Genomic DNA, 144,179 nt, shown 5'->3' with positions numbered 1-144,179 from the left:
ACACCAACACAGAATCTGTCAAATAAAGAGCTGAATCCACCCAGTTAATGTCTTTCTTTCTTTTTATTTTCTTTATTCTTTTCCCTTCTGTGTTTTTTTGCTCACTGTGGGCAAAGCCCAAAAAAAAGAATTGCAAAGGTTAAGAGTAGACATTGTCCCTGCATTCTAGACGTAACTCCTGGCTCAGGATCCCCTAAGCCTCTTGGCTCAAGCAATCTGGATCTGATCCTGAGGGCTGACTCAGAAAGGTCATTTTCTCTCTTCGGTTTATTATGCCCCCAACCTGCAGTTTATTCCAGTACAATTTCTAAATATAACTTCCTCACCCCTCAGACAAAACACAAACTCTTCAGTTCTGTGTTTCAAACTCTCCACAATTAGGCTCCCATGTGCCTTTTTGGTTTTAGTTCATATAACTTTCCTCCAGCTCTATCTTGTAGGAAAACCAGGTTACTAGATGTCCCCCAAACTCAGTGTTCTATCACTTGTCTCTGATCATTAGGCAGCTATGTGATGTAGTGCTGTGCTTAGTTAGAAAATCTTTGAGAAGTTTAAATCTGGCCTTAGATACTCACGAGATGTGTGATTCTAAGCAAGTCACTTAACTTCTGTCTGACTCCATTTCCTCTACTCTAAAATGGGAATAAAAACAGCACCTATCTCCCAGGGGTTGTTGTGAGGATCACATGAGATGTAACATAGACAACCATATCCTGAAGGCTGGGTAAATTAGTTTTCACCACTTCCTGTGGGTTCTTTGGTACCCTTAAAGGGATTTGGCAGGGGGTCCCACATTCTTCCATTGGATCTAGCCTCTGTTGATAATGTTTCTTCAATACTAAGGGGTTGTCCTATGTACCCCTGTTTTATTTAACCACTAATAGTCAAATAGCTTTTACAAAGCGATATCTACTTCAAAAGGTACAATCACAAATATCCCAGTACATGGGAGGCACAATCCTCCCTCTCCCTTCATATCACCTCAGTCTCTGGGGATGGGAAGGTGATTAGGTCCTTAACTTAGTTCAGTTCTTATAGAGCCCAGTCCCAATTCCAAGTTCAAAACTTGTCTCAGGTGTGAGTCCCAGTACTCAAGCTTTTCTAGGCTGTACCACCCCTCCTGTGATCCTGACTCTGAGGGTGTCATGGCCCTAGCTCCCTGGTTCCATGAGGATCACCTTAGGCACCTGAAACAGAGGAGTACAAATTACACAGATCAGAAACAAGTACCCCCTCCCAGGTCCATTTCTCAAAACTGTGGTAAAGGAGGGAGAGCAAGGGAAGGAAGCTCTCCTCCTCTCATCGGTTTAGTTCATTGTGTGTGTGTTGCAGGTACTGTGGGTGAATGCTCAGGAAGAAGGAGCACACAGGAAAGAATGGCTGACAAAAGAGGACTTGTTCCATCTCAATAGTTTTAAAGACACTGGCAGTCAATCAAAGGAGACTACCTCTGCCTATGTGGTGGGGGGGCAAAGAAGCTTCCATGTTAGGCAATCTCAACATGCTCCAAAAGCCCCTTAATAGTGCCTCCAACTTAGGGAGACTGGGTATGTCCACACAAGATAATGTTTGCAAAGTGCTTAGCACAGGGCCTGGCACATAATAAGTGCATAGTAAATGTGTATTTCCTTCTTTCCTCTGCCTGTCCTTATCCTCATGGGAAGATAATGGACTCTGTCCTCATCTCAGAGTTCTTTCAGAATGTTTAACTGTCTTCAAGGCTCAGCTCAAATGTTTTCTCTTCCATGAAGCCCTCCCTGACTTTCCTAACACTTAAAACTCTTTTTGTCTTCAATTTTTACTAGAGGGCTACAATCTTTCCCTTACCTTTTCATTCCCTGCTTTGTATTACATTTATTTGTATATAGATTGTATTCTAAACCCCAGTAAGTATATAAGCTTCTTGAGACAGGTTCATTTTTCTCTTTCTAACCCAGTACCAAACACATAGTATGTGTTTAATAAACATTATTTGAATTGATTGAATAAGGGAATCAGCAATATGGCATCCTGGGCAGAACTAGGAACACCCAAATAGCTGGGATGTTAAGCATTCTAGGCTCAACTTCTCAAGGACTTTAGTATCTGATCTCCATTTAGATGAGAGAAAAGAAAACTGTTTTGGGAATCAAGAGACCTACAATATAGTCTTGTCTGTACCAGAAACTAGCTGTGTGACTTTGGATAAGCCACTTCCTTTTTCTGAAAGGATGAAAATTTCATCAACTTCATTCCTTATCTAGAAAGTGAGTGGGTTGGAGTGGATGACCTCTATGGTCCTTCCAGCTCTAGACCTCTGTTCCCATAATTGTGATACAGGCAGCAAGGTGACACAGTGGGCCAAGAGTCAGGAAGACCAGAGTTCAGATCCAGCCTCAGTAACTTAACTAGCTTGACCAAGTTACTTAAACTGTCTTTGACTCAATCTCTTCCACTGCAGAGTTTTTGTGAAGATCAAATGAGATATTTGCAAAAAGTGCTTAGGACAGTACTTGGCACCTGTTAGGTGTTATATAAATGCTTACTCCTTTTCTTTCTCCATTGCTCTAAGGAACATATCTAAGATCCTTAACAAGATTAAAATTTTATGATTTAGTTTTTTGACACATAGGTCAGGTATTTTCCCTCCTTCTAGTAATAAATTTTACAGGGACCCTTTGCTCTCAGAAACTCCAGGCTATGACCACCACCTTTAAGTGAATTGCCCAATCCTTCTGGAGCACATTGCTGAACAGAATGACAAGTCCAAACTAGGGATAAAATTCTGTGGCTATAGGAGAACTCTAGGGCATCAGGAAACAAGTGTTGGAACAGCTCCCATTCCCGGCTTCTGCTGAGTGTTTGATCCTGCCTTCCTCCATTCCTGGCTTCTTGGGTTTCCATGGCCTGTCACAGAGGTGATGAATCATTTAGGAGATCCCCAGAATTTCTCAACATGTTTTTGTGACAGGATAGAGGAATTTGATATGTGGTCATCTTTAAGGTATCAGTTCAGTTTTTCATCTTCCTTTTCAACAGGGCAAGTTCAGAAATGTTTCTTTCACATCTAAATTGTGCTTTGTCTATTGTCTACTCTCAACCTCCACTAATCCTACTCTAATATCTCTGAGACATAAAGTCTGTCCTATAGTCAATATATGTATTGTTACCTCAAAAACTTGCATGGGAACTGGGGACCATTTTCTACAAATGGAGCAGGGATACAACACCTGCCCCCTTCCAGAAGTTTAAAATGTAGAAGTAAATCAATGAAACCCTAGGTTTTCTTCTGTCCTTGGGAAGACTTCCCAATCAAGCATTCAGAGAGAAAGGGAGTTGAAACTGAACATCTATTGCTGGCTGCAGTGAAGGTTCAGACATGATGTTCAGATTAGTTTTGAGTGTGGTCCACACCTCTATAATATGGGAGCAGCATTTCTGTGAAGAAAAGGAGTTTTGGAAGAAAACATTGTAATAGCGTGGTAATGGTAGTTTGAAAATCACTTCGGAAGAGATGAAGAATTACTTCTCACTTTCCCATGGTTTCTCTTCTGACAATGTCAGACTCTGATTTAGATCCCAGAATCAACAATCCCTAACCCCCACCCCCACCCCCAACCCATCCTTCCATGGTCTTCACATTCTGGGTGGATTTGGAGCTTCTCCCAGACTGTCAGGGAGCAATGGGGGTGGTCGGAAGGATTGGAGTCAATTGAACTGAATTCTCCATGTAGTAAGTCTTTTTTTTTTCTTTCCAAAATCAAAGTATTTGTTATGTATTCTTTTTTTTAAAAGTTTTATTGATGTCTTTTGTTTTTACATTTAACACATTTACAGGTTGCTCCTACTATGTAACAAAGTAAAACAATTATGTAAAACTAAAAACACAGTGACCTCTCTGAAAGTGCATGCAACATTTTACATTTGTAGCACGCGCGCACACACACCTATTAAGAAAAATTAAGGGCCAGCTAGGTGGTGCAGTGGGTAGAGCTCCAGCCTTGGAGTCAGGAGGACTTGAGTTCAAATGTGTCCTCAGACACATAATATTCACTAGCTGTGTGACCTTCTGCAATTCACTTAACCCCAATTTTGTCACCAAAAAACCCGCCAAAAACAAAAACAAAAAAATTAAAAAGAATCTATTTTATTTCCCCCTCAAGCCTGACCTCATTGAGAAAAAAAAGAAATGGAAAAACAAAATTTTTGTTATATCTATGCATAGTTAAGCGAAACAAATCCCTCAGTGGCTGTATACAATATATATGTCTCATTGTATACCCTAAATTCTTAACTGTCATGGATAGCACACTTCATCATCAGATTTCTGGAATCATGAATGGTCATTATATTGATCATAGCTTTCAGAGTTCAGGGTTGTTTTTTTTTTGGTTTTTGGTTTTCTTTTGTTGTTGTTGTTGTTTTGCTTTTTTGACTAGGTAACGGGGTTAAGTGACCTGCCCATGGTCACACAGCTAGTGAATATTAGTGTCTGAGGCCGGATTTGAGTTCAGGTCCTCCTGACTCCAGGGCCAGTGCTCTATCCACTGTGCCACCTAGCTGCCTCCAGGTTTTGTTTTTTTTTTTAAACAATATTGTTGTTGTATAAATTGTTCTCCTGGTCCTGCTCATTTCAATCTTCATTATTTTATAAAAGTCCTCAGAATTGTTCATTTTTATAACATTAGAGTATAAATCACTCTTCTGGTTCTGTTTACTACACTCTGCATCAGTTCATAGAAATTTTTCCACTTTTTTGGAATCATCTATTTCTTCATTTTTTACAGTGAAACAGTATTTCATCACATTCATATATCACAATTTATTCAGCCATTCTTCAGTTGTTGAACATGCCCTTATTTTTCAGTTTTTGCCAACACAAAAGAAGCTGCTATTAGTATTTTCATGTGCACAGGACTTTTTCCTCTTTTTTTCATTCTTTCAGGTATAGGACTAGTAGTGATCTAGTTGGGTCAAAATCACTCTTTATTAATTTTTTTGTGTATAACTACAAGTTGCTTAATTGTTTTCTTTTTTAATATTTTAATTTTTTCCAATTACATGTAAAAATTTAGCATTTTTTTAAAATGTTGAGTTCTCTCCCTCTCTTCCTTATTAAGAAGGCAAGCAATTTGAAATAGGTTATACATGTGCAGTCATGCAGAACATATTTCCATATTAGTCATCTTGTGAAAGAAAACAGACACCAAAAACCAAAACAAAACAAGAAAAATAAAGAAAGTCTAAAACAAAGTATGCTTCAGTTTGCATTCAGACTCCATTAGATCTTTCTCTGGAGGCAGATAGCATTTTTCATCATGAGTCCTTTGGAATTGTCTTAGATCACTGTTTTGCTGAGAATAAGTCATTTGCAGTTGATTGTCTACAATATTGCTGTTATTAAGTACGTGTTCTTCTGGTTCTGCTAGCTTCACTTTGTGTTAATCATGTAAGTCTTTCCAGGTTTTTCCTGAAATCATCCTGCTTATTGTTTCTTATAGCACAATAGTATTCTATTATAATCATATATCACAACTTGCTCAGCCATTCCCCAGCTGATGGGCATACCATCACAAAAAGAGTTTCTATAAATATTTTTGTACATATAGGTTCTTTTCCTTTTTTATCTCTTTGGGATACCAACCTAGTAGTGGTATTGCTGGATCAAAGGATATATACAGTCTTGTTGTGTAATGACTTACAATTGACTGATTTGAGTGAGGGAGAGCTGACACAGTTTTAGATCCCTTTGAGCATAGTTCCAAATTGTTCTCCAGAATGGTTGGATCAGTTCACAACTCCACCAACAGTGCATTAAAGCACTAGGTCTGCAAAACAGTGTCCCAATTTTCCCATATCCAATATTTGTCATTTTCCTCATCTCACAACCTGATAGTTGTGAGGTGGTACCTCAGAGCTCTTTTAATGTGCATTTCTCTAATCAATAGTGACTTAAAGCATTTTTTCATATGACTACAAATAGCTTTGATTTCTTCTGAAAAACTGCCCATTCATATCCTTGGACCACTGATCAGTTGGACTTGCATTCTTATAAATTTAACCCAGTTGTCTATATATTTGAGAAATGAGGCCTTTATCGGGAAAATTGCTGTAAAAATTTCCCCCCCAGCTTTCTGCTTACCTTCTAATCTTGGCTGCTTTGGTTTTGTTTGTGCAAAAATTTCTTAAATTTAATGTAATCAGAATCATCCATTTTATATCCTGTAATGCTCTCTATGTCTTGTTTGGTCATAAATTCTTCCCTTAACTGTGTATCTGACAGGTAAACTATACCATGCTCCCTCAATTTGTTTATGGTATCACCCTTTATGTCTAAATCATGTACCCATTTTGACCTTATCTTGGTATATGATGTAAGATGTTGGTCTATACCTAGTTTCTGGCATACTGCTTTCCCATATTCCTGGCAATTCTTCTCAAATAGTGGGTTCTTGTCCCCAGAGCTTGGATCTTTGAGTTTATCAAATGCTAAATTATTATGGTCATTTATTACTGTGTATTATGTACCTAATCTATTTCACTGATCTACCACTCTATTTTTCAGCCAGTACCAGATTTGTTTGAATAATTATTGCTTTGTAATACAGTTTGAAATCTGGTGTGGCTAGGCCACCTTCCTTCACATTTTTTCATTGATTCCCTTGATATTCTTGACTTTTTGTTCTTCTTGATGAATTTTGTTGTTATTGTTTCTAGCTCTATAAGATTTTTTTGGTAATTTGATTGGTTTTGGCATTGAGTAAGTCAATTAATTAATTTAGGTAGAATTGTCATTTTATCTTATTGGCTTGGCCTACCCATAAGCAATTAATATTTTTCAATTGTTCAGATATGACTTAATTTGTGTGAGAAGTGTTTTGTAATTGTGTTCATATAGTTCTTAGATTTATCTTGGTAGGTAGACAGTATTTTATTGTACTTATTGTCTACAGTTATTTTAAATGAAATTTCTCTTTCTATCTCTTGCCACTGGACTTTGTTGGTAATATATAGAAATGCTGATGATTTATGTGGGTTTATCTTATATCCTGTAACTAGTTATTTCCAATAGTTTTTCAGTTGATTCTCTAGGATTCCCTGATTATACCATCATATCATCTGCAAAGAATGCTATTTTTGTTTCTTCATTGCCTATACCAATTCCTTCACTTTTATTTTTTTTTCTTATTACTACAGCCAGCATTTCTAGTACAATATTGGATAATAGTGGTGATAATATGTATCTTTGCTTCACCTCTGATCTTATTGGGAAGGCTTCTAGCTTATTCCCATTACAGATAATACTTGCAGATAGTTTTAGAAAGATACTACTTATCATTTTAAGGAAAACTCCATTTATTCCTATGTTTTCTACTGTTTTTAAATAGGAATGAACGTTGCATTTTGTCAAAAGTTTTTACTGAATCTATTGAGATAATCATACAATTTCTGTTGCCTTTGTTATTAATATGTCAATTACGCTGATAGTTTTCCTAATATTGAACCAGCTGTGCATTCCTAGTATAAATCCCACCTGGTCATAGTACATAATCCTGGCAATATATTGTTGTAATCTCCTTGCTAGTGTTTTATTTAAAATTTTTGCATCAATATTAATTAGGGAAAGTGGTCTGTAGTTTTCTTTCTCTGCTTTTGCTCTTTCTGGTTTAGATATTAGAACCATACTGATGTCACAAAAGGAATTTGGCAGCACTCCTTCTTTGCCTGTTTTTCCAAATAGTTTATATAGTATTAGAATTAATTTTTCTTTAAATGTTTGGTATAATTCACTGGTGAATCCATCTGGTCCTGGGGATTTTTTCTTAGAAAGGTCATTGATGATTTGTTTAATTTCTTTTTCTAATATAGAGTTACTTAATTATTCCATTTTCTCTTTTGCTAATTTGGACAATTTATATTTTTGTAAATATTCATCCATTTCACTTAGATTGTTAGATAATTGGCATATAATGGGCAAAATATTCCCTAATAAGTGCTTTAATTTTCTCTTCATTGGTGTGAATTTACCCGTTCTTTGATACTAGTAATTTGGTTTTCTTTTTTCTTTTTCTAAATCAAATTAAGCAATGGTTCATCTATTTATTGGTTATTTCATAAAACCAGTTCCTGGTTTTATTTATTTGTTAAAGGGTTTTCTTACTTTCAATTTTATTAATCTTTCCTTTGATTTTCAGGATGTCCAGTTTGGTGTTTAATTGGGGATTTTTAATTTATTCTTTTTCTAGTTTGTTTTTTTAGTTGCATGCCCAATTCATTGATTTGTGCTTTATTTTGTTTATGTAAGCATTCAGAGATATAAATTTTCCCATAAATACTGCTTTGGCTGCAGCCCATAAAATTTGGTATGGTGTCTTATTATTTTTTATAGTCTTTAATGATATTGTTGATAGTTTCTATGATTTGTTCTTTGACCCACTCATTCTTTAGGATTACACTGTTTAGTTTCCAGTTAACTTTTAATCTATCTTTCTATAGTGCTTTAATAAATGTAATTTTATTGTATTTTGATCTGAAAAGGATATATTTAATATTTCTGGTTTTCTGCATTTGGTTGTGAGTTGAGTTTTTTTATGCCTTAATACATGGTCATTTTTTCTGTAAGTTACATGTACCACTGAGAAAAAAGATATATATCACTTTCGATTTCCATTCAATTTTCTCCAAAGGTTAATCATGTCTAACTTTTCTAAAATTCTATTCATCTCCTTAACTTCATTCTTTTTTTTTTGTTGTATTTATCTAGTTCTGAGAGCAGAAAGTTGAGCCCCACCCCACCTCTAGTATAGTTTTATTGTCTATTTTATCCTTTTAAGAATTTGGATGCTATACCACTTGGTGCATATATGTTTAGTATTGTCATTACTTCATTGTCTTATTAGAAAAAAAGCCTTGTAGTCTTATTAGAGATCTTTATCATTCTTGCTTAATCATTCTTCTAGTGGTCTGTTGTGCACAACACAGCTGGCCTAGCTAGGAGCTCTGACTACTGACTGCGAGTTCCTGGACCTTCTAAGAGACTCCATGCTACTATTTGGGTGGAGGACTGTATCCTCAATCATCTCTGGGCAATCCTGCACTGGAGTTCTGGGTACTGAATCTACACTGAGTTCATGTTCCTGGCCCAAAGCTGGGGCTGAGGCTGAGTCCAAGATCAGCTCTGGGACCTCCTTATGCTGCTGCCCTAGCTCAGAGCTCTGGGCAATAGGTGTGTGATCCCAACTATCCTCGTTATGTAGCTCCTGCCCTGGTCACTTGCCTATAGGGTGAATTTGTGATGTTGGGCTGGAAAGATGACACTTGCAGTTTCTTCTTCAATTTCCCATTCACTGCTCTATCATTATTTTCTTACATAATTATTGAAGTAGCCGTGGTACGGGAGATAGGGGAGGAGGGGAAGGGAGAGGACTGAGATGTACCTCTTCCTCTTGTTCTGCCATATTGGCTGACTTCCTCTGATTCTCATGTTCTGTTGTTCTACTTTTCTACTTTTTAACCAGCTCCAAATAGTTTTGATGATTATCATTTTACAATATAACTTGTGGTCTGGAAATCTATTACTGCCCCTCTATTCCTACTTTTTTTTCTTATTGCCTTAGAGATTCCAGACCTATTACTCCACCAAGTTAATTTAGTGATTATTTTGCTTAGTTCTATAAAAATAACCCTGTGTTAGTTTGATTTGTATGGCACTAAACCTGAAAATTAATTAAGATAGAGCTATGATTTTTGTTATATTAGCATGACACAAGCACGAGCAATTAACATCATTCTTAATTTCTTAACCTAGTGTTACATAATTATATTCATGTCTTGAGTGTGTCTTTGTTATTGACTCCCAAATATTTTATGAATTTTAAAAATATTTTGAATATTTCCTTTCATGTATTTTGTTAAGGTTATATAGAAATGCTGATAGTTTTTGTAGATTTATTTTGTATACTAGTACTTTATTGAGGTGATTGTCTCAATTAGTTTCCTTGCTGATTTTCTGGAGTGTCAAAGGAGCAGTCTTTGTATTATTTTTTGTATTTATTGGGGAAACTTTTGTATTTATCCACTTAAAATAAACTAATTTTGGCTTAAGGTATTTTTAATAATATGAAAAATGGCTTTTTCATGTCTTTGTTTTTCTGTTGTTTTGGCTTAAATGAACTTTGTGCTTTGTCAAACAAAGGCTTTATATATTTAGATTTAATTATGTGAATTGGGGCATTTGGCTTTGTTTTTAATGTGATTAATTATATAAACTCTTTTCCTATTATTTAACCAAATTTTTATCCCTGATATAAATCTAATTTAGCTGTAGTGAATGTTAATTATATTTTGTAGCAATATAATTATATAGTCTTTTTTGTTAGGATTTTATTAATAATTTTCTAATCAATTTCTAGTTCTCTTTCTTTGCTTTATTCTTATCTGATTTAAGTATGAGGACCATTTTTGTTTTATAATTTTGTTGGCATGTTTTCTTTCTCAACTTGAGAGTAGTTTGTTTAACACATCAAAGTATTTAAGTTCTAAAATACTATATCATAAGGTTTTTAACTTGTACTGTGAATCTGTCTTCTTATGTTGTAATTTCAGATTTACTCTATATCTGCTACAGAACAGATTTTTCTGAGCTTTTTGGTTTGCTGAGCTTTTCAAAAAATAACTACACCATCTTGCTGATCACATAATAGCCCTTGCAGGGCCATCTTCAGTCGTCCTGATCTATATCTGTTCACTGAACCCAGATGGCTCCAGAGGAGAAAGTGAGGCTGGTGATCTTGTACAGCCCTCCCTCACTCAAATCCAAATTCACTTACAAGTCATGGCATCATCTTCCTGGTGTCATGGGTCCTCTTTGAGAATGAAGGACAAACCACACACACACACACACAATAGCCCTTGCAGTTACAGCAGTTATTCAATGTTTATTGAGTGATGGCTGTATACATAACATTGCATAGCACTGTCCAAAAGATTAATAAAATGACTATCTCTTTAATTCTGTTTTTGCAAACTAAAGTTATAGATAAGACAGAATACCTCTATCTCTTTCTATATCTCTGTCTCTATGACTATATCTCCCTATACGTACATCTACATCTATATCTAACCATCTATATCTAACCTATCTATGTATCTATATCTCTCTGTTTATTTCTATGTTTATGCTTATATTTATATCTCTGACTACATCTGTATCATCTTACAACTATATCATCTATCTCATATGATGTAGAGGTAAGCCTATAACATAAGAGAATTCATGGGCAACATAGATAAATCTATATTTCTAAAACTATATCTATATTTATAACACTCTATGTCTGCATGTATAGATGTTTCTCTGTCTGAATGTTTGTATCTATAGCTATCTCTTTATCTGTTTCTATCTCTCTATCTCTGTTTCTATGTCTATATTATCTGTTTCTATTACTATCTCTGTCTCTAAATCCATGCCTGAGTCTATATCTCTTTGTGTCCATATCTACGTATCTATCTTTATCCTCCTATCACTATCTCTGTCTCTATCTATCTATCTATCTATCTATCTATCTATCTATCACATATAAACAAGACACAGGATCAGATCATAAGTTTAGAACTGGAGAAATTAGAGATGACACAGTGCAACCCCCTCATTTTACAAATGAAGAAACTGAGGTCCAGCAAAATGAAGTCATTTAGCTAAGGTCAAATGAGCTTTAAATAGAGGATGCACTTGAACCCAGGTCTTCTGACTCCAAATCCAGTTCTCCTTCCACTGTACCATGCCAAAAGGCTTGTATCAAAATTCTCCTCTAATGCCTTAGCCAGAGGAACATCTTAAAGGTGAAGTCAATGGAATTCTGGCAGCCTCCACCAAGATAAAAAGGCTTCAAGTATGAGCTCATGGATGGGACCTACTTGTGGTCTAAGGATACCTAGAACCTTTAAAGGGGTTCCTTTTCAGAAAGTTGGCCACCACATGACAATGTTCTGTTCAGCTATAGCAACTCATGAAGACTTTCTACTAAGTCATAGAGAGGTTTCCATCTGAGTCAGAGAGAGTACCGATACCATTGAAACTGCAGCTTTTTTGAAATATTTGTTGACAGTAGCATCACTAGCCAGGTCAGCATAAAACACAAATCATTTTTTTCCTTTGTTTTTCATTGTTCCATGGCATTAATGCCTATGAAGTACTCTTCTCTAAACAGGCACATTCCCTTTGTAAACATCATAAAAACTTATAACATTAGAGGGCTCATGGGCAATGTAGCCAGGTGATGAGAATGTTAAAACCACAGGCCAGAGCTCTAGGGATGGGTGGAGTGGAGCAGGATCAGGTTGCAGCAAATAGTTTGGTGGTAAGTGTTTTTGTACCAAATACAGTACTTTGTGCAAACTGTCTGGTTTCAGTTTTGTGACAAGGAACAGAAATGGTGCCAGCATAGTTTTAGCTAGATCTAAATTGTAAGCCTCAATTCTCAACCTTGCATACAGCACTGAAAATATGGACCTAAAATATGTGCTCTCTGATTTCTGGTCAGAAATGGGGGGGACTCTACACTCTAGAAAAAAGGGTAAGTGTTGTAGCCACAAGAAAGGCTAACCTGGCTGGTCATATCTGATGGAAAGTTTCCTCCAACTCATCATCAATGGTTCTTGGGTTCATGTTTCACTGTGGTGCCAGAGGTAGAGATTTCTCTCTCACAGAGAAATGAATCTGGTATGCAACTAAGATTTCCTACAGAGCCAAAGAATCAAACAATTTCAGGGTACAAAGTACCCATGCCCTGGATTGGGTGAACTCCCAGTGTGGAAACTCCTTCCACCAATGCAGATTAGGCCTTCTCTATGACTTGGTAGCTAAGTCCTAGGCACATAGAGGTTCGTAGGATCATAGATTTGGAGCAGGAAGGAACCTCAGAGGTCTTGTCTTGTCAAACCCTATCATTTTATAGATGAGGAAACTGAAGACCAAAGAACTTCAGTGACTTGCCCTAGGTTACACAGGCAGTGATGGCCAGCATCAGAAATTGAAACAAAGTCCTCTGACTCCAAATGCAGCAGAATTTCCATTCTACCACTAATGATATGGCTTATCAAAACTAGAATTGGATTGCAGGTCTTCATGACCCCAAGATGAGCCACTATGTTGGGCTCTCTGTATACAAATTCTATATAACAGTTTAGCCTATGATAACATTATTTGCAGTTCAGTTGTTCGGTTGTGTCTGATTCCTCATAATCCCATGGACCATATCATGCCAATATTATCCATGGGTTTTTTTGGCAAAGATACTGGAGTGGTTTGCCATTTCCTTCTCCAGCTCATTTTACAGAAGAGGAAACTGAGGCAATCGGGTTAAGTGACTTGCCTAGGGTCACATAGCTAGTAAGTATATGGGCCAGATTTGAACTCAGGTCTTCCTGATTCCCGGTCTAGCACTCTATCTATTGAGCCACCCAGCTGCCTCCTTGTCACAAGTATAGGCTCATACAACTATGTCACAATTATGTCAGCTTGGTTCAAGTTTAAAACAGAAAGCACCATTTCTCCCAAGTATTGCTCCTGGAGTCATTTCTCTCTTATTCCACAGGTCCTCTTTTTGACTCTGATCCTTGGATCTTTGGGACCCTTGGAATCTTCTAGATAATCACTTCTTAAACTGTGGATTGCAATCCCATACAGAGTCATGACCCACAGTCTAAGAAGTGCTGAAGGGGTCACGAGTGGAAAAAGTTTAAAAAGCCCCATTCTAGAGCCTAGTTCTACTTTCTAGTTGGTCCAGCACCCTTCCCTCCCTCTCCCCTTCTCTTCAATACTGTGCTTCCAGACCAAGGTTTAGCTATTTTCTTCTGCTCATCTTCCATCTCCTCAGTATGAAGCACTTTCTTGATTGGGACCCAGGTCTGTCCTTTCTGGTTTCTGGTTAAGCCTCCCACTGCTTCTTTTAGTGACTTATATCATCACTCTGGCTTCTGCTCTAGGAATCCTATTTTCTCTCTATTGTCAAAGGCCCAGCTCTTGATCCTCCATGTTGGATTGGCACATACTAGGTATGTACCATCAACAGCTCTATAGCTTTTTTTCAGGGAGTCCTTTCAGGGGTTTGATCCCTCCATCCTTGGATTTCTTTTTCTATCTTATTCAACTTAAATCGACAAACATTTATAAAATGCTCATTATGCTATGTGAAAAGCACTGTACTGAGTATTACAGATTCAAAAATGAAAAATAGCACAACCCATGCCCTCTCAAGGCTTACATTTTGTGAGGGGGTGGGAGGAATTGACACACCCAAACACAGTACAAAATAAAATGTGACAAGGGCAAAGTGAAGATCCAGACCAAATTCTCTAGGAAAATTTGGGTAAGAAGAGATTATTTTCATCTGGGATAATCATTCTTTGCTCCTCTTCCTCTCCTCCCACTTCTTCACCAACTCTCTTCCTCTCACCTTTTTCTTTTCAGTCAACTAACAAGCATTAATTAAGCACTTATATGTACCAACTACTATGCTAAGTGCTGGGGATAAAAAGAAAAGCAAAAATAGAGTCCCTGCCCTCAAGGAGCTCACATTCTAGTGGGGACACAACATGGGAAATATTTCAATTGGGAAGACAAGATGCAAAAAACTACATACGTGTAAAATGAATGCAGTATGGATGAAAAGTAATCTCAGAGGGAAGGCAACAAGTTGGGGAGAGGGAGAGAGGAAGAGAGACTAGGAAAAGTCTCCTGCATGTTTTAATAATTCTTAATTCTTCTCTGAGGATATTATCAGAACATTTGAGTTCCTTGGAAAATATCCTTTTTCAAGGACTCAGAATTCTCATTTGCATGCTAAGGATCCCTCATCTGGCTCTGGAGAATCCCAGTGACCTTCTAAAACAACTTTTACAATATTTAAGACTCCACATGGACATTTTAACAGATCTTTTGGCTTCCTATATTAGTTCCATAATCATTTTGTAGCTTATAATCTGTCACATTTCTCCCCTTAGCCACATTTCAGTTCAGAAGATGAGGTAGAGTAGTGTCCCAAATTGGCCCTGAAAAGTACTTCTGGTTATTCCCTTTCTCTAGGCACCCTCTCCTCTATTCTTCTTTTCCATTTCAGGAAACTATACGTACTCTGCAATGGTTAGACATATAACCATGCTTTGAATACCATGGCAAAAATCAATCAATCAACATATGGGTCATCAGAAAAAAAAAATCCACACTTTTCTTCAGGGCTTCTAATCTATAGCTCTACCCCTTCCTGATTTAGCTTGGACTGAGAGCATGATAGGACTCCAAGCAATGATTTTAGGGGAAAGGGGGATATAGCTAAGGTTAGGGACATATCCTCCATACTCATGTCCAGAAATACGCAGATTTTACTTCTCTTCTTTATCTCCTACCAGCAAGATGTATGTGATTATGTCTCTCTGTGTGTATGTAATAGAGATATAATTTCCAGAATGAGGAGATAATAATCTCTCTTTGCTTTGCCCTGGTCAGACCACATGTAGAGGACTGTATTTACTTTTGTATACAACATTTTGGGAATGACATTGACCCACTGGAGCAAGTCCAAAGGATGGCAACTAAAAGATGCGAAAAAACAAGAGACTATGCCATGTCAGTGGGGCATTCGGGTTAACAAGCATTCATTAAGTGCTTACTATATGCCAATCACTGTCTATATATTGGGCATCCAATGAAAGGCAAAAGCAATCTCTGTTCTCAAGGAACTCTAATAATTAAAGAACAAAAGAAACTGAGAAATTTAATCTAAAGAAGAGAAAACTTAAGGGTGACTTGATAGCTATCTTCAAATATTTGAAGATATGTTTCGTGGGAGAGAAATTAGGCTTCTTCTGCTTGGCTGTGGTTGGCAAAAGTAGGAATTATGGGTGAAATATGTGGAGAAGATTTTGAGTCAATGAAAAAAAAAACACCTGAATACTGAGGTCTGCCAATTAGAGCCACACACAAGTGGAATGTCCTCCTTGGGAAGTGATGAGTTTACAGAATCGTAGACTTAAAGCTGGGAAGGACATTAAAGATCAACAGATTCTAATACCTATTTTACAGATGAAATCTGGAGAGTTTAAGGGACTTGCCCAAGTCAAAAAGCCAGTAAGTAGCAGAGTCCTAATTTAGGCACCTGATTCCCAATCCTGTGCTCTTTTCATAACACTACACAGCAGATACCAGCAGAAGTAGTTTTCAAACAGTGCTGCCTGCACTGAAGCTTCCCCCACCCCCACCCCTCATTACCCTGCAGAAAAACTGAGCCTTAAGGTGTGGGCCAATGAAGACAAAAAAGATTTTACTCTTCCCTGTTCTTTATCTGTTCATTGGCACAATTATTGAAAAGTTTTTTGATAACAGTAGAGTTCTTCACAAGTTTTTGAGAGTGGCCATCAAATCCTATGTAGGTTCCCAAAGTGGGTGATGTTGCCCCCTGGGGGGTGTTGGAACAATCCAGGGGAGTGGTAGTAGCCTCGGGTGCAACTGAGGGGCATTGAATAAAAATAAGGGGGTGGTGGAAGCATAAGGAAAGAAGAGAAAAAAAATTTTGAAAAAGCATTCATACATGTTTCATCTGTTGTATAACAGAATTAAAGTCATAGTGATTACATTATTTTCCAAATAAACACACAAAATGCAAATTATAACCAACCAGTGCTCAAGTCTACTGACAGGTCTTAACAAGCAAGTGTTGGCAGGTGAGCGTGTTGTGTATTGTCAGAAAGTTGAGCATGCATCAACAGGAATATATGTGTGCAATGATTTGTTTACAATATGACACAATAATGCATCATCAAAATTTCAATGCAGGAAAAAACTCACAAATTTACAATAGATTATTAAATTTAAGATTCATCATTTAAAAATATATATATATATTTTGAAATGATGCAAATTTTTAAAAAATGTTAATTAAGAGGTTAAAGAAAGTCAATTTCCAAGGGGGTGCTGAGTAATTGAAAAGGGGGTGGTAGGCCAAATAAGTTTGGGAACCTCTTCCCTAGAAGAACTTTTACTTCTAGATAATTCTTTGGTTGTGGCCAGATGACAAACACTTCTACCTTCTCAGGGTTGGTACTTCATGCCAAGAGCATGGGCATGTGAAAGATGTACTTTGGAACTGGCACTTGTTGAGTGACAGCTTCAGATCAATGACGTCTAGCCAAATTAGTCAGTAGTTTTTCATCAAGCTCTTTCATTATCTTTCCAAATATGATGTGATCGTCTATTTACTCTAGCATTCCTGGGGCTGCAGAAATATTTGGGACATGTGCTCAAAATGAAAGAACTCTAGGGGCAGATGAAGGCTGTCTTTGTCTTATCATCTTCTGCCATGGGAATCTGTTAGTATGCATAGCTCCGGTGAAACCTGAGGACCACTGTAGACAGTGCAGGGATTCTAGAATTCACAGTGTGGTGTACACATCCTTCTTAGTTCTCTTATTCAAGAGCCAGATGCCCTCACACATCCTAATTTCCCCAGTCTTCTTCCAAACCACCTATAGATGAGGCATATTGACTGTGGGACTCTGATGACTCTTGTGTTTGTTTCCTTCAGCTGGTTCCTCAGATCCTCTCTCTCTCTCTCTCTCTCTCTCTCTCTCTCTCTCTCTCTCTCTCAGAGATTCATTTTCTTTGATGGCTCTCAAAAAAGATAGAGTCAAAAAGGCTGGGTTGGATTGTTTATGTTACTACATGGTGACACCCCAGTCATTCAATGAAAACACACTTATTCTCATGCCAAGTTCCTTGGGCACTAGAGAGCCTCCAAAGTCAAACTTCTCTGGATTCAACCCCAGAACCTCCTTGGGGTTCTCTGCTAGCCCTGTCTCTATATAGCTTTAGGATTTTCCATGGAAAAATATATTGTTGTGGGATTTAGGAACTCATCCTTTGAGTTCATTGCCTGCCCTACTCTGCCGATACTGTGAATAGAGTGGTGATGTCTCCAATGAATACTGAAATATCAAAGATGTTTGCCAGTTCTGAAAATATCAGGACCATAGTGTCTACCTACTTAGTAACACTCACAACTTCCTTAGGGAACATCAAAATCACTCTGATATAACCCAGAAATGGGCAGTCCTTCCCCAAAAGTCCACAGAAGCCTAAGCCAGTATTGCCTATAAAGGCATATGCTACAAATGCTCTTCATAAAATGACTTGATAATTATTTGAAGCTCGCTACCCAGCACAGCTGAAGGACTTGGTTGTCTACCCCATATAGGCACAAGGGATGTCATTTGTAGATCTAAGCAAGCCCTTTGTTCTACAAACTGATGTCATCTTAGAGGTTTGGGAAGGTGATGGCCACCAGAAGCCTACTGTATTTGCCAATAGATAAATGACTCACTGTCATCAAGAATCAGTGTCCTATTCACAAACTCTCAACTTTAAAAAGGGTTGCCACTGGAATGTACTGAGACTTTGCATTCCCTCAAAGTGTGGATGGACAAGAACCCATTGACATATCTGACAGGTGGTAAGATGGATGTCAAAATGCAGGGAGATGTAGAGGCACTGGCCAATTCAGCAATCATTAGCATCCAGGGGAGACAAGTGTGGATGCAGATGCTCTATTCCTTGGGCTTGGTGCCCATGGGGTTTCCAAATGCAATCTCCTCCTCATAGACAATTAGGCCACTAACAGAAGAAATGACAGATGAGAGTCTAAAACTTGAATTGGAGAATGTCCCACCAGTGAAAGTAAATGTAGAATTGAACCAGTCCCCCTCACCTTTATTGCCCATGGACAACTGGTGACAAGCACAACTATAGGATGAAAGTCTTTAAGAAGTGATACTAGCCAAGAAAAAGGCTTTTTCATTGACTCCTTCATTACTCACAAACTTTCACAGGTATGGAATAAAGCCGGTAATCTCTTTTTTTGGCGGCATCCTGTGCATGACCTCCAGAGGATACATGCTGCCTCTCTTAAGCCTTCTACTCACACGAAAGGATCTTCAGAATGTTCCACAGGGTCTACGGTAAACAATCTTAATATGTGACATTATGTATTATGTGCTTATATGAAACCTATATCTAATGTATGGGTGGTATATACTTTATATTTGTATAAGGTCTATTTATTTGGAACAATTTGACTCACTACACTCTATGAAAATTAACTGATTTTACATTGTGTGTACTTAGAGCTTATATGTGCATTAGTTATATAGCAGTGTGAAAGGGTTGAACTTTTTTCTAGCTGGGGAGATAATATACTTACCACTCATATCTTTAGAGCTGAAAAGGACCTTAGAAGCCATGTGTTCTGACCATCTCACATACACGTATACACACACACACACACACACACACACACACATACACACACACACACACACACATAGATAGATAGATAGACAGATAGATAGATAGATAGATAGATAGATAGATAGATAGATAGATAGATGAAGAACTAATTTGTCCAAGGACATATAGGTGGTCAGTAGCAGTCAGGATCCCAACTCAGATCCCCTGACTCCAAATCAACTGTGTTTTTTCTACTGTTACAATTCTTCTCCTTGGATTGTGGAGACAAGTTGTATGCAGCTCTTTCATCTCTCCCTTTATACCATGTAAGGAGAGAAATTTGCTGGGCATGGTGATGGGAGAGAGGTGGGAAGAGAAGTTTTCCCCTAACAATGAAGATGGCAGCTCTCATCCCTCCTATAAGTGAAACAACTGAGGAAAGAAATGGTTTCCTTCTTTCCTACTCTCCTTCTTTCCTCTCTTCCTTCTTTCCTTCTGTCCTTCCTTCTTTCCTTCCTCCCTTTTTCCTCCCTTCATTTTTTCCTTCCATTTTCCTTCCTTCTTCCCTTGTTTCCTTCCTCCCTTCCTTTCTTCCTTCCTCTCTCCCTTCCTTCCTTCTTCATTTCCTTCCTTTCTTTTTCCTGCCAAGAGGATGGAGAACTATTTTTTCTGCATTCCTGGCCATTCAAATTGAGGGACCAAGTGAGGAGCAGTATCAAAGATGAGGAGCCACAAGTAACCATCAGGAAATAGTGACTGAAGAGGTTTTCAAGCAAAGAACAAGGAGAAGGAGGCCTTCTGCACCAAAGTTTTCTTTGCCTCATTCAATCTATAGAGAAAGAGATGAGGAGCCCATGCTGTCCTTTATGGGAGCTGTGAGTTTTAAAGCATTCCTTTCCCAAGCTGTTTTGGGCAGAGGGTGGGAGGATGAGAAGGACGCTGCTCATTTAGAAAGATGATCTTACACAGGATGTCCCAAAAGTCTTAGTGTAGCTTTTTAATTGCTTAACAATGAATCAATACTTTTGGGACACTATTATTTCCATTATCTTACTATTTATTTCTGTCTTAAATAAATGTTTTACTGTTTCAATGCTGTTCCTTACTTGGGTCTGTTCACATGATGAGCTAGCCAGAATTAACTTCAGAAGTCTTTGGCTTTTGAACTGGGTAGGGGCTATGAACTAAGATAGGTAAATTACTATTAAAAGCCTCAACAATTTGAACCCATGATTGCAAGGGTACAGAAGCAATAGAGACCATGGGTTACATGTAGTTGACCTCTTTTAATAGCCCAGGAAACTGTAAGAGTTGATTTTCCTCTACAAATGCAGTGATAAATTGAACACCTGCCATACCAAAGGAACCCATCCTTCTAAACTTCCTATGAACAATATCTCTTCAATCCCTCAATCACCCAACCACAAATCAACTGGAGGAGAGAAACTTTGCCTCTATTAAATAATTAGGAGTCATACAAACAACTCCATCTAGCTATCGTAAAGACAACAGAAATAGTCCCACTGGGCTAGCTGGGGCTAATGGGAAAATGATGGGGGGCAGTCTGAGACGCACACATGCAAGTTATGCCTGAGACAAGAATGCCAAGTCAGCATCACTGACTCCCCCAAATATTTTCCGGGGGTGTGGGTGGGGACAGGAAATTTGAAAGGACAAAATTTACCAAAATCTTCCCACAGGATCAAACAAAACCGCAGTGGGCTCCCATTTACCGCCAGTCCTTATGCTCACACCCTTACATGTTTTACAGTTAGGCTGTGAAATCAATGAGTGAAAAGGAACTTCCTAGAAGCAAGAGTGAGCAAGGCTCACATTACCTTTCCTTCCTCCCCCTTCCCCTCCTTCCTCTCCTTCTCCTCCTCTCTCCATCCTCTTCCTCCCCTTTCCCCTTCCTCTCCTCCTCCTCCTCCTCTTCCTCCCCTCCTTTTCCTCCCCCCTTTCCTCTTCTTCTTCTCTCGTCCGTTCTGGCTCACCATGCCTCCCCTCCTCTGCCCCCATCAGGAAGGGAGCTGGGGGGAAGAAGGGAATATAGAAAAGATGGTGGAGGTCTAAGACTTGTAACCTTTCGTGTTATTTAACATTTTGGCTCCCCTCTACTGCCTAAGAGCCAGACAAAAGAGATAAATAAATGGGTAATGGGAATTCGAGGAGGACTGCTTCCAGGAGTCTACAGGCTGCTGCGCACCCCACCCCCATCTTTACTTGAATCCTCTAGCCAATAATTACAACCTGATCTCACCTCAGAGGACAAGGTCTTGGCTCTGAGACATAATTCTCCTGAACAACATTAAATCCAAACAAGAACAATTCAGTCCCTAGAGGATTATGTTCCACCTGCAAGAATGTGAAAGCACCAGAGTTTGCTAAGGCTGTCCAAAACCTTTAGGAAAGATTTCACAAGCAGTCATGTCTCACACCTTTGCTCATTCATGGATCACAGATTTAGAGTTGGAAGGGCCCTTAGAGGCCAGTCTAGACCCTTCCTTTTGCAGACAAGGAAAATGACAGCCAGCAAAGTGAAGACACTTGTTCAAGGACATACAGACAGTAAGGGGTAGAACCTGGATGGGAAATTAGATCTCTTGAATCTGAACCTAAGACTCTTTACAGTACAATGCCACCGGCTTGTTTGGTTCAGTTTTTAATGCCCTCACACCTCTGTGCTTTCTATCCAAAACCTACTTAATCTTGAGGGCCTAGTTCATATCTCATCTCTGCACCATGGGCCTTTCTTTACTCAGTCTATTCCTCCTTCTTAAAAATTGTTTATTTTTGCTTTTTGTGAGGCAATTGGAGTTAAGTGACTTGTCCAGGGTCACACAGCTAGTAAGTGTCAAGTGTCTGAGGTCGGATTTGAACTGAGGTCCTCCTGACTCCAAGGCCAGAGCTCTATCCACTGGACCACCTAGCTGCCCCCAGGCTATTCCTCTTGCTTGGAATGCACTCATTCCACTTCAGATACAGTTGCTGTGTGACCCCAACCAAGTCACTGAATTTCTCTGAGTCTCAGTTTCCTTCTCTGTAATAATAATAATAATAACAACAATAGGGATAATAATAGTAGTCTTCTCACAGGGTTATTGTAAGAATCAAATGGAATAGTGTAGGTAAACTCTAATGCTCTTATAAAAGTCAGCTGCTATAGTTGTGACTCTCCACCTTGCCAAACCCTCCTGGTCCTTGAAGGCCCATACCACATATGTGGTATATTTGAGGGATGGGACAGAGACCAGTGCAGACAAAGAGGAAGGTCTGTAGGCGTGACTAGTGGGGTGGTAAGGTAGGAAAGATAGCAAGGGACTGACTGTGCACAGCGCTGGAATCCAATTAACATTTGCTAAAATTTTGCAATGTTTCTTGCTTCCCTACCTTCATTCACATTTCGCCTTCACCCTGAATCTCTCCCTCCACATCTGTCTGCTCATCCTAACCCTGCTCCTGCTCATCCTTTATGGCCCAGCTTGAATCTGACTTCAGCCATAAGCTTTTGCCGGTAACTCCATCCTTCTTTCTCTCTGGCTTATGTCACTGAATGTCTGTACCACTTATTACTTTTTTCTAAATTAAAAAAAAAATCTTTTTTGTTAACTTAACAACCATCAACAAACACAAACATTTCACTATACAAAGAACAACATTTGGGGCAGCTAGGTGGTGTAGGGGATAGAGCACCAGACCTGGAGTCAGGAGGACCTGAGTTCAAATCTGGTCTCAGACACATAACACTCACTAGCTATGTGACTGGGCAAGTCACTTAACCCCAACTGCCTCACCAAAAAAAAAAAAAGTCTGCTCCATCATCTACCCAGCTTTAATCCCTACCTATCATGTAGTCTGGGCTTCTGACTGCACTCATCTCACTCACCTTTGTTTTAGACTTTTTTAAATTAAAATTTATTTTTAATTAATAAAATATATTTTCTTTTCTTCCCACTGTTCCCCTCCCATTGAAAATAAAAAAGCAAAATTCTTGTAATAAACATGCATAGTCAAAACAAATTCTATTAGTAATGTTCAAATACACATGCCTATGCAAATGTACATTGCATGCAAATGTATATATGCATACATATATGCATATACAAACACATGTGCATGCACGCATGCATGCATGCATGCATACATACATACATAACATATACATGGATAGAGAAAGAGATAGAGATATCATGCTGAACCCTAAGTCGGTAACCTTTCCTGCAGGAGGCAGATAGCATGCTTCATCACTGGTCTTCTGAAATGGTCATTGCACCTATCAGAGTTTTTAAGTTTTTCAAAGTTGTCTTCACAAAGTTGTTTTTGTATAAATTGTTCTCCTGGCTCTGCTCACTTCACTCTCCATTGGTTCATATACAATTTCCAAGGTTTCTCTGAAGTGTTCTATCCACTGTGCCACCTAGGTGCTTCTACGTTGTTGTTGTTCAGTCATTTTCAGTCATGTCCACCTCTTTATGACTCCATTTGGGATTTCGTTGGCAAAAATACTGAAGTAGTTTATCATTTCCTTCTCTAGCTCATTTTACAGATGAGAAAACAGGCAAACAGGATTCAACGACTTGCCCAGGGTCACACAGCTAGTAAGAGTCAGGCCAGATTTGAACTCATAAAGGGGAGTTTTCCTGAACTCAGGCTCTGCACTCTGTCTACTGAGTCACCTAGCTGATCTTGGACATGTACAAAAAGCACAGATACCCTTGGAGACCACCTGGAAGGTGACTATGAGCTGCTTGCAGTTTATCATACTTTTCACATTTCATAACTTACCAATATTTTGTGTTAGAACTATATTTTTCTTAATTACCTAAAATCTGAAAAACAACATTTTAATAGTGTTTGGAAGTCATCCACTCAGATGTTTATAATTAATTAGGCATTTTGTTAAAAAAAATTTACACTTTCCAAAATCACATGGAGTCTCCAAAAAATTTTTTTTAATTAAATATGGATCTGTTTTTTCTTCTATATCTTTTTTGATGAATCAGAGACTCCATGAGAGTGGCAGCCCCTCCCCATCATACAGATTGCCAGCTTCTCAATGTTTTCTCATTTGAGATAATTCTTTGCCCTTGTTTTTGCATAAATTCTCCATCCTTTCTGAAAAACCTTCCTCTGGTTCTTTTTAGATATTTCATGGGGATGAGAGTTGTATCATTTGAGTAGTTCACCTACTGGGCCCCACTCTCCCTCCATCACTGACCCATCTCTGTTTCTAGCCCTGGATTTCCTTGATAATTTCTCTTAAACAACTTCTAAGACATATGGTTGTTGGTAGTTCAGTAGAGCCAACTTGGGCCTGTTGCACAGTTTTCATTACCTTTTAAGTAACCTCAATTTTTATTCTTTTGAGACGGAGCCAACTCTACTCATATCTCTTTGGTACCCCCTACCACTGAGTCCCCCTCCCTCCCTCTGATTGGAAAGTGGGGAGAGCAAAGAGTGGAGAATTCCTCCTAGATCTTCCATTTAGGGACAGGGCCCAGGGTTCCATCTGACTGCAGGACTTCAACATGCCCCAGTGCCTGCCACCATCCCTCACCTTGAGCTTTTTTTTGGGTTGTCTTCCCTCATTAGATAGTGAGCTCCTTGAAGTAGCAGAGACTGTCTTTTAGCATAGTGCCTGGCACATAGTAGGTGCTTAAATTTTTATTGACTATTGCCACAACCGATCTCATTGTTCCATGATTCTTGGCATATGACAACCAGTCGACTATCGGTAGACTTGCTTTCAAACTGTAATATAATTAGCACAGGCAGTATTCCTGAATAAAAAATGTCAGTTTGGCTTTCAAAGTGGGGGATATATAAATTAATTATAATGAATAAATGAATGAATGAATGAATGAATGAATGAATAATTAACTTTTAATTTATTTAAATTAGTTTAATTAATGGATTAAATAAACTAAATATTAAATAAAACAATTATAGATAGCATATTTGGAAGAGAAGTTATGGCGAAAGCATTGACTCTAAAGGTCAAGGGTTTGGGTTCAGAATTTCTCTCATGCTGGCTACCTGTGTGACCATAGATAAGTCATGTACCTTCCCAGGCCTCTGCTTAGCTGTAAAATAAGGGGGCTGGACTCAGTGGGGCCTTTGAGTCCCTTCTGCTTCTAAATCTATGATCATATGTTCTCCAATAATATTGAACGAAACTTCGCATTAAAGGGATTATACAGTATAGTCATTTCTTCATGTTTTAACACATTCACAATGTGTTGTCCCATTTCCTCCTTTTAAGATTTTTATCTACTGGACTAGGGGAAATCAATTGATCAGGAGTGTCTTAACCAACTCTGAAATGAACACATGTATATTTCTGGTCATTTCATTTCTTTACCCAAAATCCTTCAATGCTTCCCTGTTGCATACTTAAGTTCAAATTCTCCTTCCTAGCATTCAAGGACTTTTTCCAATGTGGGACTATCTTGAATTTCCATATTATTCATTACTCATATTATTGCCTGCCAGGCACATAAACCAAATTGGACTTTTTTTGTCTTTTTCAACATACCCTGAAATTTCCTACCTCTGTGATTTTGTTTATAAAGATACCTGTACCCCCTCTTCATTTTGTCTGTTAAATTTCAACCTATCCTTTGGACCCCAGCTCAAATGCTTCCTCCAGGAAGTCTTCCCTGATCCCTGACAGTAGCACTTAATTTCTTCCTTGAACTTTACATAACATCTTATTTTGCTCCTCTCTAATAATAAAATTTATCATGGGTTACTCTGTATGGCAGCTGTCTGTGTGGGTCTAAACTTCCTACTAGATTGAAAGTTACACATGTTGTCCAATAACACAGATTTATGAACCTTAAAGTGACTTATAAATGTCAACTACTAATTTCTAGTAGGATGTGAACTCTTTTAATGTATGGACTAACCTGAGCAGACTTTCTTCTTCACTATTCCCTTCCCTCCTCACATCAACTGACTTTATCCCAGGTACAAGAATTTCTAGTAATAGCTCTTACATCTTACTTCTCTTACAGCTCTGCTCCAACTCTTTGGACAGTTACACCAGCAAATTTTCACCCTAGAGATGTCTCCAGGGTATATTCTAACCAGATCAGCAGCAATGGGATTTGGTAGCTCCCTGGGTGTTTGAGTAGCCCTTTTTTTTTTGGCAGTGGGGTTAAGTGACTTGCCCAGGGTCACACAGCTAGTAAGTATCAAGTGTCTGAGGCTGGATTTGAACTCAGGTCCTCCTGACTCAAGGACCAGTGTCCTATCCATTGCGCCACCTAGCTGCTCCTTGAGTAGCCTTTTAAGGACCACACTGCTCACCTCCTGGTGTGAGGAAGGGACTAGAAAAGGTGCCCTAAAAATTGTCTGCTTTATCCAAGTCTGGCCTGTTTACTAAGGCAGGCAGGAACCTACTCTGCAGTTGAAACACACACACACGCACACACACACACACACACACACACACACACACAAATGTACAAAAATTGTTGCAAAGTTGATTCCACTCACCAGTGGTACATGGAATGTGCACACACTTACAAATAACACAAAATCCAGTAGACCTGAAAGATGAACAGCTCTTATTTTGAGAGAACTCAGTAGGTATCATATACGAACAGTAGTCCTAAGCTAAACAAGGCTGGCAAATGAAGGCCAGCTTACTGAAGGCAGCACTGGATACAAATTTTTCTGGAGTGGCTGCAGTGAAGGGGAATGCCATAAGGCTAGTGTAGGTTTTGCAATCCAAACTAATCTAGTCAGCAAGCTTGTATGCCTACCAAAAGGAGCAAATGACAGGCTCATGCCAATGCGATTGCCACTTGCAGAAAAACATCACACTACCATCATCAGTTCATATGCTCCCACCACAAAGAACCCTGATGAAGTCAAAGGAAAAATGTATGAAGACCTGAAGACACTCATCATCAATGTGCCAAAGAAAACAAGCTTATAATTCTGGCTGACTTTAATGCCATAGTAGGCAAAGACTACCAGACATGGGAGGGAATACTTGGGAGGAATGGAGTTGGAAATAGCAATAGCAATGGTCACTTAGCTGAAGGCTTATGCATCTCATGACTTTCTCATCACCAACACTGTCTTCCATTTACCTAAATGCAATAAAACTTCATGGATGCACCCTCACAGCAAACGTTGGCATTTAATAGAATATGTCTTTGTAAGGAAAAGAGATGGATAAGATGTGAGAGTGATAAAGGTGATTTGTGTCACAGAGTGCTGGACCAACCATAGACGTATCCTCTCCAAGCTAAATATTCACATTCAACAAAAGCGATGGCCCCAAGGAAAGGTGACTACCAGAAGACTTAAGATGGACAGATTAGAGTGCTTCTCTGAGCAGGAACAGTTTGTTGCAAACTTGGAGGGAAAGCTGAACTAACACATGATTGGCAACAGTGGAGCAGAAAAGGAATGGGCAGCATTTGGAGATTTGGTGTACAGCACTGCATTTACTCATCTTGGCCAGAAAACTTGCAAACATCAAGATTGGCTTGATGAAAATGATGGGGAAATTCAGAAGCTGCTAAACAAAATAAGAACTCCACACAGGCTTTTCCAACAAAATAATCCATTTGTCTCTATGAAGGCAGCATTTAACTCCATCAAATGAACCTTAGAGAGATACAGGATTCTTGGCTCAGTAAGAAGGCATGATATGTATGATATTATGCTGATAGTAACAATCCAAAGCAGTTTTATGATGCCCTGAAGGCTATTCATGAGCCAAAGACCTATAGGTGTACCTCAATTACTCAATGCTAATGTAGCCACAATCATTGGTGATAAGGACCTGATCCTAGAGAGATGGGCTGAACACTTCCATAGTGTTTACAACAGACCAGCATCAATCAATGCTGAAGCCCATGATCATTTACTTCAGGCTGAAGTCAATCTCTCTCTAGTTGAATTTCCAACTGAAGAAGGGATTTTGAATGCCATTAAGCTTCTCTCATGTGGCAAAGCACTCGGTGCTGATTCTATTCCAGCTGAGATTTACAAGGCAGGAGGTCCACTGCTCCTACAAAAGCTGACTGAAATTTTCCAAGTTGCCATGTAGGCAAGAGGAGGCTATCTATAAATGTAAAGGAAATAGGTTGTCCTATGACAATTACAGGGGGCTCTCTCTCTTAGTATAGGCTGATCCTTCACCTGGAAGATGGTCATCTACCTGAGACCCACTGTGACTTCAGAAAGGGCCAAGAAACAGTTGATGTGGTGTTTGATGCCTAATCACTCCAGGGGAAATGTCAGGAGCAGAACAGAGGTCTATACACAACATTTGTTGATCTAATCAAAACCTTTGAAGTCAGTTGTGAGGGCTTGTGTAAAATTATATCAAAATTTTGGTTGTCCGGAGAAGTTCATTAATATTGTACTTCAATTTCATGATGGTGTGCTTTCCCAGCTTCTGGATAATGAATGATACTCTTGCACTTTCTCAGTCACCAATGGAGTGTGGCAGGGCTGTGTATTTGCTCCCATGCTTTTTAGTATTATGTTTTCAGCAGCTGTCAGAAGCCTTCAGTGAGTACAAGAAGGACATCAAGGTAAACTAACGCTCCAATGGTAAACTGCTTAACTTGAAAAGGCTATGATCCAAGACTAAAGAGGAGGGAGAGTTAGCACTTGATTTTTTTGTTTGTAGATGATTGTGCACTCAATGCAGTCTCTGAGGCTGAGATGCAACAGAATATGGATTGATTCTCTAGCACTTTTTTCTCTGCTAATTTTGGCCTGACAATACCAAGAAAACATAAGTATTCCATCACCCAGCACCACACCATCCAAATGTGGAACTATTGGTTACAGCAAATGTAGAAATTTTGAATGCTGTGAATAAGTTCACTTACCTTGGTGGAATACTTTCAGGGATGTACACATAGATAATGAGGTTGATACACACATTGCCATAGATAGCTCAGTGTTTTGGAGGCTCTGAATGAAAGTATGAGAGAGAAGAAGTATTACACTGACTACCAAACTGAAGGTCTACAGAGTTGTGTTAATCTCATTGTTGTATGCCTGTGACACTTGCACAGTCTATCAGTGCCATACCAGGAAACTGAATTGCTTCCATTTGAATTGTCTTAAGAATATTCTGAGGATCACCTGGCAAGATAAGGTACTAGACAATTGAGCTAAAATGTAGAGCATTCAAACTCTACTATAGAAAGTATAACTCCAATGGTCTGGCCACGTTGTTCAAATATCAAAAGTATGTTTGCCTAAAAGACAATGGAGTTATGGAGTTATCTTTTAAAAGTTTATGGAGAATCAAGTAAAAAACTACTTGAAATAATGAACAACTTTAGTAAAGTTGCAGGATATAAAATAAACCCACATAAATCATCAGCATTTCTATATATTACCAACAAAGCCCAACAGCAAGAGATAGAAAGAGAAATCCCATTTAAACTTACTGTAGACATTATAAAATATTTAGGAGTCTACCTTCTGAAACAAACCCAGGAACTATATGAACACAATTACAAAATACTTTTCACACAAAGTCAGATCTAAATAATTGGAAAAACATCAGTTGCTCATGGGTAGGCAGAGCTAATACAATAAAAATGACAATTCTACCTAGGCTAATTTACTTATTCAGTGCCATACCAATCAAACTACCAAAAAATTATTTTATGGAGTTAGAAAAAATAATAACAAGATTCATTTGGAAGAAAAAAGGTCCAGAATATCAAGGAACTAATGAAAGAAATGCAGGGGAAGGTGCCTAGCATTCCAGATCTTAAATTGTATTATAAAGCAAATCATCAAAACTACTTGGTACTGGCTAAGAAATAGAGTGATGAATCAGTGGATTGGGTTAAGTATGCAAGACACAGTAGTCAATGACTATAGTGATCTATCATTTGATAAACCCAAAGACCCCAGCTTCTGGGATAAGAATCCACTCTTTGACAAAAACTGCTGGAAAAAAGTATGGCAGAAACTATAGACCCAGATCTCACACCATATACCAAAATAAAGTCAAAATGGGTTCATGATTTAGATATAAAGGCTGATACTATAAGCAAACTAGGAGAACAAGGAATAGTTTACCTATCAGATTATGGAGAACAGAAGAATTCATGACCAAACAGGAGATAGAGAACATTACGAAAAGCAAAATGGATAATTTATTACATTAAATTGAAAAGTTTTTGCACAAAAAAGCCAATGCAACTAAGATTAGAAGGAAGGTAGAAAATTGGGAAAGAATTTTACAACCAGTGTCTCTGATAAGGCCTCATTTCTAAAATATATAGAGAATTAAGTCAAATTTATAAGAATACAAGCATTCCCAATTGATAAATGGTCAAAGGATATGAACAGATAGTTCTCAGATGAAGAAATTAAAGCATCTATAGTCATGAAAAAATGCTCTAAATCATATTTTAGAGAGAAATGCAAATCAAAACAACTCTGAGGTACCACATCACACCTATCAGATTGGCCAACATGACAAAACAGGAAAATGATAAATATTGGAGAAGATGTGGAAAAATTGGAACACTAATACATTGTTGGTGGAGTTGTGAAATGATCCAACCATTTTGGAGAACAATTTGGAACTATGCCCAAAGGGCTATAAAAATGTGCATACCCTTTGATCCAGCAATAGCACCTCTAGGGCTTTATCCCAGAGAGATCATGCAAATGGGAAAAGGACCCACATGTACAAAAATATTTATAGGAGCTCTTTTTGTGGTGGCAAAGAATTGCAAATTGAGAGGATGCCCATCAATTGGGGAATGGCTGAACAATTTGTGGTATACGAATGTAATGGAATACTATTGTGCTATAAGAAATGATGAACAGGCAGACTTCAGAAAAACTGGAAAGATTTGTATGGTCTCATGCTGAGCAAAGTGAACAGAACCAGGAGAATGTTGTACACAACAACAGCCACATTGTATGATGACTAATATTGATAAACTTAACCCTTCCCCAGCAATACAAGGATCTAAGACATCTCCAAAGGTCTCATAATGGAAAATGCTATCCACATCCAAAGAAAGAACTATGGGTTTTGAATGCAGATTGAAGCATACTATTTGCTATTTCTTTTCCTCTGTTGTGTTTTGTTTCCTCTTTCTGGTGGTTCCTCCTATTGTTTCTGATTCTTATTTACAACATGACTAATGTGAAAATATGTTTAATAGGAACGTATATGTATAGCCTATATCAGATTGTGTGCCATCTTGGAGAGGGAGGTGGGGAGGGAGGGAGAGAAAAATTTAAAACTAAAAAGCTTATGGAAGTGATTATAATAAATTAATAAAAAAAAGTTTACAGAGAACTCACCCAAGTCAGGTGCCCACACGGCAGTCAGAAGAAGCAATATAAGATATTCTCAAGGTCTCTCTGAAGAACTTTGGAATCAATTGTGAGCCATGGGAACCACTGGCACATGACCACCTAGCATGGCATGCCCATACCAAAGAAGGTGCTGTACTCTATGAGCAAAGAAGAATTGCAGTAGCTCAAAAGAAATGTGAGATGCACAAATTTGGAGACAACTCCATTAGAAATGGTCTATTTATGTCTGACCTGTGGTAGAGTCTTCCTGGCTCATGTTGATATGATCAGCCACAGTTGGACATGCTGTACCTTGATTCCAACAGAGTGATGTCATTTTGGTCCTCTTTGAGAATGAAGGACAAGAGCCAACCAATGAGATCTAAGTGATTCATGAAAGCTGATTGTTCAGTTTTCAATGTGAGCACCTACACCTCAAAAATCAGTCAATGCTATAAAGTAGGGCTTGATGTCTTCTTCAGTTGAATGTCTGTACTTAAGAAAGTGATGGAGAAAACTAAATAATGCAGATTAAACTACAGCTGTGTCACATGTTCACTTTTTCCTCCCTAGAGAGCCAATAGTTAAACATTTACCAGCACATAGCTGCCTCCACCCCTCCTCTGTTGGTGACTTCCTATCCAAGAGCACCATTCAGGCAGTACCCACACCTTCCATACTCATTCTTTCCAAGCTCATCTCCTGACTCTTCAGACTTTTCGACCTCATTCCTAAGTACCTAAGTACCCTTCCTCCTCTTTACCTCAACTTTCCAACTCCCTTTTGGATGTTGTCTTCTCTGGTTAAAAAGTAAGCTCCTGGAGGACAGGGACTATCTTTTTGCTTGTAGTTGCATCATATAGCAAATACTTAAGAAATGAATTTTCTCTCTCTGTCTGTCTTTATGTGTTTCTCTCTCTCTCTCTCTCTCTCTCTCTCTCTCTCTCTCTCTCTCTCTCTCTCTCTCTCTCTCTCTCCACCTTATGGTTTGCTTCATAGACTACATAGTAGAAAGGTAGCAAAAAGAAATATGTATGTGTTAGTTATATCCAGTATGTGATTTTCTTTTCTATTATAAGTATACATGTCTGATGTACCATTTCTTACTCTATAGCTTTTTAAAAATGCATGATCTATATGAATTCAAGAATGAAACCGTCTCTTCTGTCAAGAATGGATAGGTGCTAGAATTAAAAAAATGAAAGAAAAACTTTTCCTGATTGTCTTTCTTTTTAACCACACATAGTAAGACCTCCTTTTTCATTTTATGTGCCTAGTTAATCATGGGAACACTCCTAGAATGTAGTCACACATCTGTCACTTTTCCACTTATTTCTCAGAAGTGGAAATTGAAACCTGGAGGGGGTTAAGTGGTTTGCCCAGAGCCATTTGGAGAAAGGGCTCTCCATTAAAGGTAGGTCTCCCATCTCCCATCGATTCAGTTGTATTGTCTCTCTCTGCAAAGCTCCTTTTCCTGATACCAGTCAGTGAGAATTAGGATGCCTTTACATTGTTCCCTTCACCAGTATTGCTGTGAAATGACGTACTGGGCCGTCTCTGTCATGCTTCCATTTGCCGTAAATTTCCTTTAAAAAAAAAACACATAGCCACTTACAATCATGTTCGATGGCCCTTGCATTAAAAATGAGAAAAATATGGAAACATGCATTAAAATATTCTGAAATAAATGGCTTTTTTATTACATAAAAGCTCTCGTGTGTCTCAAAGGTACTGAGAATAGAATAATTTATGGTAAATGAGATTATTATTGCTGGGAAAAGGTCTATTTTAATGCCAGTTTTTCTCAGGGATAAACCAAACCCGAACAGTCTACTGGGGGTGTTCACAAATGTGGAAGACAAATCCTTAAAAGCTTTAAGGGGATGATAAGTGGGAGAGATGTGCTGAGGCAGCACTGCTGTGATGTACTGAAGAGGAAGGCATTCTGTTTATTCTTATCTCGGGAGGGTTAGCCATAGTGCCCAGAAAGACATTAAAATAATGACTTATCTGCAACCAAGATGAAGAAGCTCTGTGTTCTGAGGGGTTGAGTCTCAGAGCTGGGAACTCAGACTCCCTGCACTCAGCGTCCTGAGGCAGCTGCATCGGTCAGTGTCTAGTGTCAGAGTCACATCAGGCCAAACAGACATCGGTTTTTATCGTAGGGACAGAGTTCCCACCAAAATAAAAGGAGCTTCACTAGGAAGCAGGCTACAAAGTTGGAGTTCAGGGAAGACTCTTCACCCCCCTGGACCCCTCTGGCCTTTTTTCCTTTCTTCTTATACCTTATGCACCTCTACAAGCACTCAAAGCAGCTCTTGCTGATTCCTTACACACAACACTTCATTTCTCCTCCATCCTTACCTTTGTTCTTACTCATCATCCTCATGCCTGGAAGACTCTTTCCTCACCTATGCTTCTTAGAATCCTGGACTTCCTTTAAGGAAGGAAGAAAACAAACATTTATTAAAGTGCCTACTATGTGCCACATCTCAGTGGGTAGTGTTTTGTTGATTGTTGAGTCTTTAAAAAGTAACAGAGAAAATTTAATAATGTACAGTATTAATATTACATATTTGTGTATTGTTTTGTGGTTTTTAGACTTAGGAAAGTGATGGAGAAAATTTAATAATGTAGATTATTAACGCTATATGTTTATGTATTGTTTTGTGGTTTTTAGACTTAGGAAAGTGATGGAGAAAATTTAATAATGTAGATTATTAATGCTATATGTTTATGTATTGTTTCGTTCATTGTAGACTTAAAGTGATGGAGCAGTTAGGTGGTGCACTGGATAGAGTGTTGGGCCTGGAGTCAGGAAGACTTATCTTTCTGAGTTCAAATCTAGCCTCAGACACTTACTAGCTATGTGACCCTGGGCAAGTCACTTAACCCTATTTGCCTCAGTGCCTCAACTGTCCAATGAGCTGGAGAAGGAAATGGCAAACTACTTCAGTATCTTTGCCAAGAAAACCCCAAATGGGGTCATGAAGAGTCAGACACAACTGAAATGACTGAACAACAAAGCATATGCCAGGCACTGTGCCACATGCTTGACAAATATTATCTCATTTGACCCTCACAACACTGGGAAGTACGAGTTATTATTATTCCCATTTTTCAAAGCCAGAGGTTAAGGGACTTGCCCAAGGTCACACAACTAGTAAGCATCTGAGGTCACATTTGAACTCAGCTCAAATGCTACCTTCTTCAGGAGGCTTTTCCCATTCTCCTCTACTGCTTAGTGTCATCCTCTCAGAAATTACTTCCTAGCCATTCCAACTATCCAATGTTTAGCTTAATACCTGGCACATAGTAGGTGCTTAATAAATGTTTATTGACTGACTGTCTTGTCAGACTTCAAGGATAGATCAGGAAAAGGGGACAGCGGGTATGTCTGAGAATGGGCAAATGGAAGGGGCTAATTTAATGGTAGAAAAATTCTGTTAGTAAATTGTATTATGTAATGAAAATCATCTGTAAATGCAGCAAATAGTAGCCCATCTTCTCTGCCTGGAGGTTACATTAGCAGTATAATTTCAAGTCAAGTTAACTAAGGGCTACTAATGGTTCAGTGGATAGACTATGGGACTTGGAACTGGGAAGAGTCATCTTCATGAGTTCAAATCTGAACTTAGACACTTACTAACTGTGTGACCCTGGGCATCTTGTACAGTATATACATATTTAGGTACATGCTATCTCCCCCACTAGAATGTAAGCTCCTTGAGGGCAGGGACTGTCTTTCGCCTTTCTTTGTATCTCCAGTACTTATTACAGGAGCTGGCACAGAGTAAGCACTTAATACTTGTTGATTAAATTCTGTTATGTAATATGGTTGGGGAAGAAGGCATTTAGCACTTACATGTGCCATAGATGATCAATTTGCAAAGATCACAGCACAAGAAAATCCCCCTCACATTATTAATATTCTACTAAGCCTTATTTTATCTTTCTTGGATTACTCAGGAGGCATTTTACGCTCTTGCAGAGCCTCTGGGTCATCATTATGACCCTCAAGTATCACCGTGCTTCTTATATCTGTGTGAAAATACTCAGGCATGATGATTTCTGAGGAGGAGAATGCTGGAGAAATCAGCCACCCTAGCCATAGTGAATAGTCTTGAGAATAAGAATCTGCCTGCTAGCCCAGGACAGACAATAACAGGCAACATTTGGAGGATGTGTGGGTATGTGTGAGATACGCATGTCCACACAAGTTGCATAAATAAGTCTCCTGAAAACCTCTGGCACCAGCCCCGCCTCCTTTGCAGGGACACAGAATTGCCTCAACATTCTACTTCAGCAGTTAGGAGTTGTGTCTCTTGAAAATGAAAAAGCAGCGCTAACCCTGAATGCATATTAATGGTTCATGTTCTATAATAACCGTTCGCTTTACAGTTTATAAAACACCTCCCTCAGCACACTGCTGTGAGATAGATTGTACAAGTACGAAGATCATCATTTTACAGACGATGGTGGACCAGAGTGGTTAAATAACTTGCCTAAGGTCGCATGATCAAGAAACGGAGAAGCTGAGACTTCAGAGACAGCCGGGTGGTGCATTGGATAGAACACTGGACCTGGAGTCAGGAAGACCTGAGTTCAAATTTGATCTCAGACACTTAATATGTGAGCCTGGGCAAGGCATTTAACTATTCTGCCTCAGTTTCCTCATCTGTAGAATAAGGGAAAAATAGCATCTACCTCCCAGGGTTGGGGTAAGGATTAAACAAGATTAAAAAAGGGTTAAATAAAAGAGGATTAAATTTATTAAGTGTTCAGTACTGTGCCTCAAACATAGTAGGTGCCTAATATATTTTTAATTCCTTCCTGTTGTTGAGTCCTTTCAGTCTTGTCTGATTATCCGTGATCCCATTTGGGGTTTTCTTGGCAAAGATACCAGAGTGGCTTTCCGTTTCCTTCTGCAGATCATTTTACAGATGAGGAAATTGAAGCAAACAGGGTTAAGTGATTTACCTAGGGTCACATAGTTAGTAAGTGTCTAAGTTCAGATTTGAACTCACAAAGATGACTCTTCCCGGTTCCAGGTCCCATAGTCTATCTACTGCACTATTAGCTGCCCTTAGTTAACTTGACATGAAATTATACTGCTGATGTAACCTCCAGGCAGAGAAGATGGGCTACTATTTGCTGCATTTCTAGACAATTTTTATTATATAATACAATTCACTAACAAAATTTTTCTACCATTAAATTAGCCCTTTCCATTTTCCCAATATAAGACATACCCTCTGTCCCCTTTTCCTGATCTACCCTTGAAGTCTGAGCCTTAGTCAAGATGTCAGACAGTGGTAGGTCACTATCATTGCAAAGAAAAGCTGGTAAAGATGTTTTTCCATTAAAGAAAAAAAACATTGAGGGAAAGGGGAAACCAGGATTAATAAGCTGCAGTATTAACATTTTATCTATCACTTTCTTAAGTCTAAACAATTAGCAGAGTAACATCTTTTCTGGGCACCAGTATGTTCATGTATAAAAATGAGAATAATAATATTTATACTACCTACCTTACAAGGTTGTTGGAAAGAAAGTGCTTTGTAATCCTTAAAACGTTATGGAGGGGCAGGTAGGTGGTACAGTGGATAGAGAACCGGCCCTGGAGTCAGGAGGACCTGAGTTCAAATTCAGCCTCGGACACATAACACTTACTAGGTGTGTGACTCTAGGCAAGTCACTTAACCCCAATTGCCTTGCCAAACAAAACAAATCAAAACATTATGGAAATGTGTGTTTGTAGGATCTAGGACTAGAAGAAGCTTAAAAAACACCTAGTTCAAAAGAAACAAAGACCTGATGACCAGTACGGTATATACCAGAAAGAACAGAGTTTGAAGTCAAAAAAGTAGGGACAAAAAAGTTAATGGGGGGGGCAAAAAATTGGGCAAATATGTTAAATTTTCTGAGCCTCAGTTTTGTCATCTGTAAAATGAGGGCATTGAAACAGGTAACTTTAAAAAAATTAATTAATTTTTTTTGTTACACTTTAAGTTCTAAATTGTCCCCCTCCCTTTCTCTCTACTCCACCCCAGAGAAGGGCTGTATTAGGCATAGATATGTGTATATGTATATGTATGTGTATATATGTATGTAGATTGTGTATATATGTATGTATGTATCTGTAAAATCATACCATACATACTTCTAGTTATCAGTTCTCTCTCTGGAGGTGGATAGCATGTTCCTTCATAGGTCCTTTGTAGTTGATTTGAGTGGTTATAATACTCAGAATAACTTAGTTATTTACAGTTGTTCTTTGAACAATATTGCTATCACTATATGCATTGTTGTCTTGGTTCTGATCATTTCACTCTTCATTATTTCATGTAAGTCTTTCTAAAATCAATCTGCTCATCATTTCTTATAGCACAACTTTTTCAGCCATTCCCCAATTGATGGGCATCCCCACAATGTCCAGTTCTTTGCCACCACAAAGAGAGCTGTTATAAACATTTTAGAACATGTAGGTTCTTTTCCTTTTTCCCTAATTATCTTTGGAAACAGATCTAGTAGTGGTACTGCTGGGTCAAAGGGTATAGGCAGTTTTATGTCTTTGGGCATAATTCCTGATTGTTCTCCAGCTAGGTAACCTTTAAGGTTTCTTCCAGGTCTACATCCTATGGCTCACAGGGGTATGCTGAAACCAGCTCAAGATAGATTATAAGAACTAAGTGTTAAGTTTTCAGTGTGAGTGTTCACACCTCAGACATCACCAACTACAAATCAGGCCTTGATTTATTGTTTGGTTAATTGTTTAGACTTAAGAAAGTAATGGAGAAAATGTAATAATGTAGATTATTAACACTATATGTTTATGTGTTGTTTTGTTGATTATTTAGACTTAGGAAAGTGATGAGGTGGCAAGGTGGCTCAGTGGATAGATCGCTGGGCCTGGAGTCAGGAACACTCTTCTTACAGAGTTCAAATGTAGTATCAGACACTTACTAGTTGTATGACCCTAGGCAAGTCACTTAACCCTGTTTGCCTCAGTTTCCTCCTCTGTAAAATGAGCTGGAAAAGAAAGTGGCAAACTATTCCAGTATCTTTGCCAAGAAAACCCCAAATGGGGTCACAAAGAGTTAGACACAACTAAAAAATTACTGAATAGCAACAAGAAAGTAATGAAGAAACTTTAATAATGCAAATTATTAATATTATATGTTAATGTGCTGTTCTGTTGATTTTTAGACTTAAGAAAGCAATAGAGAAAATGTTAATGATGTAGATTATTATTGTTATTAAAAAAACAGCTATGTTTATGTGTCTTATCTTTACATTCAGAATAGGAGCCCTTCACAGGTAAGAAATTATGATTTTCACAAAACATGTACCCACATCAAGCTTACAAAAGGTTACAAAAGTTTGTAGACATTTCAGGTATAGTATATGTGTGTGTGCATATGTGTACATATATACACATAAACATATGTATACACATATGTATACGTATGTGTGCATGTGTGTATGCATATATACATACATGGTATAGTGAAGGAACCAGCACGGCAGGAGCCAGTGTACCTGTGGCCTACCTGCTACTGGACTAGCTGTGTGCACTTGGACAAATCAGTTTACCTTTCTAGGTTCTTCATAACCCCTTTTCATGTTTTTCTGGCAATGACACTGGAGTGGTTTGGCATTTCCTTCTCCAGCTCATTTTACAAATGAGAAAAAGGAAGCAAACAGGGTTAAGTGACTTGCCCAGGATCACACAGTTAGTAAGTGTCTGAGGCTACATTTGAACTCAGATGTCTTGACTCTGGCCTGGCTCTGCATCCACTGAGGCACCACCTAGCTGCCCCTGCAGTGGTACAATCCTATTATTTAAAAAAAAAAAAATCTCCCAAATCCCTGGTGGAAAACAAAGCTCTCATTTACACATTATTTGAATTTATTTGCATGGCACATTTTAGTTGGTTTAGCTTCCAGTTTGAGAAACAAACTGCAAGACTTCAATCCCCTTTAAGGGCCACAATATGTTTGATTCACAGGTTTTTCAACCAAGTAATCTGAGCATATATCAGGTTAAGAAAAACCTAAGAGTACAGCTGAACATTGAAGTTCAGCTTTGCCACCTGAATGGAAGAAGGTCCTCTAAGTCTTCAGTATTTATAGCATTTACCATGATAATCAAGGCTTCCCTTCCTCATTCCTGAGATTTTTGCTGGAAATTTACAGATGTTTCAAATGAATAATTATATTGATAGCCTTACTGATAATGTACCAAACCTATTTCTTATATTAGTTTTTATCTTTGTGGTATAAGAACTATGAAGCCTGACAAGACATGGTGTGTTAAAAGCATTTTTGCGGATTCCTAAATGAGGGAGCAGGATAGTATTGGCCAACTGGATTAGTTGGAGGCAAAAGATGAATGTCCACTCTTTTTTTTTTCACTGCTCCCATTTAGGTCATGTGATACTCAACATGGAAGAACATGAACCTCACGAAAATATCAAACTAATATTTTCATCTTCCTTTTTTTTTTTTGCACATCTGTCTGTAACACAATAAATACATATTTGTGGAATGCTAGCTGCTGGGAGAAGATTGGAAGGTGTTTAATATCCAGTCCCTGCACTCAAAGGGCTTACATTCTATTGGGGGAAAATACCTATACACAAATGAATAGGTACAGAGAAATTTCAAGGAAGGGCATTAGTAGTGGAAGAATGAGATTTGGTCTTAAGCAGAAAGTGGAACTGATGCGGTTTAGGGGTTCATGGGTTCTGGGACCCCAATATCCGGGTCCTGCCTGCAAGAATTCAACCCAAGCCTTCTTTCAGCCAAAGACAAAGGTTTATTAGAACATCTGTCATATTGGGCAGACTCTTAAGGAGTCTGAACATGAGTAAGGTATTGGCTTATTGGCTAGATTGTAAGAATCTAAGCAATGGCTAGATTTTATGAATCTGAGCAGTGGCTAGATTATAAAACCTCAGCTGTGGCTAGATTATAAGAATCTGAGTAGTGGCTAGACTGTAAGAATCTAAGCATCTTAATGGAGACAAGATGGACCTTATATACAGAAAGGTTGTAGGATAGATCTCGGAGTGGATCTGAATAGGAATGGCCAGTAGACTGGAGGACTCCTGGGACCTGGACAATGAGCCTAGCTAGGATTAAGTGTGGGAAATGGCCAAGGGCCATAGGGAGGGCTAGGCTAGATTAAGGGTAACAGAATTGGGAGATTGGGTTTAGCCACAATGAAAGGCCAGTTGATGGGATTATAGCCTGAGGCAAATGCCAGAGATTTGGCCATGTGGGAAAGTTCAGGGTTTTTCCTTTTTGGGGTCTAGATCCCATCCTCATCAGAACTTGAGCTAGGCTTTGAGGAAAGCCAGGGTATCCATGACACAAAAGTAGTAGTGCACTTCCAAGCATTTGGGAGACTGTGCAAAGGTGTAGAAATGGAAATACGGGGAATAGCAAATAATCACTTCTACTAGAACAAATAACATGTAATGTTCCATAAAGTTGTTTTTTCCTCAAAGCCCTTATGAGACAAGTAATGATTATTAATGTTTTTCTTCAGACAAGGAAACTGAGTTTCAGTGTGACAAAGTGACTTGCTAAAGGCAGGGCCATTACTGGGGAAGGGCAATCAAAACTTTGGCCTAGATGATGGGGTTGGGATCTGGGCCCCAGAAAGGAAAAACCCTGGACTTTCCCACATGGCCAAATCTCTGGAAGTCTCCTGAGGCTATAATCCCATCAACTGGCCTTTCATAGGCTACACCCAATCTCCCTTCCATTGTCTTACCTCCCTATGGCCCCTGGCCATTTTCCACCCTTAATCCTAACTAGGTTCCATTCTCACTTGGCCATGAGGTACAGGTCCTAGGAGTTCTGTTCACCCCAGCTTACTAGCCACTCCTAGGTCCCTCCCACAGTCTTTCTGTATATAAAGTCCCCCTTGTCTCCATTAAGATGCTTAGCTTCTTAAAATCTAGCCACTGCTGAGATTCTTATAATCTAGCCACTGCTTCCTCATATTCAGACTCCTTAAGAGTCTGCCCAATATGACAATGTTCTAATAAAACTTGTCTTTGGCTGAAAGAAGGCTTGGGTCGAATTCTTTTGGACAGGACCCACGTGTTGTGATATTGGGGTCCCAGCATCCCTGAACCCCTAAACCACATCATAGGGTGCTGATTTTAAAGGATGTGACCACACTTGTAGTCCTTCACCAGCATAGAAAAAGACAAAAGTTAGCACCAATTAGCAAGAAAAATTACTAAAATTAGAAACTTTTCAAACAGTGAGCTTTCTCCCACATTCTACCCTATTGCCCCCAGCTTCAGCAGCCTTGCCCCAGGATCCCAGAGAGTGATTTCTCTCTCTCTCTCTCTCTCTCTCTCTCTCTCTCTCTCTCTCTCTCTCTCTTTCACACACACACACACACACACACACACACACACACACACACACACACACCCCTATACACACTCATTCAACTGAGGGGAATGATTCATTCTGCCTGCTTGGATGCGTTTAGTGGTATTTTCCTGGGTGCAAAAAGTTTCTGTTTCAATTCCGGCCCACGGTCACACAGCTACTGAGTGGTGAAGCTGGAACTCAAACCCCAACTCAAACTCAAAATCTTCTGACTCCAAATCTGCTTCTCTTTTTTCTCCAGGAAACTTCCTTAAAAATTTACAAGGAACCCCAACTGTCTCTTGTTATTGTTATTGTCATTGTTCAGTTGTGTCTGACTATTCGTGATCCCATTTGGGGTTTTCTTGGCAAAGATATTGGAGTGGTTTGCCACTTACTTCTCCAGCTCATTTTATAGATGAGGAAACTGAGGCAAACAGGATTAAGTGAGTTGCCTAGGGATGCACAGCTAGTAAGTGTCTGAGACCAGATTTGAACTCAGGAAGATGAGTCTTCATGACTCTAGGCCTAGCATGCTATCCACTGCACCATCTAGATACCCCAATTGTCTCTTAAATCAATATAAAGTGTCTCATAATGGGCTCATAAGATTTTTCCCCGTTAGGTAGCTGTTTAGCAATGTTCCAGTGGCCTATATCAATGAGAAACTGAGTTTTGAGATAGGAGAGCTCACATAAATGGCACTTGTGATAGATTGTTCTATTTTAATGAAAAACAACATCCATGGAAAATTCTATCATTTTAATAGGGGAACAGTATGTTAAGAGCTTAAAGGCATTAGCAGCTCTCTGAGCTCCAAAACCACTTTCTCTCCCACCTGTTCAGTGGCTCCATTTCTGACCCTCCCAGTGCTCCAGGGCAGTACTTGTGTGGCCCTCTCTCTTTAAGTGGGGGCCCTCCCCTGGGAGAGATTCTGCCCCTTTCCACAGATGGGAATGCAGCAAGCACCCTGGCTGTGATTCAGTCAAACCATAGTCTCCAGATTGGAAAATAAAGGCAAACCAGAAAAACAATTTCTTCACATTCTTTTGTGTGTCTCTCTCCCTCCCCCTCACCTCCCTCCTGGGAGTCCCTTCTTCAGTGACCTCGGCAAAAACCTCAGATGCCCTGGAAAACATAACAATTTAGCCCATAATGAGAGTTTATGATTTAAAAAGAAAATTCCTGTGAGAGAATCATCACAATCCTCCCACACCTAAGACTAATGAACCCTTCCTCTAAAACAGAACAGTGTTTTCTATTTCAAATGAAAGAAATAACAAGAAAAAAGGGCTGCGAAATTGGGGTATAGCCCAACAAAGGAGAAAAATCCTACTTACTTTTCTGGCAACAAGCAGAGAGCTCTTTCAGTCACTTAACAGTAGTTTTATTTTGCTTTGTTTTGTTTCCCCTGAAAAACCTACATAGCAGAGTTAGGGGAAAAAATGAGAAGTTGTTTTCCTTTCTTTGGTTAACTTTTAAGAACACATACCTTCTTCCAAACTCTCCCCCCACCCCCCCAACCCCCGTGGCTTTGTAGTTTTGTTAAGGAAGACGCCTTTAAGTCACTGAGGAATTCCACTTTGGATATGTTCAATTCAGTAAGTGGTATGTGGTAGGTTTTGTTTTTTATTTTTTTTTTTAATTTTTTTTTCTTTTCAGAACCATAATTAGTGATTTTGCCTCCTGGAAGAGGAGTACAAGATATTCCCTCAACCCAACTCTAATTTACATTGGAAAAGTTGACAAAACAAGAAATAAAGACAAATTCAGTTGAGCAAGGGAGGGAATTTGTTACTTCAGTGGCTCAAGAATCAGTACATCTTGTTGCTTCCTATTTGAACTAGTTATTCTAAGTAAGTGCTAAGCTCAGTTGTTTCTAACAACCAAAAGATTGTTCAGTTTCTTCACCCTCTGAATTTTGGTGTTCAGAGGCAAAGTCCAAGTTGCTTTCCTAGTTATTTAGTTCCTATCATGGCCCCTGGGAAGATCTTTATTCCATTTGCAAGAACTGGAGGAAACAATGTGCATACTCACACACACACACTCACACACACACTCACACACACACACACACACACACACACACCCACCACACTTCAAAATATATAGAAAGTAATTTGGAGGGAAAGAACTAACAGCTGGGGGAATTAGGCAAGACATTGTGTAGGTGGTAGCAACTGAGCTCAATCTTGAAGAGAGGCAGGGATTCCAACAGATGGAGATCAGGAAAGAAAACATTCCAGGTAAAGCAAGGACACAGAAACAGGAGCTGGAATATCATGTACTGGGAGTGTCAGATTAGTGGCTAGAACAGAGAATGTGGGGATGGAGGAGGGGAGAGCTTTGGGATCATGCTGGAAAGGTAATTAGAAACCAGAAGGTGAAGGTTATTAAATGTCAGGCTGAAAATCTTCTATTTTATCCTAGAGATATTAGGGAGCCATTGAAGCTTCATGAGCAAAGAAAGAGACATGATCAGATCTGTGCATCAAGAATATCCATTTGGGGGCAGCTAGGTGGCGCAGTGGATAGAGCCCTGGCCCTGAAGTCAGGATGACCTGAGTTCAAATCTGCCCTCAGACCAAACACTTGACACTTACTAGCTATGTGACACTGGGCAAGTCACTTAACCCCAATTGCCTAAAAAAAATAAAAAGAATATCTGTTTTGTAGCTTTATGGAGAATAGCTTAGAGAGAGGGATCAGGAGGCTATAATCCAGGCAAGTGGTGATGAAGGCCTGAATTAGAGTAGTTTATGTGTGAGTGGAGAGAAGAGGGTGAGGGGCAGCTAGATGGCGCAGTGGGTAAAGCTCTGGCCTTGGAGTCAGGAGGACCTGAGTTCAAATCTGGCCTCAGACACTTGACACTTACTAGCTGTGTGACCCTGGGCAAGTCACTTAGCTCCAATTGCCTCACCAAAATAAAAACAAAAAAGAAAGGAGAAGGTGGATACAAGAATTTGTGACAAAAGGACCCTATGATCAGAGTTAGAGCTGGGAGGAATCTCAGTGATAGATCACCTAATAATTCTTGTCTGATACCCTCGTTCTACAAATGAGGAAACTGAAGTCCTAACTTTGATCTTGACTAAAGGTTAAATGAGTTGCTCCAGGTCACATAAGTAGTTAGTAACACAGCTGGGAACAAAATAAGTCTCCAAAGTTAGTGCCTGCACCATCCCCCTTCTCTTACTGTTGGCAAAAGCCGTTAGCACTTACCAACATATGTGAAAGTAAGTTTTTCTATGGGAGAATTATAATGATAGGTTCTGGGGAACCACTCCCTATGGAAAGAGGGCATCTGGGGGATGTGTCATCAAAGTAATGGATGGACAAAGCTGGTAACTGGAGTAAGGGAAGACTTAATCAGTCATTGGGCTTAGAATGTGTCAGTCTTCCCAGCCCTGCAAAGGAACCCCAGAAAGGAGAAGCCCAAGAGGAGCACAGGCTCCAAGGGATGATGGCATCTTCCACTGAGGGAGACTTGTCCATGGCTTCCAATGAAGGTAGGCCCATAGGCTAAACCTAGAACAGCAGGGGAGAGAGCTGAGCCTTAGCATGATGGTAAAACCCATGTTAGCAACCATGTTTCTATCGTGCTGATTTATATTTCTGTGATGATTTAAGGTTTATAAAGGCCTTTCTCACAACAGCCCAAAGAGGTTCGAAAAATTAGGAAAATAAGAGTGAACAACTTTCTAACTTCATAGAGGTAGCAAGACCCAGATCTAGAATCTGAATTCAGGTCTTCTGACTTTCTGCTGTGGTCCAGCCCTCTTTGTACTTTGCCACAAATAGTAATAGCTAACTTTATAGCGCTTTATAGATACTATTTCATTTGATCCCCACAACAACCCTGGGGAGTAGATGCTATTATTATTTCTATTTTACAGACGAGGCAGACAGAAGTTAAAGTGACTTGCCCAGGGTCACACAGCCAGTAATTATCTGAAGCAGGATTGGAACTCAGGTTTATCCTGACTTTAGGCCTGCACCACCTAGCTGTTATTGAAAATGAACCAGCAACTTCCTTCAGGTGTAGCTGTTTCCCACAAATGAAATGTAACTGGGAGAGGGGGAGGTGGAAGTGGGGGAGATTGGCCAAAAGGGAAACTCCTCTGGCTGCACCTAATTTATGCTCAGGTCTCCCTTCCCATGACTTGAAAACGTGAGGGGGCCAATGAGAGTCTGGGTTGTGAAATGAGTTGAACCGTGTGAATTCAAACCCTCTCTGTTTCCCTGGCCTCAGGATATTCTGCTGAGCCCTACTCTGTTCATCCTGATACTGTGCTAATTTTCTTCTATCTTCCCCTCTCTCTTGCCTTTTATTTCAGTAGTCTCTATCTCTACTTCCTGACTCCCAACTCTCCTTGACTAACCCTACCTCTCTTCACAGTGCAGAAACCTTCTGACTGTAGCCTTTTCTCAGTTCTGAGCCTGCCATACCCTTGTCCAGGCCTTCATCCCCTCATGCCTGGATTATTACAATAGCCTTTGAGTTCATCTTCTTGTCCCAAGTCTCTCTCCACTCTAGTCTGTCCTTTACTCAACTCTGTTCCTAAATTACGGATCTAAACATGTCATCTCCTTCTTCAATAAATAGTGACTCCCTAACACCTCCAAGATCAAATATAAAATCCTCTCTTTGGCCATCAAAACCCTTTATAACCTGGCTCTTTCCTATATTTCTAGTCTTCTTATATCTCTACCGCATAGATCCAGTGACACTGGTCTCTTTGCTGTTACTCACATACAATATTTCATCTCTAGACTCTGGACAGTTTTACTGTCTGTCCCCCATGCCTGGAATTCTCTCTCTCTTCATCTGTCTCCCGTCCTCCTTGGGTAAAATCCCACCTTCTACAAGAAACCTTTCCCCATCTCTCTCAATCCTTTTGCTTTCCCTACGTTGATTTCTCTCCAATTTATTCTTTACCTACCTGTCTGTCTATCTTACTTGTATATTGTTGTTTGCATGATATCTCCCCCATTAGACAGTGAGCTCCTGAAGAACAGGAACTATTTTTTACCTTTCTTAGTATCCTCAGCACCTAGCACATTATTTGGCACATAGTAGATGCTTAATAGTTGCTTGTTGACTGACTTTCCTGGTTCCCCGGTCCAGAAAGTCTCAAGTTGTGGCATGGAAGATACAATAGAAGTGGAATTGAGTCAGAGTTCAATTTGAAGACAAATGTGTTATGCTTACATACATTTTATATAAATAACTTTTAAAAATCATAGGTATCAAGGAAGAAAAAAATGAATGTAGTGAAGGTATTTCACCCTGAGGACTCATTTATTTTATTTTATTTATTTAGCCCCTACTGATGGGAAGATGATGTACCTTGTGGGATATAAAAGGACAAATAAGAAACAGTGTCTGACCTCAAAGCTCTAATTAGTCACAATAATACAATTGCACAAACAATTTAGATTATCAAATAAGCATGCTTGTCATAAGAAAGGTATGAAATATAAGGGGTGTTCTGCGGAGGAGGGAATCATGTTCTTGGTGGGGTTTGGGAAGAACATTGTGGTAAGCTTTATAAAGGAAGTTTGATTTGAGTTGGGTCTTTGAGGATAGATAAAATCTCAACAGGCAGAGTCAAGTCAACAAGAATTTATTAAGTATCTCCTGGGTTCCAGGCAATGTGCTTAACTCAGGGAATCCAAAGCAAAGCAAAAGATAGCCCCACCTATTAAGGAGCTCATATTTTTATGGGGAGGCAACATGTAAACAATTACATACAAGAAAGATACATATGGTGTAAAACGGAAATAATCAAATGAGTAAAGACATTAGCTTTAAGGGTAATTGAGCAGGGTTTCTTGTAGATGCAATATTTTAGCTGAAATCCAGGAAGCCAGGGAACACAGGAGGCAGAAATGAAAAGGGGGAACATTCCAGGCATGAGGGAGAGCCAGTGAAAATGCCCAGAGTCAGTAGACAAAGGGTCTTGTTTGAAGAACAGCAAGGAAGCCAGGTCACTGGAGGTGGAGGGTAGAGTAAGCCATAAGAAAACTAGGTAGGAGGAGGTCAAGATATGAAGGACTTTAAATGCCAAACAGGGGATTTTCTATTTATTCATGGGGGTAATAGAGAACAGATTGAAAAAGAATGAAGATGGAGTATACGTGACATGGTCAGATCTGCACTTTAGGAAGATCACTTTGACTTCTGAGTGGAGGATAAACTATAGTGGGGAGAGATTTGAGGCAAGAAGACCAATCATGAACTATTACAATAGTCCGGGTATAAGGTGATAAGGGCCTGAACCAGGTCATGACAGTGTAAGAGAAGAGAAGGGGACATGTATGAGATACTGTCTTTTACACATAAAGGTAAAGTCAGCAGGCTTGTCAAAAGATTGGATGGGGGGGTTGGGAAGGGGGTGACAGAGAGTTAGGAAGCAAGGATGACTGCTAGGTTGTGAGCCTTGGTGATTGGGAGGATGGTGGTGCTCTCAATAATAAGAAGAAAGTTGAGAAAAGGGGAGGGCTTGGAGGAAAAGATGAGTTCTGTTTTGGATAGCTATAAGACACCTGGTTTGAGATGTCCAATTGAAAATTAGAGATGCAAGTCTAGAGATTAAGAGACAAAGTTAGGATTGGAAAAATGGATCTAATAATGATTAGACAGAATCAAGTCAAGTCAACAAATATTTATTAACAGAACAGACTTGGAGGAATGGGGCCAAATAAAATGTAGGATTTCCAAAGGGCCAGAGCCATCAAGACCTCTAGGGAGCACCAGGAGGCAGCTGCAAGGTCAGTTACATAACAGAAGAGGGAAGGAATCTTTGGGACAAAATAAGGAAGTGCCTTCTTTAAGCAAAAGCCCCACACCCAGAGAGAGAAAGGACTAGAAAACAGGTTCTACTAGAGCCAGAGACCCCTAGCAGCATTGCCCACCCAAATTCACTCCAGATGGATTCTTGAAAGCCTAATCCAGAAACCAAGTTTAAGAGGAGCTGATTCCAGGATACAACATCTAAGAGAAGGTGTCAGGGGGAGCCTTTTCAAGTCCTGGCTTGGTTGAAACTTTCATTGAAGATCAGAGCTATAAATACCCTCAAGCTATCAGCCTATGTCTCTTCTCCTTTTTGAAGGCAAACTCCTAGGAAAAGTAATCCAAGTCTGATGCCACTTCTTCTTCTGCTCATTTCTCAGCCCCTTTCCCTTCATTTCTCTGAAGCTGCTTTCTCCAACTTTACCAAAAATCTCTTAATTGGCTAACCTGAATGCCTTTTCTTTCCAGTCTTCATTTTTATTCACCTCTCTGATGTGGCTGACCGATCCCCTTTTCTGGAACAGTCTCTTCTCTTTCAATATCTGCACTCTATCCTTGTTTTGCTCCTACCTATGCCAATCCTGGTTTTCAGGCTTCTTTGATGAGCCATCATTAATGTTCCTAACCAAGGCTTCCTGGGTTTCCTGGCACCTTTTTTTAGGTATTGTGTTCTGGAGTCCTCTCCTCTTAAACTTGAATGTGCTTCTAGGTTCTGTCCTGGGCCTTCTCTTCTCTCTACTCCCCTTCATTTGATGATCTCATCATCTCCCATCAAATCATGACTCTAATGATCATCCTCCATGCTGATGATTCCTAGCTCTATATGTTGAACTCTAACCTCTCTCCTAAGCTATGGTCCCAGTGATATGTCACACTTTTCCAACTGGATGTCCCATAGGCACCTCAAACTCTATCTCCCTGGGTCTCAGTTTTACCTATAAATTGAGAGAAGTAAAACTAGACAGATTCTAAAGTCCCTTCCAGCTCTCTGTGGTTCCACAGTTTACTTCTAAAATGATGTGGTCATTTTTATAATCTTACACTTTTCTTTGGGATTTTTAACTCCCCCCTTCAATTTACTTGTAGCTATTAGCAGCAAATACCCTTAGAAGACCTCAAAAAGGGTTATACACTTATTTTAGGGACTTTTAGAAGAACAGACTGGGGCAGAAGTTAGAAAACTCTTTCCTCCCACTGGAGGTCTAGGTAAGTGGGACTCAGGAAAAAAGAAGGATGATAGAAAGGTTCCCAAAGGGAGATGCTCTGCTGATAACTCGGGAGGGCCTTGCAGGTGGAAGGAAGTGGGATATGCAGAGCTGGCCAGGACTAAGAAGTATCTCTAGGGATTCACTACTGGAAAGACACCAGCCCAGCTGGAGGAAATACTGTAGGATAGACAGAGAATAGTTTGCTCACTTATTTTATTAGTTTGGCCAGACAATCAATGAGGCAGTCTAGTGGCTGGGTTCATTAGTGGATTTAGGGCCAGCCTGGAACTTGGGATGACCTCGGTTAGAGACCTACTTGTGAAAGCTACTAGCTGTATAACCCTGGGCAAGCCATTTAACTTCTGAATACTCTCTAGGGCAATATAAATTCCAAGTGAGCTACCTATATGCATTGGTGAAGGGTGTTTCCACATCAGGAGTTCCCATACTGACAACAATAATTAGCATTAGCATTTATAAAGCTATTTAAGGTTTGCAAAATACTTTAAACATTTTATCTCAATTCCACTTATATTGTGTCTTTCTTATATAATTCTCAGGAATTATCTTTATTTCAGAAATCTTTGAACATTTTTGACAACATATTTAAGTGGAAATATTGCCTCCTGAGTTTTAGAGTTAAGTGTAATAACAATAAAGCTAATAAAGTCTTCTTTGTCTAAAATCTCATTGCTTCATGTTTAAGACTGTTCTTTTATCCCCCTTCTTTTGTTGGATTATTTTCTTGTGAATCCCAGATTTCTTACTCTAGTACAACATTCTATTTCTTAAAGTTTTACACTAATCTAGCAGTAAGAGGACTGTCTTAAATTCTTAAATACCAAAAGAGGTCAAATACAAGCCAGTAGATGTGCATTCAAGTTGCATATGAGGCCTGGTGTTTGATCCTAGATGTCTATGTGTCAGGGTCAGAATGAAGATTCACAGAAAAAATATCAAACATCAGCCATGATATCTTTGGCTATCTTTGACTTCCAATACTTGACACTGTAAAGTATTCTAAGTACTTGACACTTGAGAAGAAGGAGAAAGTGATTGGCAGTGAGCTCTAACATAGCAAGAGACTGAATGAATAATATTTTTCAACCCTAACTTCAAATGCACTTATTATTCAAACCCAAGAATTTAATTCTAATGTGAAACATTTGCTGTGTTGATTTGGTCTGTTTGTGCCTCTGTATTTGGGAAACTTCAGATTTCCACCCTCACCACCGCCCCACTCAAGAACTGACGTGATTATCTCTGCACATCCTAATGGTACGAATAGAAACAAACTTTTATCTTAGCAATTAAGAATTTGCTATATATTCCAATTTTATTGGTAATGTTATTGCTAAGAACATGACTATTCATTTTGTATAATAATGTAATACCTATAGTCTTATAATAATTGAGACTATTTTTTTCATCTTATGCTTTTGAGCTAAATTCTAAGTTTTTGTTATTTGTCCAAAGCAAACTAAGTTCTGTGTAGTCCTCAAGGGGAAAAGCATTTTTAAAGGAACAATGGAATACATTAGAAAAGTTTCTTAAATAACAGTACCTTTCATTTTGAGATCATGCACAGAACTTTATTAATAACAAGTATGTTTATTTTAAAAATACATGAGTTTGAACATCAAAGGATGAAACACTGGCAAACTGAATTTTCTGCAATACCCCAAAGTGGATGGGTTCTAGGTCATATCATGAAAGAGCCTCATCTCCTCCAGTAACTTCATGTAGCAACTTTCATTTAACTGAATAAAGTGGGAAAACTACAGTCACCTCCAGGAAAGCACAGCTTTCACATTGGAGCAACCAGTCAATATGACCACAGAAACTGGAGGCAGCTGTGTGTTTTCTCTGCCCAAGCTGACCAGAATGGAGCAGGGTACACAGGAAATGTTGAAGCATGGGTTCAGAATGATTTGCCCAAATGTTGGCTAGCATTGTGGTACAAAGACCAAAGGACTTGGTATGCACTTGAGTTTTGGCCCCTTCAGATTTTGGTGGCCTCTTTTTCTGCTCTCTCATATGTTCACTACTGGATGTTGTCCTTGGAGCCATTCAGAAATAGATTTGAACATGCTTGATTGGATAATATAAAGGTCAATTGTCTTCCTGGGCATGTATCTGGGACATGACAGGCTACTTCCTATGAGCTGTAGAAGAGAGTAGGAACTACTACCAATTCCTACTGCATTACATATTATTCAATCTAGTTGAAGAAACTTAGCCTCACAGGTCTTTTTTTTTTTAATCACTTCTGCTGATTAAAGGTGAGGCTTCAGTTGAGAGACAGATTTGGGAAGCAAAGAGCTACTTAAGGAAAGGGTATCTGAGAACAAGATTTGGAATTGAGGACCATGGCTTAAAATGTATGTAAGGAGCTTATTAGGAGATCTGCTTTTCCATGATCCTATAAATCTTTGTAAGAGGAGAAATTGCCTATCTCAGAAAGGATTTGTATTCATGAAACATTCATAGATGTTCCAGAAGTGAGGATTTTTTTCTTTCCTTTTTTTTAAAGAGCAACATTCTAATGATAATGACATTTATAAAACTTATACTTGCTTTATAAATAAACAACAACAATAAATAACAACCCCCTAATGATAATGACATTTCTAAAACTTATATTTTAAATAACAATCTTCTAATGATATTTATAAAACTTCTATTTGGCTACATCTCTTACTAAAAATGTTATTCTAGTTGATCTTTAAGGAAATTGAGCAATGAACTACATGAATTACCATCCCACAAAATATTCCCCAAAATATATTTTTATTTTCCTTCCAATAACCTGAATAGACATGGAGATAGGTAGATAGATAGATAGATAGATAGGTAGATAGATAGATAGATAGATAGATAGATAGATAGAGAGAGAGAGAGAGAGAGAGAGAGAGAGAGAGAGAGATAGATGGATAGATAGATGGATGATGGATGGATGGATGGATGGATGGATGGATGACAGAGAAGAGGCAGTGTGACAGAGGGTCTAGAGCTGGGCCTGAAATCAAGAAAACCCGAGTTCAGGTTCCGCTTTGGGTACACAAGATGGTGGAGTAAAAAGGTAGTTGCTCTCACCCTCCCCTATCAATCTCTGAAAACCCAGAAAATATCACCCCAGAAAAAAAACCCTGAAACAGCTGAACTAGAAGAGAGATGGGGAACAGCAGTGCAGCAGCCCAGCAAACAGGTCTCCCACTGCCTCAGCAAAAATAAGGGAAGCAGCACTACAAAGGGCCCCAGGCAGATAAGCACCCTGCAGCATTCATCTGAAAGGAGCTGAAGAAAGCAACCTAGAGTCTTCCTAAAGTCCCAGCCTTGCTGATTCCAACCCAACAACAGGTAAGCTGTCAGAACCCTACAGCCTCCAACTGTCAACCAGGAGGAGATCCTGAAGCCCAGGAGGTAGAGCAAGTAAACACCAACACCTGGACCTCTGAGTGCCTCAGTGAGGGCAGAGGAACCAGTGGAAATGAGCTCAGAAAACCACCAGGTGCTTTGGCACTATGCCTCAAAGGAATCTTCCAGTGCATTAGCAGAAACAAGGGAGACAGCATTGTAAGGGGCCCCAGGCAGATAAACACACTGCAGCATCCTGTAAAAGGAGCTGAAGAAAGCTAAAGGAAAGGAAAAGCAGGCAACCTAGAATTGCCTGAAAGTTCCAGCCTTGCTGATTCCAGCCCAACACGAGGTAAGCTGCCAGAACCCTACAGCCTCCAATTGCCAACATAAGAGGCCCCAGCACACAAAGCCAGTGACCAAGACCTAGGCTCCTAACACAAGAAGCTTGGGTCAGTGCCCTCTGTTCCCCAGCAGGAGAGCTCAATCTCTTTAAAGGCCAGGGAATAAAGAAACCATGAGTAAAAAGAAACGTACCATAGATTCATATTATGAGAAGAGTGAAGATCAAGACAGAAATTCTGAAGAGGACAACATTGTCAACAAACCCACATCTGCAACATCAAAAGGGAATATGAACTGGTCTGAAGCCCAAAAAGCCTTCTTAGAAGAGCTCAAGAAGGATTTTAAAAGTCTAATGAGAGAGGTAGAAGAGTCCTTAAAAAATACAATTGGCCAATTGGAAAAAAAGTACACTGAAGAAAAAAGTCCCTTAAAAATACAATTGGCCAATTGAGAAGGAAGTAAAAAACTAACAGAAGAAAACAATCTGTTAAAACTAGAATTGGACAAATGGAAACTAATGACTCTATGAGAGAGCAAGAATCAGTCAAACAGAAACAAAAAAATGAAAAAATAGATGAAAACATAAAATATCTCATCGGTGAAACAACCAACCTGGAAAATTGATCCAGGAGAGACAATTTAAAATTATTGGACTACCTGAAAATCATGATGAAAAAAAGAGCCTGGACAGTATCTTTCAGGAAATCATAAAGGAAAACTGCCCTGAAGTCCTAGAACCAGAAGGTCAAATAACCATAGAAAAATATGCTACTTACTACCTGAAAGAGATCCCAAATTGACAATGCCAAGAAATATAATAGCAAAATTCCAAAATTACCAGATGAAAGAGAAGGTGCTGCAAGCAGCCAGAAAGAAACAATTTAAATATCATGGAACCACAGTCAGGATTACACAGGACCTTGCAGCTTCTACATTAAAAGACCACAGGGTGTAGAACATGATATTCTGTAATGCAAAGGAGCTTGGATTGCAGCCAAAGATCAACTACCCTGAAAAAATGAGCATGATTTTTCAAGGCAGGAAATGGATATTCAACTAAATAGGGGACTTCCAAACCTTCCTGATAAAAAGACCAGAGCTCAACAAAAAATTTGATCTTCAAGTACAAGATTCAAGAAAGACATAAAAAGGTAAATGGGACAGAAAGATACAATATGTTGTTAATAAGGGTGGACTGTTTACATCCCTACAAGGGAAGATGATGCTTGCAACTCTTGAGAACTGTATTGTTATTATACCATGTCAAAGGAGTATACATAAAGGGGGTGGATATTAGTTGACTTTGATGTAATGATAAAAAAAAATCTAATCAAGTGGGTTAAATGGATCCAAGTAAGTGGATTAGTCTGATCTTAGAAAATGTACTGAGAAAGGAGGAGGCAGACAAGGGTAAATTACATTACAGGAAAAGACAGAAAATCCTATTACAGCAGAGGGAAAGAAGGGAGGGGGGTGAGCATTGTTTGAACCTTACTCTCATCAGATTTGGCTCAAGAAGGGACTAACATAATCAGGTATAGAAATCTAACTTGCACTATAGGCAGTAGGAGGGAAAAGGGGAAAGAAAAGGCAGGGGGACAGAAGGGAGGGAAGAAGCAGTAAGGGTAAAGGGGAAGAAAAGGGAAAGGGATAAGATTATCAGCATAATTGAGCATATGAACACCAAAACCACAGAAACCACATGATCATCTCAATAAATGCAGAAAAAGCTTTTGACAAAATACAACATCCATTCCTATTAAAAACACTAGGAAGCATAGGTATAAATGGAGTATCCTTAAAATAATAAATAGCATCTATCTAAAACCTTCAGAAAGCATTATATGTAATGGGGACAAGCTAGAAGCATTTCCAAGAAGATCGGGGGTAAAACAAAGATGTCCATTATCACCACTGTTATTCAATATTATACTGGAAACGTTAGCTTTAGCAATAAGAGAAGAAAAATAAATTGAAGGTATTAGAACAGGCAAAGAAGAAACAAAGCTATCACTCTTTGCAGATGATATGATGACATACTGAGAGCATCCTAGAGAATCAAGTAAAAAACTATTTGAAATAATAAACAACTTTAGTAAAGTTGCAGGATATAAAATAAACCCACATAAATCATCAGCATTTCTATATATTACCAACAAAGTCCAACAGCAAAGATAGGAAGAGAAATTCCATTTAAACTTAATGTAGACAATATAAAATATTTAAGCATCTACCTCCTGAAACAAACCCAGGAATTCTACAAACACAATTACAAAACACTTTTCACACAAATAAAATCAGATCTAAATAATTGGAAAAACATCAGTTGCTCATGGGTAGGCTGAGCTAATATAATAAAAATGACAATCCTACCTAATCTAATTTACTTATCCAGTACCATGCCAATCAAACTACCACAAAATGATCTTATAGAGTTAGAAAAAATAATAACAAGATTCATTTGGAAGAATAAAAGGTCCAGAATATCAAAGGAACTAATGAAAAGACATGTAGGGGAAGGTGGCCTAGCCATTCCAGATCTTAAATTGTATTATAAAGCAGCAATCATCAAAACTGCTTGGTACTGGCTAAGAAATAGAGTGGTGGATCAGTAGAATGGGTTAAATATGCAAGACACAGTAGTCAATGACTATAGTAATCTATTATTTGATAAATCCAAAGACCCCCAGTTTCTGGGATAAGAACCCACTCTGACAAAAACTGCTGGGAAAGCTGGAAAACGGTATGGCAGAAACTAGGCATAGACCCAAATCTCATACCATATACCAAAATAAAGTCAAAGTGGGTTCATGATTTAGATATAAAGGCTGATACTATAAGCAAACTAGGAGAACAAGTAATAGTTTACCTAATCAGATTTATGGAGAACAGAAGAATTCATGACCAAACAGCAGATAGAGAACATTATGAAAAGCAAAATGGACAACTTTAATTACATTAAATTCAAAATTTTTTGCACAAATAAAGCCAATGCAACCAAGATTAGAAGGAAAATAGAAAATTGGGGAAGAATTTTTACAACCAGTATCTCTGATAAGGGCCTCATTTCTAAAATCTAAGACATCTCCAGAGGCCTAGTGATGGAAAATGCTATCCACATCCAAAGAAAGAACTATGGAAGTTGAATTGCTATCTTTTTTTTTCTCTTCTGTTGAGTTTTGTTTCCTCTTTCTGATGGTTCCTCCTATTGGTTTTAATTTTTACTTACAACTTCACTAATGTGAAAATATGTTTAATAAGAATGTAAATGTATAGCCTATATCAGATTGTGTGCCATCTTGGGGAGGGTGGTGGGGAGGAAGAGGGAGAAAAATTTTAAACTCAAAAGCATATGGAAGTGATTGTTAATAAATCAAAATAAATTAATAAAATAAATTTTAAAAAAAGAAGACCCAAGTTCAAATCTGTCATCAGACAGAGAGGTAGTAAGACAAAGTAAGACAGATTAGGCAAAGGTAGTTAGTAACCAGTATGTATCAGAGACAGAACATGAAGACAGGTCTTCCTGGCTCCAAGGGCACTCTACCTGTTATGCCATAAATGTTAATAATGGCATTGACTTACAAACTCACTTAAATATTTGTGTTTACATTTAACCAAAGAAATCATGTTTGGTTTAACAAAAAGTTTGTGCTGATTTGTGGGATGTTGATTTGGACAGCTCTTTACATCTCAAATGAGTATACATATAAATTAATGAGAATTTCATGAATGCTACTGCCTAGGGCACCAGATATAGGGAATAGGGGAAGGGGACAAACATTTACAAAGCACCTAATAACCACTTCACAAATATTATCCATTTGATCCTCACATTATGCCCATTTTATACTTGGAGAACAATCCCCTAAGGTCAGTGGTTCTCCTGCCAAATGGATGGCCCTTTAAGATCTACCATTTATTTAAATTATCTTATTTTTATTGTTTCTCACATATGATACCCTTACTTAATAAGTGCCAACGATTATGTGTGGAACTTTGAATAAATAATTTTACATCTCTGAGCTTTGATTTTCTCACACACAAAAGGAAAGGTGGAAGTTTTCCAAAAGAATACTGGGGAATAGATGAAAGTGGGAAGTAAATGGCTGCTAGGACAAGGGCACCCCATGAGCCACATCTGTCAGCAGGTGTACTGTCCTTGCTCCTGCCATGCCAGATTGAAGACTGATGTATTTGAACTCTGGCAGCTCTGTGTAATCTTCACCCTTTTGTTGTCAGGAAGGTTCCAGCTGTGAGCTGCTGGAACGAGCCAAGGGTTTCCAAGACCAAAAAGGGGGAAGCTGGAGCCGAGACAAGAAGTGCTAAAAGAAGATAGATTTGATGTCCTCTGTGCCTGACTGCCTCTTTGAGGGGAAACCACAAAGCTTTCTAAAATGTCCTCCAGTTTTTCTGCCATCGCCCAATTCTGTATTTGTCTCCAGTCTGACTTTCCTAGTAGAGACATGCAAGGAAGTGGAAGGGAGGGGTGTGTTGTAAGGCAGTGATTTTCACTCTGGAAGTATTTTCCATAATGTTCTTCTGGTATTTACTTTGCACATGTTCTCAAAACTGAGAAGAGCAGAACCTGTTAGCCTTAGTGAAAAATAAGCCATCCTTGGTAAAATCCTGGAACGTATTATTAAGGGATGACCAGTGAACCACAAGAAAAAGTAAGCCAAGAACAGGGTGTGCCAGACTACCCATCTTCCTTTTTTCCTTCCTTCTTTTCTTTCTTTCCTCCTTTCTTTTCTTTTCTTTCTTTTATTCTTTCTTCCTTTTTTTTCTTCCTTTTTTTGCTTTCTTTCTTTTCCATTCCTTCTCCCTTCCCCTTTCTTCCCCTTTCTTCCTCTCTCTCTCTCTCTCTCTCTCTCTCTCTCTCTCTCTCTCTCTCTCTCTCTCCCTGACAGTGTTACTAGTGCAACAAGGCTCAATGAGCCTACAGAGGCTATCCCAAGGAGCATGCCCCCAAGGCATCCCTTTGAAACTTTCAGGGACTCAAAGGACAAGGTGACTCATTGCTTGGGCCTCTGGGGTTGTTGATCCTCCTGGCTGTTTTTATGGTGTCCTGGTGTTGAAAGGACTTTCCGGTACTTTAGAGTGATTGTGATAAACCCTGAGTGGTCCCTTGGGAGACCTTCCCACTCCTAGATGGAAGAAAAGAACCAGTATGCTACAGCTCATAAAAAAAAGAATCTTCCAGCTGGCAATCTCTTTGGCTTAGGCTTCCTGGATGAAAAGACAGGACTTCAGAAAGGTGTGGAGAAGGACCCAAAATAATGGTGGTTAAGTCATTGAACTCTACTAACACATCTGGTGTCCACCTGTCACTGAATCCTCTCACCTGTGGCTCCAAAAAGCTATAGTACCAGTAAAACTGTCTCGGCAGATGGATTAAAGCAAGTTGAGAGAAACTGAAAGGCCTCAGACCCATGGTGAGTTAGGGGATGTCTACTCGCCAAGCATGTGAAAACCTCCCCCCATGGAATGGGTGGATGAGAACAATTTGTCCCAAAGGCCATGAAGGCAGCTAAAGTAGGTGCTGTGGAGTGCATAGAGCTTGGTCAGATATTGAAGACACCAAGGTCATCCACTGCATCCTGGGCCATCACAAGTCATCTTGACTTTTGTCTTGCCACTGGACTTTGATGACTCTGAAAGAGGGAGTGAGGCTGATGACTTTGTACAACTCTATCTCACTTCATCCGATTAACTCACAAGTCAAAACGTCACCCTATGATGTCATCATCCTCTTCAGAAATGAAGGTCAAACAACAACAGCTAGGTTAAGCCTTTAACACTATAAATTGTAAAGAAGTTTCCAAAGTGCATTGGCAAAGGGAATTTCCTCATCTGAGAGTCCTCTAATTGACAGACTCACAGGTCCTGTTCCTGTCCCACGCACTATTGTTTGTTTATTTCTTTAAAAGCATGTAGTGGGAACAAGGAACCAGATCTTTTGATTCTAGCTCAATGTCTTTCTGCTATAATGCCCTGACTCTCTAAACCAGGGGTGGGGAGCCTGCAGCCTTGAGGCCACATGTGGCCTTCTAGCTCCTCGGGTGCAGCCTTTTGACTGAGTCCAGGTTTTACAAAACAAATCCTTTTATTAAAGGATTTGTTCTATGAAGTTTGGGTTCAGTCAAAGGACTTGAGGACGTAGAGGGTCCCATGTGGCCTCAAGGCTGCAGGTTCCCCACTCCTGCTCTAAACATTGCAATGAATACATTGGGGGCAGGGATCATGGCTGCTTAACTCACTGGCATGATGCTTTGGGTCACCAAATCTGATTTCTTTTTTTTAACTTCTATTGATATATTTTGCTTTTATAGCACATTTATTTCCAAATTTACCCCTCTCTCCTTCCCTACTCTTATAACAAAGATTAAAAAACAATAGAGCAGGTGAACAAAATCTATCAACACACCTGTGCTTTTTAAGGTTCCTAAACAGCACTGTTCCATAGTATAGCCAAGTAAACAGCACTGAACTTCTTGCCCTACTCTCTTGATTCCAGTATGGGCAGGGCCAACATCCACAAGAACACAGGCAGAGGAGTCCCATAACTGGGGAAGAAATTAGAAAACTAATTTCCCTCATTCTTTTTTTAAATAAAATTTTTATTGACATCTTTTGTTTTCACATCACCTACATTTCCCAATGTATCTCTTCCTCCTCTCCCTTCCAAAGAGTAGTCCCTTATAACAAAGAATCAGGAAGAGTAGAAAAACAGTTCATCAAAATTAGTCAACATCTAAAACTCTGACTTTATATATAGTATTTCATATGCAAAGTCTCCAGCTTCTTTGAAGAAATGGGCCCTTTCACCATACTTGACATATCACTTATGATCCCTGCCCCCCCCTTCATTGTTTCTTTTTATGTAACCGTTCAGGCCCAGAGTAACACAGCAGAGAAAACAGGAGGTATGATTAACGCATGGCTGCCATAATATATTATTATATTGTGTCGAGGATTTGCCTGTCATTATTTTGGCAATGACTGCTGCTCCTTTCTCTCATGAGTTATCCTGATGTCCTCAGTATTAATAATCCTGGCCTTGGACTATTGCTACCATCTTCTCCTGATACTCATCTAACCCTGGGATTTGGTTACTCTGTGAATTCTGGCTTGATTAGGATCTTGTTTACTGTCCTAGATTTTGAGTCCCAACGAGGGCTCTCTCCTTGGGGGACTATTGAACACCTCTAATCACAGAGAGGTATCATCCTCATACTCCTAATGGGATATGGATCTGAAAGTAGGATAAAAAAAATTTAGATCTCAAAAATGCAACAAGCAGGTCATCCACTAAAGATACTCATTTTACAGTTTAGGAAACCGAGGCTAAAGAAATTATGGAACTTCCCAAGATTACAAAAGTAAAAAATGGCAGACTCAAGATCTGAATGCAGGTTCTCTGCCTCCAAATCCAGCATTTTTTCCTCCTGTACCATGTGTTTCCCAGAAACAACAATTCCATTTTCTTTATCACTTTACAGTTTGCAAAGTGCTTTCCAGACCCTGTGAGATAAGTAGCAAATGTTATAATTATATCCATTTTACAGATGAGGAAACTGGAGACTCTAAGAGATTAGATGACTTTCTCAAGATTAATTGAATAATAGCCAAGCTATGATTTGAACTCTTATCTTCTGAATCTTAGGTCCAATGCATTTTTCTACTACACTTGTTTATCTCTCCCTAAATTAGACCTAATGCCCTTTGACGCAGCAATAGCACTTCTAGGGCTGTATCCCAAAGAGATCAAACAAATGGGAAAAGGACCCACACGTACAAAAACATTCATAGCAGCTCTTTCTGTGGTGGCAAAGAATTGGAGATTGAGAGGATGCCCATCAATTGGGGAATGGCTGAGCAAGTTGTGGTATATGAATGTAATGGAATACTATTGTGCTGTAAGAAATGATGAACAGGCTGACTTCAGAAGAACCTGGAAAGACTTGTATGGACTGATGCTGAGTGAAGTGAGCAGAACCAGGAGAACCTTGTACACAGTAACAGCCACGTTGTGTCATGACTGACTTTGATAGACTTAGCTCTTCTCAGCAATACAAGGATATAAGACATCTCCGAAGGCCTCATGATAGAAAATGCTATCCGTATCCAAAGAAAGAACTATGGAGTTTGAATGCAGATTGAAGCATACCATTTGCCATTTTTTTTCTTCTGTTGTGTGTTGTTTCCAATTTCTGGTGGTTCCTCCTATTGGTTCTAATTCTTACAACATCACTAATATGAAAATATGTTTAATAGGAATGTATACGTATAGCCTATATCAGCTTGCACGCTGTCTTGGGAAGGGAGGTAGGGAGGGAAGGAGAGAAAAATTTAAAACTCAAAAGGTTATGGAAGTGATTGTTGATAAATAAAAATAAATTAATTTAAAAAATTAGGCCTAATTGAAAGGCACCAGCCCTGCCCCCAGCTTGTGACAGCTTCAGTTTAGACTGTGACTCATGGTGTCACCATTAGCTATGTAAGCCTTTAAAGTGCCCCATTTCTCATCCATAATCCAGTGATGATGTAACTGGACTGTCCCATGGGACGGTACAAGGACTCATTTTTATCTACAAAGTGTTCAGAAAATTCATGCTTTCTTCTCATCTCTTAGAAGAGAGGTGACAGACTACAGATGTACATAATGAGATAGACATTTTCAAAGATGATTAGTGTGTCAATTTGTTTTCTTGATTATACTTTTCTGTTGCCAAGGAAAACTTTTAATAGGTATGTTCAGTTAGTAATAATAACAGCTAACATTTATATAGCTCTTACCATGTGTTTACACTATGCTAAGTGCTTTACAATTATCTCATTTGATCCTCACAACAACCCTGGGAGGTGGGTGCTATTATTATCCCCATTTTACAGATGAAGAAACTGAGGAAAACAGAGGTTAAGTGACTTGTTTAAGGTCACATGGCTCATAAGCAAGGTTGGATTTAAACTCAGGCCTTTCTCATACCAAACCCAGGGCTCTATCCACTGTACAACTTAATTAGGAGGTAGTGATACATGTGCAAGAAAAAAAAAAGGAAAGAAAAGAGCATCATTAAAACATTAAAAAATACACAGAAAAAAACTTAAAAGGGGGCACAAACTGTAATTTGTTGTTGTTGTTCAGTCATTTCAGTCACTTCTGACTCTTCAGGCCCCATTTTGGTTTTTCTTGGCAAAGATACTGTAGTGGTTTTCCATTTCCTTCTCTAGCTCATTTTACAGATGAGGAAACAGGCAATCAGGGTTAAGTGACTTACCCAGGGTCATACAGCTAGTAAGTGTCTGAGGCAGGATTTGAACTCATGAAGGTAAGTCTTCCTGATCCCAGATGTCCACTCTTTTAAAGACAAGCTTAAATTTAGCATACAATAAAAAAACAAGTTAAATAATACCAAAGTTCACACTTTCATATACAACTCCCTTTTTTTTGTTCTTTACATACTGGTACATGGATAGAGTGGTGGGTATAGAATCAAAAAAAACTCATCTTCATGAGCTCAAATCTAGCCTCAGACACTTACTAGCTGTGTGACCCTGGACAAGTCACTTAACCCTGTTTGCCTCAGTTCCTCATCAGTAAAATGAGCTGGAGAAGGAAATAGCAAACTGCTCCAGCATCTTTGCCAAGAAAACCCCAAATGGGATCACAAAGAGTCAGACACAAGCAAACAAAAACAAATGCTTAATTTTTTTTTTAGGAGGCAGCTACCTGACACAGTGGATAGAACACCAGGCCTGAAGTCAGGAAGACCTGGATTCAAATCAGACCTCAGACACTTACTAACTGTGTGACCTTGGGGAAGTCACTTAACTCTCCTTGCCTCAGTTTTCTTACCTATAAAAAGAGCTGGAGATCAAAATGGCAAACTTCTCTGGTATCTTTGCCAAGAAAATCCCAAATGGGGTCATGAAGAGTCAGGTACAATAGAAATGACTAAACAACAACACAAATACTGAAGTTTTCATGTTTGTTGATGATTATGATATTGATGAGAAAAAAATCAATGGCAAAGTGCTAAAGGTCAATACCAGCTATAATCATTACCGTAATCATACTGATTCATTCCATTTCTGGGCAACAAAATATTTTCAAATGCAGCTGTTCCCTGATCAGCACCTCTGACAAAAATAAAATACTCTTCTCAGCATATGAACTCACTGTCCCCATTAGAGAGATTAGCAAAGGGCTCATCTAGGAAGCTCCAGTGCCATGGAGATGTACTGCAAAACGAAGCAATGAATCCTTGGAGAACCTTCTGCTGATCTAACTTTAGTCTTCTACAGTTCTTGTCTCCCTAAAGACTCCGGGCTGCAAGGACTTAGGAGCCAAGGTGGTTTTGTTTGTTTGTTTCCATAGGAAGGACTGATTCTGTACATCTATGTGTTCTCAGGGCCTGTTTGGAATTTTAAAGTAATGGCATACTAGAATACTTGAAGAGCACCTCAGGGGGCAGCTAGGTGACATAATGGATAGAGCTCCGGCGTTGTAGTCAGGAGGACCTGAGTTCAAATCTGGCCTCACACTTGACACTTACTAGCTGTGTGACCTTGGACAAGTCACTTGATCTGGATTGCCTCACCAAAAACAAAAAGAAGAAGAAAAAGAAGAAGAGCACCTCAGGAAGTCAGCTTTTAAAAGAGTTGTGATGATATGTAACAGAAGTGCCAGGGAAATTCTTTGGAGCATGCATGGACATTCTCTAATTGGCTCTACTACTACAAGGTTTGAAGAAGGTTGTTTGATTGGCTCTATGGTCAGAACTGAGTGCCTTCAAAATTCACCAGCAAGATCGACTTTGGCCATTTCCCTCTTCAGCTAGTCTTCCTTGGTTTGACTTTTCCATTGATGGAGTCTAGTAAGAGGCAATGCTGTTAGGAGAGATGCCTTGAGCCTCCTCCTGCTTGAGGCTGGTGTTTGGTCTAATTATACAGCCTCACTCCTCTGCCTCTGAATTTATTCTTTTACTTTTCAGATGAAGGGGCTGAAGACTATGACCTTGTGGATTTAGAAAGGTCAAGAAAGAATTGCCAGATGTCCTGGTCCCAGGGTCTAGGTTTTGCCATCTCCTGAAGGGTGAAGAATGACCTTTGGGACTCACCCCAGTGGTAAATGAGATGAAAATTCATGCATCAGTTAGTTATGTCATAACTGGACACATATGAGTGGATGAGGACAATTTGTTCCAATGGCCATGAAGGCAGTTGAAGCAGGTGCTATGGAATGCTTAGAGCTTGGTCAGGCATCCAAGATGCCAAGGTCATCCACTGCATCCTGGGCCATTGCCAATTGTTCTGACTTTTGTCTTGCACAGGACATCAATGGCTCTAAAAAAAAGAGTAAGGCTGACTACCTCGCTTAAATGCAATTTGTATGGGAATCCAGACATCATCCTGTAATGTCATTGGTCCTTTTTGAAAACAAAAGACAAATAATATCAAGACATTTGGATGTGAACTTGGTGGAATCAATATTATATAGGAATTGAACTAAGTCTGAGCCCAATCTCTCCAGAGATTAAGGTGGGATAAGGAAAGAATGAGCTCTGAGTGGTTGGGAGAATTTTTTTTTTATTATTGCTATCATCAAATTAAATATCTCTTTGTGAAAGCTAATTGGTGTGAAGTTGTTAAATGGAATTATGATCTAATCATTGGTGACTAACAGTGGGGGAAACATAAACTCAAGCCTGACACCCTCAAAAGAGAAACCACCAAACCCCTCATGGTACCTGCTGTAAATCTATGGAGAAGATGTAGTGGTCTAGCTCTCAGATAGTGGGCCCAGAGTACAGTATACTTTATATGTTAGCTTGCAAGGAAGTGCCATCTGAAATGCTGTGATTTTTATCTCCACCCCATGCAACACTTTTACTTTCAACTCCATTCTTTAAGTTTTGTGATAATGTCTATGTTGTCTTTCATTTTCTGTCCAATAGCAGAGGGTCTGAATCTGGGCAGCTAGAATGAGCATATCCTTCCTATGTTAATTACAGAGTTGGGGAATTTTAACCTTGTGCATTGTTGTTCCAGATGGTTTGAAGGGTTCAGAAACTGCAGGATGGCCCAGGGTCAAGTTAAACAAATAAACAGCCACTACATTCTAATTAATAGCATCTTTGGCCTACATCAGTCTCACCATGTACCTGAATTTACAATCGTTCAATATACAGAAGCCTTAAATTATAAATGGGCTATATTCCAAAAGGTAATGTGTTGAGTTAATTGGTCTATGTCCATACCACCATAAATGCATCTGATCTTATCTAAGCTTGGAATCTATTGTTTAGCACCTGGAAAACATTTTCTCATAGAAACAATCTGGAAGATAATTAGAAATGATAGTTAGGTTCCGGGGCTAGGCCACATAATGGAGCCAAAACACTGGTCATTTACAATGAATAATATTAGCAACTATTATTGCAGATCAGTAACTAAAACAAAAACAATAATGTTGAATAAGAAAGAGGTTTTAAAAACTTTATCTGGGGTCTTGATTCATTTTTTAAAGAGAGATTTAATTAAAAATCAAGGAGAATTTAATGGAGATTTTGAAGGCTATTTTGAAGGTTTTCAAGCTGTAAAAGGCAATAGCATTGACTCTTTATTCTGGCTAATTTTACTTCAAAACATGTATGACTTTTCTTTTCTGATTCAAATGGATTATCCTAATGCTTATCCTGATCCTAATCAACCTAATTAGAGACATGTTTTTGGTTCACAAATACAGTGGAGAGTATTTCTTTGTTAACAAGGAAAAGATTCAAGGGAGTGGGAAAAGGGGAAGAATACTAAAATAAATAAATAAATATGTTTTTTTTTCCCTTCAGAGTGGAGAAATGAAGAAAGCAAATAAAAATTGTACTAACTGTAATTTGGCAAGAGTTGAAAAGGACAGAAGGGGTTAATAAGAATTTGTATTGGTGCAAAAAGAGGTGAAATTAGCTAATCTATTAGCAGTAAAAGAAAGAGAAGGACTCACAGAAGAGACAATGCAAAGCACCTCACCATCCTTGACTTCTTAAAACAGGTGGAGGATTATGGCTATGGAACACTGTATAGGTCAGACTTTTCTGATAAATTGCTTAGATTTGCTTAACTGTTTTTCCCTTTTTATTCTTCCATGTAATTGCTTCCTCTTAATTGCTCTCATGGGGAATAGAAGGGAGAGGGAAATGTAGGTATCATAAAAAGAAAAGATGTCATTAAAAACATTTTTAAAAAGAAAAAGAAGAGATATGTGACTTACTGGCTTCGGTTTCCTTACCTATAGAATCAAGGTGTTAGACCATGATCTCTAAGGTTCTTACAAGTTTTATATCCTCTGATGGGAGATATCTACCCCAAGCATGTGAAAACCTCCCCTGCCACAATGAGTAGAAGAGAACAATTTGTTCCAGTGACCATGAAGGCAGCTAAAGCATTGTGAAGTGCTTAGAGTTTGATCAAGCATCAAAGACACCAAGGTCATGCACTGCATCCTAGGGCCATTGCCAGTCATCTTGACTTTTATCTTGCCACTGGACTTCAATGACTCTGGAAGGGAGAGTGAGGCTGAAGACTTTGTACAACTCTGCTTCACTAAATCCAATGCACATTAAAGTCAAGACATCACTCTGTGATGCCATTGGTCCTTTTTGAAAATGAAGGACAAAACCCAACAATATCACTATGTGCTCCTGATAGGAAAGAAAGGAGATGGTAAAGAAAAGACATTGGATCAGACAGTTCCCTGCATCAGCCATCAGATGAGTGACACTATGTGTCTCCCCAATGCCTTGACATTTGAGAGGGGAGAGGTCAGGCATGTACAACCTTGTGGTGGGAGAGGAGAAGGAAAAGCAATGCTGCTCATTCAGCAAGTGCTCATAGAAGGGGATGCAACTCATTCAGTGTAAACCCTCCAGTCAGATAGTTGAATGATGGCATTTATTAGGGAGTTACTGCAGTACACTGGGTACTCTGGTGGGATACAAAACAATGAAAACATATCGTTACTTCCCTTAAGGATATTGCACTATAGTGGGGGAGGCAAGGTTCATGTGGGTTTAGCAACTGAAGGAGTATAGTTGAGAGAGCACAAAACTTATAATTGAAGATCTGGGTTCTTGCCCTACCTATGCCCTCTTACTGATTGTGCAGCCTTGGATAAGTTCAGGATGATTAGAATTCTCAGAAGCTCCTCCACTATCTCATATGCATTGCTGTTCAGTCATTTCAGTCATGTCCAACTCTTTGTGACCTCATTTGGGGTTTTCCTGGCAAAGACACTAGAATGGCTTGCCATCTCCTTCTCCAGCTTATTTCATAGTTGAGGAAACTGAGGCAAACAGGGTTAAGTGATTTTCCCAGGATCACACAGCAGTTAGTAAGTATCTGAGGTCAGATTTGAACTCATGAGGATGAGTCTTCCTGACTCCAGACCCAGCACTTTGTTCACTGTGCCATCTAGTTGCCCCTATGTCCTATGTAAGACAGGGCTAATAATAATTGTCTTACCCCCTTCAAAGCATTATTGTGAAAAGCAATGAGATGATGTATAAGAAAGCACTCTATGATTATCAAGCATGATACAAATGTAAGTTATTAAGAACATCATCATCACTATTGTTCATACCAATGACAATATGAGGTAAGATATGAGAAAGTGCTAAACTGTGCATTTCTAAATCATAGTGAAATTGAGAGTAGGGAAAGATCATTACAGATGAGGTTTAAGAAGGGGGGAATTTATGGAAGAGACTGAGAGATCCTCGTGTTTCAAGGGATCTCAAGAGATCATCTGGCCCAGCATTCCTCCTTTTGGACAGAAAAAGTAATAGAAAGTGGCTCTTGAGGAAGGTGTTAAAGGAATGATATGATTTGAATTGATGAAAAAGGGAGGGGAGAAGGCACTTCAAGTGGGAGGAAAGCATTAACAAAGGTGTGTGGAGATAGAATTGTTTATAGTCTTTTTGGACAATTGGAAGACTAGTCCAACTTTGAGCAGAGGTAGGGTTCACTGGGGAGTAGTAATCACTAAGTTTGAATAGGTTGGGGGGGGATTGAGAAAGTCTTAAATGCTGAGATGAAGAGTTTGATTTAATCCAATAAACAATTGTTATTGTCGTTCATCTTTCATTTTCATAGAGGACCAAGAAACAATAGAGAGATCTTATAAATACTTGTTTTTTTCTTTTTTTGAGGCAGTTGGGGTTAAGTGACTTGCCCAGGGTCACACAGCTAGTAAGAGTCAGAGGCTGGATTTGAATTCAGGTCCTCCTGACTCCAGGGCCAGTGCTCTCTATCCACTGTGCCACCTACCTGCCCCAAGATCTTAGAAATTCTTAAGGTTGAGTGACATGCTGATATTGGTGATTTAGGAAGATCATCTAGTAGTAGTAAAAGGATATATAAGAGAAAGGCAAAAGAAGGAACTAGTCAGGGAAGCTAACTGGGAAACTAGTAATTCAGGCATGAGAAGAGGTCTAGGACAAGGGTAGTAGCAGTAGGAAAGGGGAAGAAGAAACAGATCCAAAAGACATTATGAAGGAGAAAAATCAAAGGCTTTAGTAAGTGATTAGACAAGGAGAGAAAAAAAGTCGAAGATGATATCGAGTGTTGGTGATGGTGACATCATCAAAAACTACTGGAGAGGTTAGAAAAGCAAGCCAGTTTTAGCTTTTGTGTTTTAAGTGAAAATTGGATATTCAAGAAGAGATAAACTATGACTTGGGGGCCTTTTGTTCAACAAATCTCTCCCTCTTATCATTACCTCCCAGAATTCTATCTATCCCCTCTCTCAAGGCCTACAGAAGTGTATGAATTGCTTAGGACAAAGTGCTCAACATACAACAAACCTTACAACTTTTTCTGTCATCAAAAATATTAATGTGCAATGTCCTCCTTTGCAACAAACACTTGCTTTACAAGATTTAACAAAGAACTCACAAAATGTTGATCTGATTTTTCATCATCAAACCACATTCTTAATCACATTAGATATTAAGCATACCTTTGATACACAATCCATTTGTCCAAATAGAGCCTAGTTTACAGCTCAAAGGTTTTCAGTGAGATTTCATCCAAGAGAATTCTCAAAATGCATTTGTCACTGTAACTTAAAAAACATTTATTAACTTTTCATGACTTATAACATGAGACAAGGTTATGTTGCCATATTGCATTCCCATTTGCCAATGTCTGTAGTTCTAGAATGACTCTACCTGCTTCTCAGTACATCAATATATTTATCGGAGCCCATCATTCCCTCAAAGCTTTTAGGCCCACTGGAAAATCTTAAACATTTTTGCAGGTGGATGTTTTGCAGTCTGATGAAAATGGGCAAATCTTACAGTCTCACTTGAACTTCTGATGATGGTTTGGAAAATAGCTTTAAATGAAATATTGAGTTCTATCAGTAAAAAATTGCCTTTTCCAGTCTTTAGGACTCCACTATTTGTATGTCTTATGCACGACAAACTTTTTTTTCCCTTCATGACAACTGTTAGCAGCTATTTTTTTTCCTGTTCTCTTTATTCTTAGGAATCAACAATAACCCCACCCAGTATCTAGGTCCCTCTGAATGTCTTTGCTTGCTTTCTGAGAATTAGGCTATTTTACATCAACAAATCATTAGTTCTTATCAATGGTTTTTGTTTTTGTTTTTTTGCAACTCAGTAAGATTGTTGACCCTGTTTTATTGTGGTCCTAAATGATCTTTGAAATGCTTCATTTCCCCACAGCTGCTATAATATCTCTAATATTCATTGAAATATTCTCCTTAAGAGCTACTGTAACTTCTGCCCATTTCATTGGAGTGGAACCAATTTTTAGAAACAATAGAACTAAAACCATAACAATTAAACATGTGTATGGCACTAAATCCAACCCTCAAATGACAAAAATTATCTATGTAAGGGTGGGGAAAACAGATCAATCCAGTTTCATCTGGTAAATAAGATGTTCTGGGTCACTCTAGTGCAAATTCTTAACCTTTTTTTGTGACATGATTCTCTTTGGCAGTCTGAGGGAGCTTGTGAACCCCTTCTAAGAGCAATGCTTTTTAATGCATAAAACAAAATCATAGCACTACAAAGGAAACCAGTTATATTTTACAGTTATTAAATATTTTTAAAAGTTGAGACTCAAGATTAAGGATCTCTACCCTTGTGTCAGTAAAAGCACACACATATGACCATTGCTGTCACAAAACCACATCAAAACTATTGCTTGTCTCAAGTAATTTGCACACCTCTCTGTTGTTGTTCAGTTGTGTCCAACTTTTCATGACCCTGTTTGGGGTTTTCTTGGCAAAGATACTGGGCTGGTTTGCCATTGCCTTCTCCAGCTCATTTTACAGATGAGGAAACTGAGGCAAGCAGGGTTAAGTGACTTGCCCAGGGTCATACAGCTAGTAAGTGTCTAAGGCTACATTTGAACTCAGGAAGATGAGTCTTCCCAACTCCAGGCCTGACACTCTATCTGCTGCACCATCTAGCTGCCTACATACTTCCCTAGCTCATGTACAACTTCTTCATGAAGCCTTCCTTGACTACCCCAGCTGCAAATGACTTGTCCTTCTACACATTTCTCATAGTACACAGTATGAACCATCCTTTGTCCTTATCCCATTCTACCATGTGTCAAACTTATTTGTGTTCAGTCCTCCCCCATTAGATTATAAACTCCTTAGGGAAAAGAACTTACTTTTTAAAAATCTTTGTATCTTCAATATTTGAACACAGTGGAATGTGTGTATGTGTGTGCGTGTGTGTATGTGTACATACACATACAGGTGTGTGTTCACACATAGACACACAGAGCACTGAATGGAATTGAATTAGTTCTTATAGTCTAGTCCCTACCCCCTTTCCATGCCTCTCTATTGTCTACCACTAAGCATTAAATATACCAAATATTCAAATATTTATTAAATGAATCAATGAAGGACTTAAAGGCATTTTAGATGGGGAGTGAATTGTGACTGGAGATTGATGGAGCCCTTTCCCAAGGCCCCTGTCAAACAGTCACCCTGTGCCTTAATGCAGATGCTTTCACATCTATCACTGTATATCAATGTTTTAGGAGATCCAAAGTTTTGGGAAATCCCCACTCCCACCCCTCAGGACAGTTTGGAGACTGCTGTTTTTTTTTTTCTGAATAATGTCCCACGTGGTTTCTTGGTGGCCAGGAAGTGAGTGCCCATCACTCCCAGAGAATGAATCTATAACACTTGGAAAGGGTTGGCTCAATTAGTGGGATTTACACATCCACAGCTGTTGGCCTGCCTTGAATTTGGGGGAATGTTGCTGGGGATTAGTGAGGGATATATTGAGATCAACGTCCACTCTCTCATCTTGAGCAAGGTTCAGATTTAGCTGCCTTTCTTCCTTGTGTGAGAAAGCTTGGGCTAAGTTCTATGACACTGCTGGCTTGGTTTCCCATGAAGAGATAAAATGTTCTCTGGAATTTCCATTAACATTCAGGTTTTTTTTGCCCCCTTCCTCTGAACCTTCTCTCCCTCCCCCTCACCCCCCACCCCAGGCCACACACACATACATACACACACACACACACACACACACACACACACACACACACACACGCACATACTTCTTAGCCTGTTCTATGTGTTGCTGGGTAGGAGAACTTTTCCATAGAGAAGAACTCGAGGAAAGAAACTTGCATGGTGCCCAGCACAGTAAGAACAACAAACATTTGTTTGAGTGATTGTGGAGCAGAAATTAGCATATGAAGGTTTAGAGGTTGGCATGATTTAGAGCTGAGACAGACCTTAGAAAACATCTAGTCCAATTCTTTCATTTTGCAGCTGAGGAAACTGAGACTCAGGACACAAAAAGTGGCTCCTCACAGGGACCTTTCTATTGTGAGCGCGTCTGTAAGATAACAAGCTGATCTTACACAGCATTGCGCCATATACGCTCAGGGGCTTTCCAATAAGTATTGCTTGATGTGATACGATACACTGACACAAATAATAACTGGATTTGGACACCCAAATCTGAATGATGTTCCATTAATATCTTTTCTAACTGAACTGACATGCAAATGTAGCCTTTTAGCCCCATATACATCTAAACGATCCGTCTGATCTGACGGTTTCCAGTGGCACTGCATTGTAATCTCGACGATATCACCCCCTTTCACGTACACGCTCGCTACTGCAGTCAAACGACCCTAACAGCTGTTGCCCCACTCAGGACAACTCTCCCACCTCGGTGCCTCAGCACAGGTTCTCCCTCCTGTTCTGGGAATGCCCTCCCACTCACATCTGCCTCAGAGAATGGCTTACTTTAAAGCCCAGCTCAGGTGCTACTTCCTCAGTTGGATCTTTTCTCATTCTCTCCCTCTTTAAATTGCTTTGTATAGCCTCTGTGCTTATTTGCTTCTGCACAGGCTGAATCTCTCCGGTAGAATGTAAACTCTTTGAGGGCAGACACTTTTATCCTTCCTTGAGTTGATCTGAATTGAACAAATCTGATGGTACTAATCAGTATGAGTATTCCAAAAGAGAGGAACACTTGGAAACAGAAAATTAGAATATTTTGCCTCTAGGGAAGAGAAAGTGTATTTGAAAATTCCATTAAGAAACCGGGTGCCACCACCATCAGGCTGGTAGAAGGGGCTTTTTCTCTTCCTCCTGAGTTATGGTAGAGTTAGCAGTCTAAGGGATTCACAGCCAGCACGACCAGCTGCCCCAGTCTCCTTCCCTTTGGCAACAATCACCCTTGTTTCCCAGTCCCCCTGCTCCCTCCCCTTTCCATGCAAATACCACAGAGTCAATTGTCTATAGTCATTTTTCTTCTTTCCTCAACTCAGAACTTCCTCCAGCTCCACTTTGGATAAGATTTCAACCATCCCATTGGTTGAAGAGTGACATAGCCCTTTCCCTCATACATCAGCCACATGGAACCCATGCCAGGAGGATGGCAAGGGACAGAAGAGCAGAAAACTTTTCCACAGAGACACCAGCTGCTATGGCAACCCATCAGATTTTCCCTTCCCCAAACTGGGCCCAAACCTCGCTAGAGAACTCCAGTGCCTTGAATTATTCATCAGCCCTGCTAAGAGTATGCTCTTTGACAACAGTGAATTTAAAAGTTCTTAAAATTCAGGAGTAAAGTTCCTGCTGTTCTCTGGAGGGCTATAGCTTGAGGTTATCAAATTGCATTTTGCATAAAACAGAAAAGTGTCCTGCTCTGCTTCCCCTTCGGGGTCAGAGTTGCTGAATTCTCTCCTTAATCCCAGGGCAGGACTGAGTGCACCATCCCAGATGGTCTGGATGCAGCTGTGCTTTTGGTATTCAGCTCTGCAAACTAGTTGGGCAATAGCTAGCGATTTCCCCTAGTCAGAGTGAGGGAAAAATGGGATGTGTTGTTTACGAACTTTCATTTGGAAACAGGTTCCCAGGTGATGGACCCCATTGTCCTTCAAAACTCTTCTGACCCCTCTCATCTTTAAACACAGGGAGGAGAGATAGCTCAACAATTAGTGATTAAAGGATGTGGGTCCAGTGGTCAAAATGTGATCAGAAATCAGGACTTTCTATCTAGCCAACCATGAGTTTACAAACTGAGTCCAAGCAAAGCAAATTCTAAATCACCTGTAGGGTGTTCTGGAGCAATATCCTGGTCTTCTGGGATAGGCCCACCAACACAGAGGTTCTGGACCTAAACAATTACAAAGGCTAAGTTGGGCCTGAGAATAACCCCTGCTACCCCTTAGCCCAGACTGGGCAGTTTTCTTTTATTTTCACTTTCCTTTCTTGGCAACTGTATTCTTTTTAAAATTTAATTAAATTTGATTTTATTTTCAGTTCCAGATTCTCTCCCCCCTCCATCCCCACCCATTAAGAAGGCAAGAAATACAAAACCCATTACAAATATGAAGTCATGCAAAACAAATTCTCCATTAGGCATATTCTGAAGAAAAAAAAAAGAGAAAAATATACTTCAATCTGCACTCTGAGTCCATCAGTTCTCTATCTGGAGATGGATAGAATTTTTCATCATGAGTCCTTTGCAATTGTGGTGGGTCATTTGTCTTAATCAGAGTGACTAAGTCTTTCACAGTTGATTATGTTTACAATAATGCTGTCACTGTGCAGGTAGTTCTCCCAGTTCTGCTCACTTCATTTTGCATCAAAGTCTTCCCAGGTCTTTCTGAAACTATTCTCTTCCTCACTTCTAATAGCACAATAGCATTCCATCACATTCATATACCATAACTTCTTCAGCCATTCCCCAATAGAGGGCATCTCCTCAGTTTCTTTGACACTACAAAAAGAGCTACTATAAATATTTTATACATATGGGTACTTTTCCTTTTCCTTTTATTTCTTTTAAGATATAGACCTAATAGCAGTATTGGTGAGTCAGAGGGTATGTGCAATTTAATGGCTTTGGGGGAATGCTTCCAAATTGCTTTTCAGAGCTGCAGCAACTTCTAAATCTTGTGTGATCCTGATTGTGGCTCCACAGTGTTTGAATTATTTCTTTTTGCTTACTTTCATTATTTTCTTCTTGAACTGAAGTTCTGGATTTTGACTATAATATTTCTGGGAGTTTGCATTATGGGATTTTTTTCAGGAGGTGATCAGTGAATCCTTTCCATTTCTACTTTGCTTTCTGGTTCTAAGATAACTAAACAATTTTCCTTTATAATTATTTTGAAATGTGCTGTCTAGGGTCTTTTTTTTTAATTTATGGTTTTCAAGTAGTCCAATAATTCTTAAATTATCTCTTCTCAATCTATTTCCCAGATCAGTTTTTCCCTGTGAAATATTTCATATTTTCTTATATTTTTTTCTGTTTTTTTTTTTAAGCTTTGTTTTATTGTTTCCTGATGTCTCATGGAATCATTAGCTTCTATGTGCCTATTCTACTTTTTTTAAAAAATTATTTATTTTATTCTGAACTTAAGAAATAAAACAAGAATTTCCATATCATAGTAAAATAGAAAAAAATGATTGCACATGAAACTGTGAATCTATTATTTACAAGTGTGGGAAAATTGGGACACTAAATCACTGTTGATGGAACTGTGAATTATGCCCAAAGAGTTATTAAACTGCCTATACCCTTTGACCAGCAATATAACTATTAGGTCAGTTTCCAAAGACGATTAGGAAAAATGGAAAAGAACTTATATGTCCTAAAATATATATAGCAGCTCTCTTTGCGATGGCAAGAAACCGGAAATTGCAGAAATGCCCACCATTTGGGGAATGGCTGAATAAGTCGTGGTATATGATCATGATGGAATATTACTATGCAATAAGAAATGATGAGCTCAATGACCTTAGAAAAAGAGTGAAATGAGCAGAACCAAGAGAATGTTGTACAGTAATAGCAATATTATTTTAAGAACAACTTTGAGCAACTAAGCCATTTTGACTATTATAAATACCCAAATTAACTACAAAAGACCTACAAAAGATGATACTACCTGCATCTAATTATACTTTATAAGGAGCTATTTTCTTCAGTGCTGTTTTGAGTCTCTTTTACCGTTTGGCCAATTCTGATTTTTAAGGAGATATTTTCTTTAATATTTTTGTACTTCTTTTACCAAGCTGTCAATTATTCTCTTTTCATATTTTTCTTGCACATCTCTCATTTCTTTTCCCAATTTATCCTCTACTTCTCTACTTGATTTTTAAAATAATTTTTTGTTCTTTTAATTATCTCTTTCTTGAACTCTTCTAAGAATTCTTGTTGAGCTGGTATCCAAGTTGTATTTTTATTCGAGATGTTTTCAAGTCATTCTCTTCTTCTGTGTTTGTATCTTGAACTCTCCAGTCATGATTTTAATTTTTTATGGTCAGTTTCTTTTTTTTTTAATTGTTTGCTCATTTTCTAGCCTATTTCCTAACTTTGGACTTTATGTTGTATTGGGCCCTACTCATCTCTGGGGGAGATGACTGACTTGAACATCTGTCTTTTATGTCCTTCTGCTCTTTTCATGGCTCATTCTGAGGGCCTATAAGTTTTCAGTGCTTCCAAAATGTTGTTTTCTGGGAGAAATCTGTTCACTGCCCTCTTGGTTTGCTCTTTAAATTCCTGACCCAGGTGGGATCTGTTGACTTGTGTGTGGTCAAGTTTCCATAGACTGCTGCTGGACTCAGTCACAATTAACTTGCTGGGAGTTTCTAAGGTTCAGTGACTGTACTGCTGGCTCCTCTTTGTTTTGGTCTTCTATTCTGGTTTATCCCACTGCAGGCTTACCTATGGGACTAAAGGTTAGAAATGAGCCCCACAGCTATGTTTCTGAAATTTGTTCCTTGCTTCTCACACAGGTAGGACCGAGACCCTTAGACCCCAACCATCACTGTTCCTCTCTGCCTTGGAACTGTGACGCAGAACTGCATAATGAGTGACAGAACTGCTAGATGGCACCTATTCTTGCTCTCACCGCTAGGTCCTCCAGGATCTCTTTCTGCCCAGGTATTCAGTCTCCTTATTATCCCTGGGTGCTCTGGGCTGCTGCCTGCCATTGCCACTGATGTCTGCTGCTTCTGACTACCACTTCCATGCTGCTGCCATCTTGCTACTGGACTCAGATGACCCTGGAGGAGAGAGTAGGGCTGATGACTCTGCACAGCTCTGCCTCACTCAAATCCAACTGACTTTCAAGTCAAGACATCACCCTCTTGATGTCAGTGGTCCTCTTTGAGAACAAAGGACAAACAATTACAATGCTATGTTCCTGACCAGCTCCCAACCCAGTGTCTACAGACCTCTTTTTCTGTCTTCTTAAGCTTCCCTGGGCTGGAAAAATAACTCATTGTGACTGTTTTCTTGACCTTCCCGCTCATAATTTGGGTTTGGTGCATTTTCTGGGTATTGTGGAAGGGTTATATAGGAAGAGCCAGGTGAAAATTCTAGCTATCACTCCACCATCTCAATTCTGCCCTTACAACCCTATTCTTAATATTTCTCTTCTTGAAGGTAGGGACTGTTTCTTGCCTCTTTATGTATGCCCAGAACTTAGCACAGTGCCTGGCACATGCTAGGCACTTAATAAATGTTTATTCATTGTTGACCATTTATCGAGTCAACAAATATTTATTTAATGTCTATTATGAACCACACACTGTGCTTTGTGCTGAGAACACAGAGACCAAAAACTGATACAATCTTTGCCCTAAGAAATTATCTGTATGTTATTCTTTTCTCTTGTGAATAAAACCTAGAAAAAGTACAGAGGTGGTCTGGAAACAAGAGGAGAATGAAAAAAAAAGGATAAGAATGTTAAACTGAGCACCAAGATACTGTGGCAGCAACAGAAGAATGGTGAAAGAGGATCAGCAATTGGTTATGGGAAATTTCTGAACCATACCCAAAGAAGAGGGGAAGGAAAGGAAGGAAATAAGCATTTATTAAGCACCTACTATGTGGCAGGCACTATGCTAAGCAATTTACACCTATTTCATTTGTTCCTCTGCCCTGTAAGGTATTGTTATCCCCATTTTATAGATGAGGAAACTGAAACAGACAGAGGTTAAGTGACTTGCCCAGGGTCATACAGCGAATGAGTTCCTGAGGCCAGATTTGAACCCTGGTTTTCCTGCCTCCAGGTCCAGTGCTTTTTCCACTGCATCATCTTGCTACTTTCTTAGAAGGAGAAAAGAATTACCCTATACATACTTCTCGCATTCTCCAGGTCATCATTCTTCCTGGCATGCAAAGGTTAGGCGTTTTTAAAGAATGTGTCTCAAGAAATATAGCCAGTCTTACTAGACAGCATCTTTGGCATTCTCTCTGTGGTTGCTCATTTCGGAATACTAGATTTGGATTCAGGAGACTTGGATTCATATTTTAACTATAATAATCACTCATGTGACTCTAAACAAATTATTTAATTCTCTGAGCCTGAGTTTCTTCATATGGATGTAGTGCAGGTTCACTCTTCCAACCCCTACTTGCGTTGGCAGGTTGGGGCCTAAAGGGCAGCTGCTTACTTCATTCCACAAGAGTCTTAGGGTAATTCTGAGGAGTTTGGGCAGGCGGTAAATATTTAACAATTGGCTCTCTGAAAAAAATACATATGACACATTTTAAAGTTTAATCCACATTAACATTTTTCTCATCACTTTCTTAAGGCTAGACAATCAACAAAACAGTAAATCAAACCCTGATTTATAGCATTTGCTGATTTTTGAGGTGTAAATGTTCACACTGAAACAATCTGCCCTCAATCCTGATTAGACCTTGCTTTTTCTAGTTACTGTAGCTCCCAAGTCCCCCACAGATGGACTCTCCCATTGATCATCAGTTGTCATCAATGATCTAACCAGAATTAATTAGCTCTTAGAAATGGATATTTGTTAAGGTGGTATAGTAAGAACAACTGGCTCAAAATATCCCATCAATCCAAAGGCACGATCTTCTACCAGTACATAAAGAGTCCAAGGTTAGAGAGTGAGCACATGTGGCAAAGAGGTAATCCACAGTTCCTAATTAGATGGAAGTCTCCTCCTCCCTTTGGGGAGTTCTCATAAAGTTCCACTGAGATATGTATTGCTTTTTGTCAATTTGGAGTCAATTTGTCCTCAGCTCTTCCGTGATGATATGCTGCCATTAGCCATTGCTGTTGAGGAACACATCTAGGATGTCCATGGCAAGTACCAGATTTTCCAACCTTTCAAAATTTAGCAGGTCTTCCTCTGGTTAATGGAGAAGAGGGTGGAGGAACCAAGGTTCTCTCCCTGTTTCCTCCCCCCCACCAAACAATTCTCTACTCCTTCCCTACTCTTGAAGCTACTGGCTGGAATTCCGGATTCTGAAATGACTGGCCATTTTATTCAAGCTCCCAAAGGCATGACTGGGTCTTCTTAGGCAATCCCAAGCATTACATTTCATCAATGACTTTCACTTCCTTCAAATTGATTAAGGACTTCGAGACTCTATAGAGTGTTCTTATCTGATAAAAGCATTAGAGCTACTGCATCTTGTTCGTCTAGGCAATTGGAATGGGGTGATTGATTCAAACAAGAAGTCCACCACCCTTACATGTAAAATAGGGGATGATTGTAAAACAACAACTCTCATGGGTTGTGATGAGAAAATCACAGGATTAAGGTTTTATAGAAATGTGAGATATTGTGATAGAAGAGGACTGAGGAAGTCCCTCCCTGCCTCCCCACCCTTCACCCCAACAAATATCTTCCCCAACTCCAGTCATTCAGCAGAGCCTAAAATTCCCATTATTAGAGGTTGATTCTTTGAGTTCAAGCAATGCTGTCTATTTAAATGCAAATGCCTTTGGGATGGATAACAGCAAAAGCTTTTTGTCCTTGAACTTCATTGTGAATGAGTTTATCAACTCCTTCCAGTGACAACCAGCTGAGAATAGGTCCCAGGAAGAGGCACACAGTTCTGATTAGAAGCGTGAGAGGAGAGAAATTCTGTCAGAGCCAAAAAAAGGCACAACCATGGTGAAGCTCCCTGGGAGTCAAAGGGCACACAACTAAAGAGGGCACTTGGCATTGGCAACTGTGGCTAATCACACCTTTTCTGGTTGGATGGACATAGACTCGCCCAGGTCCACAGGCCAACAGTAGCCCCAGGATGTCAGGAGGGCTGGTAAGGTAGGAAGTCCTCATCAGGTAGGTTTGAAAGAGAATGTATCTAGGGTGGAGGGGATCTGTGAGTAGGTCCTACTACTCATGACCATGGTGGCTCTCTCTCTCGTCCCTTCATGGGTCTTGGAGCAGAGGTGTGGCTCTGGGCATTCATACCCACAAGGCCAAGAATGGAACTAGGTGAGCACACACATAGCAGGGGCTCAACATACACTGTTTCGTTAAACGGCCCCTGAATCTACCCTGCCGGCCCTACCACTGGAACAGAAAATCAAGAAAGAATTCATATGACTAATGTCAGCCCCATTCTCAGGGCCAAGTTTTATAATGTGCTGGGCCATTTTAAAGGAACAGGAAGTCATGGAAATTAAATACTGATCTTCATAAAACCATACTTGAATTATTCAGTGGTTGATTACCTAATGCTTCCATGATCCAGGCTCTTCTAGGCTTTTCACCTCCCTCCTATGGGCAGCTTCCAGCTTTGGGTCCAGTCATTGTCTGTTAGGAGAATCTCTCAGAGTATCTGCCCTGTGGGCTAGGCTCTGCAACACATTAAAGGTGTGAAAAGAGAGGAGTGTTAGGAGGCTACAGATGAGCTCAGGATGTGCTCGAGGAGAAAAAGCTGGGGAGCCTCACGAGCCTAGTGCATTTAAGAGTGAGTGGCCCGAGGCCTTTCCCCTCAGCTGCATCTTACTAATGCCAACTTAGGGGGAGGCATTTCCCTCCAGCAGAGTGTGAGTCAAGAGACAGCCAGCAATCCTGTCTCATGGAACTCAGAAAAGAAACAAAAAAAAAGACTCAGCTGTGTTCCAGAGGTCTCATGCTGAGACTCAGTATAGTCCAGGAATTGAATTTATGATATCCATGTGATGAATGAGTCTTTAACACGCCTTTACTATTCCCTAGATTACAGAAACACAGAATTTTGGAGTTGGGAAGGAGCTCACTGGCCACTCAGTTCAACCCATTCCAAAAAAAGGAATTTTATGTACTATAACATATTAGATAAATGGTCATCCAGACCTCTAGAAGACCTCCCAAGGACAGGGACCCCTTGAGGCAGCCCATTTCACTTTGAGGAAGTTCTGATCATTAGGGAGTTTTGTTTTTGTTTTTCCTGACATCAAGTCCATATCTGTAGTTTTCATTCCCAGGCTGATAAGCCAGAGGAGATGGATGGATTAATCAGCTCTTCAGTCTTGTTCTTTCTTACACTGTAAAGATGATAAGCCAGCTCATGAAGGGGAGCAAAGTAAAGTGACATCTTCCAACCTTAGAGTACTGGGGGAGGATAGCATATGAACGGGGGTGGGGGGGTGGGGGGGGTGGAGGGTGAGTGCTTGCTGGTCAATGTTACCCTGCGGTTATTTAAATAACCTTATATTCTCCAAGCTCTCAACTGATACATTCCAAAATTCTTGGATCCAATCAATAGCTGCCATTTGTAGAGCACTTTACACATGCTATCTCATCAAAAATTTAAAGAACAAATATTAAAAATTGTTTTTATATGTAATTGGATAAAAAATATTACATATGCTAGCTCATTTGATCCTCAGCAGAGATACTCTCATGATATCCATTTTACCTGTTTGTTCCCAGTCCTAGATAAGCAAACTGAGAAATATGAAATGGTTTGCCCAGGGTCTGTGTCTGAGTCAAGATTTGAACTTACATCTTCCTGACTACAGCCTAGCAGTCGATCCATGTTGTCCCCTAGCTGTTTCATATAACTCAAATAATCACTTCAGATTTTTTCCCTGAGTGGGCAGACCAAGGAGGCTATTTTACCCTCCAAACAGAAACTGAGCCATCATTTTTTGCCCCATGATGGTGGCTCTCTTCACCTTCTAGGCAGAACCACAGAAAAGCCAGTGCCCAGACTGTCTATATACTCTTCTCCAGCCTCCTCTTTCACTTTGATGAAAACAGATCATGTAGGTGGGCCCTAAATCATCTCTGCCATCTGCTTTCTCTCTGCCAGCTCAGCCCCAGCTCACCTCACACACAGACAGGCCTTGTTGGGACCAGGCACACCATATAAATTCTCTGGTGGAGCAGGAGGGTAACTGACCTCTACTGAGACATGGCTTTCTCTTAAATCCACAGCACCTCCATACCTCCAGGAGGGGCAAGCTTTGCTGGTGTTCAGCTTTCTGAGTTTATGCTGCCAGGAGAAAAGGCAAACGGAGGAGAGGAGAGGGATAGAAGAAGAGGGTGCATATACACTGATTGGTAAGGATGAGATCATGGAAACTGATGATGTATGGTCGTGAGAGTCACTCACCACCAAAAGAGTGATTTAGAGGCCAGTAGATAACTGGGGGGGCTTGACTGAGAGGATGGTGGTAAGTTCTATAATCACTTGATTTCCAAGTGATCTGAGACAATGAATGATAATGTAATAATCTATATGCTGTACATAATCCTTAATGTGCCTTTTAACATGCCATCTTTTACTTTAAATTACAGCCTTCTCCAGATTTTAAGATCTAAGGGAGGCTAATTAGCCACCTCATTGCTGCATCTTGCCCCCACCACTAATTTCCTTTGTAGTGGTATGATCCCTCAGCAGATTGCAAAGGGATGTGCAGTCTGACCTCTGGTCTCAGAATCTGAGGGCATCTTAGTCGACAATGTAGGAATCCAGCCCCGATGCCCAATTGCCCTGATTGGGTTACATTTTGAAGGTATGCCAAGCTTTGCAAGAGGAGCACCAAGAGCATGTTACATCGGCGTAGAAGCACCTGCTACTACGAGGGCCCTATGTATAATTCCTGAGAAGGCCAAGGTAACCTCTGAGGTCCTTCTACTGAGCCTTAGGTGTCACTATTACAATCTGATGATGATGATAATGATGAAGAAGAAGAAGAAGAAGAAGAAGAAGAAGAAGAAGAAGAAGAAGAAGAAGAAGAAGAAGAAGAAGAAGAAGAAGAAGAAGAAGTAGTTAGAAAGAAGGAGGTATGGCTGAGGGGAGTCCTCAGTCTCTAGGCAGCTCTAGAAGTATAGCAGCCACCACAGACCTTGGGCCAGGGGTGGGGAACCTGGGGTCTTGAAGACACACGTGGCAGTCAAAGGGGTGCACTTAAGGACCTAGAGGGCTACGTGTGACCACAGGTTCCCTATCCCTGCCCTGGGCCGTCTCCTTCCTTTTAAAAGAATTAGGATCCATCAGGGAAACCATCCCTTAAGGGATGGACCTAAGCCTATGGATTGAGACTTGTAGGCTTCTCTGACTAGCCCCTCAAAGGACCAAATCTACTTTGTTTACTAGACCTTAAAGTAGCCATAGGGAGATTTCAGGGGCAAATGAGGAAAGCCTCTCTGCCTGTCCCAACCCCAATATCTCCTCACCTGCTTATTAATTTCTCAAATGCCCTTTGGATGACAAAGCTTTTCATTCTGCAATTAGAGATAAAGTATTTAAAATGCAAATAGCTGGCCAAGGTGAACAGTGACTCTGTCCCAGCATCAGTCAGCAAGGGCAGACAACATTCACCTTCCCAGCTGGGGGTGGGGTGGTGGGGGCTAGAGGAGGCTAGAGAACAGGCTGGCTCTGAGACAGAGGGGTTACCAGCGAGGAAGAGATGGGGAAAGCTGGGTAGGATTACAGAAAGGGAAGGCTGAGGACCCAAAATAAACTTCTACAGCTTCATGATTTTTCCTGGGGCCTAAGCTGTTTACCTTCTACTATATTCATGCTGCAACTTAGTGGGAGCTCTGCCAAGCCTGATTAGCCAAGACCTCTTTTGAGGTCACACTTGCTTTGCTCCTAAGGCTGTATATCCCACCACCACATACTGTGATCTATTCTGTCCCTACAACACACTGATGTAATGTTGGAGTAGCCATTATATTTAATTATTCTATTAGCCATTTATCTAAGTAATGTTAAATGCCATTGTAGAAAACTCAATTTGCAAATTATTAATCTGTCTCTGAATTGGTGCTAAAAACCAAAAGCCCTTAACTGTTTTCTGCCTGCTCTAATGATAAACTATTAGCAGTTGGGTTCCCCCATACCCCAGATCTGTTATTTCATTGGTATTAGTCACTTCCTTGTAGTATACAGTAGTATGTAATGTAATGTGCCTTTTAGTATATGATGATGATGATGATGATGCAAAATTTTACATAGCATTTTCAGATTTGCAAAACACTTTGCACAAATTATCTCATATGAACTTCACAACAACTCTGTGAAGTAGGAGCTATTTTTATCCCCATTTTACAGATGAGGAAACTGAGCATGAGAGAGCTAGCAACTGGCCCAGGGTCATACAATGGCAAACTCTGAGGGAGGATTTGGCTTTAGGTCAGCCTTGCTCCAGATCCATCCAGCTATTTCTCAGGAACTCAGAGTCTTAGAGAGTTGCCTGGGGGAGCTGAGGGGTGACATCATCACTAGTATTTATAGAGTGTCTACTGTGTGCCAGGCACCATGCTAAGTAAGTGCTTTACAAATACAATCTCATTTGATCGTCACTGCAACCCTGGGTGGCATTCCCATTTTGCAGTTGAAGAGGCAGAGGCAAACAGCAGTTTAAGTGACTTGACTAAGGTCACATAGCCAGTCTATATCAAATGTGGGACTTGAACTCAGGTCTTCCTGATTCTGAGGTCAGACCTCTGGACATTGCACAATATTGCCTCTCAGATTTCAAGCAAGTACTTAATGGATTGGTTTGTGGTAGAGTGGAAGAACATGTACTGGCAAGAAATTAAGAGACAAGATCCTGTCCCGGTTCCTTGGGCAAATCACTTAACTCCTCCCTGCCTCAGTTTCCTCATGTGTAAAATGAAAATGTTGGACCTGATTTCCTCTCTAAAGTTTTTTCCAGGTCTAAATTCTTTGGATTCTATTGTCTTTGTGACTTTTAAACACGGTCCCTTAAATTACACTAACACAGTTCTACTTTGAAGAAATCCTAAGGACTCAAATTAATGAAGAATGCTTTGCATTTAGCCTATTACTTATTTATGTGTAAATGGCACCTCTCCTACTACTTGAAAAGTTGGTTTCCTTAAGTAGTTTAAATGTTTCCCCTGAACTCTGGTTTGTTATCATTAAGTGCCCATACCAAGCCATTTGTCATATAGTTTACAGAGAAGCTTTAGCTTGGTCTTCGTTCAAATCTTCACAAATTCCGAATTCACAGAGTCTGGATCAACAGTATTTCACTAGATTTTTATTACATCATAAATAGAAATGCTGTTTCATGTATGATTCAGAATGGCCATTAGTCACTAAGTTCCCATCAGTGACCTCCAGGGTGCCTGGATGTGAACCAATCCTGTAACCTATGCAAATGAGCATCTCTAATTGCTTCTGCATCCATTACTCATTTCCCAGAAAAGCAATGAGCTCTCTCACCTGCTGGAGGACATAACTGTGTATTTACCTCCATATCCTCGGGGAATCTACACTTTCATAACTAGAGATCACTTAGGGTTAGCTGTTAAGCACAGGTGAAAACAAACATTTCCTTGGGAAAAGGGCTGGATTTTGAGTCAGTTGTTTTTCAGTTGTGTCTGACCCTGTTTGGGGTTTTCTTGGCAAAGATGCTGGACTGGTTTGCCATTTCCTTCTCCAGCTTAATTTTACAGACAGGGAAACTAAGGCAGACAGGGTTGCCCAGGGCCACACAGCTAATAAAGGTCTGAGGTCAGATTTGAACTCATGAAGACAAGTCCTCCTGACTCCAGGCCTAGTGCTCTATGCACTGTGCCACCCAGCTAACCTTTGAGTCAGAGGACCTTGCTGCTGCTTAAATAATATTTATTTTGGACAACTGTCTGGGTCTTAGTTTCCTCATTGAAAAAGGAAGTGGGGAGACTACTAAAATCCTTTCATTTTCTAAACACATTCTTGTGATCACTCTAAAGACTTTTACCCAGAGACTTGATTTGGGTCCAAAAAAAAAATCCTTTTTTAATGTTTTCTCGAGGCTCTTTTCTTCTCAACATATTCCTGTCACTTCAGGTGACATTCCCCTCCCCCTATAGAACTTGCCCTTGTGATGAAAGCACAGTCAAGAAAAACAAATCAAACATGAGTATGAAAATGAACACCTCACTTTGCACCCATAGGCCACCACTTTCTTTTCTGCTGAGAGGTAGGAGACAGACTGCCCAGGCATCTCTCTGAACTTGTGATCATCCATTATATTGGCTGGAGTTCTGAAGTCTTTAGAAAGATGTTCTTCACATTGTGGGGGTCATGGTCAGATCAATCTTTTGGAAACTGGCAGAAATCCTAATCCAAAACTGCCCTAAAATCCTGAAAATTTGAATAGTCTCTATTTTTTCCAGCACAACAAAATAAAAACTGGGGCATCAAGTTGGATAAAACTCCAGACCTGGAGTCAGGAAGGCCCGAGTTTAAATACAGCCTCAGACACTTATTAGCTGTGTGACCCTGGGCAAATCACTTGACCCTGTTTGCCTCAGTTCCTCCTCTGTAAGATGAAATGGAGAAGAACATGGGAAACCACTCCAATATCTCTGCCAAGAAAACCCCAAATGGAGCCATGAAGATTCAGACACAACTGAAATGACTGAACAATAACAATAACAAGAAGAACTAGTTTTGACCTAATATAGCTTCAGAAGTACATGATATAGAAAACAATCATGCAAGTAACTAGAATAGGGGAGCAGTGATCAGAAGGGCCCAAGGAGGGGCAGCTAGGTGGCGCCGTGGATAGAGCACGGGCCCTGAAGTCAGGAGGACCTGGGTTCAAATCCGGCCTCAGACACATGACATTCACTAGCTGTGTGACTCTGGGCAAGTCACCTAACCCCAAATGCCTCACTGAAAAAAAAAAACAAAAACAGAATGGCCCAAGGAAGTGCCTCTGTGGGATACTCAGATGAGGGGAAGGAGGAAGAGACTGCATTGGAAGAGAGAGGACCTGGGTTCAAATCCGTACTATGCTCTTACTATCTGTGTAACTTAATTCATCTTCTCTGAGGCTTGGTTTTCTTCCTTGTAAAATTAGAGGGCTGAATCAGATGAGCGCTAAGGTTCCCTCCATCCCTACGTTTAGGATCCTATGACTATAGTGAAGGTTTGATTCGGCTGCCTATAGAACCTAGGCAAGGCATGTGTGTACTCCTACCAAGATTAGAAAGAGATGAATTCCTTCATAACTGGAGACTTTTTACTTTGATTTATTGCAAAACAAAAACCTTTTTGCTTTGGCTTATTACCAAATGAAAACCTGCAAGACATGAGAGCAGAATTCTCTGGATTTAAAAATGTGCATACATAAGCAAAATACATGCATAAATATAGGTATTTGTACAGTATATTACATATATAAATATGCGGCACAGATACATGTATATTGCATAAATATGAGTTACATATATTACATATGTGAGTATGTGTGCAGGACAGCTAGATGGCCCAGATAGAGCACTGTTCTTCGAATCAGGAAGGTTCATCTTACTGAGTTCAAATTCAGCCTCAGACACTTACTAGCTAGTGTGACCCTGGGAGAGTCACTTAACCATCCTGTGCTTCAATTTGCTCATCTATAACAGAACTGCGAAGATCAAATGAGTTAGAATATAAAAAGTGTTTTGAAAATCTTATAGCATTGTATAAATATTAGATATTATTATTGTTGTTATATTAGGTATATATGTTCATGTATGTAGTACCTAGGTGGCACAGTAGATAAAGTGTCAGGTCAGGAGTCAGGAATACTCATCTTCCTGAGTTCAAATCTGACTTCAGACACTTACTAGCTATGTGACCCTAGGCAAATCACTTAACCCTGTTGGCCTCAGTTTCCTCATCTGTAAAATGAGCTGGAGAAAGAAACGGCAAACCACTCCAGTATCTTTGCCAAGAAAACTCCAAATGGTATCACAAAGAGTCAGACATGACTGAAAATTACTAAACAACAACATATACAGTACTAAAAATTTGCAAAACCTTTTAGGTATATTATATCATTTGAGCCTCACAAAAGCCCCGAGAGTTATATATGACAATTGTTATTAGCACCATCTTACAAATGAGTAAAATTGATATTGAGACTTGCCCAGAGTCACATAGCAAATAAACGTCAGAGGATCTGAAACCAGATCTTTGGCTGACTCCAGGACCAGCATTCTATCCACTGCACCACAAATGAGACTGCACTGTAGGCAGCGGATTCAAGGGATCTTTACTCCTTTGTTTACCATGCACTGCCAATGTTAAGTATGAATACAGTCCCCACCCACATCCTGGTTTAGTGGAAAGGGCATTAGATTGAGACAGCTGGGCTCTAACCCAGGCCTTGTGACTCAGGAGCTGCCTGGCCTTGGACAAGCGGCTTACATTCTATGGGCCTCTGTGTCCTTCAGCTATAAAATGAAAGGGTTGGACTCAGTGACCTCCAAGAGCCTGTCTAATTTTGACAATCTTCAATTCTAAGTTTCAAAGGACAAAAAAAAAAAATCAGAATAAACCCAACGTTGGCAGCCAGAGGAGTACTCTGGGACTTTCCACTACAAGGACTTTGGCTGCTGCCCAAAGGATATTAAAAGATCTCTGAGAACACAAGGATCCCAGGCTCACGGCCTTGGTCACCTTCCCACCCTCCATGGGAGAAAGGCCTCCTTTCCCCCAAAGTTCTATTTTTAAAAGAAGCTAGAGGCTATTCGGATCATTTGGGGCTTAGTACTATTTAGGAATCCTCCCTAGTGAGGTGTTTGCTTATTTTTTTTTTTGGCCAGATCTGTGAATTCATTGGAGTAGGAGCCTCCAGGTGAGAAACTTCCTCTACTGATGAAAATCCCGCAATTCTGGTCCCTATTTCTACTCTTAAGGTAGAGGACAAGAGTCTGGCTCAGGGTCACTCAGCCCACATCTCAGCAGCAGACCTTGACCCCAAGCCTCAGTGATTCCAGCTCTCTACACACTATGCCACTCTCTCCTCTCCTAAGACTATAGATTCAGAGCCCAAAGGTCCACTGGGTCCAAACCTCCCATTTTAGAGATGAGGAAACTGAAGCTGAGAGAGTCTAAATAATTTGCTTAGCAACACACACAGCTAGTAAGTATCCGAGGCAGGATTTGAATTTGGGTCTTCCTGACTCAAAACCCAATGTTTTCTCCATTGCTCCAACTTGTTGTTGTTCAGTCATTTCAGTTGTGTCCATCTCTTCATGACTCCATTTGGGGTTTTCTTGGCAAAGGTACTGAAGTGGTTTGTCATTTCCTATTCCAGATACTTTTACAGATGAGGAAACTGAGACAAAGAGGGTTAAGTGACTTGCCCAGGGTCACACAGCTTGTAAGTGACTGAGGCCAGATTTGAACTCAGGAAGGTGAGTCTTCCAGACTTCAGGCCCAGAGCTCTATCTACTTCCCCACATAGCTACCTCTAAATCATCATCATCATCATCAGCAGCAGCAGCAGCAGCACCATCACAGAGTTAGTCAGTGCCAGACACCGTAACCTTCTGGTCTTCCAGAGAAGAAGGTGGGGGTGTGGCATGGGAAGCTTCCTCCAGGCACCAAATGGTCCAGTTCACCTCCCTGCAAGCTGTGAACCTGCCTATTCTTGAATCACCAGACCAGAAAATTGAATCCAGGTCTTCCTGACTCCAGACGCTGGCACTACACAACTGCCTCTACTTGTAGTATGTATTGCTAGGTGGTATGGTAAATAGAGCACTGGGCCTAGAGTCAAGAAGAATCATCTTCCTGAATTCAAACCTGGCCTTAGACATTTACTAGCCGTGTGACCCTGGGCAAGTCACTTAACCCTGGTTGCCTCAGTTTCCTTATCTGCAAAATGAGCTGAAGAAGGAAATGGCAGTATCTTTGCCAAGACAACCTCAAATGGGATCACAAGGAGTCAGATGCAACTGAACAACAAGTGTTGATGCTCTTATTATAAACCTGTTTTCAAACACTTTCCAAGTACATGAAAGAGTAAATATTTGAGGCTTCAATTGCAACAAGCAAGATGCATGTAGGACAGTGGGCTCTGTGCCTCCAAGACTGAAACTTTCTTGGTCTGGGATTGTTTAGGAGTAGAGTTACTTAGCTGGGTGTGTAGAGATTGAGAGGGGAAAGGATGCATATCAAATACATATCAAGCACTTAGAAGCTCAGGGCTAGGCTCTCTAGATACTGTGGAAGATACTACAGGCAATAACCTCTCCATATACCTAGTTTGTGATCCTGCTAGAAGCAAAAGACATTTAGGCATTTTGAGAAAAGCTTCAAAAAGCAGTAGCCTACTCAGACACTTGACACTTACTAGCTGTGTGACCCTGGGCAAGTCACTTAAACCCGATTGCCTCACCAAAAAGAAAAAAAAAAGGCAGTATCCTACAAATACCAATGCCTGTAGACATTGAAACAAAATAATTATGCTTCTGAATTCTCAATTTTTGATTTTATACTCATCTACATAGCTCTTCATCACCAATTCTAAGTGAGAGAGGGGTTTTCATTGGTATCCAACTTGTTGAGACCTCATTTGGGGTTTTCTTGGCAGAGATAATGAAATGGTTTGCCATTTCCTTTTCCAGCTTATTTTATAGATAAGGAACTGAGGCAATTAGGGTTAAGTGACTTGCCCAGGGTCATACAGCTAGTAAGTCTGAGGCCAGATTTAAACTCAGGAGGATGTCTTCCTGACTCCAGGCCTACTCTATCTACCGCACCACCTAGATGCCGTAAGTGAGAAAGGGGAGAGATATTCCTATCTAGTTGCTTTCTTGCTGAAGAAAAAGAAACAAAATCCAAACATCAGTGCCCTAGCTATCAATGTCAAGGCAAAACATCATAAAATTTCAGAAATGATGTGAGCATTTCTACAACTCAGGCTGGATACATTGGAGAGGGTGTGGCCTTTCAAGTCAAAAGGACATGGGCTGAAACCCCACATCAGCCACTTACTGACTGTGACAGCTTGGACAGGTCCCTTAACTTCTCTGAACCTTAGGCCCTCATTAGTAAAGTGGATCAGACTAATGCCTTTAAGATCCCTTCTAGCCCTAAATCTTTTCTTGCAGGTGTCATGGTTTCATTTCCCCAAAAACTTGGTACAAAGTGATATTGTTCATGGAACCATATAGAAAGATCATTTTCCATGGTTATTTGTAAAAGTAGGATGCTTGCCCAGATCTCTGGGATGATTTAAAAGCAGTCTCTCTTGCAGAAAGAACTAGATGAACTCAAAGGCCCCTTCCAGATTGAGATTTATGAGCCTATGACCTCACATGTCTTCTCACCATCTTTTGCAAAATATGATGCCCATATAACTTCCCAATGCACTTCCCTAGTTAAACCCAGCCCTTGCTCAAAAATTTCTAATGGGTCCCCATTGCTTCACAGCTGGGAATTCTTAGTTCTCCACAATCTGGATACATTATATCCCATTCTAATGTCACCTCCAGGAACTCTATACTCCAGCCAAATTGGAGAACTCATCTTTCCTCAGTCCCTTCCTATCCTCTTCATCTCCATCCTTTTGCTCATGCTGTCCGCCTGACTATTTTATCCCTGCCTATTGGGTAGCTGGGTGAGGAAGTGGATAAAGTGCTGGGCCTGAAGTCAGGAAGACTAATCTCCTTGAGTTCAAATCTGGCCTCAGACACTTACTAGCTGTGTGACCCTGGGCAAGTCACTTAACCCTGTTTTCCTCAATTCCTCATCTGTAAAAGGAAATAGGAAATGGTAAACCACTCTTTACCAGGAAAACCCCAAATGGGATCACAAAGATTTGGACACGACTGAACGACAATAACAACATTGAAATCTCTTCCTTTCCGCCAGCCAGCCAACATCTGCATCTTGCCCAGATCTCCTATCCTCACACAGTGAAGAAAGAGCTTTTTCCTTTTGTGAATGCTCCTACCACCTTAGACTTCTCCTTTGCATTTATCTTATTCTAATTTGTATCACATGTATGTACATATTTCATTCCCCTTTGTTAGCTTAAAACCTCTTGAGGGCAGAGGTGGTGTTTTATTTCATCTTTGGCACCAAGTATAGCACATAGTAGGCATTTAATCAATGATTGCTAAATTGCATTGAATTAGCCATGTGGTAGCTGATATAGCAGGATCCTAAATTACATTGCTTTTAGATTTAGTGTTGGTAGGAACTTCAGAAACCACCAAGATCAACCTTCTTCTTTTACAGATGAGAACATTGAGAACAAACAAGGTGAATTGACTTACCCAAGGTCACAAAAACAGTAAGCGGCAGAGTCTAACTCCAGAGCTATTTCTGTCCATGCCAAGTTTCCTCCTTCCTCATAGTTTTCAATTTGCATGTAAATTAGTAGAGATATCGTCTTTTCCCTTAGCTAGATGAGAGGTTCTGTTCCTATTTTTAAAAAAATAGGGCTCAGAAATTCAGTTCTTGGAACTCATAGTTCCACTAAAATGCAAGACATTTACCAATCAATAAATTACAATGATACTGTCAGGATGTTAACTCCCGGGGCCACATCGTGTATTTCTCTGTATTCTGTAAAGGTGCCTAGCCCAGTGTGGGGCACAAAGGTGACACTAAGTAAATATCAAAAATAGAAATTAAATTCCAGGATTAAAAAAAAAACCAAAACTTTCTAAGAACAGCTAGGGGATTGCAGTGGATAGAGTACTGACCCAAAAGTCAGGAGGAACTGAGTTCAAATCCAGCCTCAGTCACTTAGTAACTGTATGACTCTGGGTAAGTCACTTCCAGATTGCCTCAAAAAGAGAACAAAGAAAAAGACTTTCTATTTCCCTTCCTAGATATACCAGTATGTATTTCTTTGACCCCCCACTGATGATACCTTCAGAGTCAAAAGGCCAAAAATCTGCATAAAAGTCCATTTTAAAAGGCTTCTCCATTTTTATAGTCTTTTTTTTTCCTCATAAAAAGTCTGCATGAGTCACTGTGGCCATAAAACTGTATTATTGAACACTGATAATGACATGATTTTTAATGGGAACAGAACAATGTCATCCATTCCCAGATCAAATATTTCTCATTCAGTCACAGATTTGCCATTCGAAGGCCAATGATTGCAGCAAGTGCCAAACCCAGCCCAGCACAGCACAGCCCAGCATTGGGCCCAAGAGACCTTAGTAAATCTGCCTCTCCTTTCTGCCCTTGGCAAAGTTCAGGCAAGGTGATCTCCAGGACACACCACAGACAAAACTCCTCCTTCTTCTCTCCTCCTGGACTCTCTGCTTAAATTGCTTTGTTCTGAGCTGAGAAGGATCTGAATTTTTCTTGGAAGCTGTGCAATCTTTCCTGGCAGCCCTTGGCATTGACTTCCACGTGCTTGGTTTGATAGCCATGCCCCTTTCCAGCGTTACCTGCCTGAGTCTGCACATGAGCATGGATCTATGCTATAGCAGGAGTGCACATGATCCTGTAGCTGGGTGAGGCACGTTCCTGGTCCTACCTCCCTCTGACCGCACAGAAACACACTGAGGAGGAAGTTTCACAGTAGAGGAGATGGGCACAATAAAAAAGATTGTGTATTTGGTACAAAGACTATTTTATGTAACCTTCTCCTAAATTAAAAAATTATGCCATACTTTTACAGTTATCCCTTCCACATCATGATTTTTTCCCATCACGGTTTCAACATATGGGGAGGGGATCGGCATAAAAAATTAAATGGGAATTTTGGGAGAGTTTTGTGGAAGCCGCAGATGACACACAAAGGCCAGCAACAACACATAAAAAGTTTAGAAATTCAGAAATACATAAAACATATGTATTGTATTGTATGATATAGCCTATGACCAAATACTTAATCCAAATTTTACAATAAGGTACTATAAACATCCTATAAAAGAAAAAGAAAAAAAATCACACTTCTCTGGTATGAAGAGAGGGCCAAACATTTTACATGGATTTTCCAGATCATGAGGGTATCACATCCCTAACCCCCCAGATGTGGAAAAAATAACTGTAGCTTTAGGTTAGGGGCTCTTAATCTGGGATCCATAAACTTGTTTTTTTAAAAAAATATTTTAATAACTATTTCAGTATAAATTGTTTATTTCATAATTCTAGATATTTTATTTGATGCATTTAAAAAACATTTTATTTTCTGAAAAGGGATTCAGCATACTGCCAAAGGAGTCTATGACACAAAAAAAGATTTAAAAACCTCAGCTTTGGGTAATCATACTTTACATTTTTTACCTTTGGATTATATCAGTGATACTTTGCACTTCGATGATGCTTATTCTTTAAAAAGTGTTTTCACATACATCATCCTCTTTGAGCTAACACTAGGAGGTGAGTAATCCTTGTAGTATTTCCTCCACTTTGGAGATAAGGAAACTAAGGTGCTCATAATTAAGTAACTTGCCCAGGATTGCATATTTAATACTGAAGCCAGAATTAGGATCCACGCCTCCTTGCTCCCTACTCAGTCTTTCTTCTACACAACTTCTTTCATTCTTACTTACATGTAAGAATACTATATAGTATTTTCTTTGAATTTGACCTTTGGAAACTATTTTATAAAGGACAAACTTGCTCACAAGACAGTTTGCATACTTTTAGTGAGAATAAGGACACCAGGGGCAGCTAGCTAGGTGTATACTTACTTGCTATGTGACCCTGGGCAAGTCACTTAACTCCTTTGCCTAGCCAAAAAAAACAAAAACAAAAAAAAAAGTGAGAATAAAGAGACCAATGGCTTCTGTGGTATATTTAATAAATTGTCTAGAATTTCTCCTTGCCTCAGTTTTCCTATCTGTAAAATGTAGGGAAGGATTTTTATCTGACACCAACCTCAAAAGAATACTTCTAAATCTGATGATATAACACTGGTTGTGGTAGACAGGGAGAAAGCTGTCATCTCTAGCTCCAATGACCTCATTAATTCAATTTAGGGTCCCCCTTTCACTGGACCAGACCGTGAGGAACTTGCTTTTGGGCAAAATGCACTTCAAAGTAGAGGATGGTTTGGCCAAAGATATATAATCCACAACCCACTATAGTCACTCTGGGCCAGGGAATGGGGGAAGCTGACAAAGCATCAGGGAAAGTAATGGTTCATCTTTCTTCTTCTTCTCTGAAGTCAAGTATCCCTGAAGCCACATCTATGTGACAGCTAGCCAATGCTCTGGAGACTTTACTAATTAAAGCGGAAACCATCTTTCCCATATAGAATATGACTTTGAAGTTGCTTGCCTCTATGTTCTATTGCCATGTATATAAACAGTCTAAAATCTGGAAGTGCCACAGCCAGTTTGTGGAGTGTGCTGGGATCTTAGCTGGAATCCACTGGGATCCTTGCATAAAGTGAGTGGGCAAAGAGGCTTAATTACTACCCAAGAAGATCCTGAAAAGGAAGAGGATGAACCTGGGGCTCATGACCACAGCTCAGGAAGTCCCAATGGGCACTACCTGTCTGGGTGCCTTTTCAGTGTAGCAGCAAAATGGTACCTGAAAGTGGGCACTTTAATGGTCAAGAATATGGCTAAGCTATATATGCACATGTTACCCTCTCAGGTCCCTGATAAGTGAGGCTTTCTGAAAAACTGGACCTGATTCCTACCCATTCCTATTCTAGTCCCCATCCCTACCCCTCTGCTCCTGGGCTGGATTTTGAATTCCTAACACTAATTGTTTCAGCTAATTAATGACTCTGGAGGACCATACCTAAGATGATTTCAAAGTCCAGGATGGCTCACCCTGGGTACCCTCTTCCTCCCCCATCCCTGAATTTTTATTCAGGTGAAATCTTCAAAGATCGTGGGAGGTAGTATGGTATGGTAAAACAAGCCTGGGATGTGAGATTAGAATAGTTATACACAGGTTCAAATCTTGACTCTAACACCTACATAAGTCACTTCACTGGGACTCAGTTCCCTCATTTATTAAACAGAGATATTAATAATTTCCCCACCTACCTCTTAAGGATATAATGAGAAAAAACTTTGTGGACCTTAAAGAGCTACAAAATGTGAGCTAATCGCTAATTTTGCCTTCCCTTAATAGAATGTTAGTGTAGGAAAGAATCAAAGAGAAATGATCAAGAATGTCAACAGACTTTTAAAAGGAGAAAATAAATGGGAGGAGATTAATTTTAATGCAATAAGGATTTATTATGTTTCTGGCACAGTACCAGGCATAAGATGCTACAAAAAAATCAAACAGTCATTGCTCACAAGGAGCTTACTTTCTAATGGTAATAAGGTTGATTCATGTCCAAGTAAATCTCTGACAGTTTGAAGAGAGAGCACAAACAAGGGAGAGGTAAGAGACAGCATATAGTCTGAGCCTTGGAGGAAGCTTGGGGATTTTTAACGAGCAGAGATAAGAGAGTGGATTGAGGGCACAAAGTACTGCTTGTGGCACAGCAAGGTGATGCAGTGGATAGAGCCCTGGACCTAGATTCAGGAAGATCTGAGTTCAAATCCTCACTCATACACTTACTAGCTGTATGCTGTATCTGTCTCAATTTCCTCAATTGTAAAACGGGGATAATAATAGCACCTACTTCCCACGGTTGTTGTGAGGCTCTTAAAGCACTTAACACACAGTGCCTGGCACATGGTAGGCTCTTTAATAAATGCTTATTTTCTTCCTTTCTTCTTTCCTTCCTTCCTTCCTTCCTTCTTTCTCTCTTTCCTTCTTTCCTTCCTTCTTTTCTTTCTTCCTTCCTTTGCAAAAACACAGAGAAAGAATGCTAAGTGCACAGAACATTAAGAAGGGCAATTTGACAGGAATATAAAATAGGTGGAAGTAAACAATATGAAATAAACCTTGAATTGACACAAAAAAGACACTTGTGCCCAGAAGGGTGTGTGAGGAAAAAGGGAGCCAGTCCATCAATTCCTAGTATAGTAATTATGTACAAAATGTAGTGATAAAATAATGATGACGGTTTCTGTGAATTGCACCAAATAACCACTTTCCTAGTCATAGCCATGCATCAGCCTCAGGTTTTGTAGCACCTCCTTTACCCTTGAGGGTCTCACCAGTCATTCCATTTATAGTAATATAGAGCTCCAAAGCCCAGAGATCTGAGTGATTCCCCAATTTGAGCCATCCCTTGAGGATGTCTGTGCAAAAAATCTACACAGATGAAGATTATAGCTTGAGTTGGTGGAAGTAGGTCAAGAAGTACTTTTATAGAAAAAAAAGACTTTCTATAGCATCCACTTTTTTCTTGGGAAAGGTAGGGGGACTAAAGGTCATTAGACATTTTTGGGGTGACTCACTTGGTTTTGCTCACCTGTTGTGTCTTTTTTTTCTTCTTGGTAACAAAGCAAGATTCACAGAGGAGGTGGAGGGGGAAGGGAAGGATTTATCGGAAATCACTGAGATGTAAAAACCAAAGCCATCCATAAAACTTTTAAAATAGCATTTCTAGGTATTTAAATATGAACTCCAAGGTGGATTCCAGAGGTCAGGCACTGGGTCTGTTCTAGTCAGCCCATCATCAATAGCACTGTGCTCACCACAAGGCTTGATATGGGATGATGGCAGAAGTATTGAAAAGAGACAGACATCTGGAAGCTCTAATTTCCTACCACAGGGCTGAGCTAACATGAGTATTAATGAGTTTTATTTCTTAGGGTTGGGGTATGTGTGTGTGTGTGTGTGTGTGTGTGTGTGTGTGTGTGTGTGAGAGAGAGAGAGAAGAGAGAGAGAGAGAGAGAGAGAGAGAGAGAGCACAAGGCAGGAGTTTCAATACATCATGAATTTATAAAAAAAAAATTGCCTTTGGGGTATAACACAATCCTCCATCTGGTCTGTGTTAGGTATCAAATTCCCACCACTGCCAAGCTTTGGGCGCTTAAGTGCTTATAAAGCCTTTCACAAAAACAGCTCCAACTTACCTTCCAAGTTTTACTAAACATTACTCCCCTTTAAAAATCTAGGTCCAGCCAGATTGGCCTTCTTGCTGTTTCTCACATGTGACACTCCATTTAAAGATTTCATGATGGGTCCTTCTGCTTATGCATAGGCTGTCCCCCAGGCCTGGAATACACACTTTCCTCACCTCTGCCTTTCAGAATCCCTGGTTTCTTTCAAAGTACAAGTCAAGCCCCTAATTTACTAGAGCTTAGGATACCTTTGTTAAGTTGAATTGGACCTTGCAAATAGAATCACAGGATTTCAGAGCTGGGAATGACCTGACTTTGGAATCAGAAGTTATGGGTGGAATTTTACTAAATCAATTGTTAGTTGATCATTCCATCACTGTTCGAAGGCCTCTTAGGAGGGAGAACCTGTAGGATGTTTCCAGAGCCAGACTTTTCCATTTTGGGACCTCTCTGATTGTCTACTACATCAAGTGTAAATCTGCCTCTGTGCAATTTCTACTCATTGCTTCCAGTTCTGCCCTGGGAGGTCTCTTTCATCTCTGTTAAGTAACATCCAACTTCTTCAAAGTCTCTTCCAATTCTAAATACTAGACTATTATGTGGAAGAAACAGTATTATCACCATTTTATGATTGAGGAAATGAAATATTTTTTCCTGTTCCTTTTAGAAGCAGGCGTGGAAGTGAAAGGGACCTCAGGGATCACACCGTCCAATTGCCTCATTTTAAAGACAGCAAAGTGAGGTCTGTGGAGGTTAAGCAACTTGCCAAAGACATACAGGTGGTTGTTGTTGTGGAGCAGTTTTTAGTCATATTCTACTCTCTGTGACTCCATTCGGGCAAATGACCCTTTTCAGTCATGTTTGACCCTTCATGACCTTTTTTTTGGCAAAGATATTGGAGAGGTGTGCCATTCCCTTCTCCAGCCTATTTTACAGATAAGGAAACTGAGGCAACCAAGGTTAAGTGACTTGCCCAGGGTCACACAGCTAGTAAGTGTCTGAGGCCAGATTTGAACTCAGGATGATGACTCTTTCTGACTTCAGGCCAGGCACTCTATGCACTATGGTGCCACCTAGCTGCCATACAGATAGTAAGCATCAGAGGTGGGATTTGAACCCAGGTCTTTTGACTTCAAAATGAGTGCTCTTTCCTCGTACTTCAGAGGTGCTATGACTTAGAATATGATTTAGTGCTGAAAGAATCATGGGATCATGGATTAGGAACTGGAAGAGATCTTAGAAGCCATCTAACCCCCTCCTTTTATAAATGAGGAATTGAGAGGCTCATAAAATTGCAAAGTAATAATAATTTAGGTCCTGTGAGAGATCATCTAGATATCATAACTCATTAATCAATCAATCGGAAAGTATTTCTTAAGTACATAATATGTGCCAGACACTATGCTAGGCACTCAGGTTACCAGTTCAAAGAACAAAACGATCCCTACTCATAAAGACCCTATATTCTAATGGGGAAGATGAGTATCCATATAAATATAGACAGCATAAATATAGAGTGAAAAAAGACAAATACATACAAAGTAGTTAAATGCAAGGTAGTTTGGGAGGGAGGGCACTTGCAGTTGGGGGAAATCAGGAAAGACTTCCTGCAGAAGATCTTGAAAGTCTGAGGTTTTATCTCATACCTATCAGACTGACATGGCTGTGAATGACCAAGTGACAAATGTTGGCAGGGCTGTGGGAAAATGGACACGTTGATACACTGTTAGTGGAATTGTGAACTGGTCCAACCATTCCGGAAATCTGTTTGGAACTATACCCCCCAAAAGTTACTATACTGTGCATATCCTTTGCCCCAGTGCTACCACCAGTAGGCCTATACCCCAAAAAGATCAAAGAAAGAGAAAAAGGTCCTATATGTACAAAAAATATTTGTAGAAGTTCATTTTGTAGTAGCAAAAAAACTGGAAACTAAAGGGTTGCCCATCAACTAGAGAGTGACTGGACAAATTATGGTATGTGAATGTAATGGAATTCTATTGCACTCTGTTGTTTGTCTTTTGTTCTCAAAGAGGATCATGAAGGTGATGTCTTGACTTGTGAGTGAATTGGATCTAAGTGAAGCGGAGGTATGCAAAGTCATCAGCCTCACTCTCTCCTCCAGAGCCCATTGTACCTTAAGAAATTACAAAAGAGCTGGTTTTGGAAAAACTTTAGAAGACTTGGATGAACTGATGCAAAGTGAAATAAGCAGAACCAGGAGAACAATCTATACTATAACGACAGTATTGTAAAAGGAATGACTTTGAGAGACTTAAGAACTCTGATCAATGCAATGATCAGTCATGATTCCAGAGGACCCATGATGAAGAATGGTACCCACCTTCTGACAGAGAGGTGATAGAATGTAGGAGAACATCTTTTTTGGCCAATATGGGAACTTGCTTTATTTCACTATACAAATTTGTTATAAGGGTTTTGATTTTATCTACTCCAATCCCTTCATTTTAGTTTATTAGGGAAGCTAACTAGTCACCTAGCAAGACCCTGAAGAAAGGGACCCAGGGCAGGAAAATTTTGATCAGCAGATGTAGAAGCTCAAAGATTCTGAGGAATGGGGATGAGGAAGGGTAAGGAGAAAAACACATTTAGGTAGGGCACCACATGGGAGGCTTTAGACAAGTGAAATACTGGATGGCAAGAACAGAGTTTGGATAAGTATCCATAATGCAGATGGAAGATCAAAAGAGGACATGAAAAGGACCTACCAATGATCTTTATCCATAAACTGATAGGGCCAACCCTGCCTATGAGTATCACACCCCCAGGGAACATTCATTAGGTCTGTGCCCATCAGTGCCATGAGTTTCCCAAACTACCTGTCTTAGCTTGAGGAACTCTTGCCTAGTTGACCCCATCATTTATCAGACTATCTATTTGCCAGCTCCCAGGCTGTCACCACAGCATAGTGGGGGAAATACTGGGCTGGGAGTTAAGAACCCTAGATTCAAACCCCTCTTTTGCCGCTTAATAGCTCTGTACCTTTGGGCCAGAAAATTTTATCTCTTTGGGCTTTAGTTTCCTCATCTGTAAAATGAAAGGGTCTCATCTCTTCCAGCCCTAAAACCCTTCCATTCCAGCACCTTAGAATAGAGACTGTAATGGAAACTGACAGGGTCTGCAGCAGGCAGCATTGGTCTCTCCCTCTGCCCGGAATCCCAGGCTCTAACCAGAAACAGAATGCTGACAAATGAAAAAAAGATGTATTTGCTGGCAGCGGCTCTATGCAGCACAAAGACAAGCCAAGCCTGGGCTCCCACAGGAAGTTTTGAACCCACTTTCTAATTCTCAGTTTAGCTATCATCAACTCTGCCCTGATCCAATTTTGTGTTTTTACTTTGCTAAGTTTAAATCTGGCTTCTCCTTTTATGCTCTTTGAGTCTGTCCTGAGACTCTCACTGTTTGCTTGGAATTTCATATTTCCCTCGGGGTTCCCAAGCCTTAATTGCTTTCTCATTGGGAGAGCTCTTTTCAAAGCTGTCAAGCATTGACTAGCAGCCTGTATGTGATTAGTCTTATCAGTTTTACATTAAATATTTATTATTCTCACTGGAGATCTGAACACAGGAGACACACCTTAGGGGAAGCCCAGGACTAGGATCAGGAGGGGAACTGCAGATGAAGATCAAAAGAAAGGGTGTGTCATTACTGGGAGCTTAGGGGAGAGAGGAATGCAGAGCCAGAGGGGTGGTGGGTAGGGGAGAAAGAGAGAAGAAGGGAGAGTGAAGAGGGAGGGAGGCGGAAGAGGAGGGAGAAGGGAGAGAAGGAGGGCAGGGGAGAGACACAGAGAGAGAGAGAAAAGAGGAAGAGAGAGAGGAGAAGGGAGAGAGAGAAAGGGAGGGTGGGGAGAGGGAGAGGTCAGAGCAAGAGTAGCAGCTACTCCTACTCCCAGTTTAGTGGCTGCTGTCTACATAAGACAAAGTGAAGTGGGTTTGACTCCAATTTTCTTGTTTGCCTGTCTACAATAATGAAAACTGGATAGCAGGCACACATCCACTTTCATTTCTGCTATATAATAACACATACTGCACACGCTGGCCAGCCAGTATGTTTGACATCAACCAGCTGTTCCTTTTTGAAATACCAGCTGCCTAACCATCTGAGATGTGCAGAAACAACATTGGAACTCATGGTGCTACCCAAATCACTCTACCTCTCTTGCTCTCAGTTTACTCCTCTGGTACATGAAGGTTAGCAGCTCTCAAACATCCCTTTCAGCTTAAGCCTCTGATTCTATGCTTTTTTTCCTCTCTTGGAGGTATGCATGCATGTTCATCAATTAAATAATACATTTATATATAATTAACCTTATGAAATTATCAGAATCCAAGCATGCAACTGATCCATTCCTCACAAGCCAGGCCCACGACTTTTGTTTGAAACAACTAAACTACAATTGATTCCACTGGGGATGAGAGGTTGTCTGAATGATTGATTGTGATGCAAAGGTTAGCTTGTCAGGAATCAATCTGATTCTGTTGTTATCATCCTGGCTGCCTTAAAGAATGAATTGGATTACACAGTGATCCAGACAACTTTCTGGCAATTGGCCTGCCAAGGGTTGGGCTGACGGGCCACATAGCTCCGGCCTCATTTTAACCACTAGGACAGGACATGAATTTAAACTTCCTGCATTCAAGTATTTTTTTTTTCTTTGCAAGCTGCTATGCATCAAGCACCATATCTTGGATTATCTTTATTGACTGTAAATATTTAAAATAGTTTATGGTGCTATAAACTTTGATTCCCTCAAGCTTAAATATTAAATGCTGTGCAGACTTTTCTTTCTTCAAAAGACATTCCTTCAATGTCGCCTAAGGTTTAACAACTGATTGTTCTTCACCATTAACAATGAGAAACGCTCTGGTTCTAAGGATCCAAAATGGAAGTTCTTTACCCAGCCCTGTTTGAGGGAGGCAGGGACATATTTGCTTGGGTGGTATGCTGATATACAACATTTTCATGGTGAAAAGTGGGAATAATGTCCTTAGAGGAGGTGTACCTACTCTGGAATGCAATTTCCATCCCACTGACCTTCCAGACTTTCTATCTTTAATCACCTCAGGTAGTTAATTACTATATTAATAATTATTATTAATGATAATAATAGCCAGCATTGATATAGCACTTTGAGTTCATTTCATCCTGCAGAAACCCCAGGAGCTAGGTGCTGTTATTATCCTTATATTGCAGGTGAGGAAACTGAGCCAAACAGAGATTAAATGACTTGCCCAGGGTCACACAGTTGAGACATGTGTAAGGAAGTATTTGAACTCAGGTCTTCTGGATCCCAAGTTCAGCAGTCTCTCCACTGCACCATCTAGATGTTTTAGAGTTTGACAAGCTAGTTTTTTGGAGGCAAGACAATGATTAGATCCGTAGGCACTTGATTATCCCGGGAGAAGCCCATGGCTGATGAAGAGTATATACTATATGTCAGAGTGAATGGCATCATTATAAGAAAATTCCACCACAGTGAAGAGAAAGACTATTATCTTGGTTGACTTAGGACTGAGTCCTAAAGGTTCTGCCCTGATGCTCCATTAGTCCTGTCAGGTTCCTTCAAGGCTCCCTGCCCACTGAATGGGGGTAATGTAAAGAGCACAAGTATAGCTTTTCCTTTTCCTTTTACTACAGAGGGAGGAGAAAAGGGTTTAGCAGTAGGAGGTGAAGAGGGTTCCTTCTTTCAGGATGATCTGGCCAGGCAGACCAGGGAGACAGAAGATGTCTTTCATGATCATTTGTCTAAGCAGTCTTCACCTGAGTTTACTAATCCTATTGCTAGACCCAGATGAGCATCATGAGAGCCATGAGTCTGGGTCATGATAAAACTTTCCAGCTGGGTTCAGTAGACTTGATGGGAATCAGGTATCTATACTTGATTATAGATTATATATTTACAGATGGAAGGAACTTTAAGGCCATCTAAGTCAACTCTATTATTCTACAGATTAGGAAACTTAGGTCCTGAAAGGCTAATTGAGTTATCAACATTCCTACAGGTAGTAAGTGGCAGAACAGGGTTTTGAATGGGGTCAAATCAACCTACAGTCACATCCAATGCACTTAGACTAGATGGGGAATCAATGTAGAGGCTGGATCTCTGAGTAAAAACGTTAGATAGACCGTGAGGTGAACAGAGCAAAGTCTCAAACAGCATCAGGGTCTGCAAATTGTGGCAGCAGAATATTTGTACACAGAGGTGCAGCTAGGTGGTGCAGTGAAGAGAGTGCTGGGCCTCGAGTCAGGAGGACTTGAGTTTTCAAATCCAGCCTCAGATATTTACTAGCTATGTGACCTTGGGCAAGTCACTTAATCTCTGTTTGCCTTAGTTTCCTCAGATGTAAACAATGAGGATACTAATAGCACCTACCTCCCAGGGATCTTGTGAATCTCCAATGAGATAATGTCTATAAAGTACTTAGCACAGCGTCTGGTACCTAGTGGCGATTATATAAATAATGGCCTGCTAGCCATGTGATAATCAGCGATGTCATCTTGAGGAGCACAAATGTGTGCCAATCCACATACCTGGAATTTAGAAAGTCTCTTTCTTCTGAAGAAAGCAATATGTAGTAAAAATAAGAGGCATCTCATTTATCTAGATCTCCCTTAGAGCCATGGAGGGGAAGGGTGGAGTTTTGACAAAGAGTTCAATGATTTTCCCAAAATCATATAGTAGGCCTATAGCAGAAGTAAACCCAGGTCTTAAGCATCACATTTTAGCTCCGCTTTCCATTCTGAAGTCTTTTGTATCTATCTGAGCTATAACAGGAATCACTGTGCTTTGAGGCACATTTGACCATGGGATGGAGGTGGTGGCTGCGGTGCAAGGGACAGTCCAACCACAGGGACAGGCCCACTGGGAGCAGAGGCACCTCAGCTTCTTAGAAATAGGGGCCCCATCTCTGAGTGGGTTGGGAGAGGATAGGCCTGGCAGAAGAGGGCCATGATGATGAGATGGGTGAAGGGGGCAGGATTGCTTGTCCATGGCAGTGCAAGCAAATGGAGGACCATGAGGTGGTGCCAGGGATGGCAGTTATTATAGGGAGAAAGCATTTCCATCCCACCTCCCAGTGCCCTGGGACAAAAGTCACTTCAAACTGCATTAATTGTGACATCAATTTTGTCCTTTGATCCTTATAACAACACAGTGAGATGGCCCACATATTGTTCCTTTATAGATGAAAAAAGCAAGACTCAGAGGGTCAAGTGGCTGATTTGACTAAGTCTAGTTACTTGATTAAATCTAGTTCAGTCCAAACCCAGACCTAGAATCCTGGCCCTTTGCCCAGTGTTCTTCTCACTGCACTAAAGCCATAGTTGGTTAAGGTTGAGGTTAAGGAGATGGTGGCTACTGATGGCTTCTCAAGAGGGACATCTGAAGGACTGAACTTTCACCGTATCTGAGACTCAAAGAGCCATGAAGAAAAATCACAGACATAAACTTCTGTGGAAGGAAGGGAAGAAGGCATAACGGGGGAAATTCCACTTTTAAAGGAGGAATGTCCTACCTGCTCCTCTTTTTCACAACCCTCTGAAATCAAGGATTTTTGACAGCTTCTTGGAGAGCCAAAATGCAGCAGCTTGAGGATATAGTACTGGGCTTTATGATCCAGCCTTGACTCCAACCCACTGCCACTGAGATGACAGTAAATTTCTGTGACAAAGCACTCACTATGCCAAAGATTCAGGGAGATTGAGGATCAGAGTGAATCACAGAGATTTATGGCCCCTAGATAAAGTATGTAAAGAGCTATGCAAATCTGAAAGCACTACATAAGTGCCAGTGATTATTACTGACATTACTGGCATTGTTCTCCAAATCAGCATCATCTTCATCATTATCAATAGAGTAGATAGAGGATAGTAGAAAGGCTCACATTCAAATTATAACTGCCACATACTAGTTGTGTTCCTTTGGCCAAGTTACTTCTCAGTGCTCCAGGCAACTCACTGAGACTCTAAGGTGGACATCAATCAATTAATCCAGAATGCCTGTTATGTGGCAGACAGTGGGTTAGGTGCTGGAGAAACAAAGACAGGAGTGAAATAGTTTCTGTCCTCAAGAAGCTTACATTCTACAGGGGGAAACAACACATACATATTAAAATATATTAATATGTGTCTTGAATCTGCACAAGGGAAAATAGGAAGTCCCTCATACTAATAAATTATAGGTATGGATCCTTCCTCCCTCCCTCACACCAATATTATTACAACAGAAACCCTTTCTCACCAGAGCATAGTAAGTCTAGTTGTCCTCTTTATGCTCCCCACCCACCCTTCCCCACCTCATACTAGAATTATTCCAATGATTTCTACTATACCTGGGTTCCCAGAATTTTTCTTTTCTTTTTTTTCCCACTGAGGATTTTATATGTTGGTTCTCCCCAGCTTGAGTCCCCAGCTACAGGAGGAAGGGAGAAAAAAAAAAAGCTCTGAGCCAATCCTGTGAATATTGATTAAATGTTCTAAAGCCAAGGAGGAAGCAAAAGACTCTTGGTGACTAAAACTTATGGCTGTCCAAACAGTAAATCTGCCCTGCAATTTTTCACTTTCCCCCCCTCCACACAACTACCAGGGACCAAAGTTTAGGCATCTTTACTATGTCATTAATTTTAGTTATGTCCTTAACACAGAGTGACTACAGTCTAAAGGGGCATGGGTGACAGACAATGTTTAGGCAAGTCCAATTAAGTTTCTCCTGTTTGGAGAACCTTAGGAAGATAAATAAATCATCCACATTTTCATTATGGAAACCATTATTTAGCGATGGAGCTATCTTTCCTAGGAAGTCAGCAATGATTCATGTCAAGGGGACAGGAATGGGAAAATGCTCATACTCTGCCTGGGGGAGCAATCCTCTTGAGGGGAGTACAGAAATAGGGGTCTTGCTTAAGTGATGGTTGGTACTCCACCCAGCACGATTGCTCTTGCCCTTCATTCAAGGTCATTTAGTTGAAGTTGTGAATAGAAAAGTTTTCCTCTTTCATTTTCAAAGTATTTTTTTTTCACAGCCTGCATTGTTAAAGACCGAAAGATGACCTAGATTATGGAGATGATTTCCTAGAGCACTGGACCTGGAGTCAGGAAGATTTGATGTTCAAATCCAACCTCAGACACTCACTAACTGTGTGACCCGGGACAAGTCACTTATTTCTGTTTGACTGAGTTTACTTAACTATAAAATGGCAATAAAAATAGAACCTACCTCCCAGGATTGCTGTGAACAACAAATGAGGTAATAATTGTAAAGCACTTAGCACAGCACCTGACACATTAGTAGGCACTTAATAAATCTTTCTTTCCTTCTTCCTTTCCTTCCTAAACTCCTTCTTGCATTTCTTCTTTCCTTCTTTTCTCTGTCCCTTCTTTTCTTCTCTCCCTCATTCCTTCTTTCCTTCCTTCCCTCTTTCCCTATTTCCTTCTCTTCTCTTTTTCCTTTCTTCCTTATTTCCCTCCTTCCTTCCCTCCCTCCCTCTTTCCTTCCTTCCTTCCCTTCCTTCCTTCCTTCCTTCTTTCTTTCTCTTCCTTCCTTCCTTCCTTCCTTCCTTCCTTCCTTCCTTCCTTCCTTCCTTCCTTCCTTCTTTCTTCTTTCTCTTCCTTCCTTCCTTCCTTCCTTCCTTCCTTCCTTCCTTCCTTCCTTCTTCCTTCCTTCCTTCCTTCCTTCCTTCCTTCCTTCCCTCCCTGATAAGGGTGGGGTAGGTAGGGGTAGGTAGTGACTCAGGAGTTTGGCATGTTGAGCCCAGGGCCTCCCTTCCCTCCCCCAGTGATTTCAGAGAAAGCATTCTGCTTCTTTCCAGGTCTTGCCTTTCCACCAGGGGGGTCTTTTTACAGTGCCACATGGTGAAGAAAACAAAAAAACCAAGAGTGGGAATACACAAAATAACTTACATATTTCCTCAGTGTCTGGCAAACATTGTGCCTGACAAGAGGAAAGAGAGAAACTGGGAATATGCTCATGCTGTAGATAGAGCCTGTGGCTCTGTGAGACAATGTAGGGGATTAAATATCATGTTGGCTTTTAGAATCAAACGACTTGAGTTTGAATCCTAACTCTGCTACTTACTATCTTTATGACCTGGGGAAAGCCATTTCATGTCTCCAGGCCTCAGCTTCCCATCAAATGAAGGTGTTAGACTAGATGAGCCCTGAGGTCCCCTTCCCTTTCCAGCTTCAGATCTATGATCATAGCCAGCTGTGTGATCCTGGGCAAGTCCCTTCACCTTTTTTGCCTCAGTTTCCTCAACTATAAAAAGAAGGTAATAATAGTACCTAACTCCCAGGGTTGCTGAGAGGACAAAATTAGGCAAAATTTGTAAAGCACTTACTACAGTGCTTGGCAAATACCAAGTTCTTAATAAATGCTTGTTTCCTTTCCTTTCCTCCACTGTTGAAGTGAAGAATGGGGGAGGAGAGGTAGAGGCGGGGATGGGTAAGAAGGAATGCCCACCATTTTTGATGAGCTCACCACAAGCAAGGCAAGAAGGTGCCCAGGATCCTGAGTTCTGAATTATTCCCCTTCACAGTGGGATTTGGGGTGATTCTTAAATGGTATTTCATATCCACAGTTCCCATTCACCCTCCTGTTACTTCCTTCCTTCTGAAAATGCTTTCCATTTACTTTATATCTACGTACATAGTTGTCTGCATGCCATCTCCTCTATTAGAGTATGACCTCCAAAATGAATAATTTTGATTATGTTAAATTGAAAAGTTTTTGCACAAAGCCAAAGTAACCAAGATTAGGAGGGAAGCAGAAAACTGGGAAAGAATTTTTACAACCAGTGTCTCTGATACAGTTCTCATTCCTACAATGTATGGAGAACCGAGTCAAATTTATAAGAATACAAGTCATTCCCCAATTGATAAATGGTCAAAGGATATGAACAGGCAGTTTTCAGATGAAGAAATTAAAAGTATCTATAGGCATATGAAGAAATGCTCTAAGTCACTATTGATTAGAGAAATGCAAATCAAAACAACTTTAAGGTACCACATCATACATATCAGATTGGCTAACACGACAAAACAGGAAAATGATAAATGTTGGAGATGTGGGAAAATTGGAACACTAATGCATTGTTGGTGGAGTTGTGAACTGAGCCAACCATTCTGGAGAACAATTTGGATCATAGAAATGGGAAAAGGACCCACATGTACAAAAACATTTATGGCAGCTCTTCTTGTGGTGACAAAAAATTGGAAATTGAGAGGATGCCCATCAATTGGGGATGACTGAACAAGTTGTGGTACATGAATGTAACGGAATACTATTGTGCTATAAGAAATGATGAGAAGGCAAATTTCAGAAAAACCTGGAAAGACTTATATGAACTGATGCTAAGTGAAGTGAGCAGAACCAAGAGAACGTTGTACACAGTAACAGCCATGTTGTACAACGACTAACTTTGATAGACTTAGCTCTTCTCAGCAATGCAAGGATCTAAGACATCTCCAAAGGTCTCATGATGAAAGATGCTATCCACATCCAGAGAAAGAACCATGGAGTTTGAATGCAGATTGAAGCATACTATTCACTCTTTTTTTTCTTGTGCTTTGTTTTGTTTCTTCTTTCTTGTGGTTCCTCCTATTGGTTCTAATTCTTCTTCACAACACGACTAATGTGAAAATATGTTTAGTAGGAATGTATATATAGAGCCTATATCAGATTGTACACTGCCTTGAGGAGGGAGGTGGGGAGGGAAGGGGAGAAATTTTAAAACTCAAAAGCTTATGGAAGTAAACATTGAAAATTAAAAATTAATTAATAAAATTTAAAAAATTAGACTTCAGCACTTGGAAGCTAATGACTCGATGAGACATCAAGAAACAATAAAATAAAATCAAAAGAATGGAAAAAATAGGAGAAAATATTAGCTATCTCATTGGAAAAACAACTGACCTGGAAAACATATCAATGAGAGATAATTTTAAAATTATTGGATTATCTGAAAACCAAGATCAAAAAAAGATCCTCGACATCATATTTCAAGAAATTATTAGGGAAAACTATTGTGCTATAGGAGATGATTAGCAGGCAGACTTTGGAAAACCTGGAAAGACTTGTATGGACTGATGCTGAGTGAAGTGAACAGAACCAGGAGAACACTGTACACAGTGACAGCCACAATGTGTGATGACTAACTTTGATAAACTCATTTCTTCTTAGTAATGCAAGGATCCAAGACAGTTTCAAAGGACTCATGACAGAAATTGCTGTCCACATCCAGAAAAAGAACTATGGAGTCTGAATGCAGATCAAAACATATTATTTGCTTTCTCTCTTTTTTTTCCCTTTTTTTGTTTCTTTTTTCTCATGGTTTCTCCCATTGGTTCTAATTCTTCTTCACAACAAGACTAATGTGAAAATAGGTTCAAGATGAATGTATAAGTAGAGCCTATATCAAATTGCATGCCACTTGGGGTGAGGAGAGGGGAGAGATGGGGAGAAAAATTCAAATTCAAAATCTTATGGAAGTGAATGTTGAAAACCAAAAATAAATGAATGAATTATTTAAAAAAAATAAGAACATGAGCTCCATGAGAGCAGGGACCATATTTTGGCCTTTGATTACATCTCCAGTACTTAGCAGAGTGCCTGGTACATAGTGAGCACTAATTAAATGCTTGTCAGTCAACAATGACTGACAATACAATCCTCACTGCTGAAAATTGTGCAGTTGACAAATTGCACAGCACAGGGCAGCCCCCCTCCTGTTCCCCATGCAATGCATAGTCCTCGACCTGTCACATTCCTGGATAGTGAGATCTCCCTTCCCAGATCTGTTCCCTTGGATGAAGAAAGCAAAGATCCACTAAAGAGTGTTGGAGGTTAGTGAAGCTCTTGGAGGTTTGTGGAGGATATTAGAGTTTCCAGGTTCCTTTCAGGAGAAGCATCTTTAAGAGTGGACTTAGTCTCAAGTCAAGAGTTTCCAAGTTGCATCCTTTTGCCAGGTCTTGGGTTCAGTTTGGTTTCCCCAAAGACAAATTGAATGTCCAGACTCTGTTACTGGAACTGCACTTTACTGTCACAAAGGCAGATTATATAATATATATTAACTCCTTTAATCTTTCTTCATATATCATTCCTTCCATTTCTTTAATCATCTTTATTGCTCTTCTTTGGATGTTCTCCAGTTTGTCTACTGATATAACAAAAGTGGAATGCCCTTTTCCCAGGGCATCTTCTCAGAAACATAAAGAAAGGATGATCATTTAGGTGTTGCTGGAAGTGATCAGTTAGCTTACTTGGTTAGACCTCAACGCTATTAAAAAGCCAAGGTTGGGAATTTCATTGCAAGACTGATCAGCTGTCAGCATCTTGGTCAGTGATCCCTTATTAACTGGGTACATTTCCTGATTAGTGGGTTCATACCCCTGTTCTCTTGGAACTTCTGATAATACGGCTATAGGAATTTTTCTGCCCCTCCACCACCAAAAAAAATACAAATTGGTTAGAGCTGTTTAAATGAAAAAAGGCAATGTAACAAGTTGGTTTCCTCTGCCTTTATATCTGTAAGCAAAGACTGGAAGACCATTTGTGATGGAAGCAGTATCCAGACCCCTGCCCGCATGAAAGTTAGGCCTATTTTTCTTTAAAAGCCATTGAAACCATCACTAGACTTAGTTCAAGAGACTAAAGGTCATGCATTACTTCTTGTTCTCTTGAATAGAAAACAGCCACAAGTAGTTCTAGGTGTTCTCTGACCTGGTCAGATACATTGGAGAATATCAGAGAATTTATGAAGCCTTAGAAGTCTGTGGGGGCAAGAACGTGCCAGAGCCAATTTGGAAGAGCCAGTTGTCAAGTTCCCACTGTGGGCCTTTACACCTCAGAAATCAATAAATGCTACAAATCAGGGCTTAATTTTTTGTTTTGTTGATTGTCTCAATACAGTGATGGAAAAAGTATTAATAATGCAAATTAAACTTGAAAGTATGGTTTTTTTTTATTTTCTGAGAGCTAGTTGTTAAACATTTACCAGCATACCACTGAGTAAAGCACATTTGAATTTCTTGGTTCTTGGTGGTAGACTATTGATGCACAACCCAGTCAAAGGAGCTTTGCTCAGTAGAATCTACTTGGAGTATCTAAAGTACATATCTTTGTGGAATATCCTTCTGCTATAGCTAAGCAGATATCCTTTTGTTAATGTTGAATGACATGCAAGTGTCTCATTTCATTCTGATATTGAAGATAAACTGTCAGGGGTCTGGCCTAAATCAGGTCCATCCCAGAACTCCATTGGTCAGGGATGCTGCCCAAGGATTCCTCTATTAAATACCATTTGGATCAATGACCGCCAGGGTCCCATATAACTCAGAGATTTTGTAATTCTGCAATGAGAAGGGCAGGAGACTGGAAAAAATAGAGAGCTTGAGAATAAAACTTTGCCTCAGTTTCCCCAGCACCAGCCAGAAAACATGGATATCTGGTCAATAGAGCAGTAGAGAAGAGTAGCTCAGTAGGCTGTCAAATCTAGAAGAAAATATTTCTTAAGACCATTTGACAACCTTTCCTCTGTTTCCGTACTTAACATGTAAACTTCTGATTTTCATTTAGTTTCTTAAAGGGGTTTCCCTAAGGAGTGGAGAATGCACAGGCTAGCCAAAGTGAATATCTGGTCCATTTGGCAGTTATAGTTTTCATTGTAAATTAATAAATTGGAATTGTGGCTATGAAATCCATCTTCTGTGAGAGTGGTTTAGCATGAATCAAATCTCCAGAGCCTCATCACCCCTAGGTGAAAAGATAAAATTGAGTTTTGGCATGGAACCATAAGGACTATCATAACCCAACCAGGTCAGTGACATAATCAATTAGTCAAAAATAAGTTTTTATCCTGTACCTACTACATGCCAGGAACTATGCCAAGTGCTAGGAATACAAAGACAAAATTGATATAGCTCCTGCCCTCAAGGAGCTTACATTCACTAACACAGCTAGTTGACACAGCAGATAGAGTGCTGGGCCTGGAATCAAGAAGACCTGAGTGCAAATCCTGCCTCAGACACTTACTACTAGTTCTGTGATCCTGGCCTCTGTTTGCCTCAGCTTCCTCAACTGCAACATGGACCCAATTATGATAATAATAATATCTACCTGCCAGGACGTTATGAGGGTCAAGTGAGATAATAAAGTACTTAGCACAGTACTTGGCATTTAGTAGGTGCTTAATAAATGCTTGTTTCCTTCTTTTTACACACCAAACTGTAATAACTCTAGGAGACCTGAGTCAGACCTGAAGCAACCCTTCAGGCTGACCTTTTCTTTACTATACTTCTCATTTTTAATAACTAGAATTTATTTGTTATAACTTCAGGACCATTTCCACAAGCAAGCAGCATGGTATAGGAAAGATCACTGGCCTAGGCATGAAGGATACATGGGTTCTGCCTGTCTATCATGATATGACAGCTATGGGACCGGCTAGGTGGTCTAGTAACTAGAGCACTGAGCTTAGAATCAGGATGACTCATCCTCACGAGTTCAAATCCAGCCTGAGACACTTACTATAGTTGTGTGACCCTTGGTAAGTCACTTAACCCTGTTTGCCTCAGTTTCCTCATTTGTAAAATGAGCTGGAGAAGGAAATGGCAAACCATTCCAGTATCTTTGCCAAGAAAATTCCAAATGGGATCATGAAGAGTTGGACATGACTGAAGCAATTCAACAGCATGGGACCATGGACAAATTACTCTTTGAGCCTTAATTTCCTCATCCCTGAAATGGGGATGATAATAATATTGCTAGTACTTACCTCGCAGGTTGTAATGAGAATCGAATATGAAAAGCATTATGTTGTGTAAATGTCATTTATTTATTGATAAATAAATGAAAAATCATTGATAGCAATTATTATGTGCCAGGTATGATGCTCAGTGTTGGGACACAAATCTCTCTAAAGAAGACGGATGATACATATAGCCAAGGAAATGTGTCACAGAGTTACAGGTAAGTGGAATCAAGGGGCAATTCTGAACCAGAGCACAAAGTGATTACAGATCACAGACTCTTTCTTATGCTCATGCACTATTGTAACTGTAAGGAGCTTTAAAGGCCATATAGTCAAACCCCATATTTTACAGGTGAGTAAACTGAGACCTAGAGAGGTGAAGTAATTGGGCCAAGATCATACACCTTGTGTGGCCTAGCTGGGTCTCAGATCCAAGGCTTCTTGACTCCTAGTTAAGTTCTGTGTCCAGTAAGTTCATTCCAACAACCAAGAGTTTAATAACACTGAAGAATATGCATTCTACATTTACAGAAATAGAAAACTGAACTTTTGTCTCCGTGTGGAACCTTGCGATGACAATCTTGAGTCATTTCATAACAAGTGAACCCTGAACCACACTAGTGAGAGGCATTGCGAGGGATGTGCTGGAACATTATGAAAGCAAACAATTCTAATAGAATTAAGGACTCTGATCAACTTAATTATCAATAGATTCTAGAGGGCTGTCTACCTCATGACAGGTGGATGATGTACCAATACACAAAATATGAAATGCATTTTTGGAAATGGCCAATGTGGAAATTTGCTTACATATGAAGGTCTTTCCTTCTTTCCTTCCTTCCTTTCTTTTTCCTTCTTTCCATCCTTCCTTCCTCCTTCACTTCCTCTCCTTCTTTGCTTTTTTCCTTCCCTCTCTTCCTTTTCCTCCCTTACTTCCTCCCTCCATTCCTTTGTTCTTACCTCCCTCCCTTTCTCTCTCCCTGCCTCCTTTCCTCCTTCCCTTCCTTCTTCCTCAGTTCCACCTTCTATTCCTTCCTTCTCTCCCATCTTTCCTTCCTCCTCATCTCCTCCTTCTGTTCCTTTCTTCCTTTTTTACTTTCCCTTCCCTCCCTTCCTCCTTCTCTCCCTTTTTTCCTCCTTCCCTTCCTAGTAAGTATTATTTAGTTGTTTCAGTCATGTCCAACTCTCTGTGTTTTCTTGGCAAAGATACCAGAGTGTTTTTCAGTTTCCTTCTCCAGCTCATATTACAGATGAAGAAACTGAGGCAAGAGGATTAAATGACTTGCCCATGGTCACACAGCTAGTAAGTGTCTGAGGCCAGATTTGAATTCCAAAAGAACAGTCTTCCTGACTCCAGGCCTGGCACTCTGTTCACTGTGCCACCTAGCTGCCAGCTCCTAGTAAGTAGGGTGAGGCAAAAAGAAGAAAACATTTTATAAATTTTTAAATGTATTTTAAAAATAAAAATAAATATTTATTCAAGGAAAAAAGTACATATAGTACAAAAAAGCACATATAGTACATAAAAGAAGACCTGAAATCTAGTCCTGGTTGTACTCCTAACCTGCTATGTGTGCTTGGACAAAGAAATCACTACCATTCTGAATCTTGGTTTCCTTCTCTAAAAGAGGAAGAATATGCTGTTAACATATCTTCCAGCTTCAAAGGCCCGTTAGCATTTTTTTATTGGTCGAAAATTTGTGGCCTTTCACTTACAAATTAGCATCATTATTTCTCAATAAAAAAAGATTGTTACATATCAAAACCACAGCTAGAATTTTTTTTCCTCAACCTCTTCCCAATGACCTGGTCACATAGGGTGAAACATAAAGCCAGAGCTCAATTTTTCATGTGAATGGGTGCCTTAAGACAAAGATAGAAGAGATCCCTAGAGTGTGGTCTTAACAGCCTCCTGGTCTACACTTCCTCTTCCTCACAGAGAAGCTGCCAAACAACAAGAACAACAGTTACCTGAACTATGATTATACAAAAGAAAGAAAGAAAGAGAGAGAGAGAGAGAGAAGAGGGAGGAAGGGAGGGAGGGAGGGAGGGAGGGAAGAAGGGAGGGAGGAAGGAAGGAAGGAAGGAAGGAAGGAAGGAAGGAAGGAAGGAAGGAAGGAAGGAAGGAAGGAAGGAAGGAAAAGAGGGAGGGAGGGAGGGAGGGAGGAAAGGAGGGAGGAAGAATGGAAGGAGGGAGGAAGGATGGAAGGAAGGAAGGAAGGAAGGAAGGAAGGAAGGAAGGAAGGAAGGAGAGAAAGAAGGAAAAAAGGAAGAATGAATTCTTGGGTTTTTCTTAGTTCTGGACAGAAGTCTTCATCTGAGTCTGCCAATCCCTCTCACCCACCTAGTATAAAGAGAAATTCCCTAAAATCCCTTGTCACACTTTCCCCTGACCTGCCTGAGCAGCTGACTGCTTGGAGAATGACTGTCCATGTTCTCCAAAAAAATCCTCCATGTACTTTGGCTACTGATTCTCCAACTTCCTCTGGAGCTGCACTCAGTCAAAGCTATAGTCCCCTCTATGATCGGCACAGTCCTAATGCCTCTTTCCCTGGAATAAGTTCTAAGCCAGAAACAATGGGGAAACATGAAGGAGCAAATACTTGTGTGATAAGACAAGTTTTCGTCAGTCTCTTCTTCATCCAAAATTCTGAACAGCTGCTTACAATGAGCAAAATTCACTGAATTCTTCATTTATTGTTTCACAATATATGTAGGCTACTGATTCACCTAGTTACCAGAAGCAAAACACGATTTTGAGGGGCTTCTGTTAATCCAACTGGGAATGGGGAGGGGGGGGCGGGAAAGAGGTGGGGTGGGGAAAACCTACTTCTATAAGGCAGGACTTGCTTACTACGTGATCCAGCAGAAAGTGGACTGAACAAACAGCCAGGAGACCAGGGATTGAGTTCTAGTTCTAGTTTAGTAGTTTTAAAATAGAATAATTTCCTATAAATATTTGTCAGTGTGTGAAGTAGGGTGGGTTCAAGTCCTGACACATACTGACTGAGTGACCTTGGGCAACCCACGGGACATCTCAGTGCTCTAGGCAACTAAAGCTTTAAGTTGTGATAGAAGGTGCCAGCCTACACTGGTAGAGGGAGTTTCCTCACCAGGGGTTCCTTCCTTCTTACTAAAGAACTCACAGGTCCAGTCTTTATCCTAGTTGGTCAGGATATGCACATAGATAGAAGATAGGTAGGTAGATAGATATGTTCCTTTAAAGACATTGCATTTAACAGCTACAATCTATATTCTTGGTTGGCCTATATTTGGATCAATTGTCAATAAACATTAATTAAGCACCTACTATGTGCCAGGCACTGTCCTAAGCCCTGGAGATACAAATAAGAAAAGGAAAGAAAGTCCTTTTCCTCAAGGAGCTTACAAATGAATGGCAGAAGACAATCCGCAAAAGGAAACTGGAAGGTTGGGGAGGCAGGGAGGCAATGCTGGGGGGTACCTGGCACTTGGAGTTGTGATGGTTGGCACAGGTATGTGATGTTCATGGAGCGGAAACCGAGCAGAGCAGCTGGTAGAAAATCTATAGCAGTAGATAGAGCCTATGCTGCTACTTCTTCCAACCAAATTTTGTTCCTTTAATTGAGAATTCCTTACTCTCATTAAGGGCTGAGGACATGAAAAAGGCATTTAAAAGCAACAATGATAGTAAACTTATATCAACAATGTGTTTGGGGACTAAAAGAATCAACTCGACTGTAATTTATGATTTTTGCAGACTGCAGATCATCCCTTAGCATGATAACCTATATTTCATACTGTCCACATTGATTCTCCATACAAGTGCCAAAATTCTTCCTTCTGAAAGCCAGAACCACACCACTGCCAGGTCTCTCCCTGAAACAAAAAACTTCCATTCTATAAATGAGCAAATGAATGAATGAAACAGCACTTATTAAGTACTACTAAGGGTCAAACATGACTATAAGAGGCCAGCTAGGTGGTTTCGTGAATAGAGTGCTGGAGGCCTGAAGTCAGGAAGACTCATCTTCCTGAGTTCAAAATCTGGCCTCAGACACGCACTAGCTAGGTGACCCTGGGAAAGTCATTTAACCCTGGTTGCCTCAGTTTCCTCACCTATAAAACAAGCTGGAGAAGGAATTTACAAACCACTCCAGTATCTTTGCCAAGAAAACCCCAAATGGAGTCATGAAAAGTCAGACATGCCTGAGCAACACCACAACAAAAATAAATGAGTCAAACACTAGGTTAAGTGTTGAGGATATAAACACAAAAGCAAAGTTGTGCATAATAGATTTGCCATTTCATATGCAATCATCTTTTTTCCATTCTATGTTCCAGAAATACTAGTTCAGAATCAAATACAATTTTAAAAAATAATGAAAATAATTAAAGAATTAGCCTTAAAAAAATTTAAATTCCCTGACTTCTGCCTTTAACCATACTAGTTGTAATCAAACCACTGTGCTTACATCACCCTGGGTAGACTTCCTTGAAAAGCTTTCCTCTTATAGCCTATGGGGATGTCTGGGTTTATTTTTAAGGATGAGAGAAAGCTGGGAACATTGTTATGCAATGGGGTAGGAGCTAGCAAACAGGAGATATTGAAGACAAGAGAGGAGTAAGGAGTGAAGGGTCAAGCTCCAAGACAGCACAGGTAGAGGGGCGGTGGAAAGAGAAGAGTGACTCTTTGACAGGGTCTTGAGCAAAGGAAGAAAGAATAGGGGAGAATGCAGATAATTTTTTGAAGTATGGTGTAAAGGAGAAAAGAGGGGAAGAAAGCAAGTGAATTATTTTCCCCCTCACATTGGGGGTTGGGGCTGGGGAAATAGTGTGGAGAGCAATGTATTTCAAGTTAGAAGAACTGTCTCTTTTTTTCTCTTAAGCAAATAAAAACAGGAGCTGGTTGGGCATCTTGGCCCTGCAGCTTTCTGCCTATGTGACCTTGAGCAAATCGCTTCAACTCTCAGTATCTCTGTTTCCTCATCTTTAAAATGAGGAAGTTGGATGAGATCAGAGGTTCTCTCCCTGGGTTCTGTAAACTTGTTAGGTTTCTTTTTTATATTTTGATAACTATATTTCAATATGAGTGACTTCCTTTGTAATACTAAACATTTTATTCTAAGCATTTAGAAACATGATTCTGAGAAGTGATTCAGAGACTTCACCAGACTGCTGGAGGCATCCATGATACAAAAAAAAGTCAAGAACGTCTGAATGCCTGCACTAGGTGATCCTGAAAAGTTTCTTCCTGCTTTAAATCCTATAGTGATTACATCTTTAGAGACCACTCAAAAGCCTTGGCAATTCTGTGGAGGGACTCCATAGCCAGGACCTTAGAAGCACTACAAATGTTCATTAGTTCATCGTTTGTCCTTTCTTGAAGAGGACCATGACATCAGGAAGGTGATGTCATGACATGCAAGTGAATTGGATTTAAGTGAGGCAGAGATGTTCAAAGACATCAGCATAACTCTCTCCTCCAGAGCCATCTAGGTCCAGTGGCAAGATATAGATCAGGATGACTAGAGATGGCCCTTGATGCATCGAGAGACCTTGGCCTTTTTAAGCTAAGATCTTTCCCAGGTCTCAGTTTGATTGGAAATGAGGCATAGTCAATTTTTTTTTTACCTACCCCCTACAAAAACAAAGAAGTAAAATAAATCTGGGAGGGGAAGACCTTCAGGGTTTCTGGCTAAAACAGAAACAATTGCTACTTACACTCACTCTGAGCCATCAGAGCCCAAACCATGATCAAGTGAGGCTTAGGCTGGGACCTATTATTGGCCAATACATGAGAGCCAGAGTGAACTGAGTTTAAGGCATGGTCCTTAAAAAAGAAATCAAGTGGCACAGCTAGGCCACAGTGGATAGAGCACTGGCCCTGAAGTCAGGAGGACCTGAGTTCAAATCTGGCCTCAGACCAAACACTTGACACTTACTAGCTGTGTGACCCTGGGCAAGTCACTTAACCCCAATTGCCTAAAAGCAAAAAAAAAGAAAAGGAAAGAAAAAAAGAAATCAAGTTCATAAACCCCAAGATATCTTGTGAGGTTTCCATTTGGCCAGAGCATCACCTTTCTAATATCATCATCTTCTTCAAGAACGAAGGCCAAACACGATCTGTGAGTAGTAGTAGTCGTCTCCACTGGGGACCCAAGTGGCCAGTTCCAGTTGGACAACTCCAACAGTTCCCTCCAGCTGCTTTCTCCCTCTGCCCCTCCTTCCCTTCTTCCTTCTTTCCCTCCATCTCTCCCCTGCCTACCTCTTCTCCCTCTGTCCACATAGGGAATTCGTATGATAAGTGTAGTCCCAACTCGAACGCTGACAAAGGGCTCTTGAGCCAAATCAAGCTCCCTGGTTTAAAGGGAAATTAGGCCACTTGTCACTTCTTCAACTCAGGAGGTCTGCCCAGCAATGCAGCAGAGAAACATTCACCCAAAATTCCAGTAAAGAAGATTCTTCCTCCACTTAGAAATTCCAACCAACTTGTTGTTTTTCAAGGTTCATCTTTATAAAAGGCCAACAGAATGGGTTGGGTTACCCATCAGACCCTTCCCCTTATACCTTCTACCCTGTGGAAAAGCAGCCCAGCTATCTGACACATGGTCTTCAATCCAATCCTACATCTTACCAAATTTTCCAGCTGGCTTGACAAGAGTCCCCAGAGGTTAAAGGATTTACCCCAGGTTACAGCGTGAGTCAGTTGCTCAGCTATGTTGTAAAAAGTTGGGTTTATTCTGGTTTCCAGACTTTCTCTCTAACCATCAGACCACATGGTCTCTTCTCTGCTATAGGATAGGCCTGTCTGCAGAGAAATGGGATTAAGTCATTAAAGAGTGGTTTCCGAAGTCTGCAGAAGCAGCAGCAACAATGGCCATTTCTACATTACATTTTAAGAATGCTATTTGTTTTGGCAGCCCAGCCCTTTATTACACATTCCTACCACTTAATTGTCCTTGCAAAGGTAAACATGAGACCTTCCTTAGGAAGGCTGGAAGCTGCCTAAGAAGCAGCCAACTTCTTTCTCAATGTGGGAGTAAACTCCATACATCCAGCAGCAGGCTGAAAGGTGGCCCCTTCTCCTCTGGGTCATTTGTTTCCTGCGCTTCTGTACCCATTCCCTGTGAAACTCCAAAAGAAAAAAGAATCCCACAACTGTTATGAGTTGCTGCCTCTCTCTTTTCCATTTCCTCTGACCTTCAAGATTTGGTTCATGGAGGCTACAGGACCAACATTTTTTCTTCTTCAAAAGTAACACAAAGCTTTCCTTTTTATATTACCATTGCAGTGCTGAACAGGGTCATGGAAGCACAGATTTAGAGCTGGAGATCAACCAGTCCAGGGCTCTTAACCCTTTTGTGTATATGTCACAAACAACTTTGGCAGTCTGATAAAGTCTAGGGAATTATGTTTAGTTGGTTCAATGGGTAGAGTGCTGGGCCTGCAGTCTGAAAGACTCCTCTTCCTGAGTTCAAATCTGGCCTCAGATACTTCCTAGCTGTACGACCCTGGGCAAGCCACTTAACCCTGTTTGCCTCAGTTTCCTCATCAATAAAATGAGCTGGAGAAGGAAATGGCAAACCAAGGAAATGGCAAACCACTTCAGTATCTTTGCTAAGAAAACCCCAAATGGGATCACAAAGGGTCAGGTATGACTGAAAAATGACTAAATAATGACAATAATAAAGACATAGGATTACAAAGGGAATCAATTATGGTGAAAAAAGAGAGGTAATTATTTTTATGGATACCTGAAATCTATCCACAGGCTCCTCCTTTCTGCTCCTCAGGTTAAGATCTCATTCAACACTCTCATTTTGCACATGAGGGAACCAGGGTCTGTGGAGGTAAAGTCACTTGTTCAAGGTAGCAGAATGCAGGATTCAAGCCCAGGTCACTGGACTTCCAAGTTAATGCTTTTCCCACTGCAGTGTAGTTCTGGACTTGACCCAATTTCAAATTCACAAATACCTACTAGTCATGGGGATCTGGGGAAGTTCTATCACCTTACTGAACTTCACCTTCCTTAGTGTAAAATGAGGATATTAATTAGGGCCTTGAAGTAAATTACCTGGAAATTCTGAATAAAACACTTTGCAAGCCTCAAAGTGCTTATAATTGAAGGGATTGGATTAAATGATCTCTAAGATCGCTTCCAACTCTAAATCCTTATAATTATTATAATAGGAAACCATAGTCAATGTTAATAGTAGTTAACATTTATGTAGCATTTACTGTGTGCCAGGCATGTTACTAAGCCCTTTATAATTTTCTTTTCATTTGATCCTCACAACAACTAGGAGGTAGGTGCTATTATTATCCCCATTTATTACCCAGAGTCAAATAGCTAATAAGTATCTGAGGCAAATTTGAACTCAGGTCTTCCTTACTCCAGATCCTGAACTCCAGCCACTGCACCACCTAGCTGCCCCTATGTTGTCAGAGATACTAAGCCCCACACTTAGGTGACTAAACTCCATATAAAATATAAATTCAATAGTATACCCCTACCAACCCTCATGATATAAGAAACAAGAAGCTACAAAAATACAGATATGCAGATCACTGTCCCAGGTCTTAGGAAGTAGAAAACAAGCCATAAGTAACACAAATAAATTGCAATAGTAGAAAAATGGCACAACCAGAAGCTTACACTCACAGAATGATAGAATCACAGTGTTGTCAGGGATCTCAGAGGCCATCTAGGCCAAACCCTCTACAGTATACCCAGCAAAAGGTCATCTGGTTGATGACCTCTGCTTGGAGACATCCAGTGAGGAGAGACCCTCTGCCTCCCAAAGCTATCCATTCTACTTTCTTTAGGAAGAGGTTCCTTCAACGGAGCCTGTCCGCCCTTCCTAGTTCTATTGTCTGGGGCCAAGCAGAACAAGTCTAATCCCTATTTTTCTTGGTAGAATATCAAATAATCGAAGACAGCCAAAATCCCCCTTCTACCTCTCCCACCTCAGTCTTCTCTTACTTATTCAGTGCAGTTCAGCTCAAATCAATTCATTTACTGAATATTTATTATGTGCAATGCTCTGGGCTAGGCATCAAGAGAGATGTGGAGATAAATAAAGCAAGGTTCCTGACCTCCCGGACTTTTCAGTGCTTACTGACAGCATCTAAGAAGTTTTCAGGGAGTGGGAGTGGAAGCTGCAGAAGAAGCCAACTTCTTTCTCAGTGTGGGAGTAAACTCCATACATCCAGCAGCAGGTGAAGGGCGGTCCCTTCTCCTCTGGGTCATTTGTTTCCTGCTCTTCTGCACTCATCCTCTGTGAAACTCCAAAAGGAAAAAGAATCCCACAACTGTTAAGAGTTGCTGCCTCCCTCTTCTCTATTTCCTCTGACCTTCAAGAAGATTTGGCTCATGGGGGCTACAGGACCAATATTTTTTCTTCTTCAAAAGTAACACAAAGCTTTCCTTTTTGTATTACCGTTGCAGTGCCTTATTCATTTATAACCTGTTTTGTGCTTTTCTTTTTTCTTTTTTTGTGTGAGGCAATTGGGGTTAAGTGACTTGCCCAGAGTCACACACCTAGTAAGTGTTATGTGTCTGAGGGCAGATGTGAACTCAGGTCCTCCTGATTCTAGGGCTGGTGCTCTATCCACTGCACCACCTAGCTGCCCTGTTTTGTGCTTTTCAAGGCACTTTCATGCCTACTGTCTCCAGGGATCCTCACAAGGATCCTATGAGCAGAGCCAATAATAATATCACATTTTGCACATGGGGAAACTGAGACACAAAGGGGTTTACTGACTCTTCTGAGGCTTGAAGTAGAATACAGACAACCTTGACTTCTTATTAAGGATTCCTTCCACTGTACTTCACTTCATCCAGGAAGCAAGAAGCTGTATAAAGGAAAAATGGACAGGATTTAGTGAATTTTGTGGGAAAGGGAAGAGCCAAAGGCACCCAGATTTCATTACTATCAAAAGCTGGTCTATAACCCCAGTGGAAAGACAGGAGCCATTTTTCAGTCAATACCAGCAAGTTGAAAACCATTCCCCAAATGCAAAGTTAATTCAAGGACTGCTGTTATTTTTTAAAAAGGACCCCTAAAGTATTCAGCAGACCGTTTTACTATAAAAGGAGATAGTTTAAGGTAACAGGAGCTTAAAATTCATTAGAACCTCATTTTTACATGGATCAGATTTAGATTCATATACCATTATGTTCACCTTCTCCCTACATAGAAAAGGATCACAGGATCTTGGAGATCAATTACTTAACAAGCATTTTAAAAAACCTCTCCTATGTGCCAGGCATTGTGTTAGGTGCTTGGGATACACAGAAAAAAATGAAGCCTTCAGAGAGCATGCACTGCATTATGGGAAAAAACAGATGCTCATGTAAATAGATGCAAAATGTATGCAAAGTATGAATGAAGCCTGCCTGTGAGAGAGATTTGGGGAGAGAGATTGACCTTGACTGCCAATCTTGCCCCTCAATCCTTTTTTCAAAAGGGAGAATACTGGAAAGCTGTAAAATACACTGGCAGAGAGGCTATCAGAAAATCTGAACTGCTCCTTCACAGTCCGGTGGACATGGAAATGATAATGCCTAAGATCCTTTGCTCTGGGGGCACTGAGAGATGGCTCAAGACACAGACCAATGCAGGGACCTCTTCTTCCTAATAAAGCAGGTTTTCCTCCTCACATTTGGCTGGATGTGCTAGATTGTCTGCTCTTAATCTATTATTTCCATCGAGTATTTACTTGCTATAAGCCATTGGCCAATGAAAATGCTAAGATATGTGTATTTTTATTTAAGACGTAAAATAGAGAGAGGATAGGAATAGAGTGTTTATTATTTTGATGCAGGGGTTCTTATCCTGAGGTCCATGAACTTTTTAAAAAATTATTTTGAGAGTTCCATTTCAATTAATTGGTTTCTTTTGTCCTATGTATTTTATTTTATTTTAAAAACATGATTCTGAGAAGAGGTCCATAGGGTTCAAATTACTGTAAAAGGGATCCACAACACACACACAAAAAAAGATGCTAAGATCTCCTGTTCTAGGAGGATAAAACTTTGATCAGTTGGGGCTGATCTGGGGGCTTGAAGCTATTTGGACAAAGTGAGAAAGTGGTTTTAGACTAAACATGAATGGCATATGAATTTATTAATCAAATCCTCCTAGAAATAAATTATAAGTTGATAAAAGTAGAGGGCTTCAAAGTAAGCAAACATAGGGTAAGCTTGTTTTCCTTTTCAGAACACTAGCCACCATTTTTCACAGACTCAATTTGAAAGGAAGGACACACCTCTGAGAAAGGAGATAAATTTTTTTTTAAAAAGTTGTATTGACAGTAAAGAGGGAATTTTCTCCTCCTCCAAATTACTGTCACTTTAGCCTGACTTGCTAGCTAGCACCATCTGCTTTCCACAAAGGGTATTTTTCAAAGGAAGAGGGTTGTGAGAAGATCCTATCAGCCATGGGGATTAAGAAAGGCTGACATGATGTAAGGAAGAGTCTTTGAAGGAAGCTAGGGATTCTAAGAGATGAAAGTGAAGAAGGATTATATTCCAGACATGAGGGAACAGTCTGTGCAAAGATATGGAAACCAGAGATAGAATCACATGCACCAGGGATGGCAAGTAGGCCAAGTTGGTGCCCAGTGAGTATAAAGAAGAGTAATGAGTGTAACAGGACTTTGATGAATATCTAAATCACCTAAGATGAAGGAATCCACATGGGAGATGCCCAGGACCTGCTTCTGAGAAGTAAGGTTCTGAGCCAAAATTCTGACCCAGTTCTTCCAGTTACAAATCCAATGACCTTTAAAGCATAATATTAGCTGATTAGCCTATACAGTATAGCAATCATGTTAATCCTATTTCAGGGCTTTTATTAGAGATAAAATGGGATAACATTTGTAAAGAGCTTTGTAAACCTTCACACGCAATATAAATGCCAGCTCTTATTACTATTTTATTTGACTCAAATTTGCCAAGGGCTATAATTTTCAAGGCAGCTAGTTGGCTCACTGGATAGATTGCTGGGCTTGAAGTCAGAAAGACCTGAGTTCAAATGTGGTCTCACATATTCACCAGCTGTGACCCTGGGTAACTCACTTAACCTGTTTGCCTTAATCCACTGGAGAATGAAATGACGAGCCACTCCAGTATCTTTGCCAAGAAAACCCTACATGTGGTCATGAAGCCAGAGATTACTGAAGAGTCAGACTGGACTAAACAACAACAATTTCCACATATCTTCAAAAGAAGGGAAAATAGATCTAAATAGCAAATGAGATAACCTTTCTCTTCTTATGGGAAACATATATAACAATGTTATTTGTTATTCAATTAATTAGCATAAACAGAGACCATAGACATATATATTTTAACATCCACTATGGTACTCAATCTATTCAAGTAGCCCTGACATAGAACAATTATGATATTAAATTTATACCTGCCTATTAGAGTACCCTGATTTTTAACAAACTTTTCTTGATGGTGATAATGTCTTTTTGTTGATAAAATTTAAAAATTAATTCCCATAATCTCCCTGAGGAATCAAGTCATGAACTATCTTTAGGCATTGGTCTCCTTTTCTGTGAATTGAAGATATTGGACTAAAGGACCTCTGAAGCTCTATATCTATGATGCTATGATTGATATTTCTTGTAGATGGAAAAATGGAGGCCCTAGACAGCTAAGTGACTTATTTAAAGCCAATGGAAAAGCCAATATTGCATCCCAAGACTCCTGACTAAAAATTCCATTCCCTTTTCAAAAGAGTGAATGACTCTCCCGGCTTGGATTTGCCTATAGACCCTCAGGAGGGAGAATTGTTTGGGAATTAATGTGGCTAGAACTCACAATCTGGCCATGACTGACTATGACAGTCAAGCACAAGGCATAGTGGATAGAATTTCTTCACACCTTACTTAGCTCTGCCTTGTGGCAAGATATTTTTTGAAATCAAACAGAAGTAGCCAAAGTTATGGAGAAGGGGGTCCAATTAATTTATTTTTTTATTCAAATTTAACCAAATGATTTTAGACTGTATTTCATATGCTTAGTGTTCAAACTCTGGGACTTGGGTTCAAATTTACTCACTAAAGATAACAAAGAAAGCTGCCCACCAATATACCAGGAGTTGTGTGCCACCTAGTGCATCCTGATATCATTATTCTTTTGAATTTCTACATTGGCTGTGCCATAAGCAAGGAAGTAAGTCCTCCACCCAGGCTTATAATAATAAATAAAAGCAGTCCAAAACAAGGAACAGAGCTGTTTTTCCCCTGGAGCTTCCCGTGGAAAGACTCAGTGAAACAATGTAAGCCTGAGATGTAGGTTGGGATGAGTCCGGAAGTTTTCAACATACCATCTCATTGAATTACTGGGTTTTCAAGGGGGTTTTTGAAAGGGAAATATGGAAGGGCCCTCTAAATGGTGACTGGCAAGCCAAAGAGAGGGTGGCGTCCAAGGACAAAGTGTCCCATTTCTTCCAAGGATCCTTTGTTCCACAGGATTTTAGTCCTGGAATAATCAGCTCATAAAGTCAATGATGGGGGAAAACCCCAGCCACTCATCTGGATCTGCCTTTATTTTAATGACCTATGCATTTAGACATTAATCTTCCTCCAACTTTCCACTTGCTGATTAATTTTCTGTTGACTGTCAAGCGACTGAAGATGTTTTGGAACAAGCAGGAGTAGCTATGATGCAAGTGAATCTGAATAACAGGACAGATTCAGTTGGGAACAGGTTACAGTGGCTAGAGCTATAGTGACTCTCCCCTAAGTTGGGGCTTGGGCCTCTCCAGAAAGAGTTCTTTTGTGAACAGATTAATACAAAGTCACTCTTCTCATTTTATTCAATAGAACGTAAGCTCCTTGAGGGCTGGGGATGATTTTTTTTTTGTATTTGTATTCCCAATACCTAACACAGAGCCTGGCATGTACTAGGTGCTTAATAAATGCTTGTTGATTGATTGACGCTCCCTGAGTCCCCCTGAAAGATTATGCAAACCAAGAAGTCATCCAGGGCCAGCCCTGGACACAGTTGTAACACAGGCAAAGATTATCTTCAACTCACAAGCTCCCCTATCTTTGACATTTCCTCATATGTTGTTCTTTCCTTTCTCTCCTGTTCCCTTTGTCACCACCACCATCCTCTATCAACTTTACATGCCCAGCTTTGCACTCATCATGCCCTTTCCCAAAACTTACTCTAAGGAAAGGATTCTTGTGCCAGCAATTTACCCTTTAAATGTCCATTTAATTTGAGTGCCCTCTCTTATGGGTATTTTAATTTTAAACTGTGAGGTATAGTGTAAAGAGTGTTGTGCTTAAAATCAGGGGACAGGGGTGTGTATCCTAGCTCTGATGCTTACTAGATTTGTGACTATGGGTAAGTGTCTTTCTGAGCCCTAGTTTTCTCACCTGTAAAATGGGTATAATAATTCTTGTGTTACCACCTCATAGAGTTGCTATGAGGAAAGTTTTGTGAACATCAAAAGACTATACAAATATAAACCAGCATTATTATCTCTGAGAAATAATTTGACTTTTCAGAAAAACAAAATTGGAGGAAGAGTTAAGAAACATGGGTTCAGGTCTTAGATATGCTACTAATTATCTCTATGACTTTAGGCATGTCATTTAAAGATTCTATACCACAGTTTCCCAAAAAGATCACTGGCCTATTTGATCTCTAAGGAACAATCTAATTCTAAAATCCCATGATTCTAGTTGTGGACTGCAAAGTGTTGTCACCATTAGACCAGTTTCGGGCATCAGCAAGAACAAGTTAGGGGATAGAGGAGTGGGGTAGTGTAGAAGGATGTTTCGAATGGGTGGGGAGGGTGGAAGAGGGATTTCCTCAGCTCCTGAAAACATATCAAGTCATCTGCTAAAAGTGCAGCTAGGTGGCTCAATCGATAGAGTGCCAGGCCTGGAGTCAAGAAAACTCATCTTCCTGAGTTCAAATCTGGACTCAGATACTTACTAGTTGTGTGACCCTGGGCAAAGCACTTAACCTCATTTGCCTCAGTTTCCTCCTCTATAAAACGATCTGGAGAAGGAAATGGCAAACCACTCGAGTATCTTTGCCAAGAAAACCCCAAATGTGGTCACAAAGTGTTGAACAACAACAACAACAAACATATGGTTGATTCATAGTACCATAAATTGTCTGGTCTTATATTAATTTTGGAGGTCTTCTGGGAACAACATACTAGGAAGGGCACACTGTTTTGCATGCCTAATTTAAGACTTATCAAAATACCAAAATTCCTCTAATTCTAGCTTCCAAAGAACCAACTCTTCCTGTATGCCCACCCAAGCAGTTCCTAGGATAATGTGAATACTCTACAAATATTAAACAACTAAGAAATTTAAAAACAAACCAATAATGATCCTGAACCATAGCTATGGCTCCTTTCAACAGGTTTTGTACTGTCTCTCATGCAGCCCTTGAGGCGTGGCTAACTTTAGAACATGTGTGGGAGTTCAGAAACATCTGCTGGGAAGTTGCAGGGATTTGCACTCTTCTAATTCTGTGTGGATAGATACACTGCTTCTTCACCTATTCTCCAATGGGTGTACCCTTATTGTACAATGGAATCCCTTCTCTCCAATTAGGATCTCAATTTTCTACTATCCAATGTAACATGTCACCCTTAGAGGTGATATATTATGAGCTAGATACATTGCCCATCTTTTCCCTGCCAGGAGGCATTGATCAATCAGTGAAAAGTCATTGATTGAATACTAAACCACCTTACTACTAGGTGCTTGAGGGGATAAAAAATAAAGTATCACGCATTGCTCATAGGGACTTTACAATTTAACTGTGCTCATGAAATTTTTTGTTGTTGTTATTCAGTCATTTTTCAGTTATGTCCAAGTTTTCAAGACCCCATTTAGGGTTTTCTGGGCAAAGATACTGGAGTGGTTTACCATTTTCTTCTCCAGCTCATTTTATAGATGAGGAAACTGAGGCAAACAGGGTTGAGTGACTTGCCCAGGGTTGCACAGCTAGTAAGTGTCTGAGGCAAGATTTGAACTCAGGAAGATGAGTCTTCCTGACTCCATGCCCATTGTGCCACCTAGCTGTCCCTTTATAGACAAATACTAAAGTGCTAAACTCTGGAGTACTCACTAAGAGATCTTCAGTTAACTATGCTAATGCTCTAGCTTAGAGGTGGGGAACCTGCAGCCTCAAGGCCACATGTGGCCCTCTAGGTCCTCAAGTGCAGCCCTTTGACTGAATCCAAACTTCACAGAACAAATCCCCTTAATAAAAGGATTTGTTCCGTAAAACTTGTAGCCAGTCAAAAGGCTGCACCTAAGGACCTAGAAGGCCACATATGGCCTTGAGGTCGCAGGTTTGCCACCCCTGCTCTAGCCTATCCTCCTTACATTCCTTTCCAAACCACTCTTGGAATTATTTTATGGAACAGCCATTTGTTTTGATGGCATTCATCCATTTATTCAATTCAATTCAATAAATATTGATTAAACCCTAGGAACAGAGAAGTTCCCAGCCATCATCTAGAGGTGCAGCCCCTCAGTCACCATCCAGAGAGGCAATCTCTACAAAGATGAGGCTTGTCAAGTGCTTCTGAGTTGCTACAGAACCTGCCTCTTCTGCAGTCACAATGACCAAAAAAAATCCAGAAAAGAAGGTTCTCTGCATCAAAGTCCTTGGCACTATCAAACGGTTCAATACCAGAAACAGACATGGTTTCATCAGGGGAAATGACATCAAAGAAGATGCACTGCCATCTGCTTTGCTGTTGCACCCTAAGGATCATGGTACTTTTCCTTCTGATTTGGCAAGATACATTTCCTATATGTGTAGTCTCCCCTTCTAAAATGGGAACTCCTTGAGAGTACAGACTGTCTCTAATTTTCTGTTTGTACCTCCAGGGTTTTGCACATAGTAAGTGCTTACTTAATAAGAGCTTTTTTATTCATCCTACTACATACAAAGCCCTTGGGTAAATAGTGAGAGTCATACAAGATTTACATGAACACAATACCTTTCCCCAGTTTGGGGGCATATGGCTCACTCTAAGAATAAGAACAGTAATTGACATTCATATGATGATTTAAGGTTTGCAAAGGGCACTGGACATGAGAGCCTCATCCTTAGAACATGCTCCCTGGGCTCTGCCTGCTACAATCCCTTCTGTGGACTTCGGAGCATGTCCAGGTATGCTGTGACTGTTTCTTGTCTATATGTTGTGTGGTAGAGAAAATGAACCTTCCACTTAGCTTCTGACCCTGAACTGAGAGTGCTTACAAAAGGTGTTAACATGATCATTTATTCTTTTTGCTCTTTGGGTTCCAAGGAGGAAGATGAAGATGTGCTAGGCCTCTGGGTAGGAAGAGAAGCCTCTAGCCCTATCTTCCTACTCAGGGCACCAACATGCTTTTTTCTGTACCTGTTTTTCTGTTCTTTCAAAAAGTTATGGATTCTTTCCTTTGTATAGTACATGAAAGGTACAGTGGTGAAAATCCATGCCTGAGCCCAGCACTGATGTATGAAGAGCATCCTGTGGGACCCAGTCTAGCATTGATCAGCCTGGCAGCCGAGATGTCCCACTGGGTCCTACAAGCAAGGATCTTGTTCTGTCCATCAGCTATACCTCATTTGGAAATGAATTTGGTGGGACTTGTGTTTTTTAGTAACTGCTTTAAGTTTGAACCCATTGTCCCCAGAAACCACAGTAGTATAAGAGAGAATTTGTCCCTGGGTATTGGTGAAAATGTTTATACTTCTGTTCTTGCTATATCTTCTCAATAAAAACCCCTTTGTAGAAACTAATTGGTGTTATTTTGCTAAATTAATCTGGGTACTAATCATTGAAGGGTATTTATGATATAAAGGAGATATTAAGTATAATTGGAGATTGATATTGGTAGAAAACAATATCAATATTGAGCTGTACAAGGAGAGCTCAAACTGAAATAGATCTGTTGGGAGAGCATTACACGAAACACCACAGTACCTCAGGGGTACCCTGAGAATCCTGAGGGTGAAATGTACCTAGCTTTTCTTTGGGGAACCTGGATCATCGGTATGGGTGGGAGTCTTGATAAGGATTTATAAAGGGTTTATAAGGAATATACATACATTCTTGGTGACAGAGTGAAAACAAAAACAAATGAAAAACCTGGGTCTGGATTTTGCCTCTGATACTCATTATAGGCCTTTGAGTAATCAGAAAAAAAAGTCCTTGTTATTGTCAAGTGGTTCAACATCAGAAATGGATATGTTTTTATCAGTGGAAATGACATAAAAGAAGAAACATTGCCATCTGCTTTACTGCTATGCCTTAAGGACCGTGAGACCTTTCTATCTGACTTGCAGTTTGAAACCTCCTGTATGTTTTGCCTTCCCCCATACAATGTGAGCTCCTTGAGATTAGAGAGATTGGAGGCCGTCCTACTTTTTCTATTTGTATCCCCAGTGCTTATCACAGGGCTTTAAATAAGTCAAGTACTTACTAAATGCTCCACTCATTCATTAAAGTAATTAAACTTCCCTGGGACTCAGTTTCCTTATCTATAGGAGTTGGCTTCTGAGGTCTCTTCCTGCCCTATATTATGATCCTATGATCTCATCTGGTCTTTACACCAACTCTGGGGGGTAAGTACTACTGATGTCATTTCCCCAATTTTAAGGATGAGGAACCTGAGGCTGAGAGGAATGAAATGACCAGCCCTATTGTGACAGATCTGAGGAGCAAAAGGTATACAGAGTCTGGAGGGATTAGAGGCAGTTTCCTTGGGGAGTGACATTTTCTATTGGTGAGTTCTTCCTGGAGCCTTCATTTTGGAGAAGGGTCCAGAACAGCCATCCTTTCTCCCACCCCACCCCCAACACTTTTTGATTCCCTTTTCTGTCTTGCCTTCCATTAGAACATAAACTCCTTGAGGGCAGGAATTGTCCTTCTTTTTGCTTGTTTTTGTATTCCAAGTGTTTAGCACAGCACTAGGCATGTAGTAAGCACTTAATATTTGTTGAGGATCTTTGAGTTGGGCTGAGGGAGTGCGCCACTGGCCATAGTGAACAGCATGGGGAATGGGGAGTTTTTGTACAAAGCATGGACTATGCAGAGGGAAGTATTTTGAGATAAAGCTGGAAATGCACAGCTCTGGGCTAAGTGCTATGTGCTGACTGTGTCTTGTCTTTCCTGTTAGCTGGCCAGCAACTTGAGGTCAAGGACAGTGGCTGCTCTGTAGTGGCTAATTCTGAGTGCCAAGTCCAAAGCTGTGTTCCCTGTGATCACTCAGCAAATACAGCAAAATCCTGTTTTTATGGAATCAATCAGAAACAAAGTCATTTCAAATGCGCAAAAAAAAGCTTTTTTTTCTTCCCAAAAGACAAAAGTTGGTCATTTTCTGTAAGAATTTTGTTTTTGAAATTCTATCTCATTTAGAAGATAAGAGATAAATAATGAGGCATGATATCTCCTTTTTGTCTACTGGAATATATCCTAAACCCCATACAAAGAGCGAAAAAAGAGTAGACTCATTAATCTAAAAGGGACCTTAAGGAACATGTAATCTAACATTTCATTTTATGGGTAGATACTGTGGCTCAGAGATAGGGAGTGACTTACGCAAAGTCACAGAACATGATCAGAGGCAGAGCTAGACTTAGAACCTAGAAAGGTTTTTTTTTTTTTGTTTGGTTTGTTTGTTTTGAGGTGGGGGAGGTAATGGGGCTTAAGTGACTTGCCCAGGGTCACACAGCTAGTAAGTGTCTTAGGCCACATTTGAACTTGGGTCCTCCTGACTCTAGGCCCAGTGCCTTCTCTACTGTGCCACTTAGCTGCCCCTAGCACTTGGTTTTCTTGACTCCCAATCAAGTGACCTGTCATCTATTCTGCATTTCTGACACATAAAAACCAAATTCAAGACCTTGGCTCAGTGTTTTAATTTTGTAACCTGTTATTTCCATAAAACAACAACAATCACCACACACTCATAAACATGTAACATTGTGTATCCTGGCCCCTGCTGCCTAAAGGCCAGGAATATTGCCTTTCAGCCATCCTTTAGGGTTCTCCTGGACCCATGACAGGGTTTGAGAGATTTCTAGGCTCTCTACCAATGATGTCAGCCACAACTGATGGTGTTCCCCCAAGTGTAAGGGGCAGTCTCTTGCACCTAAGGTCTATTTAACCACCAATAGTCAGATTAGTTTTTACAAAGGAACATTTACTTCAAATTAGCTGTCATCATCATCATCATCACTTACCATGTGCTAGGCACTTTACAATTATTATCACATTTGATCCTCCCAACAATCCCAGGAGGTAGGAGCTATTATTGTCCCCATTTTACAATTGAGGAAACTGAGGCAGGCATTGGTTAACTGGCTTGCCCACGGTCACATAGATAATAGTGTCCTTAGCTCAGCCCAGTTTCTATATAGCACAGTCCCAAGTTCCAAGTCCAAAGCCTTTCTTGGGCTCACATCCCAGGCACTCTGCCTTCTCAGAGCTTCCCTGCAGGGTTGACTGAATGCAGCATTCCGTGTGGAATCCTGGCTCCATGATCACCATGGCTTGAGCTCCCTGGTCTGGTAAGGATTGCTGAATGCCCCTGGAAACTGAGAAGTACAAATAACACAGGAAAGAAACAACTACCAGGCCAATTTCTCTGAGCCATAGAGAAAAATAAAGAGCGCAAAGAAGGTATCCACCTGTCCAGGTTTGGTTCATGGCATTTGTGCTTTGGGTGAACTATGTGTGATCTTTACCCTCAACACGAGCCAAAAAGGGTACATGGGCAAAAAGAGACACCGTCCCCACTTGGCAGCTTGAAAGACGTAACTTTTCTGGTTGTTGTTGTTCAGTTGTTTTAATCATGTCCAACTCTTTGTGACCATATTTGAGGTTTTCTTGGAAAGATTCTGGTTTGTCATTTCCTTCTCCAGCTCATTTTATAGATGAGGAAACTGAGGCAAACAGGTTTAAGTGACTTGCCCAGGTTTACACAGCTAGAAAGTGTCTGAGGCCAGATTTGACTCAAGACTTTCTGACTCCAAGCCCAGTGCCCTATCTATTGAGCCACCTAGCTGCCCTTTTCTGCCCATTTCTCGTTATAAAAGCAATCAAAGGAAGCTACTTCCTCTTGTGTAGCAGGAGAATACAAGGAAACAGCCTCCATATCAGGTGATCTGGGTATGTTCCAAGGTCCCCATTACATATAAATGGGATTTCATGATGTTTATTGATTGTCTGAATGACTATGCATTGACTCACACAGGAGTCCTACTTAGAGGACCTTATCATATAAATAATAGTAGAACTCTTCTCAGAGAAGCACAGAAACCTAGAGTTGGAAGAGCCTTCAGAAGTCAGCTAGCACAATCCAGACCTGAGCAAGTATCCCCACTATGACATCCTTGAGAAGTGGTCATCCAAATTCCACTTGAAGACCTCTGGTAACAGAGAACTTAATGGTCACCAAGAAAGCTTTCATTTTTCCCTTTTATCCAGGAAGATGATAGCCAAATACCCTTTCAAGCACAAAAGGGGGAGATTTTCTGGATAGTCTAGAACAGCTAAAGATGCCTGTGAGAATATCTCAATGTAGTGGTTTCCAAGCCCTTGAGATCTGCACCATTCTAGTCTTTATATACAGTTTTATGATTCCTCTCCTTGCTCCTAAAAGCTTTGGGTTAAATATTTATTCCATAATTTAGAAATAATTACAACTAACTTTATTTTGAGCATTTCAGAACATCTCTTTGATATAACTGGAGAACAACCAAGACTGGGAAACAGTTCCCCCTGTGGCTGGTTTTAGCCATTGAAGCAGGGTTGGCAACCTAAGGCATATGTGCTAGAGATGACATTCATTCATTCATTCAACAAACATTTATTGCATGACTAACATGTACTATTACTGGCCTATGTACTGAAGGGGATACAAAGATGAACAGCACATGGTCCTTCCCTCAAAGAGCTTACTGTCTTAAAGTGAACGTTGATTTTTCTTGTGTCCTATGAACCAACTGCCATAATATGTTACCACCGTCTACTATTGTTGAAAGTCACCAATGACCACCCACTACAGTGAATTTTGGCAACAGGCACGGTCACAGTCTCTGCTTCTTGACCTCAATCTAAAGAACACAGAAGGAAAGAAATCAGAACCATGGACGCATGAGTTTCTAAAAGATTGCCAACACCTACAACAGAGTGACTGGTTAAACCATAATGACTTTCTTTGCTGGAGAGCACAGCTCTGGAAATTCTAAGCAGACATGGTGATTGACTCCTGCCCCAATGCTAGTCCTTAGGTATGTGGATACAACAAGATCCTGAGTTTATGTATAGGGACAATGCTATTTCCTACCTTACCCTGCTGTGTAAATCTTATTCCCTCTCCTTCCATCTCAGGATGGTCAAAGGCTAGCAAATACAACTTAGTCATTACTGCTGTTTTGCCAATTGTGATCAATTCAATTATGTTTAAAAGTTGAGTGGCAACATGATAACTGAAACCTATAACAGACAACAGAAAGAATGCTGGGACTGGAGTTAAAGGATCTGAGTTCAAATCCTCATCACTAATTGTGTAACTAGCCTTTCTGGGACTCAGTTTGTTCAGCTGTAAAATTAGAATACAAGACTAGGTGATCCCTAAGGTCTTTTCTATTTCAAAATTTATGATGCCTTGAAAATCAATTTAAAACTATAGATCAAACTCACTAGTGAAAATTGATACCAAGCAATTATAAATAAAATCTATGCAAGGAAACCTCAGAAATACATTCCCAGGGTAATTCACTATGACCAAGTTAGTATGAATATCATGGATGAAAGGATGGTTCAATAATAAAAAAAACACAATTAACATAAATAATCATATAAACAACAGACATTAAAATAAAACACATGGTTATTTCAAAAGATAAGGGGGAAAACCTCTTTGACAAAGTAGTCATTTATGTTAACAACTCTAAAAAGAATCATAGGTTCTTCTTTAATGTGATCAAAAGCATATATTTTAAACCAAGAGCTAGCATTGTTCACAACAGACAAACATAAGATTTCCCAGTGTAAACATGGTGGCTACATACAGCGGTTGGAGGGCTGGACTTGGAGTCAGTTTCCTCCGAGGGGCATAATAATAGCACCCACTTTCCAGGATTGTTGAGAAGATGAAGTGTGATAAAATGTGTAAAGCACTTTGCAAACCTTAAAATGCTATATAGATGTTAGTTATTGTCATTGTTATAATGTAAGGGAAGAAGTCATTAAAAAGAAGTTGAACTCTGAGTAATAGAAAAATCAGTGAAGGTCCTTGAGAAGAGATCATGAAACATATCTTGCATACAGGTAGAGTAGGCGAGGTGCAGGTAGGACAGAATGGTGTCTACGTCATCAGGTCTGTGTCCCTAGATATTTTTGCTTAATTGTTCTTTGTGACACAAGAGGGGCCATCTGCAGGGGGATAGGAAATGATTGAGTTGAGTCATTTGGACTATTTCAATCCTTGTCTTTGTGTCCTCAGTGCCTAGCACAGTTCCTGGCATATGGTAGATGCTTAAAAAGCTAAGTGGCGCAGTGGATAGAGCCTTAGAATCAGGAGGATCTGAGTTCAAATCCAGATTCAGACACTTGACACTTACTGGCCATGTGACTCTGGGCAAGTCACAACCCCAATTGCCTCACGAAAAAGCAAAATAAAAAAAATGCTCATTAATTGATTGACATAAAGAAAAACTATTTTTAAACAGAAAAGCAACTTGATCATACCTTTAACCAGTGGGAAACTGTAATGGCAAATTCAGAACAATTTCAAGGACTTTTTTAGTGCTACTGCAGTGATCTCCCACCCTTCCCCATACCCCAATTTTGCTCCCTACTCCCATCCCCCATCCTCTCACATCCTCCTCATCTGAGCCAATCAGAATCTGGTCAAACCACAAAGTGAACCTGGAGGTCTGGTTCATTGCTCCCTGGAGGGTATCAACTTCAGGCTGTTGGCTCACAGATTGTTAGTGCATTGCTTGACCAATCACTTTATTGTTTCAGGCTATCATGTTATTATTTGTTCTCCACCCTTTCTTCCTGTCTCCTTCCCCGTCTTTTTTTTTTCCTTCTTCTTCCTGTAAATGGGGACCCTATCTTAGGAACATTAATTAGCTATCCTGTTGTTTTATCAGAATTCTAGGGATAAGAATGAATCATAGTGAGACAATTCAAGCGCAGTGTTTACTATCTTTGACTGGGCAGATAAGGCCCCTTTGCATGTTTATTGCTTTGTCTGTCCTCTAGTGTGTATTTGCTTCCATCTGTAACCCTTCTGAAAAAATAAACATCTGTTCCATTTGTTCCTAAGACCTTATGATAGCAATGAAACTCATTGAGGGAAGGGGTGTGTGTGTGTGTGTGTGTGTGTGTGTGTGTGTGTGTGTGTGTCTTAGAGGTGGAGAATCTGAACCTGGCCTTTCATCTGTGAGAGGTAATTCCTAGTGTGGAAACTCCTTCCAAGGATGCAAATTGGCAGTTAATCAGTAATTTATGACCTTAGAGTTGCCACATCCATCCATTGTGCCGTGTATGAGGTAAAAGATGTAAAAAGTTGTTCTTTTGAACTAATGTTCAAAGATTTAGTAAGAGAGTCTTTATAGTACTGGCTTTAGGACTGAGGACCAAGACTTTGTCTTAGAGGTTGTGTTTTCTCTGGCTTTTGCTTTATGTATTTGTTAAGTTTAGGAATCAGAGGGAGGAGGAAGGGCAGAATATCTTCTACAGCAAGGTTGTGTGGTGGCTAGAAAGCTGGGCCTGGAGTTAGGAAAACCCAAGTTCAAATCCAGCCTCAAACATTAACTGCAACTGTGAGCAAGTCAATCAAACTCTGCTTCATAATAACAACAGCATCTATCTCACAGGGTTGTTTCGAGGAATGTTTATAAGACAATGATTACCGAGCCTGGCACATAGTAGGTGTATAATAAATGCTTATTCCCCTACCCCAAATGCAGGTAATAATGAGCTATGCTAGACTCATTCTTTCCCTATATAAATCAGCCACGTAAATTTCAAACCAGAGTCTGAAATGAATTCAAGCCCAAATAAATCAAGCTCTAGATAGGTCATAATTTAATTAAAAATTGAAAATATGACTCATGGCACTTAAGTTTACTAATGTTTACTGCCAAAAGATGCATCATCTCAATGACAGTGGTAAATTCCTATAGGGGCGCCTGCAAGATTGGAATAGGTATAGAAATTAATATGTGCATTCAAAGAGTTTCCCGTAATTGTTAAGACTGATACCTTTAGGACAGTGATGGGGATCTCTAAACACATCAGCAGAAAAACAGGCAGACAGAATCTTTGGTCATATCTGCCTTCACTTTTCATCTATTGGAAGGGTGACATTTCCTTTATCCTCTTGCCAATTCATTTTGTTGGTTAAATGCCCTCTCTTTTGCTCTCTCTCCCTTCATTCTTTAGCACTTCAGTTCTCATTCCTACAAGCCATTTGTTTATTCTCATGCATTTTGGGGAAATCTGTTCAAGCTTCCCAAGGTTATGAGATCCTCACCCAACACTCAGCAGTCCTTTACTTAACCCATTGGGTGCCTTTCCCTGTCCCCCCATTTAAAATGTGGGCATGGCTTTTATTGCATCTTAAAATGGCTGAAGTAATGCACCTCTATTAAATTATTATTCGCTAATTAATAATAAAAAATAATAAATTGATAAAAATAAAACCATCGTTTCTATAAGGCTTCAAAGTCTGCAGAGTATTTTACATAAACTATCTCATTTGATTCATAAAAAAGCCTGGACTTTCACCTCACCCAACACATTTGCAAAGAGGACAAAAGATAAAGATACTCAACAGAAAGCCAGGAATACAAATACACTGTTGGTGGAACTGCAAATTGGTCAAATTATCTTAGGAGTCAAGTTGGAATTACCTTAAAAATGTAACTAAAATGTCCATGCCACAGATATCCCCACTGCTAGGCTTACATCTCAAATAGGTGGAAGAGAAAAAGAAAAGCTCCCAATTGCACCAAATATTCAAAATAACACTTTTTGTAGAAATGAAGTATGGGGGGGGGTTGTAGGTACCCATCTATCAGGGAATAACTAAATAAGTTGTGGAACATGACGATAATGCAGTATTACTGTGTACAGTGCTTACCATGTGGTAGTGCTTAAGAAATGCTTATTTCCTTCCTTCTTTCCTATAAGAAACAACAAATGTTGAGAATTCAGAGTAACGTGGTAGACTTTCATGAGCTGATGCAGGGTAAGGTGAGCAGAACCGATGACTACAATAATGTCAAAGGAAAGGTGGTGGTTTTTTTTTTAATGTAACTGAATACTTTGTAACTCTAAAATAACCAAGGTTGGCCTTGGTGAAGAGTGGGGGCGGGGGGGGGAGGAAATGAATCCTGCTTACCTCTTTGTAGAAGTGAGGGAACATGGTGGGGAAACAGCCTGTCACAAATGGGTGACCTTTTTGTTTGCTTTTGCTAACTTTTTTTCTCTTTCCTTTTTATCTTTGTTATAATAGGTGGCTTACTGAGGAGGTGAAGGGTAGAATGTATTTAAAAATTGAAGTGATGTGAACACAAAAGATATGAATGGATAAGTAAACGAATTTATTCATCTCATTTGAGCCTCACAGCCTTGTGGCTCTAGACCTCAAAACTTTGATTTTACATATACCAAGTCTAATCTTGGGGACCAACCCCAACATTCACTCCCTCTTTGTCTCCTATCACCTCCATCCAGAGCTTGCTCCAGAAAATCTCAAAATATAGCTTGAGTCTAAGTAACAAGGTCCCTAGTTCTTGAAGTGATCATACAAGCACTCACAGTAACAAATACAGTTATCAGGTATAGGACAGTCTTTTCTTTATTCTACAGATAACTCAGAAAAAGTAAAGGACCAATAGGAACCTATAATAGGAAGCTACACGGCTCAGTGGGTAGAGCACTGTGCCTGAAGTCAAGAGAACCAGAGTTCAAATCAGGCCTCAGACGCCTACCAGCTACATGACCTTGGCAAGTCACTTAACCCTACCTTAATCCACTGCAGAAGAAATGGCAAGCCTCCAGTATCTTTGCCAAGAAAACCCCATGGACAGTGTGGTCCACGGGGTCACAAAGAGACAGGACACAACAACAACAACCACATAAAAGAATGGAGAAAACGCCTAAGAGACTTACAATAGCTTGCAAGCAATCAACATAATTCTCTTCCCTTCTCAGTGGGTCCAGGGGCTTGCAGATAAATGTTTGACAACCTGCTAAGGGAGTAGGAGAGGACACCTCTCCACACACTTACAAATTTAATTTGCATTATTAACATTTTCTAGACAATCAACAACAAAACAATAAATCAAGCCCTGATTTGCAGGGTTTGCCTATTTCTAAGGTTAAAACGCTCACATTGAAAATTCAACATTTGACTCTCCTAAGTCAGTTGGAGCAGGTCTCAGCACACTCCTCAGTAAATACCAATTTTCCACATGCACCAGCGAGTACTTTGGATTCCCTTTGTTAGGAACCTGAACTTCAGGTTGCCAGTGAGGCATTCCTTCAGCATTCCAGTGAGGCCCTCTTTCCCACAGGGCTACATGTAGTTACCCCCAACGTCATAGCATCACTCTGCGGTTTGGATTCCCTCCAGAAAGGAAACAGACTTTAAGGCTGCCATACAGGCAATACCCTAAGATTTGGTGAGTTGCTTTCTCACTTCACAGTGACCCTCTGAAGGCTTGGATTCACCCGGAAGGGAAACACATTTGACTGCTAGCCAGACAACTTATTCCCTTTCTACTGAATTTGTACTGTCCAACTAACTGACTGTAAATATATAAAAATATGTAGAGTGCAAGTCCCTTGCTCCTTCAGATTATGGCTTCTGATCCCTTGTTGCTGCTTTGCCCAGAGGCAAGAGCCATGGGAATAGTCCTCTTCTCGTTCCTGGAGGCACATTTCTCAGAATTCCCATTTTCTGGATAGAAGACCAGATCCTCAAATTTGAAAACTTGGGGATTACACGTAGAGCTACCGTTGACCCTAGTGCTGCCCAGGAAATTCCTCTTCTCTAGCTGGAAGGCCAGAGTCTGAGATCTGCCTGAGAAATCCATCCCTGCCCTGTCCCCACTCCTGCAACTAGGAGGAGGGTTCAAGCTTGACCTTATCTAGGTACTTTCCTCTCAGTCTGTGAGTGTGAACACATAACTACTTCTGCCAGGGATCTCTCCAAAGTCACCACTATTGCCTTTTATGTTAGATGGGGAATGGGGTGTGAGAGAGGTACCCATACCCCAACCCTGTTCTCAATCTCTCTCCAGGAGAAAGGTGGAAGGGAAAGGTACTGCCAGCGGTATGTTTACTTCTGTACACAAGCTGGTGCAAAAAGGTGACTCCTCCCACGAGAATTTGTCCTCCCAAGAATCTAACCAGTCCTTCTCGGTATACCAGCTATCATTGAAGTTCATTATCTGAGAGGTTCCCCAGAGAGAACCCAAACCAATGAATTAATTTTGGAGTCAGCCCCAGTCATTGAAATTTAATTAGATGCCTTCAGTCTTGTCAACCAAGTGCCAGTGTTCTCTAGCTTAAGACTTTACCACAACTTCTGAGGTTCTTCTCTCACCTTCATCTCAGAGAGGTTCTAGAGGATCCAGAACTCTATTGATCAACCCCCTGCCCTGCCTTGCCCTGAGGATATCTGCTCTCATACATCAACACAACTGAAGTTATGTGTCCCTCCTTAATTGTAATAGTTGGCATTCTGTAAATAAGGAAACTGAGTCTTAGAGGTCCTAATTAGTATGAATAATGAATCCTGTGAATACTTGCACATATTTGAATTGCACTATTTGAAGTTATAGTTATATAAAATATCTTAATTGGTTTAGACCAATGGGAATATGCAATGCAAATCTGGATAATGTGATACTTCATATCATTCATTATTCGTGTTGATGAGAACTCACCTTTGGTCCAGCACCCTTTCCAGTATGCCACACTTCCTCTGCTTAGAACTCAAGGCTACTGGCTGCTTAAAAATCTCAACAATAATAATAATAGAAATAATAAAAAATAATAATTACTGATATTTAAGGAGGATTTAAGGTTTGCATTATTTCATTTGATCCTCATAGTAACATTATGAGTGGTGTGGACTGAGTAAGTATTCGTTAAGCACCTACTTTGTGCCAAGCACTCTGGGGATATGAAGATAAGCAAGCAAGACAGGTTTTGCCCATAAAAAGCTTGCCTTCAAACTGAAGAAGGGCATGTATTATGAGTCCCGTTTTTAATTGAAGCTCAGAAATGTTAAACGACTTACCAGGTTCACACAATTAGTACATGGCAGAATCTTGGTGTTTGGAATGTAGTGGCAATCCTGCATCTGGTCCATGGTTCCAAATAGTAGGGTTGAGTGGGGTTTATGGAAAAGCTGTGGGCACTGTAAAGACTCACCTAGAAAAAACCATCAAGTAGGTGAGGTTCGTCTCTGGTCCTCTTCTCTTCCTGTCTACCCTTCTTTCTCTTGGTCAACAGCCCCTCCTTCTCAGTGTCCCCATGCTTTTCTTTCTTGCCTCCCTGAGCCTATTCCATATTCTGGACGTGTTTTCCCCTGTACTTCTTCCCCATCAAGAGCTATCTGTTTAATGTACCATCTGTTTTTCAGGCAATATTCACATGGAAAGAGCATTGAAGTTCAGAAGACCTGATTTCAAATCTTAACTCTCACACTCACTGACTTGGGCAAGTGACTTCCCCTCTGTGAGCATCTGTTTCCTCCTCTGTAAAATAGGGTTGGATTAGATGAATTCCAAGGTCCCTTTCAGTTCTTGTAATCCATGAATCCAATTTTTAACAAAATCCACCCATTATTTTACCCCACAAAACAAATGGTCTGGAAATCTCAGTTGGAGATACAAATGGTGTTAATCAGGGTAGCCCTTGGAGTCTCTTAATTCATACCAAGTTGGTGAGACAGCTCGAAATATGCCCATTGCTGAAATGTAAGGATCCTGACAGAGAATTGTGTTGGCTGCTTATTCTAGACTCCTCTTTGGGCTGGTAGAGCTGTAGAGTATCGCAAGGAAACAGTGCCAAGGAAGTATTTATAAGCCTCTGGGAGACAGGGGCAAGAGCAAGTTTCTCATTAGGAAGCTAGAATTTCTTTTTAGCCCCACCCTTACTCAGGGGAGCATCCAATGTGAGCTGTTACAAGGGGAATTATGATAAACTTGGACTTGCCAACCTTTCCCTCCCTCTTTAGGATGATCCTGGGTGTGTCTCTGTCCTAAAATAAGGTGGAAAGAACATAGGTCTTAAAATCCTAA

The 144,179-nt window shown here is 40.1% G+C and overlaps 1 long non-coding RNA gene across 2 annotated transcripts; it reads right to left on the bottom strand.

Annotated features, from left to right (window-relative positions):
• Nucleotides 1–32,479: 32,479 nt before the first annotated feature.
• Nucleotides 32,480–143,973, bottom strand: LOC110214925 (uncharacterized). 2 transcript variants are annotated; one of them, XR_013486154.1, is made up of 6 exons: nt 143,174–143,973; nt 140,003–140,045; nt 120,480–123,700; nt 80,702–80,827; nt 33,935–34,007; nt 32,480–33,156 (listed from the first exon to the last, which is right to left on the bottom strand). It is a non-coding gene; the product is annotated as an uncharacterized LOC110214925 (long non-coding RNA). The 2 variants fall into 2 exon arrangements; XR_002326391.2 differs by lacking the exon at nt 140,003–140,045.
• Between the last annotated feature and the right edge of the window lie 206 nt (nt 143,974–144,179).

Source organism: Phascolarctos cinereus, unplaced genomic scaffold, assembly GCF_003287225.1.
Source record: "Phascolarctos cinereus isolate Bilbo 61053 unplaced genomic scaffold, phaCin_HiC Scaffold_4;HRSCAF=312, whole genome shotgun sequence".
Classification (NCBI taxonomy): domain Eukaryota; kingdom Metazoa; phylum Chordata; class Mammalia; order Diprotodontia; family Phascolarctidae; genus Phascolarctos; species Phascolarctos cinereus.
The sequence above is the reverse complement of the archived record's forward strand: the minus strand, read 5'-3'. Positions and strand labels throughout refer to the sequence as shown.